The 138,533-nt window shown below is 36.5% G+C and overlaps 4 protein-coding genes across 5 annotated transcripts; 2 read left to right on the forward strand and 2 right to left on the reverse strand.

Annotated features, from left to right (window-relative positions):
- Positions 1-4,211: 4,211 nt before the first annotated feature.
- LOC132551284 (uncharacterized) lies at positions 4,212-5,798 on the forward strand. Its single transcript, XM_060215411.1, has one exon. The coding sequence runs from the start codon at positions 4,538-4,540 to the stop codon at positions 5,204-5,206; it is 669 nt and encodes a 222-aa protein (XP_060071394.1). The 5' UTR covers positions 4,212-4,537; the 3' UTR covers positions 5,207-5,798.
- Positions 5,799-12,503: 6,705 nt separating this feature from the next.
- On the reverse strand, positions 12,504-33,068 carry LOC132551257 (exportin-6-like). The gene is made up of 24 exons (XM_060215371.1): positions 32,933-33,068; positions 31,118-31,208; positions 30,776-30,888; positions 30,185-30,382; positions 29,676-29,835; positions 28,732-28,863; positions 27,856-28,294; positions 27,341-27,467; positions 26,970-27,079; positions 25,576-25,684; positions 24,911-25,003; positions 24,420-24,649; positions 24,040-24,132; positions 23,541-23,691; positions 21,920-22,066; positions 21,547-21,739; positions 20,975-21,130; positions 20,273-20,387; positions 18,869-18,928; positions 18,246-18,357; positions 16,664-16,819; positions 16,177-16,275; positions 14,662-14,892; positions 12,504-14,518 (listed from the first exon to the last, which is right to left on the reverse strand). The coding sequence occupies exons 1-24, from the start codon at positions 32,933-32,935 to the stop codon at positions 14,417-14,419; spliced, it is 3,420 nt and encodes a 1,139-aa protein (XP_060071354.1). The 5' UTR covers positions 32,936-33,068; the 3' UTR covers positions 12,504-14,416.
- Positions 33,069-33,232: 164 nt separating this feature from the next.
- On the forward strand, positions 33,233-38,257 carry LOC132551252 (mitochondrial import receptor subunit TOM22 homolog). The gene is made up of 3 exons (XM_060215366.1): positions 33,233-33,356; positions 36,083-36,322; positions 36,469-38,257. Exons 1-3 carry the CDS (start codon positions 33,282-33,284, stop codon positions 36,562-36,564), a joined length of 411 nt encoding a protein of 136 aa, XP_060071349.1. The 5' UTR covers positions 33,233-33,281; the 3' UTR covers positions 36,565-38,257.
- A 3,727-nt stretch (positions 38,258-41,984) lies between these two features.
- Positions 41,985-117,973, reverse strand: LOC132551265 (uncharacterized). 2 transcript variants are annotated; one of them, XM_060215388.1, is made up of 23 exons: positions 117,716-117,973; positions 115,651-115,755; positions 87,917-87,997; positions 79,018-79,083; positions 77,688-77,839; positions 77,154-77,256; positions 76,455-76,745; positions 62,503-62,601; positions 61,965-62,018; positions 61,574-61,735; positions 60,533-61,375; positions 59,773-59,874; positions 51,219-55,496; positions 50,784-50,897; positions 50,390-50,518; positions 49,841-49,943; positions 49,417-49,537; positions 48,172-48,315; positions 47,584-47,707; positions 47,234-47,320; positions 46,755-46,887; positions 45,728-45,835; positions 41,985-45,354 (listed from the first exon to the last, which is right to left on the reverse strand). In XM_060215388.1, the coding sequence occupies exons 1-23, from the start codon at positions 117,824-117,826 to the stop codon at positions 45,230-45,232; spliced, it is 7,635 nt and encodes a 2,544-aa protein (XP_060071371.1). In that variant the 5' UTR covers positions 117,827-117,973; the 3' UTR covers positions 41,985-45,229. The 2 variants fall into 2 exon arrangements, with proteins under 2 accessions (XP_060071371.1, XP_060071372.1); XM_060215389.1 differs by lacking the exon at positions 50,390-50,518.
- Between the last annotated feature and the right edge of the window lie 20,560 nt (positions 117,974-138,533).

Genomic DNA, 138,533 nt, shown 5'->3' on the forward strand with positions numbered 1-138,533 from the left:
TGTTAGAATGACTGTGTTGTTGGTAGATGATGTGTTAGAATGACTGAGTTGGTGGTAGATGATGTGTAGAATGACTGAGTTTGTGGTAAATAGATGATGTGTTAGAATGATGAGTTGGTGAGATGATGTGTAGAATGACTGAGTTGGTGGTAGATGCTGTGTAGAATGACTGAGTTGGTGGTAAATAGATGATGTGTTAGAATGACTGAGTTTGTGGTAAATAGATGATGTGTTAGAATGACTGAGTTGGTGGTAGATGATGTGTAGAATGACTGAGCTGGTGGTAAATAGATGATGTGTTAGAATGACTGAGTTGGTGGTAGATGATGTGTTAGAATGACTGAGTTTGTGGTAAAAAGATGATGTGTTAGAATGACTGAGTTTGTGGTAGATGATGTGTAGAATGACTGAGTTTGTGGTAAATAGATGATGTGTAGAATGACAGAGTTGGTGGTAAATAGATGATGTGTTAGAATGACTGAGTTGGTGGTAGATGATGTGTAGAATGACTGAGCTGGTGGTAAATAGATGATGTGTTAGAATGACTGAGTTTGTGGTAAATAGATGATGTGTAGAATGACAGAGTTGGTGGTAAATAGATGATGTGTTAGAATGACTGAGTTGGTGGTAGATGATGTGTAGAATGACTGAGCTGGTGGTAAATAGATGATGTGTTAGAATGACTGATGATGTGTTAGAATGACTGAGTTGGTGGTAGATAATGTGTAGAATGACTGAGTTGGTGGTAAATAGATGATGTGTTAGAATGACTGAGTTGGTGGTAGATGATGTGTTAGAATGACTGAGTTGGTGGTAGATGATGTGTAGAATGACTGAGTTGGTGGTAAATAGATGATGTGTAGAATGACGGAGTCGGTGATGAAGAGATGATATGTTAAAATGACGGAGTCGGTGGTAAATAGATATAATGTTAGAATGATTGAGTTGGTGGTAAATAGATGACGTGTTAGAATGACGGAGTCGGTGATGAAGAGATGATATGTTGAAATGACTCTGTTGGTGGTAAAGAAATATTTTTTTAGTTTTAATGAAGCAAGTAACATGAACCAGGTAAGCGATAGAGACCCTATTGGCCTCTTGTTAATCGATAAAACGTCTTTTCGAGAATCAGCTCATAGCTGTACCTGTCGTAATAACGCCTCGGAACTATTTGTAATTTGATTATAAGATGTACAGGTGTCCACCCGATCGGTATGAAAGTTAATACATACTAGGCAAATAATATGACCAACACCTTTCCCTGTGAATGAAAATTGACTTTGTGACGTTTTCGATAAAAAGTCTCATTTTATCATTCAGTTTTTCCGTATATATGGTCAGCAGGTCTAAAGATTTAGGTCAGAGTATTGTTACGTTCTTCCATATCAAGAGGTTGTATGGCTTACTGCAATTTTCAACTTCCAATGGGATTGAGCTGAAACTTACCTAAAATGACCCTGATAAGGTCCTGACCCAGTGTTGTTTCTCCACTCTTGATCTACATTCTATAACTGATTATGACGGTTTCTGGTTTCCCTGACATTCTTGTGATTGCGACTGGTTTTTGTTTTCGTTTTTTTCTTTAACATTTACTTTCTCATGTTCACACATCACCTTAGGTATTTCGATATTAAATAAAAACAGCCTTGTCATCGTTATGTGCACCGTATACGTTACGCTAGAGATTAATAATGTCACGTGATCGGAAGGCGTCAATTAGTGGACATGTACTTTTACCAGACGGAAGCTTTCGTACTCTTAAAAGGGCTTTAATTAATACACAAGGCACACGTTCATGTATATCGACTGAAACATTCATTTTTGACTGGTACACTTTCTTGACCATCGTTATGCAGAGATCACTCATTTCTGTTGCATATATGGTGTTTCTTATGACGGAAGTGTCGACTGCCGATTCCGTGCCACGAAGAACTGGAGACCAGCCGACCGTGGGGAACTGTTTGTCGTTTAACTTTGGAGGAGTGAGTCGTCTTCATTGGTACAGCTGCTGTAATAACTGCATAGATGGCAAGAACAGTACGTGCCCTAGTACTTACCAGTCTGCATCTGCAGAGAAGTATTGCGACGAATGTGGTCGAGATACTGAAAAAGGAAACGGTAAACGGCGAAACAATGGTGAACAGTTCAGTTGTGGTGGATGTCAAGGCCAAGGCATTGTGGATAACAAATGTCGGGAATGGTGGAAAGCGATTCCAGGGTTTTGCTGGGCATATACCCTTTGCTTTGTTAAACAATGTGAAGGTAAATACAAGAACTGTGGTAACAGAAAGTGTGACAAAGGAGAGACAAAGGAAAACTGTCCGATAGACTGCTGTGACTTAAAAACCAATCCTTGTTGTGGTGAGCCAGGGTGCTGTTTCAGTGATACCTCGAGGGGACAGGAACTGTTTCAGCTTCGCCTGAAACTCATTATAGCTGTGGCATTGTTGACTCACATTTTCAGTTAAAATTTTAGAGTAGAAATAAATTGGTAATTAGGGTAACAAAGGTTGTCTCAAAAATTCGCCTGGTGTCATGTAGGTTGTTTGACAGCTGAAGACAAAATCGGTTCTTGAGCAATTCCCATTAATGTAGTGCATGCTCCTTTAGATTGCATTGTTTCCACATAAGAAGGACAATTAGATAAAAATCAACTAACGGTTTCAAAATCAGAAATACATAGAAGATATGTCGCTGCTACCGAAAGGTTTTCTGTCAACAACTAAGTCAGCTTTCATATATCTTTCGAACATCGGGGATTAATATATCGCCATTACCAGAACGTTGCACCATCCTTGTTCTCCAGCGAAATGTAGTCTCTCCCCTGAATCAATGACGAGAAATAGAAACTCGTATTTATGTTTACTTAGCATGTCCAACATACGCATTCTTTATATCTCGCAACAGTGATTTAGAAAACATACAAAATGTATTGTTAAATTGCAGCTATTGTGTTTTATGTTCCAATATTACTATATCTCTCGGGGCAGTGATAGGAGGTAAATACACTCAAATGTTCTGTAGTGGTTACGCGATGTATCGTGATTAAATTCAACATCTGTCTAATTATGCTGTATATTAATAATTCATTCCTTTGAAAATTTGCAGTATATTTGGTTAGATCATGACGATTTCGTGGAAATTCACATTACTTTGGAGACTTCAAAGTTGTAGTTATGGACCTCGGAGAGAAAATCATAAACATGTAGTTTCTGTGTCCTTTAATTTGAATGTGGTGTCCAAAAGTCCTCGAAAAATGTCTTGTAGTTGTAGCTGATTTTTGTAACAAATATCAGTCCGGCAAAGATAAGCTGATGTTTTTATCCAGTATTTTTCAACAAGTAGTTTGAAATTATGTGTTTTTTTTCACATTTTTGTCGATTGATTTAGAACATGTGTTTTTTCATTTCTAAATGGCTGCCAGAGACTGTATTGTTGGTATTCCATGAACCAGCTTTCTTCGTGTTATTCAGTTTAACGAATTTCACGAAAGCAGATGTAAAATCGCGAAAATCAATTGCCGCGAATAAAAACATTGATAAGACATAAAACGTCAAGTGTTATATCTAAGCTTTGTTGGTAAATAATACGTGATTATTTGCCTCGCGTGCAGATTATCAACACTCTACCTAAAAGTACATTCACTGTTTTTTTTAAATAACGTTCATCCCCTGGAGTGTCTTGTATCTTGTAAGTCACGGAAATGCACATCGGTCATTTGTTAAGAACCCTTCTTAACGACAAGCTATGAATGAATCACGTGACTTACTCATCCTAAGGAAATATCGATTACAGTTTGACGTTTGTAGCTTGTGTGTATAATACAATAATGTAAACAAATAAAAAAATCCTATTTGTGATAAGTAAGAAACCAATTTAATGGTATGGACAACATAGTATTCGGCAAATATATTTCGAGTTGAAAATTGAAACCATATTAATACAAGCATTGTATATTTTTATGTCTGTCTGTCTGTCTGTCTGTCTATCTATCTATCTATCTATCTATCTATCTATCTATCTATCTTCGCGCCGACACTATTACAGTTCAGTAATTACAATACACCTGCATTGTGTGACTTTGCTTTATGTTAGTAAATTCAACGCATTGAATTGTCGAATTACTCAAACATTCCCATGGTTTATTTGGAGACCGTGCACTCTGAATGTTACAAAGATGGTACGAATTTACGAAAGCTGACTAGTTGTATTTCTGAAATCGCAAATTTATGGTTTGGAAGTCACAGTTTAACGCTATGACGTGCAAACTATCATATATTAAAGTCTTTGATTTGCGTCCCAGCTAAGCGTCGATATCCTTTGACTCGTGTCGTGTTTTATGCTAGAAAAGTATTCAGAGCGTTTATGTACATTATGTCATTGTAGTTAAAACGTGTCTACATCACATGCAGCGACCTGTTAAATTCTTGGAAGTGAAGGGGTTACACCAGAGCTTTGCCTGTTTAAGGCTTAAAGTAAAACATAGCTGCCTACTAGACGGAACAGGCACCGCAAAAGGTGAAACAGTGACTGAACAATGGCCTTAACATCGCACCATGTTACATGCACAGCCAAATCCAGCATCTCATCAAGATTAATCGTTTCAGTTGTATATGTGATATCTGTTGTGACGGAGCTGTCGTCTGCTGTCCGCGTGCCGCGAAGAACTGGAGACCAGCCGACCGTGGGGAACTGTTTGTCGTTTAACTTTGGAGGAGTGAGTCGTCTTCATTGGTATAGCTGCTGTAATAACTGCATAGGTGACAAGAACAGTACGTGTCCCAGCACATACCAGTCGGCATCAAATAACAAATACTGTGATAGCTGTGGGCGAGATACTAAAGGAGGAAACGGTGACGCGCGAAACCGTGGTAAACAGTTCAGTTGTGGTGGATGTCAAGGCCAAGGCATTGTGGATAAGAAATGTCGGGAATGGTGGAAAGAGATTCCAGGGTTTTGCTGGGCATATACACTTTGCTTTGTTAAACAATGTGAAGGTAAATACAAGAACTGTGGAAACAGAAAGTGTGACAAAGGAGAGACAAAGGAAAACTGTCCGATAGACTGCTTTGACAAACCTTGTTGTGGCGAGGCCACGTGCTGTTTCAATAATACCTCGAGTGGGCAGACATTGTTCTTACCTGACTTAAAACTCTTTACAACTGTGGTGGTGTTAGCATTCATTTACAATGAACACTTTATGTAGAAATTATTTCATTATTGAAATGTTGTTTTAATATTATCGTGCAGACACACTGCATATGTATTATATTTCATTAGAATAGACAGGTAGTGTTCCTTAGACAATGTAAATCCTTTGGTAGAGACGCTCTTATTACAATCTACGGGCCCAAAAAGGTCATTCTAAAGAACCCTGTCTTTGGTAACTAATACACGATTTCAAAGATGACTGCCATGATTACCATATTAGGGTAATTGTAACATGGGTGTGGATTATGTTATGGACCTTGCCCTAGTTATGGGTTCTGTAGTAGAATCTATTAAGAAAGAACAGTGATTGTACAAGATCTCAAATGTTGAATTGTATAAAATAACGTCATTACTGTGGTGTGTTATACAATGATACTTTAACACTTATCATTCTATATAATGAAAAAACACAGTGATTCATGATGATATCTGGAGCCATTTAATCAGTTCGATGGACATGAATTTCACTTCATACCTGTATAATTTCTCAGATCTTTAGTTGACTAATGACTATGACATGTCTAATGAAGATGTAGAATGTTTCAATTTAGCAAATTTAAGATTTTTGTATGAAATACTCAAACAATAATAATCGCTTTATTACATTATATCATTCAATATAATTTGCATTTGTAAAACTAACTGTAAATTGCATGCTAAATGTGTTATTCTTATTTGTGGAGGATATAAAGATCTTAATAAACAGATATTGAAATTAAGTTAGCATATGTCAGCCTATGAAACAAGAATACTCTAAATCAAATTTTGGCAAAATTCAATCATTCCTACAGAAGTTTATAAAGAATTTTAAAGAATTTGTTCCTTTCCCCTATTGAGCCACGCCCCTTCCGCCTCATGGGACTTATACACATAATTTGATTCCCCTTCATCCAAGTCTGCTTCAGACCAAATTTGGGCAAAAATCAATCATATATAAAAAGGAGAAGGAATTAAAAGGACTTGCCAAATTTCTATTTTTAGCCGCTCCCATCAGCTAGTTAAAAAAAGTATCGTGTAGTTAATAGCACGATGGTGTACACTTGCATAAGTTAAAAAAGTGCACGCACATTTTTTCGACGTATGACTAACGAATTAACTGTACTAAGCATATTGCAAGCGTTTACAACATGAAAACCGGATTGTAGAAGTCTTGCATTGCGCGCGACAGCGTGTCACCAACGATCAGGAAATTACTGAAGGATGCATGGTCCTCATATTTTCCTGACTGTATTAGCATGACCTGGTACAATGTAAATGAAGTCTTTGTGATGTTGGAGAACAGGGAGTGGGAATTCTCTAGTCAGCCTTTTCCCGTGTGAAACCCATTTTATGTATCAATACCCCTTAACGCTGCCTATACGCGGTAACTGTAGGGTAGAGACACGATCAGGAAGTTCTGTGGTTGCTCAAAAAACATCAAGAAAATACCAACACGTCAACATAATCATAATCCAAACTCAAATTCCATAAAACTAGGACAAAATATGAACAAAAGAAATATTTACACGGAGACTCCCGAAAACGTTCAAGGAGTAAGCGTCTTCTGCTTCATCGACGACACCCGCCATGTAAACCTTGGTCAATCCAAGTAAGTGACGTTACGTTCTCAAATGAGAATAAGGTATACAAAAACGGTACCAACAGGCGAGCTAACGAGCATCAAACACGTCCATCTTCATGTCACTCAAAGAAAGTATTTCTCAATGAGATCACTATAGCGACCTAAAACTTCCTCATAATTTCATCAACCTGCATCATTTGAAACTCTGTTTTACGAGTTTTTTTCTCTCGGTTGACGACTTCTTGCACGAAATTCGTGCTACTGGGCACAGTCTCTTGATTATCGCATCAACTACGACATGCAGGTTGGGAATGCAGGGATAGTGCTATGGAAAGTTCACGACAGGAAGTTGAAATCATCACATTTATCATACAAGCTTGAGGAAAGCTGCCCTTATTGGTTTTGTGATAGGAAAAGATTGAGATAAGCAGCTAATGCAAAGGAGTCTGTCGTGTCTTTGTCCAAGACTGGTGTGTATATACGATGGATGTGGTCAATAAATTTCTTGTTATTTAAAGACTATGTAGTTCGGAGTAAGCAAGCGTTTAAAGCGTATAAAAGAAATTTGACCATTTCATTAAACGTCGGCTACGTTCTGCAATCATTAATGTATGACATGGCCCTTTAACCAGTACAGCTGACAAGACATCACAGAAAAAATTGTGGCGCTCATCTGTTCTATATATGATTGGTCTTTTCTTGAATCCTAAATATATATTGTGTTAAGTCTTGTCAATGGCGGAAGATCTATATAATACCGTATTCAAACGTTCATATTGCTGTATTAGAAATTGTCCTTACAAAGTGTAAATATTTTCAAACCTAACAACTTCATTGTGATGTGTAACAAACTTTAAGATTAAATTTTTAAGTGGCCACACGCTACCCCATTTAACAAGATAATAAAATGAAGGTCAAAATATGCATGACGAAAATCTATACTGAGGTCATCTCTACAGTTTCCAGAGGATTCCGTCATTATTACTTCAGAAATATCGATAACAATCTTTTTGTGTCAAATTACAAAATGGTCACTGACGTCTACAATATCTGATGAAGCTCAAATTGTGACATGTACAACTAGACCTATACTAAACACGCTCTTGATATTTGAAGGACAGACACATAACAAACCCATCAAAGCCACTTTAGGGCATCTTGTCATCGTTGTCTACCTTGTTAATCTGCATCACCCATAAACACTTTGCATTTTCTGTTCCCATGGTCACGTTAGGATATCCGCCGTCTCGTATAAATACAGAGCAATCTGGCGCTTCTGCTATCGTCGTTGCCACACTCGCACCATTTGTCATTACCATTGCCAAAGTAAAACATTGTTCTGCCGTCGTTGCCATGGCCGCACTTGCACATCCAATGCCATCATTATCACTCCTCATTCCATATTATATACCGTTTCTTTCCTTCTTTCAGCACCTGGCCCCAGTTCCACAAGTTATGTGGTGATACCTGGAATTCTTTCTATGGATTATCTTAAAATTCCCTTGTTCGCTGAAACCTGTAATTACTCCAACACTTAGAAGACAAGATTCTAAAATATGCTCTATTTCACACAACAGCCACATATTCTTGTGAGGGTAAAATATAAGTATAATAATAACTTATTTTCTTTCTATTGTGGCTCTGCAAGTAGGATTGAAGGAATGTTTGGACTGTTCCAGAATTATGAATAATAAGAGGTAAATATTTTGGATGCTGTCTCCTTTTCATGTAATTTCCCTCTTGGTGCTATCTCAAGCCTGCAATCTTGTAGTACTTTTTGCTATGGGGGAGTAATCAATGTTCCAGATACATAGATATATATTTATATTCAAATAAGAGAAACACTTTCTGTATCGTATATATAAATATTGAATTAAGAAGAGGCCTAAGGGGCCTTAACGGTCACCTGAGGAATATATGTCAATAATCTGGGGATTTTAAAATGTTGCAAAAATGTAACAACACTTGTGCAGGACCGTGTGTAAAACATCTGTACCAAGTTTGAACATGAGCCACCCAGTGGTTCTTGAGAGGAAGTCCAAAATGTCTTAGCCAAACAGAGGCCAGGGTGGCCATCTTGGATTTTGAATCGCCCCAAAAAGTTAAAACACTTGCCAGGACCTTGTGTAGAACATTCGTATCAAGGACTGTTGGTTCACGAGAAGATTTTTAAAGATTTACCTAATTTTACCCCCTTTTTCCCCCTATTGGGGCCACACCCTTTTTCTCCACAAACTTGAAGCGGCTTACCATGGGGGTGCTTTGTGCCAAGTTTGGTCAAAATCCATCCACTGGTTCTTGAGAAGAAGTCATTTAAAGGTTTTTACATATGGCCCCTTTTACACCCCTTATTGGCCCCAAAGGGGACATAATCACTTTTTTCAACATAATTTCATATGTCCTTCACTAAGGGATGCTTTCTGCTAAATTTGGTTGAATTTTTTACCCTTTTGAGCGCCCCCTAGTGGGGCCGTTTTTGACCCGATTTTTTTTCATTCACAAACTTTGTAGACCTTGCCATAAGGACCCTAAATATCAAATATGAACTTAATCTGACTTTTGGTTCATGAGAAGATTTTTAAAGATTTACCTAATTTTACCCTGGCTCCTGGGGCCCCTATTGGGGCCATGCCCTTTTTCTTCGCAAACTTGAAGCGGCTTCCCATGGGAATGCTTTGTGCCAAATTTGGTCAAAATCCATTCAGTGGTTCTTGAGAAGAAGTGGAATATGTGAAAAGTTAACGACGCATGAAGCATGACGACAGACAAATCATGATGGCAATAGATCACCATGAGTCTTCGGCTGGTGACCTAAAAATATTAACATGGCAACTAAAATTCCAAACACAATTGTGATTTTCGAATTTTAGTTGTCATGTTAATATTTTGTTTTATATATATATTTCGTTACCATGAAAACAGGCAAAAGCACAAATTTTGCTGCTTCAAAAGTAATATGTCAAAACTATGCAAAATAACTGAAACTCTTTGTCCACTTATCATCCTAATACTTAAGTGGTGGTAGAGTTCTATTTTTTTTCTTGGTAGTGTGGAAACCGATTAGAAACAGACAAATCACAAATTTTCATGATTTTTAGAGCATGGAAACAAAATTGTTCAAAGAACAACCAGAAACTTTGTACTCCATATACAAGCTAGCCCTCACTCTCTTGGTGTATTTTACTTGTAGAGGAGTTTTCATATTCCATATTTTATTTTCCTGTTTATTTATCATTGGCGAAGTTTTCCAATTCTATAAATAACTCTCACATCTATATATAATCCCATTATAAATTATATAACAAAGTTATTGATTATGTAATCCATTTATTTGCGAATGATACCAAACCATACTCAAAAATATCAACAGTAACAGATGGTCTACATCATAATATCAGAGTGACTGGTGGAATGGAATTCATACCTCCCGATGTAATATCATTATATATAAAGAGCAGGTCACAGGGACATAGCATGGCCTGTGTTACCTAGTTGAGTATTTATGTCCGATCTTTTGAGTTTGTTTTCAAAAGCAATCCAGAAACTTAACAATCACCACACACACTGTATATCTTCTGTACATGTTTAATCTGCACAATGTTTATTCAATATTACAGATGTAGCTCTTGTTGATGACTTACATAACATAGAAAACAGCACCATGACATCAAGATAACAAAACCATTATAGGCTTGGTGTTCAATGATGTCCTTTTACAAAGGATCAATGAACCTACATCAGATATATTAAAATATTAAAGATTTCCTATTACAGCACTGATAACAAAATGTTTCACACTCAGCTTTACAACAAAATATTCTGATAATGTGTCTGTGATTTTCAATCCTCCATACTGTAGTTTTTGACCATTTTTAGACACTCAACGATGATTCCTTATGCTCTATTAGTGTCCAACATTTGTTTCATTATATGGTTACTTGAGACCTTTTTATAAGCTTTTTTATGTAGTCCTCTCTTAGAAGAAGTGGCAGCCATCTTGAATGTTGCATAGGTCCAAATTGGAGTCAGGATCATGACAAAGTAGCTTAAAGGGATACTGTTTGTATACATATATATTGGGATAGACAGACAGATATCCAGTCATGACAGGGTTTTTCTGATATTTCACTGGAAGAGCTGATAATCTTCTCTATAGCCAAATTTCTGTGTTAACATCACACAGGGTGATTAAATATCTTTCTGTCTGTGAATTTGATAAATCTGCGGTGAAATAGCCAGTCACACTGTATTCTATGTAATGCAGTCATATGACTTGTTCAAGAACATGTGCCAGCCGTCTGAATCCATGGGTTTAACAGAATTTCCTAGCACCATTGTGAAGAAACACCAATCCTGTAGGCAAATATCAATTCAGTATCATACCAAAAATATCAGAGTATTATGAATGTCATTTACAAAAAGGACACTCAATAAGAGGCCAATGGGACCTGTATCGATCACCTCGTTCAGTTTGCTGAAATTGCTTCATCTAAACTAAATGAAAAGCAATTAACAGATTTACATCTATTTCCCCTATTAGTCCCCACTCCTCTGCCAAACGGAGATCAGATGCACGGAATACACAACATAAACTTCCATTCACCCTTGGATTCTTCAGACCATATTGGGGCATAAATTCATCATTCTTAAAGAATAAGAACAATTTCAAAGAATTTGCTCCATTTTCCCTATTGTCACACACCCCTTCTGCCCCAAGGAGTTGAGACCCAATGTTTATACCAAATTGATTTCTTTAATCCAAGAATTAGGACAGAATCCTGACATGCCTACACAAAAAGGATTTTAAATAATTTGCTCATTTTCCTATGGGCCCTGCCCCTCCCTCCTCAGATGGCTGAGACCCACCGTTTTTACAAGATTGATTCAACTTCACCAAAGAATACTTCAGAACTGGAGGATTAGAATTTTAAAGAATTTGCTCTATTTAATCTAATGGACCCTATCCCTCCTGCCCCAGGGGGGGTGCAAGAGTCATGGTTTATGTAAAATTTATTCTCCTTTACCACAGAATGTTTCATACCAAATTAAGGCAAAATCCAATCTCTTCTACAGGAGTAGTAGGATTTTAAAGGGCTGGTAAGTTTTTCCTATGGGCCTGCACCTCAGCCCCCTGGGGGCTGGGATCCATCATTTATACTAAATTGATTCCCCTTTCCCAATGGATGCTTATGACCCAATTAGGTCAAAATCTGCTCACTTTTTTATGACTAGTAGCAATTTGTAGATAAAGTTGACAGAGGGATGGACAAAGGACACTGCAGTATGCTATATCCTTTCTTGGCCCTTCAGGCCAGACAAGCTTACCAAAACACATTAACATAAGGCCCATATGGCCCTTTAACATTCACAAGGTTTGATCAGACTAATGATCACAATATTTTTATCCAGTTGCATATATTTCAGTGTGCAAAATGGTTCCATGTTTGGTAGCATGTCTAAAAGTTGTCTGACGTAATTGGAATTTAATAAGGCATGAGAAGTAAACATGTGTTAACTCAATAGAATAAAAACATTAAAAATGCCCTCCCCCCACCCAAAAATTAGATATGTGGGTTTAGCAAGATTAAATTACTTTAACAGGATACTACTCAAAATGGAACACTTTTCAAACATTTGCCACAGCATTTTCTTTATGCAATAAAAGTGAATAGTAATTCTAAACAAAATGTAAGGTATTTTGAAAAAAAAAACATTGGAAATAAAGTCACAGGAGAATACAAATATACAATGATGTTTTAGACAAAGAAAAGTATTGCTGAGATGAATATTTTTTGATGGACAAGTGACTAAATATACTAAAAAAAATAGCTTAACATCAATAAAAGGAAGAAATTTTTTATAGACGAACAGAATTTTTCAGTAGAAATATTTTTAATTTCTTCAAAAAGTGTTCAAATTTGGGTAGCATCATCTTAAAATGTACTTCATATAGCACAATCAAATGTTAGCACATTGTCACTTTTTGGCACATAGCACGGTAACAATAATTACTATGTAAGCAGCACATGGAAACGGCATCTACTGCAATCATATGTTGGTACAAAAATTTCAGCATGAAAGGTGCCAAAGTAAGATTACACTAAAATATCAATGATCATTAATATTTTACCAGATTTCATTGTAGTTATGTGGTGTATATTGAATAAGGTTTTTTGTAATAAATTATCTTGCATTTCACTTCTGCACTTCCTTGCCCCAAACCCCATGTGACTATACCATACAAAAACAGGCCATGGTATTTACGAAAAGGGCTGTCCCAAAGCACAACTTCTGAAATCACATTTTTGGCCCAAACAGGAATCCAACAACTTGATTTATACAAAATATGACTGCACTGCCTCTTTGATTGTTTCAGACCATGTTAAGTGAGAATATCAATCAGTGTTAAGGAAAAGAATTAAAAGCAAACCCAAAAATTCAAGAAGGAGTCCCCACCTTCTCTACTCGGGATTGTTCTCTCCTGAGGATGTTACATATCCTACAGAAAGATAACAAATGGATGCATGAATGTATTGACACATGTCGCTACGCCATGACATAAACTTACTTGAAACTTGATGACAGATTTTAAATACATGCAATACATACAATGATCTTACAAAGAAATTTTTCATTAGTCTATATATACAATAATACTGTCACAAATCGTCAACCTGCTGACAATCAATAAACAAAAATTACACACTTTTCTATTTTTTGGTATCTAAATTGACACGTTACAAAAACTCACAGTGCTTATAATTTTTTGTGATTTGGTGTATTATCAATGCATTGTCATTGATCAATAATGAGAAATAAATGATAATCAAGATAATTGAATAAACTGGGTTCGAAACATAATTCCTTACATCCCTCTTACATTAAAATACTAGCGGAATATCAGAATATCTTTTCCTACTAAAGTAAAGGTGTGAGGTAAATCATACAGTTCATGAGCTGGTTAAGTAAACCATATGTAAGTAAAATCGACCAATGTCAAGCTTGGCTTCAATTAGGGAGAGTTAATGGCTCATTATATAAGTAGTATAAACATCAAATATTAACCTCATATAAATCAAACAGACTTCTTGATTGTTGTGTGATAAAAGGGACGTAACCTTTCAATCCTCGCAGTTAAAAAAATCAGGATAAATCTGTCAGGATACAAAGGTGTTTGAACCAACTAAGGTCTTCTGTATACAGAACTTTTCTGAAGAAAAACAACTAGCAAAAATATTTCCATTTAAATCTATGATCTTGATGGTGTTTTTATCCATATAATCTGTGCCAGAATTTGGTATAGTGAGTATGATGATACAGTATGTGGACTGAAGTTTGTAAATAGTGTATGGTTGTTCAGTGTGGGGCCTGGAGTTGTTTAACAGTGTATGGTTGTACAGTGTGGGGCCTGGAGTTGTTTAACAGTGTATGGTTGTACAGTGTGGGGCCTGGAGTTGTTTAACAGTGTATGGTTGTACAGTGTAGGGCCTGGAGTTAGTAAACAGTGTATGGTTGTACAGTGTGGGGCATGGAGTTGTTTAACAGTGTATGGTTGTACAGTGTGGGGCCTGGAGTTGTTTAACAGAGCATAGCTGTTCAGTGTGGGGGTACATTAGTTTCCACTGTCGACAGATAAAACCGAAATTAGAATTTAACAGAACCCTCAGGTAAACTGCTGTTTACAAGTCTGTAGAAACGAAGATCATTCACAAGGCGCTGGACACTCTGTGTAAATGATGGCAAGTCCTGAAATAAATGAGAAATAATGATAAGAAATGGTACATGGTAACCTATACATCAATCACGAGGAGTTGGTGGTACAGGGAAGAAGTACAGGTATTAAGTATCTATATTTATGATGTTGTTTTAATTAAATATTTCTACCATACCTGATCAAGCCTGAAATTTTGGCCTAATATAGTCTTCTGGTTATTATCCACACCATCATAGTCCCCAACAAATTGTGGTAAGAATTCTGCATAGAATTTCTCAAAATCTACTGATGCCATGTTATATATTGTCATAACGATCTCCTCCTGGAGCAGGTCATGTGACTTGTGGAGTAGAACTTGAAGGAGCACACTTATAAATTGGAACAGCATCACATCTTTAAAGATTGGCTGAAATGCATGATAAATACAATGCATAAACCATATGAACAGTCACTACTTAACTTGCTAATATTAGAAAGTATATTATCTGGGTTGAATAATTGGCTTTCCCAAACTCCTAATTGAGGTTTGTGTGTATCCCAGCATCCTGATGTGTTGTGTACATTGTATGTATCCCAGCCTCCTAATTGTGATGTGTATATATCCTGATTGTGTTGTGTATGTATCCTAGACACCTAATTATGATGTGTATATATCCTGATTGTGTTGTGTATGTATCCTAGACACCTAATTATGATGTGTATATATCATGATTGTGTTGTGTATGTATCCTAGACACCTAATTATGATGTGTATATATCCTGATTGTGTTGTGTATGTATCCTAGACACCTAATTATGATGTGTATATATCCTGATTGTGTTGTGTATGTATCCTAGACACCTAATTGTGATGTGTATATATCCTGATTGTGTTGTGTATATATCCTAGACACCTAATTGTGATGTGTATATATCCTGATTGTGTTGTGTATATATCCTGATTGTGATGTGTATATATCCTGATTGTGTTGTGTATGTATCCTAGACACCTAATTGTGATGTGTATATATCCTGATTGTGTTGTGTATATATCCTGATTGTGTTGTGTATGTATCCTAGACACCTAATTGTGATGTGTATATATCCTGATTGTGTTGTGTATGTATCCCAGACACCTAATTGTGTTGTGTATATATCCTGATTGTGTTGTGTATATATCCTGATTGTGTTGTGTATGTATCCTAGACACCTAATTGTGTTGTGTATATATCCTGATTGTGTTGTGTATATATCCTGATTGTGTTGTGTATGTATCCTAGACACCTAATTGTGATGTGTATATATCCTGATTGTGTTGTGTATATATCCTGATTGTGTTGTGTATATATCCTGATTGTGTTGTGTATGTATCCTAGACACCTAATTGTGATGTGTATATATCTTGATTGTGTTGTGTATGTATCCCAGACACCTAATTGTAATGTGTATATATCCTGATTGTGTTGTGTACATATCTTGATTACTAGAAGATGCATAGATAGTAAATACCATGGGTATACTAAGATGATACTAGACAAATCTTTTATAAATAAATTTAGAACTTTGACTTTTAAAGAAGCAATAAGCAAGAATCTGCAAAATCCTGTAGTTTTCTGATAGTATCATTGATATAGGATAAATTAACACTACAAAATAATTCTGTGTGGAATTAAATATCGAAAGCAAAACTGGCAAGTATTTCTAAACCAACCTTCTGGTACAGCTTCCACTTTGAGTTGAGTTGTTGGAGAGAGTTGAGGTTCTGTCTGAAAACTTCTATATCTGACTGCAGGAACGACTGTCCATATGACTACAATCAATCAGACATTATAAGGCATTAAACAGCCATTTATTTGAGTTTGTCATATCTTTAGAGCTACAATCAGACATTACACAGCCATTTACCTGAGTTTATCACATCTGTAGAGCTATAATCAGACATAACATAGCCATTTATCTGAGTTTGTCACATCTGTAGAGCTTCAATCAGACAAAACATAGCCATTTATCTGAGTTTATCACATCTGTAGAGCTTCAATAAGTCAATTAAAAATATGTTATATAACCTTCATTTTAGGATGCAGTAGTAAACACCTAAGTTTCCCTGTAGGAGAGAGTGGGATTTTTTTATAGTTGTATATCTGACTGGAAACAAAATCTCTAATCCCTAACATCAAGGTGAGACAGGAATGGCTTACCTGCATTATTAGAGTAAATTGGCCAGCATTCTCAACTTCCTCAGTCTTGGACTGAAGCATAGTCAAAACTGACCCTTTGAAGAAATGTCGCCAATTATTCATCAACAAAGTGTGTAACAATTCATACAGCCCTTGTTTGATATCGGGAGTTGGACGCTGGAAAAAACAATAATGTATAATAAACTATTGTTTTATATAGTGTTATGATGTGAATATCAGTTGTGTTGCTACTGACAATCTACATGATACTGATGTTATATGTTTTCAGTGAAAAAGATTAACATGTACTGGTTGCCAACCCATTCTTCCTTGGGATGCTAATACACACATTTCCTTAGTAAGATAGAGATATTTCTGCACACATATTTTTTCCAAGATAAAAACAATTTTGTTTCAGAAAATCTTGGCAAGTTATGATTAAATAAATAAACATTTCCATAAGCAATGGCAAGCACTTGGGTAAAAAAGGTTAAGGATCAGTAGAATATTATGGAACAGTAAGATATTGTTAATGTGTTCTATCAAGGTGTCCAAGAGACTATGTTTACAGACTTACCTGTGCTATGATATATACAAATTATTGACAGACTTACCTGTGCTATGATATATACAAATTATTGACAGACTTACCTGTGCTATGATATATACACATTGTTGACACACTTACCTGTGCTATGATATATACACATTGTTGACACACTTACCTGTGCTATGATATATACAAATTGCTGACAGACTTACCTGTGCTATGATATATATACATTGTTTACAGACTGACCTGTGCTATGATATATACACATTGTTGACAGACTTACCTGTGATATGATATATACACATTGTTTACAGACTTACCTGTGCTATGATATATACACATTGTCAACAGACTTACCTGTGCTATGATATATACACATTGTTGACACACTTACCTGTGCTATGATATATACACATTGTTGACAGACTTACCTGTGCTATGATATATATACATTGTTTACAGACTGACCTGTGCTATGATATATACACATTGTTGACAGACTTACCTGTGCTATGATATATACACATTGTTTACAGACTTACCTGTGCTATGATATATACACATTGTCAACAGACTTACCTGTGCTATGATATATACACATTGTCAACAGACTTACCTGTGCTATGATATATACACATTGTTGACAGACTTACCTGTGCTATGATATATACACATTGTCAACAGACTTACCTGTGCTATGATATATATACATTGTTGACAGACTTACCCGTGCTATGATATTTACACATTGTTTACAGACTTGCCTGTGCTATGATATATATACATTGTTGACAGACTTACCTGTGCTATGATATAGATACATTGTTGACAGACTTACCTGTGCAATGATATATATACACTGTTTACAGACTTACCTGTGCTATGATCTATACACATTGTTGACAGACTTGCCTGTGCACATTGTTGACAGACTTAACTGTGCTATGATATATATATACATTGTTGACAGACTTACCTGTGCTATGATAGATACACATTGTTGTCTGACTTACCTGTGCTATGATATATATACCTTTTTGACAGACTTACCTGTGCTATAATAGGATATACATGATCCATACAAATAGATATAACATTTGGTAAGAACGCTTTGAATGCTGAGCCTGGCTCCTGTACAATCAGCTCTAGAATCTTCAAAAATCTGTAAACAAGTAATCAACATGTTAGTTTGTGTAGATAATCCTTGTTAAAGAGTGTAAATAGCAACTAACTCATAAGATTATCTACTGATACTAATTATTGGATAGTAGCATTATTACTCATTAAAAAAAAATCTCAGTATCCTGATTAAATTCTATTCACCATTTATATGATGATAACTGCTGTAACAATAAACCTATTTACAGTTGTCATCCCCATCACAGATTATCTATGTTTTTTAAAAGTGTGATGTATGAGTGAAAAGTACAGATATATTCTGCCATGCAGGTGAAATTTATGATAGCTACAGGAAAATTGTTAAATTTTCTTTTTACATTTGTGAAGGAAAAACTCAATAAAAAAAAAAGCCAATCCAAATATGGAGTAAACCGGAATTGGTTAAAAAAATTGAAATTTCTTTTTGAGCTCTTTCGATGAAAAAGCTTGCATTACACAAACATTTTAAAACATACTGAAAATATTCATCTATGTATACTAATTAATCAGCTTACTTTTCTATAACTCGCTGAGCTGCATTGCTACCATGACTGATTGTCTCTGCCAACTGTTGCCTGAATAAAGAAAACATACAGCTTAAGTTAACACATTTCTTTTCTAGAATTAATAAGATAAATTAATGATAAAATGTGGAAAGTTAGAAATTTTTTAAACTGCCAGGTACTGTTTTAATCTCATTTACCTAACTTAAGTAAATTAATTTCTGTCTAATTTGTTTACACATTCCCTTATGATAAAAGGTGTTTGTAAAACACTCTGATACTGAAATGATAAAAAAGCAAATGTCAGTAAGATATAAAGTGATATAAAGAACCAAGTGAAATAAGTTTCAGTGTTCTATAAAATTATATAACCACTATGATCTTGATACCATGAAATATGCGTAAATACAAGGCCTATATATAGCAAAGTTGACCTTGGCCTTGACCTTTTGCCCCTGAAACACAACAATGTTCAAAGTATACTCATAACTAACAGTTGTATAAAGTTTTACCAAAATCTGTTCAAATATGAAGTTGCAGGGTGCTTACATTGAAACTGGATATGTTTCCCATTTTATAGCTTATAAATGTTCATAATGTCACGTCGTATGTATATATTTATTGTTTGTGTATGTTCGGTGTTTTCGTCGTTCCTGTCGGGCCACCGTATCTTGTGAGGTGACCAGGTGAGTGGGAATTTATGGCAGGTGCGTGAATTCCCAAGCTGTTGTTTACAGGTTATTTACCCAATTCTATTGGCAATAGCGGCTATGTAGGATAAACAGGCACAGATTACAGACTGTGGTAAGTCTATCTTTATGATTTTTCCTATGTCTTACTGTTTCTTTGCCCGTTTCTTATTAAATATCGTTGGTAAACATCTGTTTAGGTCGTGCGGCTCAGCCAAGCGTAGCAGTGTTATTATGATATGTTATGCTAAATTAGGGTGGATATGCGTTAATGTTGTTGTTGTTATTAGCTAGGAATATCTTTAGTGTGTCCAAGTCTATATATTGAGGCAGTTATTATAACTTATACATATATTATTGACATTTAGAATACTCAGGTGAGAATGTGTGCATGTTTGGAAAAGTATGGAAGCCGTGAGATACTGTAAAAGGTCTTGGGTATCGTTTTATATATTTATGTATCCTGATATTGTAATAATAAAAAGTGTTTCTAAAGCACCCTGATATTGTAATGATAAATGGTGTTTCTAAAACATCCTGATATCGTAACAATAAAAAGCGTTTCCAAAGCACCCTGATATTGTAATGATAAATGGTGTTTCTAAAAGATCCTGATATTGTAACAGTAAAAAGTGTTTCTGAAGCACCCTTATATTGTTATAATTGCTCTTGGTAGATAATGTTAGACATGAGTTAATTTCTAGGTTTTTATGAAAACATCTAGTACCTTGTGAACAGTCCCATAAATGTCTGAATTGTTTGTTCTGTAAATGGCACCCCCATCTGGACTCTCAATCCTTGGAATAATGCCAAGAAAAAACTCATGAAATTATCGATGACATCTGAAACAAAATTTGTATGTAATTAGATGCTTATAAATATTACATATAAATTTCAGTAATTAACAAATTCTGCCATCTGGCAAATACCTACCAAATCGTCACTATTGGGTTGGGATTTAACATGATCCCTAACAACTGATTCATTAAATAGTACAACACATTTACAAATTTTATCAGAGATATCATAAAACTGTAAATAAAGAATACTGACATATCTGTACCTTGGCTTTGTCTTATTATCTAAGAATTCCACAATCTACATTTGTGTGGAAAAGGTTAAGTAGTAAGTGATACAGATTATGTTACATTTACCAAAATAGCTGTGTTTTTATGTATTAATCATCATTAATCATCATTGAATCATGTTGGTGTTTGACTGATAAATCTGCAAAAAATGTATAAATGAGATATATGGTCAGCAATATAACAAGCCAAATAAGGTAAACTTGCAAAAACCTGAAGCAAAATCAACAGTATTAACATGTTTACAGAAAACAACAACCAAGCAAATCTCTCCTCTTATAAAGTAAAAACTCATTGATTTAAAGAGAATTTTAAACCCTTATTGATGATTTTGTGAATCTGACCTGGCTGTTGAAGATAGACAGGGAACACCAACAACGCTACTTGGATAACTTCCTGTAGTGACTGGTAACACAGCTGTTTACTTCGTACCACTTCTCCTGCTATAGCCTCAATCCAGTCCTCAAAAATGTGTAGTATCTTTTTGATGATTGGCTTAGCTGTCAAACAAAAATATTTAAGCTAATCACTTAGGAAGTTAGTGATAATTTTAGCTGTACCCTCGATATAGCAACATCTGGCTCTAAGGCTGTGACAACACAGCATGAGAATTACAAGTGTCCTTACTTAAATTTTAAGGAAAAAATATTTTTACATGAATGAAGGTAGGCTGAGCATGAATGATGATCCTGACTTCAGAGTACAAGTAATTCATTATCTGTGCAGCCTGTGTAAAACATATGATGTTCGTGTATTCAATATAAGTTAATTCACTCGTTAGTGCCAATGACTGATACACAAACAGGAAGATGGAATTTTTTCAGAATTGATAACAAAAGCAGTCAAATAACCAATGTGTTGGCTATTCATTTTTTTCCTGTAGAGCCTTGAGTGGCCTTGTTGAATAGCTACTCACCTTCCTCTTGTAGGGCTTTGTCAGCAGCCAGCACAGCTACCCTGGGTTTGAGCTGAAGGAAGTTACGTGACAGCTGACCTACAAAGGTGACATGGTGTGCAGCACGGCTGCCCCAATCCTGTTCTCCATCTGGTAAGTTAGGCCATGCCAACAGGAGGCAATTACTTAACGATCGGTACAGTAACAGCTGGACCTGTAACAAAGGTCATACAGGAGGTCAGGATTAATCAGGAAAGCTGAGGTCATTAATTTACAGCAGGTAATAACATATCTTAGTTAGAAATCTAATTTTACTGAAGGTTACCCTAACAACATAGTTTCAGGGATTCATTGACCTGTACCCTACTGAAATACTAATGACGGTTATGACTACCTCATTAGACAGGTGGTCGTAGCCTCCATGACTTGCCACCTGGAACATGGACTGGATACCGGTCAGTTGAAGGAGGAATCGTGGCCGAACTGTAGTGGATATGGATAACACCAAGTGGACAGCAGAGTGGATGATTTTCTCTGGTGTCTGAAAAAAGTGTTAATCAGTCTGTTAATAACGTATGGATACTAATATCCTAAAAACTATAGGAGTCCTCTTTTCTTACAAGATCTAAAAGATGAATGAAAAACTTTTCAGCTGAATGAGTGAGAGTGAAAAAATATGGAATGAAACTCGTGTGTTAGAGTCCCTGTCCATCATATGGGCAGCATCCTTTTTTATTTTCAATATTTGAGAAACAACGTCTCTAAACCTCTGTTCATAACACAGTTCATTTAAAATAGCTATAGGTTCAGCTGAACATGAGTTAGAAAGTACTTCATATTCAAATGAAACATATATCAAGTGAGCAGGGCTTGTGTTGTTTCACTAACCACCCATAGCGGCAAACTGGTGTCTTTTGACCTTTTACCCTTGACTGATGACATACAGAATTGAATCAGGTATAGAATATGACGTAACTATTTGATGGTGTGTATATAAACTAATCTGATGTAACTATTTGATGGTGTGTATATAAACTATTTGATGGTGTGTATATAAACTATTTGATGGTGTCTATTTGATGGTGTGTATATAAACTATTTGATGGTGTGTATATAAACTAATCTGATGTAACTATTTGATGGTGTGTATATAAACTATTTGATGGTGTGTATATAAACTATTTGATGGTGTGTATATAAACTATTTGATGGTGTGTATATAAACTATTTGATGGTGTGTATATAAACTATTTGATGGTGTGTATATAAACTATTTGATGGTGTGTATATAAACTATTTGATGGTGTGTATATAAACTATTTGATGGTGTGTATATAAACTAATTTGATGTAACTATTTGATGGTATGTAAACTATTTGATGGTGTCTAACTGATGGTGTGTATATAAACTATTTGATGGTGTGTATATAAACTATTTGATGGTGTGTACACGAACTATTTGATGGTGTGTATATAAACTATTTGATGGTGTGTATATAAACTATTTGATGGTGTGTATATAAACTAAGTCTGTAGGTAATAAAGTATCACATGATAAAGGTTTCTTTCTTGTTGGGTTTATCCTCAACAACTAAGATCATTTAGAGGCAAGGTCTCCTAGTAGAAACTGGTGACTAACAAAGGACATGATATTCACAGCAAATGTAGTGGGATGTCTTACCCTAGTACACAACTACAACAGCACAGGTTGGTTGAATCCTCTGCTACCAGACCAATACAAATATGGCTTGTCAAACCACACACCAACACTCGACCAACTGAGATATCACGATCCCAAAGAGTCACAGGGAAGAACAGATTTCTAAACACCACGTGTATTAAGTGGAGGGAAGACATCAAGGGAAAATACCAATCACTACCAATCATTATGTTAGCCAAAAAAATTCTGAGTGTAAGGTGCTAAAGTCTTCATAAAGTTAGTTAAGAAACGAAAGAAAAACGTTCATCTATTTTATATGAAAATAAAAATGCGGTAAGAAATAATAATGACTTACCTCCTTAGTGATGAGAGGTATGAGAGAGTCGAGTAGTGAAGAAAGAAGTGTGGCAAACTTCTCCTTCTCCTCCTGTACACGCTGGGACTCGCTATGATACTGACCTAACCAATGGGCATAAGCCTTCATTGACGCAATAGCCTGGGCATGCCTGCAAAATATAATAGCTGGAGGTCCAAGGGTTCTCTCACCTAAATTTCTTATACACTTAACATATACAGAGTCATAGCAAACTATGTGTGGTAATCGTCACGGTCCTGATGTTTACATCTCTGTGATACATAATCTGTAATTCCTGTCAGAACCATTTTCACTGAGGTACACATGAGTGTTAATAAATGTATAAAATATACCTCCCAGGAAATTAATGAATGACATTGATTCAAAGCAACAGTGACAATATTTTTCTGACACAAAATCACCAAAGAATCATGTACATTGTAAACATGTTAGTGTGAAGAATTGAGGCCAGTTTGTTGTTCACCAACTCATTACTTACACTCCAATGAAGTCTGTATGAAGGACATTCTGTACACTGGATGTCACCTCAAACAGGCGTGTTTTTGTACCATACACAACAGTATGGATCAACCTGAAGTTAAAATCAATGACAATTTAATCATTAATACATGTTTCTCCTTAGTTCAGTTTCATTGCTAACAGCAGTTTCTTTAATCTACTGATAAGATAACACCTAGCCGAAGGAGATGTCTACAAGGAAGTAACTTTGAATGCGAGACGCAAACAAGATTAGTGGGCCTGGGGATTATGATTAAATGATAGAGGTTATGGAAAGATTATAGGTAAGTACATAAAAAAACAAAATGTAAATCTCTACAGGCCATTATTACAACAGAGATCTTTAAAAGCAATAGACACCTTGTTATCAGCATTGTCCCATCAGCGAATCGCTCTGGGAATTTCTCCCCGATGAAGTGCTCTGCCAGCCTGCCAAGTGCCTGTAGCAAAGAAGATAAGTCGCGGAGAGAGCAGTGCAGGCGGCGACACTCATTCTCTGCTGTTATTGTCAGATGTCGTCCTTGGCCACCACTTGTTAAGTAGCGTTCCAGTCCGAGGTAGATCTCCAGATGTTCCCGGAATGGTTCATACTAAATAATGCAGTACAGTTCTAGTAAAGGTTGTGTATTATTGGAACCTTTCTCAAACTTCTATGAAAAATAATAATTTTATTTTAACAAGTTAAGATAGCTTATTTGACAGGAGAAAACATCAATTTCTTCAAATTATTTACAGAAAAACACAAACTTAGGAAGTTAGCTTCTTAACTTTTTTTCTTATGGTATGTTAAATTTATGATGTTTTATAACTATTTATTTCCATGTTGAGCACACCTTAATTAGGGAACTTACAAGTAACCTGAAAACATCTGCTGTGAGAATTTCTGCAACCTTCGCAACCACCTCCAAACTTTGCCTTAGAAAGTGCTGCCATTCTGTTTCAGACTGTCAGAAGAAATTTGCATCCATTTACAGAAATACCCCGGTATGTAATTTCAATATAAGGGACTTAGTGCTCAGAGTGCTATTAATATCTGTTGTGAAATAATTTTGTCATCAAATTTAATTTTCATATTAATGTTCTAGAGTGAAGTGGATTTCTTATAGAAATAACACCTTAAATTCAACATGTACTACTGTTCTACTGCAAAATGGAGATCTAGAACAAACATCAAGCGGTTGTGTGACTGTGAATTGAACATTTTTAATCATATCTTATGTCTTTTATCATCAACTGAATCAAAACCATGTTCTGCTACAATTCAAATGACAAGTTTGAAAAAAAAGATGTGTAAATAAAGGATTCAGCACTCATTTATCTCAGAAATCTTGAAAAATTTAAGGCGATGAATCCAGAATAAAACTCAATATCTGATCTATGAAACCTTCAAAGCTAGAGTTTGTTAACCTTTTTCTCACATTAAAGGCCAGGAATAAAACAGAGGTTTCTGCAAATGTTTTAGTTCATAGGGATTATATAACAAACAGTATGTAAGTTGTACATAAAACACACTTACATCATCATCCAGAATTTCATCATCCAGTTCCTCGAGCTGTGACTGGTTAAAGCGAAACTGTAACTTCTGAAGAATGTGGGACACGAGGGACAGTAGTGCCTCCTGGTATCTGGACAGACATAGATACATTCCTTAATCTTAACAAATTCTCTCCAACATCCAACAAAGAATCATTTTCTCATGCAGAAGATATGCTTTTGTTGTAGTGCAGATATATCTATACTGTGATGAGTTAGTAGTAACGAAGGAAGTCATGATAATTTTACAGAACAGACAATAACATATAAATAAGTTGACAGGCTTTGTTGTAATTTTGTGATGGCTGTACTTCTGTGGTAGGGTGTTATAGGTATCAGGACACTTAGTCTATGGGTGTTATAGGTATCAGGACACTTAGTCTATGGGTGTTATAGGTATCAGGACACTTAGTCTATGGGTGTAAGAGGTATCAGGACACTTAGTCTATGGGTGTAAGAGGTATCAGGACACTTTGTCTATGGGTGTTAGTGGTATCAGGACACTTAGTCTATGGGTGTTGGAAGAACTGAAATATTTGGTCTTTGGGTGTTTGGAGATTTGGAATAAGGTTTATAGGTGCTGCAATAATCAAGATACATGGTCTATGGGTGTTGGAGGAATCTGAATATTCAGTCTGTAGGTGTTAGAGGAATAGGGATACTCAGTCTGTAGGTGTTAAAGGAATAGGGATACTCAGTCTGTTGGTGTTAGAGGAATAGAGATACTCAGTCTGTAGGTGTTAAAGGAATAGGAATACTCAGTCTGTAGGTGTTAGAGGAATAGGGATACTCAGTCTGTAGGTGTTAGAGGAATAGGGATACTCAGTCTGTAGGTGTTAGAGGAATAGGGATACTCAGTCTGTTGGTATTAGAGGAATAGGGATACTTAGTCTGTAAGTGTTAGAGGAATAGGGATACTCAGTCTGTTGGTGTTAGAGGAATAGGGATACTCAGTCTGTAGGTGTTAAAGGAATAAGGATACTCAGTCTGTAGGTGTTAGAGGAATAGGGATACTCAGTCTGTTGGTGTTAGAGGAATAGAGATACTCAGTCTGTTGGTGTTAGAGGAATAGGGATAGTCAGTCTGTAGGTGTTAAGAGGAATAGGGATACTCAGTCTGTTGGTGTTAGAGGAATAGGGATACTCAGTCTGCAGGTGTTAGAGGAAGTCTGTTGGTGTTAGAGGAATCATGGCATTTGGTCTATGGGTGCTGGAGGGATCAGAACAATTAGTCAAAAGGGTGTTGGAGGAATTGGTATGCATGGATTGTAGGAGCTGGAGTAATCAGTAAACTTGTTCTATTGGTATTTCAGGATTCAGGGTACATCATCCATGGTTGTTGGAGGAATGTATTTTTGTTAGAAATAGAATTATGTACCTGGCCACAAGTAGATTGCTGTCTGTGGTTCTCTCCTTCAACTTGGTATGTAAGTAATCCAGAAAGGTATTCCAGGTGTCTAGACAGTGGAAATAACCTTCATATGTTGGCTGTAAAACAGATAAAACAAAAATTTCTACCATCAAGATGAAGGACAACTTCTACAATGTTGTTACAGTCAAAATGGCTGTACTCTTAATGTTTCATTTCTCATGGAACAGAAGATCTTTGAAAACTCAGTATCATTTTCTTTGGCTGAAAAGATTTACAATGAATGTGACTTTTGATATAAGACCGACATTTGAAGTGATTTATAAAATGTAGCAAACCTGTTAATATCACTATTGATAGTGGTAATAATAGTGACCTACTTGTCTAACTGTGTACTTGAGCAGTAAGGCTAGAAATTCCAAAACAGGAAACTGTATGTTGGCTTCAAATCTCTGCAGATGAACGCTCACAAACAACTTTAAGAAATCTGTAAATTTCTCAATGTAACTGTAAACAAAATTTGTGAATATGTTAAAATAGACACATATATGTTGTAATTTCACACAGAAAGTTTTCTTTAGATTTTCTTTTGAAGACTTTTTAAGTTTACATCTTAAAAATTTCACCTCATCCATGTTACATATGGTTATAAAGTATTTTTAACGATGATATGAAAACAGTAGGGTTTCCGAAGGAAATTTCAACAGCAGATAGAGTCTGACAGTTGCTGAACAGTCAAATTCTGACAAGAGGGATTCATGTTGACAACAAGTCAGACTTTTTAAAAATTTCTGACAGATTCTTTCCTGTGATGAATTACATTTCATCAATGTCGGTCAGTCTATTCCTTTTAGTGACTCATCAATTTCTGAGTCTATTCACAGTAATGACTTACCTTTCATCAATTTCTGATAGTCTATTCCCTGTAGCATTTGTACTACTGTCTTTGGTAAGCTTTTGTAACAGATAAAAAGTCTGTCTGAACATTTGTAGTAAATAGTCTTCAAACTCCCGAGGAACACAGTTTTTTGATAAAAGCTCATTTATACAGTTCATCGCCCAAATCCCAAGAGAGGACGTGTCTGAACTAAAATTTGTTGTCCGATTTGAATTAACAGCTTTTTTGGCTTCACATCCAAATCCTGCGAAATGAAATATGGTACTGAGCAAAGAAGGTGTTATCGTGGATGACAGTGGAATCCAACTGAAATATTCTGCAAGGCAATGTAGAGCTAGACTACACACTTCCTTTGAAGAGTCATCCAAGGGAGGTAATGCCTCTAACTGAACACGATTTCCAGGTGATTTAAACATGTTACTAAGGAGACTGTCCGCTGAAAAAGCAACACAAAGAAAATATAAACAAAAATAGTGAGAGGTAGTTATGATACTTTCTAAAATAATAGCAACAGCCAGACACTTATTCATATAAGCGTATGCTGAGGATTCTCATCTTAGGATTGAGATTGGTCGTCAAACAAATCCACAAAATTACATGTACATTTATTTCAACAGATGAGTTTGTCTGAATAATTCACAATTCATGAATAACTTCAACTGTTTGGGATCATGATTAATCAAACAATGAAAACTTCACTTAGTACTGTATTTCAGAAACTATCATTTTCAGTACTTTAACCATAAATGATGCGAAAATATTTTAATGCTGTTAAAAACATCATTGAAGAGAATCACCCCGGAAAAAAGCTATCGGGAAACTTTCTCAGGCCATCAATTCATCAACTACTTCTTGAACTGGATGGTGACATACCTGCTGGAGACGAGGAGAACAACATCCAGGAGGATTTATGTGAAGATGTCTCCTCTCCACCATGAGTGGGTGAGGGAGGGGGCGTAGCAGCCACAAGGTGTCGATGCTTCTCCAGTATAGCTTCAAGTGTAGCTGTCAATCATGATTAAATAGTAGTTACTGAACTAGTTAATGAAGACAGAAATATGGTTGATCCCATCCTCCGTGAATACAGGAATTACAGACTTAATGTATTTCCCACAGACAAGTGTTAGTTGTAAGTAACATTGTTTAATGAACTCGCAGATGTTGTCAAATGTGTCATTGATCAATGACTACAGTAATGAAATAAAGATTTGAAAACGATGCTTTAATACTATTGGAGTAAACATTAACTAAGTCTGTTAAGAGGTTACTAATCCATTAATTAATAAGCATTAATAACAATAAGCATAGTCCTTGTAAAGTTTGTTACCACAATAGCAACATCTATTCAAGTCTAAATATTTCACCCATTCAAGCACAATATAAGGATTGGGGGGACTGATAGCACAGAAGATTATATAATTATATAATATTTTTCTTTGCACATGTTATTTTTAGGGCTTGCTTTGCTTGAGCTACTGTCATCAAGAACATGAAAATCATTGTTTTTATTTTCTATGTGTGAAAGGTTTGCTTACCAAATGTACACTGTGACTAACTGAAATCAAACTGAGAGAGACCTTCTCACTTTACCAGGTACTTATTACACAGTACCAATTAAATATTACCCAGTAATTACACCTTCCTCTTAACATTACAGTCATCAGCATTTACAATAAATTATTTCATGTTTTGACATCAGGATACAACAATGAAGCCTAGGCTACATACAAGTAAACCGCACACCTACGCCATACAGGTAAGTCTACTATGATACCAATTCCTATCATTGTACTGATATTCCTAATGTTTACACTTACTGTTCAGGATTCCCAGTATAGTTGGTACTTGTACTAGTAGGAGGCGATGCAGTTCCTCCTTCCTGTCCATGCTGAGATCCTCACGGGGTGAGGCGAGTTCTTCAGAGGCTGTATGTAGCAGGATTATCCCTAGCATAGTTGTGTCAGAACGCTGCACCAACTATCAAACAACAAACCAATGTGCAGCAGCTTCATAGCATTTAGTACAACAAAATGTTTAAGAAGCAGATCTGATTTCATATTTTCAAAATTTAGGATTGGGTTTGCTGTGGGTATGTTAGGTATTTAAAGGTTCTTAATCTGAAGTGTTATTTTTCTTTCCCAAGTTCTATAAAAGTTTCAAATATTTGTAATTTTCTAAACAAAGAAATTTGCTAAAGGAAAAGTTAAACCTTTCATGGACATTTGAAACTTGGCCAATCCAGAAAACCACCAAAATATTAGCCCCATCAATATGGTATATCCCAAGCCAGATATGAGACTTCTGAGGTTGACATGTCAATACCTACCTCCAAAATACTACTGAAGAAATCAGGATAGAAATGTGGCCAATCTATACGGCCAATGTCCACAACAAGCTTGACCAGTTTAAACTTGATGAAGGAGGGACAATGATTGTGGTGGTCAAGCAGGAACTGGTTCAACCGGGTACGTATTTCAAGCTTGGCTTGTCCATGGAACCCCACCCACTGCTTATGAATCAAATTCTGGAACAAAAAATAAGCAGGATAACATATACACTATCCGTACAACAAAAACCTATTGTGACATTTTCATGTGGAAATTATACAAACAGTAGTTTTACTTTGATGAAGATGGCCTCACATATGAATTAGAAAGTAGATGTATTTTCTCAAATATCAGTTTTTGACAATGAAAAATGCAAGTTGTTCCTTATATTCAGCTTTTTTTCAACTTTCTTCACTAAAGAGAAAATACTTACAATTTGAGTTATCTCCCTTAATGTAAAATGTACATCAGGACTTAATTTTTTGCTTATCAGTCTGATCAGTTGGGCCAGAGTTGTTCATTTATATCACTGAAAATTTGCTTCCCTCTTTCTTAAGAAATTAACTAAAGACCTTTAGTTGTTTACTTACTTCAATAGCAGTCAAACAGAACATCATCACATATTCATTATTGGTGTTTCCTAGGTAGTACAGACAATGTTGCCAAGAATCCTTTGTCTGGGTAAAGTTATTCAGGATTTCCTCTAAAAACAAGTTACAAAAAGAATATGACTATAGGTTCTCAACAACGCTTTAAAGCCATCACAACATAAGCATATCCAAAAGTATTTATCTATTACAAGTTCCTATTTGATCAATTACATAACATACAAAAAGTATAATGAAATTGAGCATTTGAATCCAAAATGAAAACTTCAAAGAGAAATGTGAGTTTACAATGAATAAAAGACCTATATTTTATGTGTTCTTTACCTATTTCTCTCTTTCTTTCGTTAGAAGTAGTAGGTCCAAAAAAATCATTCATCAGACTCTCCAATGCCCCAAGGGATTCTTTACTTGAGGCCTGAAATGATACAACAAGAAACAATTTATTTGCTAATAAGGGAAAACCAAGAGACATTTGTGGGTATACTTAATTTGTATAAAATTGATTTTGAAAATTCTTCCATATTGTCATGTGTATCATAATATGAGTAATGGCATTCGTGAGAGATTTATCATCTCCCATTTTATTCTTTAAATATTTTCCTTTTTTCTTCAGTCTCTAATCTGTTGGTCCTTTGTTTACAAAAGGATTTATGCAAGTTATGACTAAGTGCCATCATTTGTCACCTGTTCCACTTAATATTTGGTATTAGGTAAAACTCTGTATGCGTCATGCAATTTTTACAAATTATGATTAAGTGGAAGTGCTTTGGTTCCAGAATAATTTCCAGTCAAGTGAGTACAAAAGAGGTGTGTAATTGGTCACCTTTAAGGTTATGTAATGTGATTTGAAATTTATAAAACACTCTGCAGGCATATAAGTTTGTCATTATCACAGTTTAATATGTGAGCCATCAACCAAACATTTTCTTTTACACAACAACCATATATCAATGTGGTATAAATAATCATGCATTGTCTTTTTTCATGCTGACCCGACAGTAATGCAAGACAATTCGTTACAATTAAGAGATCCCAAAGGAATCTTGGTGCCAACTATCATATGATCCTTATTAATTCCTTATGAAATGGATTGTTTCCCTTCTTTTCTGTTTATAATCTGTTCAAAAATTAAAATATGCACATCTGTGAACAAAGAAGATCAAATGTAAAAGGAGCAGGTCAGTGTGGCTTGTATACAGCATTATAGTAAAAATGGTTTCTGTCACTCAGCTGACACAGCCTACTTCTTTGGCTCAATTGGTAGAGACAATTGATTATCACGCTGGAAAACCAGGTTAATTCCTGAGTGAGGCACTCAAATGGGATGCATTTTTTCCTGTTCTATCACATTGGTGCCAACGAAATGGGTTGTGGTTTTTAAAAAGTCTCTAGCTGAAATTTACGGACTCTTAAAAAAAATAGTGTAAAAGAAATGGGTCAGTGTGGCTTGTTTATAGTGTTCAATACAGTCTCTGTTACTCAGCTGATGGAGCATGCTTCTTTAGCTCAGTTGGTAGAGCCAGTCATTATCACCTCTGAGACCCTGGTTTAATTCCTGGGCAGGGCACTCGATAGGAACATGTTTTCCTGGTTATTTCACCTTTTTCCTTGTGCTTTCACACAAGGAAGAAGGGTGAAAATGACAGACTAAAAATATTTGCTTGTTGATGCTTAATATATAATGTGAAAAATGGCTTCCATCATAATGCAAGCTTTGAATTCCGTTGCAATGTTTACTATTGAGAATTTATAGTCACGTTTTGTATATTTCTATTTCAATGACTGCAACTTTTAATCATTCTTGTGTTTTTATTTCATGTTTTCGAGACCAACATAATAAAAGAAACTTTCTCCAACTATTTTCTGTCTTTTTCAATTTATCAGGTTTCTTTAAGAAAATTATAAACCGGTAATTTAAATTGAACTGGTCCTGGTGCACACATACGTGAAACAAGATTTTCTGGCTCCTATTGCAAAAATTATACGATAAACTGAAACGTGAATTATGCTCTAATTCCATCACAAGCATTTGGCTCATTAAATTTTGTAGTAGACGTTTAATTGAGAACTCTTTTGAATGCTTTAGACAGAGCTAGTCCGATAATTTGAAGATTTCATTATGCGTATTAAGCATTTTACCATTGTGGGAGAGTCAAGACTTCTTTGTTACGATGTCCTCATATAAAATTGACGTTTTCGGGGAATAAATGTCTATGACAATTTGATATTCTTTAAAACATGTCGACGTCTCACACATGTGTCATCCTTTGCTTCCTCCATGACAGATCACATTCGGTACTAATATATTTGTTCTTATCACACTACACAAAACCTCGTAATGTTCCGAATGAAATTTACTTAATCGACATCAACTGAACGTTTTTTAGGACGGAAAATTATAATTAGTACGTTTGTCATTGATATACGCCGACAGAGAACTAGCACGTTGGGGACTTAACAGAAAATCTGTATTTTTTTTCAACAAACAATGTCTATCACCGAACTTCCAGCAACCGGAGATGAAGGACCAAGACAACTCGCAATCGAAGAAGAAGAAGATGAGGTATAAGATAGTAGACTCAACTCATGTCGCATGCTGTTCGAATTAGAGAGCCTGCGTTTGACTCCTGCTGAATCTCCCATTCACAATGTCGCAACTTCTACAAATCATAGTTGCAACAAATATCATAACACTTACTACAATAATACAAGTCAGAGAAGAATTCATTTATACAATGCATGTGCATGTGTTTCCTGATCTAGTTGTAAACGTCGTCCCGATATTATTATACCCAAGGTCACGAGAGAGTAATAATAAAACACGTGATTGTTTTGCCAAAGCGGGTTTAACATGCTAACCTAGGAACTGACGCAATATTTTATGTCATTAATCGACTTATGGAAACTTTTTTATCATTCGTAATACTATACATATGTAGAGTGAATTCTTCTTTATGTGTCACTTATATGTGTGGGGAAAATGTGTTGCAACTTGTTCAAGTCAATATTTATCAATGTAGTGCTGCAATGAATGCAGGTTACACTTCGTAATGCTCATAATAGGTTTAACGTGGACTGAATTACCTACCATAATTATTACAACTACTCTCTTATGTGCCATTTAAACAGGAAATAAGATTGACAGAAATTTTTTTATCCTGATTGGTTAAGATAAACTTTTTTGTTATATCTCTTGAGAAATGTGCCATTTAAACAGGAAATAAGTCTAATTCTCCTAATACTTTTATGGTGTCTACATGTAAATCTTTTTTGTGTCCATATTTTGCCCTTGTTTTGTTGAAATTTTTTTGACAAGCCCAAATTATTCTAACACTCTATCGAATTGTTTATATTTGTTTTAAGGCAATAATTGTCACTTGGGTCAAATATTAAATAGTAATTTTGGAGAGATATTGCTATTTTTGATATTATTACCAAACACCAGTCTATCCTTTACCAACAAACTGATGCCAATTTTTATAGTTCTGTACAAACATTGTCCATTATCATTTTTATATTTCTGACTTCTGGAAAACTACTGCAGTGATTTCAATAAAATTTTGCAGAAAGTTTTGATGTACATTGTATATGGGCATTGACAAACTGAAATTGTATGATTTCAGTCCCCAGTGGCCTGAAGGGAGAGGGAGGGAAAAGGGAAAAAATTTGCTGGTATTTTAAAAAAAATCTACTTTTAGAGACCAAGACAGGGAGGAGGTAGTAAAAGTTAATAGAAGAAAATTATATTTTGGGATATACTATGTTTATTTTCAGTAAGAAATAATTCAAGCTTGGTTAGGATTATTGACATCAAATGACATGTGACAGGCCTCCTTCATGCCATTCAGTGAAGTAGCCACCAGCTACTATAAGGATACCCTGTCTCAAAATGAGCCTGGCTGATCACTGGCAATAAGTACAAAAAGCAAACCAAAGTACATGTGCTGTCATAATCAGACCCAGAATAAAATTGTCATCCAAACAAACACTTCTGATTGTGAATTTCAGTCACAGGTAATTGTACAATTTTAAAGCATTTGGTTTAGCTCTATTTCAGACAGAATACAAGCACTAGGCCAGCCAAACTTTGGTCAATCATGTATTATAGCTAGTAAATCTCAGACCTACAGGCAGAATTGGTGATTCTGTGGAATTTAAAACAATTTTGTTAAGAGAAAAAATACAATTTTTAAGATTTTGAGAGATATATCTTTGAAATCTTTTCTTGTTTAAAAATTAATTACTGTAATATCACAACTTTTTTGAAGTGACTTGCCTAGTTGCACAAGTGGAGAGTGAAAAGTTATTATTACTTAACATTGTTGATTGAAACTCCACCACAAGAAAAATTAACCTAGTGAGATGATAGGCATACGATCAGAGGAGGCTACCACAAACATGGAACTCAAACAATGTAAAGTGGGGAAAATGTATTTTCATTAAGTTGGTTGGCATAATGAGACATGTCCTGTGTGGAAATCTTGTAGATAATGAACAAAATTTTAAATCCCTATGCGGTCTGCATTGAAAATGACTTTCCACAATTACCATTTGAATGCCATTGCCAAACTAGGCATGTATCACTTATTTCCTTCAATTTTATGAAGGGTTAAACTTCTGACATTCATCAAATCAAGACCCATATAAAAAAAGTTGATAGAACATCAGAATAATTCAGACTAATTTTGGCATTACAAGTTTCATATAGTTTTTTAGGTAAAGATAATTATTTAACCAATCAATAGACCAGAAGTTCAGTCTGCTGTATGAAAAAAAATCCTATGAGCCATTTGCTGTTTGTTGGGTTGTATTTGTAACCACTTTGAATTTCCACACATGATGTGACAAAATGCTTGTTGGTAATTAACATTAATGACTCGATGTATGAGCGGTAATTATTTAATTGTATTGCCTTCTCGTGGGATTGAACATCTGGCTTATAGTTTTAAGCTCAAGTGATCTTTTAAGGAGAAAATCTCTCCAGCCAAACTGTATATTTTGGCTAATATAAACTAGGATTGAGATAATGAAGAATACAACTCAGGAGATCCTGGAATAGAAGCTCTTATAACACAAGTGCTACAAATCTGCTACTGATTGAGCTATAAGAACTTCTATTCTATTAATATTTTAAACCCAAAGAATATGTTTCAAAATATCTAAGAGGAGCACATTCCAATATATTCTTAATTAGAATAACTTATATGGTGCTGCCACATAAGTTTTATGAAAGAAATATTTTCATTGAAGATATATGCATCTACAATGTATTTTCATTTCTGTTTTTAGGACATTGATGAAACCCTTACAGAGAGGTTGATAGGTCTGACTGAAATGTTTCCTGAAAATGTGCGAACTGCATGTGGTAATGCAGCTACATTTGCTGTTGCTGCCTCCAAGGCTAGTTATGGCTTCACTCGCAGTGCACTGTGGGTAGTAGCATCAGCAGCTACCATCCTTACATTGCCTGTAGTGTTTGAGTCAGAGCGAGCTCAGCAGCAAGAGATGCAACGTGAACAGGAGAGACAGGTGAGCATAGAAATATTTCTTACTGCAATAAATAATTGTAGATGTATATAGGTAATAGTAGATGTATATTTAATGAATTATATATTGTAGCAAATCATTTCATGTGATTAATCACCATAGATAAAATTTGTGTACCTTCTGTTTAGATACTTCTTGGCCCCAATGCTGCCATGGCTGCCTCTGGTGCAAATCTTTATCCAGGAATGATGCCTCAGATGTCTCCCCCTCCTGGAGCTTCCTAGGATCCCTGCTGTCCCACAAAGTCAACAAGTTGATGGAGTAGCAAGTTTGTTACAGGCTGGATTGATGATCAATAGCAATTTTTTCTCTTTTTAATATAAAAGTCTCTTTTTCTTGTCTATCAGTGTTTTGATTAATAAATATCTACAGTTTTTGGTAATTCTTTAGATATTGTGACATTGTCCTATAAATATGAAATAATAACTTAGACTGAAATAGCTGTCGCCATATTGATGGGTTTTATGAAGGACTTTTTAAAGACCATTAGAACTTGTGTAGTTTTCTTTTGTCGCTAATACATGTGTAATTCATTTGTGGCTATCAATTTCATAAAATTTTAGATAGTTGATCTTGAAAAAAATCATGTATTGTGGTAAATGTTTTGATATGAATCAAATTATATCTGTATGCTTCCGTGAGAGATATTGACAATGACAAATTCATCTATATTATGTGTATGTGTCTAAGTTATTGCTTCATATTTTTTCTTATTATAAAAATTACTGGTAATTATTCTTCAACTTATCCTGATGGAATATGTAAACTGATTTCTTTTTCATCTTTACTTTTGATGTATAGAGGGGACATGTGTTTAGTGATATGTCATTTTTACTTATGGTTATATATACTTCTGTAAAAGACAAAGATGTTTTACCAGTCATGTTAAATCCTTGACAAGTATTTCCACGCTAGAAATTAGACATGAAATAGAAATCAGTAGCAGAAAAAATAGTTTCAATACAAGAATTGTTAGAAAGAAGTAAATGTTCTCCAGATCTTCCTATACACATTTGTGATATGGGTTTAAACATATTTTTGTCTTTATCTAATTTCTGAATGTTTAAATTTTTCAGTCCATCTTATCTCTTTAACATCATATTAATCAAATGTGTAGAACTGATCTTTTAAATATTTTGTGGTCAGTTATATTCATATTTTTAAAATTTAGATTTTTCAGATGCTATGTTTTTTGCTTAGATTTTGGCTGTACAAATCATAGCTTACACTACTTCACATGGCATACCCAGTATTTGTAAAATCTAAAGTTGGCACATTACCTTTTAAAAAATGTGATAAAGTCAGGTTAATCTAGTTGTCATCATGATCTTAAGTGATTTGAGACTTTAAGTACAGGTCAGCTGACCTGTGGCTACTCCTCTTGCAGTTCACTCTGTTTTTAAAATTCTGCAGTATAGTGTTCAGCAGGTAATACATAACTCTCATAAAGGTCAACAGATATGATCTGGATATTACAATTCTTCATTATCTCCTGAGAGTTCACATCACTTTATAGTTGTAAGACAGTTTGCTGTAGGATGTGACAAAAGAATAAACACATATTGGCAGTTCTCTGAGTCAATAATGTGCAGGCCTCAAGTCTGTATAGTTTTTCTTCTTTTTTTTTTTAAATAAGCATGTTCAATTAGATAAGAAGTCTATCTTAAGACTGGGACCAAAAATGGGAGACTGATCTAGTAGACAAAGTAAAAGTTGTCGATATGTACACTGCCACAGCACTGGCCTCTGAGGGGGAGGTGCTAGACAAAATTATTTTGTTGTCGTTGCTTGTTAAGCCAGCCTATGTTAATGATAGAATGTTGGTACATTATTTGCATGTTACTGTGTGAATGGTGTTATGATTTTTGTATGTGTGTTTATTCCATGAGTGTTTTAATAAATCTTTAAACTTTGAAATTTCGTTCGAATTTATTATACTCTTCAAGAAATTTCCAATCTTTTCTCATCTTTCCTCTTATTTGCTCATTTTAGAATACCTCTGAAGCGAGGGATAATATCAATATTTTAAATGTCAAATCCAAGGTGGTCGTGGGGTTAGCCATTTTTGAAAGATCAGTTACAAAATGGACAATATACAACTAGGCTAGGTAAAGAGAACATTTAGATCCCATAAATAAAACATGAGAAAGATCTTCCCAACACATCTCAAGAAATAGTGATAAGAATCATTCACTGTGAAAATCCAAGATGGCCACCTGTCAGCAATTTTAGTTATGTGACCAATCTCAAAATTGACCATTCTATCCCAGGAACCACAGGAACCTATTGAAATTGGAAAATGATTCATTCACTACTTCTCAAGAAATAGCAATAACAAACCTGAATGTCAAAATTTAAAAATGGTAATTGGTGGAGCCAAATAGTTTTTCTGTTCAGTCTTTAAAAGAGCATAAGGGACCAAGGGGGTCTATCCAGCACTTCTCACCCATGAGCAACTCATGGGCAACAAGTTTGAAATGTTTGCAAATTGGCTTTTTCACATGAGCAGAAATTAAGTTTGAAAGCTCACATTATGATAAGGATGCCCATTGGAGCTCATGTGCATTAGCAATGTGATCATGTTAACAAAATGTACTATGACTATGTCTTAAATTCTTTACTTTCCTACATAAATCTTAACTGCAGTGGGAAAATGGCTCCATCTTAGAAAGTGCAAAAGGTACTTTTATGATGGCATGACAAAATCAGTCAGTAGTTCACCGATTGATAATACACTAATACACTAGATGTAATTGTGATTCTCGATAATTGCTGAGTACATCTACAAAAAAGGTTTATGCAATGTGGTCAATTGTCAAAATTCAAAATAACCTGTACATAAATGTACATGTCTATGGTTTTTGATATGTCATGTGTTTTTTTTTAATATGAGCATATTGCTCAACCAGCTTTGACAATTCTTCTCATGTAAACTCACATGAGATTTCAGCCTCATTCCCATGATAAATTGCACATGAGCTTTTTATGTTAGTTCCAGTGCTAGAATGTCATGAACTGTTTATGTGCAAATTGTGAGATTTTGACATGGGCACAAGAAGAGGTAACAAATTTTCAGAATTGAAATCCAAGACGACTTCCTGTCTGCCATTTTTGTTCTGATCTGTTCCAAAATTAAAAGGACACACCAGGGGTTAAAGTGGCCTTTAGCTGAAATTTGAGAAATATCCATGCGATTACAGATGTTCATCTTCAAAATCCAAGACGGCAGCTTGTCAGACAAGTAGCATGCTGGCGTTGCAACAAAGTTTGCCACATATGAAATGCTTCCTTGTTGAATACTGGGACATTTGAGGTACTCAGATTGGTTATATTTGACATGAAACATAATTGATCTGAATGTATAGGGTAATATTTACAAAAGATAAGCTGTTCCCACTGAAAATGAAATAACAGTTACATAGGCTAGCTATACTCTTACTGGGTGTAGTAATATTTACACTGGCTAGCTGTTCCCTTATTGGGTGTAGTAATATTTACACTGGCTAGCTGTTCCCTTATTGAGTGGTAACATTTACATAGGCTACCTATACTCTTATTGGGTGTAGTAACATTTACATAGGCTAGCTATTCCCTCAATGGGTAAAGTTACATCTACAAAGGCTAACTTTACCCTCATTGGGTATAGTAACATTTACACAAGCTAGCTGTACCCTCATTGGGTGTAGTAACATTTACATAGGCTAGCTGTTCCCTTAGTGGGTTGTAGTAACATTTACACAGGCTAGCTGTACCCTCATTGGGTGTAGTAACATTTACACAGGCTAGCTGTACCCTCATTGGGTGTAGTAACATTTACACAGGCTAGCTGTACCCTCATTGGGTGAAGTTACATTTACACAGGCTAGCTGTACCCTCATTGGGTGAAGTTACATTTACACAGGCTAGCTGTACCTTCATTGGGTGTAGTAACATTTACAAAAGCTAGCTGTAACCTCATTGGGTGTAGAAACATTTACATAGGCTAGCTGTACCCTCATTGGGTGGTAACATTTACACAGGCTAGCTGTTTACTTTTGGTGTAGAAATATTTACAAAGGCTAGCTTTACCCTTATTTGGGTGTAGTAACATTTACATAGGCTAGCTGTACCCCCATTGGGTGTAGTAACATTTACGCAAGCTAGCTGTACCCTCATTGGGTGTAGTAACATTTACACAGGCTAGCTGTACCCTCATCGGGTGTAGTAACATTTACACAGGCTAGCTGTTTACTTTTGGTGTAGAAATATTTACATAGGCTAGCTGTACCCTTATTGGGTGTAGTAACATTTACATAGGCTAGCTGTACCCTCATTGGGTGTAGTAACATTTACATAGGCTAGCTGTTCCATCAGTGGGTTGTAAAATTTACACAGGCTAGCTGTACCCTCATTGGGTGAAGTTACATTTACACAGGCTAGCTGTACCCTCATTGGGTGAAGTTACATTTACACAGGCTAGCTGTACCTTCATTGGGTGTAGTAACATTTACAAAAGCTAGCTGTACCCTCATTGGGTGTAGAAACATTTACATAGGCTAGCTGTACCCTCATTGGGTGGTAACATTTACACAGGCTAGCTGTTTACTTTTGGTGTAGAAATATTTACAAAGGCTAGCTTTACCCTTATTTGGGTGTAGTAACATTTACATAGGCTAGCTGTACCCTCATTGGGTGTAGTAACATTTACGCAAGCTAGCTGTACCCTCATTGGGTGTAGTAACATTTACACAGGCTAGCTGTACCCTCATCGGGTGTAGTAACATTTACACAGGCTAGCCGTTTACTTTTGGTGTAGAAATATTTACATAGGCTAGCTGTACCCTCATTGGGTGTAGTAACATTTACATAGGCTAGCTGTTCCATCAGTGGGTTGTAAAATTTACACAGGCTAGCTGTACCCTCATCGGGTGTAGTAACATTTACACAGGCTAGCTGTACCCTCATTGGGTGTAGTAACATTTACACAGGCTAGCTGTACCCTCATTGGGTGAAGTTACATTTACACAGGCTAGCTGTACCCTCATTGGGTGAAGTTACATTATCACAGGCTAGCTGTACCCTCATTGGATGTAATACTATATTTATTCAGCCATAAGACAATCCATGTCTATTACTGGCCAGTGAAACTACTAACACTTTCCACTTCTTTGTCGTACAATAAGTGGTACATCCAGTCATAGTTGGTGTATTGGCTCCTTTGGCTGACTATGATTACAGAAACAGACAAGAAACACTCAGATTTATATATATATTATTTTGATCTTTATTAGTTATTTATCAGGGTATGTTTCTTTGATGTATGTCATGATTGTTAGTGGCAAATGTTTACAAAAGTATACATCTCTACGTGAACAATGACCTTCTTCCCTAAACTCATATACCAATACCGCCAATCTCACAAAATAAACATTAAATAATCAAAGATATGTAAAATTCTATGTAATTCTAAGGTAAAGTTATATAATCGTATATACAATATATATGTACATATATCTCGTATCTTTATTGTAGGGTTGAATATATTGTTACGGTTTAGGAGGTTCTCTTTGAAGTTTATACCAAACCCTTTCCCTGAACATTAAAAAGTCAGTTTCAAACAGTTATTTCATAGGCAAAATGAAAGTATTTTTTCTGACAAAAGAACAGACAAGGCAACATTTAAAAGGCCTGGTGTTGTAAAAATGGTATCGGTCAGTTCATAAATTGCTTCATGTAAAATTTCATTATTAAAATTGTGAAACAAAATCATTGGAAACTATATGCACTGTAGGGAAGATTGTATATATACAAGGGTAGGCAGAGCGCTTGTATCATTAAAACAAAACAAAAAACATGCACACACAAACAAACATACTAGGTATCTCTTACACAGGATAGCATCCAGTTATTAAAACTCCGTAAAAGGTTAATACTTATAAATTGGGAAAATTTTTGAGCTTCACTTGTTCATTTTTGAAGGAACAATAAATTCTATTGAAAATCTCTCTTGTTTTAGCTAGAAATATGGAAAGATTTTTTCTGAATGGTACAACTGGAAATGCAAATTATGTTGAAAAGTACTGAAAACCAGTATCTGAATGTTGTAGAGCTACAGAGGAAAACTTCAATATAAACAATAAGCTGAATGTAAGCTAGTTTGTTTCACATTCATTGTTTCCATTATTAAATACAGCCCAGCTAAAACAATCTCATAAGGGAAAACTGGGACAACAAAATAGTATTAAAATCAATAAAGCAAGGACTTATCAGAATATCTAACACTAGATACCATATTGACAGCAAGTGACAGCATTCTGGTCTAGGCAGTAATTGACAGAATTTACGTAATGTGGCAATGCAAGCAACATTACTCTCCAGAGATTCCAGGATATTAAATAAACTATCTACTTGGATATAAATATTTTGATTCTCCTCAAGTTCATATATATGTTTATATTAATACATTTCTTTGGTTAACTTTATTGAATAAACATTACACAACTTTATGATATAGATTGTTAAGAGTTCATTTATATATCATTCTAACTACCAATAAAATGTTGAGTACTTTTATAAGTAAGTACTCTGCATTATTGAAATAAAATGTTGCATTAGATTCATAACAATGAGATTTAAAAATTAAAATTGTTGAATATTTTAATCCATGGATCTATGCAAACATAAATTGTTTTTGAGAGTTACCTTCAAGAGCAGTAACACATTTCTGTAGCTTATTCGGATATTTCTACGAGATGTTGTTATCAGATATGTATTGATACATTTACTCGAGACATGTTTGTTTACAGGTAAATGAATGCTTACCTGAATACACTTGGGTGCAAATTTAGTTATAAATGTTGTGTATCTAATAACACAGTGTAATTCTCAGGTTTGGTTCAACAACGGGAGAAATCTTGCTGAGAATATTTGTTTTTCTGGCAAGAATTGAAATAATTGATTATGTAATAAAATCCATACAAGAACAGTTCATTATCACAGATTAATACAAGCACACTAAGTCTGTGTCAAATCTTCTATACCTACACTCAGTCACACAACAGTGATCTCACCTTGTAAAACTTTTAAAATCTGGAAGCATTTTGTGATTAAAATCATAAAGTTTGAAAATAAAATATTTTGAAATTAACAATAAAACATTTAAATTTGGCAGTCTGGGTTCAATGTAAGATAAAGCAGTAATAACGATGAAAGTTGAGATGAATTTTTTTACAATGACAAGCTAAAAACAAAGCATTAAAAGGACAAGGCACCCTAATTATGATTCAGGAGTCCACATTTACAGCTACAGAATCAAAATCACTTTAGTCCACAGGAATCTTTTCCTGTTTGATTCCAGTAGATATAATGGATTATACATGTGTCTGACGGCCTTACAACATTGTATTATAGTAAATGGCAGACCTGTAATGACAATTTAAGGTTGAAAAAGTGTCATTTGTTTGTAAAATTTTACAAAAAAAAAGACAAAACAAAAAAGCCAGCAGTCATGATAATATTTCCTTAAACTGGATATCAAGACATTGAAGAAATATAGTTTTAAAAAAGGCATTTAAATTAATACCTGCAGTGTTATTTCCAGTCATGTGACTGGATAAGATGGCAATACATGTATTTATAAAATTCAGCCTTCATACCTCTTACTTTATAAATAATATCATTGTTGTACAGTCATGTAGACATCACAAAAAAAATTGCTAAATAATTATATATAATACCCTATCTACCTAGTAACATTGCCCTATTGCATTTAATGAGGCATTGTTGTATTCAAAATGTCCTATAAATATCATCCATTGCTTTTTAAAATTTTGGAGAAAAACCAAAATTTTCAACAATTATATTCTATACAAGTGATATTTCTGTGTCTATTTAAAACAGTTCCAGTTTAATGCAATATACCTCTATATCTGTTCACATCAAATCTTTAACTGAAAGACATATAGTTTAGCTACTGTTGTGTGGTTAATATCACATACCGGTAGTCTCCTGGTCTATATTAAACTCTGTAGATTTAATAATCAACATGTGAACAATACAATCTCCTGTTCACTTTCTGTTCTATTTTAACAGTTATACAGTATAAGGTTCTCCATATCATAGGTTTACCATTGAAGGTTTCTATAGGCATGGTTGAAATCTGTTGTTGAGTCTAGTGTTACTTTGATGCCTATAGGCTTGGTTGAAATCTGTTGTAGAGTCTGGTGTTATTTTGATGCCTATAGGCATGGTTGAAATCTGTCGTTGAGCCTGGTGTTACTTTGATGCCTATAGGCTTGGTTGAAATCTGTTGTAGAGTCTGGTGTTATTTTGATGCCTATAGGCATGGTTGAAATCTGTCGTTGAGCCTGGTGTTACTTTGATGCCTATAGGCTTGGTGTAATCTGTTGTAGAGTCTGGTGTTATTTTGATGCCTATAGGCTTGGTGTAATCTGTTGTAGAGTCTGGTGTTATTTTGATGCCTATAGGCTTGGTGTAATCTGTTGTTGAGTCTAGTGTTACTTTGATGCCTATAGGCTTGGTTGAAATCTGTCGTTGAGTCTGGTGTTACTTTGATGCCTATAGGCTTGGTGTAATCTGTTGTTGAGTCTAGTGTTATTTTGATGCCTATAGGCATGGTTGAAATCTGTCGTTGAGTCTGGTGTTACTTTGATGCCTATAGGCTTGGTGTAATCTGTTGTAGAGTCTGGTGTTATTTTGATGCCTATAGGCTTGGTTGAAATCTGTTGTTGAGTCTGGTGTTACTTTGCTGCCTATAGGCTTGGTTGAAATCTGTTGTAGAGTCTGTGGTATTATTTTAATGCCTTAAGGCTTGTCTGAAATCTGTTGTAGAGTCTGGTATTATTTTGGCGCTTCAAAAAGCTTGGTAAACATATTCTGCAGTCTGTGAAGTTATTTTGATGCCTTCATAGCCTTGGCAGATTTGAAGCTTGACGATTTACCAAGACTACTAGTTGAGGGCAGTCTACCCCCAAATACGAAGGGAATGGTTGGACTACTCTTGGATCTCTTCAGATCTGTAAAAAAAGATGTTAATATATTAATTACAAATATTTGAATGTTCCTAGGGTCCTCAGGTCGAAATCTCCTTCTTGTTAGCAAACTTCAATACCTATACTTCTTATATGGACTAATATGTGGACCATTCCAATGAATTCCTCAGTAAAAAAAAAAAAAATGATTGATGAAGAGGGACAAGATACTAAAACCGATTAAAAGGTATGTAGTTCCATATATTGCAGTTGTTACCATTAGTACCATTAGAACTTCAAAATTTATCACAATTTCTTAAAACTTAAGAAAAAAAAGTATCAATTAAAAACCTAGTAACAGATATATCTTTTCATTGTAAACTAAAGCTTATTACTGGATTATAATGATCCAACATACCACGTGCGTCCAGATGGCGCCGGCGGTGTGAATCACGACTGTGATGTTCCTCCTTCTTGCCAGATGTCTGTGGACTTGGACTCCTTGCTCGATGATGGAAGGAGGGCGCTGTAATCAGAGAAGAACTATTTGTACTGAAGGTCTAGAAACAGTATACTTCATTCTACAGAAACAGTATACTTCATTCTACATCTGCTATGCAAAGGTTTACAAATCAGATTAAGTTTCCTTCTGGTCTGATAGTAACCTGAGGAGTCATATGTTCCCAAAGAATATGTGATATAGGTGTGTGTGAAGACATACTTACTTCAGTGGAGGGAGGGGTTGGTGAACAGGTAATGATGATACAAATGTGTGTTTACTTACTTCAGTGGAGGGAGGGGTTGGTGAACAGGTAATGGTGATACAATATGTGTATGTACTTACTTTGGTGGAGTAAGGGATTGGTGAACAGGTAACAGTGATATGATATGTGTGTGTACTTACTTCGGCGGAGTGAGGGGTTGGTGAACAGGTAATGGTGATACAATATGTGTATGTACTTACTTTGGTGGAGTAAGGGATTGGTGAACAGGTAACAGTGATATAATATGTGTGTGTACTTACTTCGGCGGAGTGAGGGGGTTGGTGAACAGGTAATGGTGATACAATATGTGTGTGTACTTACTTCGGCGGAGTAAGGGATTGGTGAACAGGTAATGGTGATACAATATGTGTGTGTACTTACTTCAGTGGAGGGAGGGGTTGGTGAACAGGTAATGGTGATACAATATGTGTGTGTACTTACTTCAGTGGAGGGAGGGGTTGGTGAACAGGTAATGGTGATACTATATGTTTGTGTACTTACTTCAGTGGAGGGAGGGGTTGGTGAACAGGTAATGGTGATACTATATGTTTGTGTACTTTCTTCAGTGGAGGGAGGGGTTGGTGAACAGGTAATGGTGATACTATATGTTTGTGTACTTTCTTCAGTGGAGGGAGGGGTTGGTGAACAGGTAATGGTGATACAATATGTGTATGTACTTACTTCGGCGGAGGGAGCGATTTGTGGCTCGAGAATCATGGTCTTGTTCTTCCTGTTTTTTATTTTTATTCTTGGCCTGCAGTTCCTGTACCTTCTTGTACATTTGTAAGTACTGAGTCATGCTGTTCCTCTGCTCCTGTAGACCATAAACTTCAGTCTCAAACTAAAGCATTCACACATCCCATCTCCCAGTAAATCATTAACAATTATCCCTCAATCATCTCATTAGTGAATATTTTCATCTTTAAACAAATGAATTTGCATACTATCATAATTGATGAGCTAACTGTTATAGCCAATATACATGAAAAGACCACAATTTGAGATCAAACTGTTGTAACCAGATCAGACAATTCTAAATGAGGGGATAAAACAGTTATTGTTCTGGTATTCTTTGATAAAAAATTGTATGTAACAGTTAAAATTTTATCACAGACTAACCGACCAGCCAAGGCTAAACATTACAACCCACAAAACTTTACCTCTGTCACTCTCTCTAGATTGTTCTCCAAATTCTTCACCTGTGACCTTAGTTTCTGCAGCTCAGCGTCCTTCATTCGTACCATGATCTGAAGTACAGAACAAGTATTTATGTAATACCCCACTAACAGATATCAAGACAACAGTCAGATACAATTGGCTGATATAACTACAGACTAATTCTGCCCGAAGAGCAAAGTGGTAAAAAGTATAATAGGAAGACACCTGATTGTACAATATTATGAAAACAAGGCCAAATATTTTAACCTTTGCAAATGTCAATGCACTACTTTAAGGATACAGGACATTAGGGTGAAAATGGAAAGTTTCTTGGTTAAATTATATATCTTACCTGTGCATCATAAAGCTCTTCCTCCAGAGTAGCGTTACCTGGAATACGTCCCATTGACCTGTTTTCTACGAAATCCTTCAGTTTACCAATCTCCTCATTTACAAGCTCATTCAGGTGTTGATTACTGAACACAGAAAATTTTACATATATCCCAATTCAATACAACTCAATACTACTGCTCAGAGGTTTTACTACTCAATACTGCTGCTCAGAGATTTTACTACTCAATACTGCTGCTCAGAGATTTTACTACTCAATACTACTGCTCAGAGATTTTACTACTCAATACTGCTGCTCAGAGATTTTACTACTCAATACTGCTGCTCAGAGATTTTACTACTCAATACTGCTGCTCAGAGATTTTACTACTCAATACTGCTGCTCAGAGCTTTTTACAAGTCAACACTGCTGACCTACTTATTAAAACCACTTGCCTGGAGACAGTATTTCATCACATAATTAACAAATCGTATGGTCAGATGCATAATGTTTTGTGAACTTTCTACTAACACTTTTGAAGCCAAGCCCAGTATGCTTGATATATAAGTCATAAAACTGGTCTGAGTAAATGACCCTTGACCTACTTACCTTTTGACCAGATGTTGTATATGAGACTCATATTCTGTCTTCACACTGTTAAGTTTCTCCTCCATTATGTTGAAGTCTTCACATTTACTGTCATAGGACATGGTCACAATCTTCAGCTCCTCCTTCACTCTCTCCAGTTCTTCACTGCATAAACAATACTACTTTTACTGTGTGTTACCATATTTATACAACGATAAGCCCATGTCTGGTAATAAGCCCACCTATATCTATTCATTGTTCCACAGAATTAATGATGTATACTACTACCAACTGTACATTGTTCTGTTATAAACCTATCTGTTGATGCTGAGTCAGAGGTAATATGCTGACCCCTGGGGTTAGTATAGATACCATCCATCTAGTGAAGACAAGAGGCCCATGGGCCTTAACGGTCATCTGACAAAAAGCAAGCCAAACTCTAACAACAGTGAGTCCGCTATTAAAACAGTGGGCTTTATTCATTTGAATAAACTTGGTAGCCCTCCCTCCCAGCATCCTACAGACCCAATATCAGCATTCTGAGCCTTTTGGTGGTTGAGAAGAAGTTGTTTAAAAATTTCAACATATTTGACATCTGTGACCTTGAAAGTGGGTCGAGGTCATTAATTTGAACAAACTTTGTAGGGCTCCATGCCAGCATGCTATAGGCCAAGTATTAGCCCCCTAGGCCTTCTAGTATTTGAGAAGAAGTTTTTTGAATGAAAAGTTTACGGATGACACATGGCGGACGACGATGGACGAAGCATGACGGCTATAGGTCATCTCGACCCTTCGGGTCAGATGACCTAAAAATGTATCTGGCACACATCTGGAGTAAAGACTCCTTACCATAAAGAATTACTAATTAAGTGAATTCATGGCTAATCAAGAAATAATATTTCTTTTTTGTTGCTTACTGGTGTGTACAATGCATTTTTAAACAGATATTTAAATGATGCATGCTAATGCATTATATTGAAATATCTGTGATCAATGCAGTTTACACACCAATAAACAACAAAAACAAAAAATTTACAATTTGACAACCGTTTTTTAATAATGCCTTTTAAAAAATGAATATTCATTCTTCATTGGACATTATACGCACAGACGGAACAGTCAGACAACTGATGGAATAGCAAAATAGCTGATTCCAATTTGATGTGGAAGGTTGTTGAAAAGACCAAACAGAGAATACACACCGGAAATGTAAATATTGATGGATTATCAATGTTATCTGATCCAGTGTATTTAAAAACTACATACTCTTGTTGTCGACGTATATCCTGGATGTAGTCATCATTATACATGGTCTTGAGAGCAATTCTGTATCTCTCTTTCTCCTCCTCAAGGTCATCTTCATAAGCCTTTCTCATCGCATCCAGAGCTACAACACAAAGGAAACTAGCATTTAGTACTTTAACATGACACTGACCTTGTAACCATGATAATATTAAATATTCATAATTTACAATGAAATCCTTTCAGTCCAAAAATTGATGACACCAAACAAACCGTAATACTTACCATAGCTATTAATTACCGTCTATGTATTACAATTGTACCTATGTACTACAATAAAACAATTTTCTCTCCTTTTACCATTATCATTCTCACACAAACCTACAGAACTCTAAATGTCGAGTTCAATGTGACTGTGACATTGTAGAATTGTATATGGATTCCTGACCTGCTTTAGTTGTTTTGACTTCTTCTGCTAAAGCTTCCTCTTTCTCTCGCTTTAGTAGTTCCAGTTCGTAATCATGCTGAGATCTATCCAGAGTATGGAATGACTGCAAACAACAAAAATTTAATTCATTGGAATTTGTCCCCAGGTTTACGAGATAGATCTTTTTCCATTATGGATCAGTCCAGCATATTACAAGACAGAAAATATTTCACTATGGATACACCTATCAATGCACTTCTCAGTAAGGACCAATCATCTTAAAGCAGGATTGTGGTGCAATTGTCAAGTCACTCCAAAAAAACCTGTTTGATTAAAAGTTGCAATTAAAAATTCTAGTGAACATGAGATTTTAACAGTGATGAGACTATCAGATGGAAATCTTAGTTCATAAAGTCATACAACCTGTGAAACTGTATGTCCACCCAATGTCATCTTAAAATGATCCACATGCTAATAACCAAGTTACAAATATCAACAAAATGATCAACTTTTACAACAAAGTAAAACAAAGTGATGTTAATGTGAACCAGGCATGCTGGGATAGCTTACATCATCTGTCATGTTGAGCGTGTCCATGGCAGGGACATCGCTGAGAGACTCAGACTTCCGTGGCGGAACAGGCAATGGAGGGGGCGAGGACACAGGCAGGGGGGACAGGGGATCCTCAAACTCCTGTAACTAAAACAACAGGCAATATGGCCTCCTCATTTACAACCAAATAATAGGCAAGTGAAAACAAGCAGTTAACAGGCAAACATTCAAAATACATTTGCTTCAACTCATTCTTAAATCAAACACAAGGGAGGGCAATGCCAGTTAGCATTCCATGGAAAACATGATAAGATGGAGATCACAACTGTTAAAGAGATTGCAGATGAAAATTAATGACAGACCTATTATTCAGTTCCATGCAATTAAGATTAAGCACAGCACTTCTACTTACAGTGTCACTGTTGAGAGACTCCTGGAGTTGACTAACAAGATCCAACACTTGAGTGGACAGAGAAGGACTGAGGTTTGAGTTGGCAAGCTTCTCATGAAGTTCCGTCAGCAATACCTACAAAACATGTGTGACCACCTCATCAACAACCTGTACAACAGGTGTTAACACCTCATCAACAATACCTGTACAACAGGTGTTAACACCTCATCAACAATACCTGTACAACAGGTGTTAACATATCATCAACAACCTGTACAACACCTGTACAACCTCAATCATCCTATTCACACTGAAGCAGAAACTTTATTGCTTACAAATAATTAGTTCAAACCCTGGAGAGATGAAAAGTTAACTAATTTACACAAGGAAAACACTTTTATAAATGACAATCAATTAGTTTATACCCTTGAGAGAAGATCAAATTCATTTACTTACACTGAAGTTATCCTTCTGAGAGATCATTTGCCGGTTGAACCCTTTTCCTTTGACCTGGTCAGCTACTTGACCATCCACCTCTTCCTCATTGGCACGGATTGCACTGACAGCAGTCATGATGTCCTGGCGCACCTGCTCTAGTTCCTCCTCATGGTCCACCTGAATTGTTTCCAGTTCCTCCTGGAGACTTCCGACTTTACTCTCATACTCTGACACCAGTACCTCCTTCTCCTTCTCATAGTCATCTGTCATTTTCTCAAGGCGCATCACAATATTGCTGACTTCTTGACGTAAAACATCCACATGTATATCATGTCGTTCCTGGGAGACAGCCAGTTCATTTTCAAATGTAGAGATAAGGTTGCTGAGTTGTTGACTATATCCCTTTTCTGTGGTATCTGTTGATACAGACTGTAACTGTTTGATTTCCTTGTCCAGTATTGTTAGCACTTCACACTCATCCTCAAACTTTGTTTCTAAGATTTCTTCAAACACTGACAAGGAAGCATGAATGTCACCTTCCGCTTCTCTGCTGGAATCGGAAGGAAGGTCTACTTTCTGACCAGCTTCAATTTTCATCTTCATCTCGCGCATGTTTCTCTCATGCTGTAACTTCATCTTGTAGGACATGTAAGTAAGCTGAGCTTGGTGAAGAGCTTCCCGTAACAGGTTCTCACCATATGTTCCGAGGTTATTTCCTAGTTCACTGTCAGGGACAATCCCTAAAATGTCTACTATCCGAGAACATTCTTCAGAACTTGAAGCATTTTCTGGATTGAATTTTTTCAACTCAGCTGCCAAAGATTGCTTGTTTGTTGCTTCATTTGAAAGAGATCTTGCAAGCACCTGCATGGCCTCATTCTGATCACCTATGAGTACATGTTCTGATGAGAATGTGGCAGTGTCAGGAAGTTCTGGAAAGTTTCCTGAGCTAACCATGTCTGTAATATATCCTACTGTACCTTTGATTGTTGCTCTATGTACAAGAATGTCCGCTAGTTGTAACACTGAGGATTCTAAAGATCCAACTGTCATATCTTGTACTGTATCGTCTTTTTCCGTTAAACCTGACCCTAATAATTCTCTTAAATTTCTAACACTAGACTCTAGTTCTATTTCCAGTACATTTATAATGTGCTGACACCTGTTCTGCTCTCTACCTTCTGATGTCCTTCGTTTTTCTTGGAATTCTTCTATGCGTTTTTGGAATGATTGTGACATTTTTGTATATAAACTCTCAGCAATACTTGGTGTCTGTGCCAGGCACGCCTGACATCGCAGTGAGGACACTACCAGTGCCTGGTACACATCCACTGAGTTACACATGGTCTCACACTTAGCTAGCAATTGTTCATGTGAGAATTTCCTCTCCTGGCGGAGAAGGTCTGTTATGTCGCGTACACCATCTTTCAAAGAGAACTGTGATTTCATCTTCGCTAAGGCATGAGATATCTCACCCTGCACCAATGACCTAGTGATGATATGACCAGTGACAGAATCCATATGTTCTGTTGCCTGATTGAGTTTTTGATGAACTGATGTATCAACCTGACACCTTAAGAACACCTCCATAGCAAGGATTGATGGGTTTTCCGTGATCTGAAGAGCAGACAACACTGCAGTGTCATCAGTCGTTTGATTATCTGCTGCCATTGCACATGATGCCAACTGTCCTTCTAGAACTATTTTCTCAGCCAAAATTGCTGCGTAAGATGAGACAACATCAACACCACTTTCTGATGCGCTGCTTGTCCTTGTGGCATTATCTATTTTACGTTCCAAGTCTAGGATAACCATATTTACATCCTGAATCTCCTTCAGAAGTAGATCCCGATATACATCGCCCATTTGGTAACGCTGCACCAAATATGCCATCTGTCCCAGTATAATAGCTTCCACAGACAACCTATCCGCATACAGATGTACCTTCTCCTCAAAGTGGAGACGACTCCGTCTGATTCCACTTTCGCGTCGTGTTATTACAGCCTTAGCTTGTAGATCCTGATGTGTGATCCTCCCCAACATGTCAAAATCCCGATGTTTGAATCTTTGAAGATGACTCAGATACTCTAATAGGTTCATCAGTTTCACATGCACCATTTTTAAAGACTTTGCATCCAGTGCTTCATGTTCTGCCACCATACTATTCACCTCAACCAATTTATCTCTCATCTCCTTTACACAATTTTGAAACGCAACCATGTTTTCTGCTGAGCTGCCCTCTAAGCTAGCACCGCCTATCTTAGCAGCCTTGACCTTGTCAACCAGGCGTCCTGTCAGAGAATCTACAGTGTCACTACACTTGACCAGAGTCTGCCTCAACCCTTCTTCACCCTCTCCTGAGGAATCATGTTTGAGGAATGTTTTCTCTGTCATTTCATCTGTTAGATCCTGAATCTTACAGTTGGTAATTTGTAGTTGATTTCTCATTGCTCGTAACTTTCCAATCAGTCGCTTACTTTCATATTCTCCACTGTTTCCAACAGGTTCTTCTTCTTCATCGTCTTCTTCATCTGACATTTCATCATCTGAACTCATGAAACTGTCAGACTCCTCATCCTCATCATCATCTTCCTCTTCCTCACCTGACATGCTTATATCAGGGGTTCGTAGCACCTGATCAACATAAGCTATGCGGTCCTCTAGTAAATCTAATTCTGCCTCTATCTCAGCAGAGAGGGCCATGGAAGCCTCCTCTGGCTTTCTTGGTTTTTGAGGACTGGATGCCTTACTTGGACCAGCATGTTTTACCATTCCAGTAAGGTCATCAACACGAGTTGTCATCTCCAGTAATTTCTGCTTGAACACCTTATCCTGGTCGGCCAGTTTTGACTCCAATTCTTTACGGTGTTTGGATTGACTAGACATATCCTCCAAATCTCTGCGTAAGTTGTTTGATTCTACCATTAAATTGTCATACTTAACTTTCATTTCATTAAAGTCTTCAGAATGTTCCCCTTGACTTGTTGACCTTGGTGTACTCAAGTCAGAAGAACCTTCACGTAAAATGTCCTGTAAGTGAGAACAGCGATGTACAATGTCCGTCATCAGAGCCCCCATACCAACCAGAGGAGAAGTAGTTTTTTCTGTCTGTTTTGATAGGAAATCTGCACAGTTCTTTTGGAGACCTATCATTGTTTTTGTGATTTCTGACATTTCTGCTTCCACAACAACGAAGTTACCTAGAATATCAGACACTTTACTCCGATCTTCTTCGGAGTGGCTGCTGTCATGTGACATTCTTGATCCTTTGTTGTCTAGCTTTTGTTGAAGTGTATCAATATTTCCTTCCAGGTTTTGGATTTTACTAAGCAACTCCTTTTTCTCCTTTTGCCATTTGACAGCAGCATTTTTCTCAGTATCTAGAAGAGATCCCAGTTCACGGCTTTCCTTTTTGTATTCCTCCATGGTGCGGCTAAGAGTCCTATTTTCTTCCTCATTTTTTTGTTTCTCTGAAAACATTTTTGAATATATCTTTTCCTGATCCTTGAGTTTCTTCTCCAGCATACTATGGTCTTTCTGAACAGATTCAAGATTATTTTGCAACATGACACTTTCATCTAGTTCCGATTGTAGTTCATCTGCCATGTCAATCAATTTCTTATCATTTTCTATCATTTTGTCTTCCAACTGGGCAATGATGATATCCTTTTCCTGTAAAATGGCAGCCATGTTACCAGCATTGGAATGTTCCTGGGCCTCCATAAACTTTTTCTTCATGTCTTCTAAGTGTTGCTCCATATCATCCCTCTCCTGAGTAAACTCCTGCTCCAACTCAGTGATATGGTGTTCATACTCACTCTCTACTTTCTTACAGTGCATGTCTTTCTCTTTGAGTTCTAACTTTAAAGTTGTCATTTTTCTTTCTGTGTCCTCCATCCTTTCTTTCATTTGTCTGTTATCTTGTTCCACAGCCTTTAACTTGAGAATTTCACGTTCGTGTTCTCGTACCTTCTGATTACTAGTTTTGAGGTCTGATTCTAATCTCTTACAATCATTTTCCTTCACATTCAAACTATCACGCTGACGTTCCATTTTATGAGTTGTGTCTTTAAGTTGTCCCTCTAAATTGCGTATCTTTTTATTCCAGTCATTTGACATCTTCATGAGTTTATCTTTCTCATTCTTCAGTTCTTTAAGAGCTTCTGATAGAGCCCTTTCTGTTCCAGTTAGTTTAGATGTTGACATATCTAGTTTGGACCGAAGGGTCTCAATTTCTACTTTGTTTTTCTGTATGGTATCTCGGGCTTCTTTCACCTGACGTCGCATTGTTGTTACCTGCAATAAACGACAAAAACAATTTAATGTTAGGAGTAGTCTTACCACATTATACAGTTCAAGAAGCCCATTAAGTTTGTATGTTGCTCCTAAACTTATTTTAGGGTAAAAAAATCAACAGTAATTAGATTTATGTATACAAGAATGGCAATTCCAATTATGTGAAAACTGTTACCTGTGTTGTGAATGTAGCCAAAAGGCCCTCACAGCAACTGTCAAACTTGTTATATAAATACTTGTGATGCAGCTCTCTACATACACTTAACTTCTGTTAATAATCCTACTGTGTGACATTTTCTATATATAAAGCACTGAACTGCTACTGATTGATATAATTGTGAATTCTAATAATGAACATCTTCACATACAGAGAAGGCCCAGTCTGAATGACAATGGCTACATAAAAACACAAAATTTACACAAATGACATCTACTGTTAATAGTCACCATTTCAATGACATAACATTAAAACACATTTGCTAAAAAAAAAACAAAAAAAAAAGAAGTTTATTCAGGTGATTTAAGGATAAATGTGTTAGTTGGTGGGGACTAAATAGTAAATGGGAAATTTTCACACCAAAATTAATAAAGAGATTATCAACAGAATTGTTAGATATCTGTTAAATAAAACCACTCATCACCTCCAGCCCTTTACCTCTTTAGTGACCTCATTACTACTGCTTCTTCTAAAAAACTTAATATGTAGACTACTACAAGCTATATATTGATATAGATATATATATATACATATATATATACATACACACGTATATAACAGGTAATTTCATATGTGTGTGACACTGGGTCACTGCTATATACAGACCTGCGGGCTATCTGAGGACTGGTTTTGCTGATTCCACAAGCTACGCATTATTGGGCTTTCAAGCCCATGCTGTGGTTGACCCGGCTGTAAAATAGGTCAAGCATATCTAAAGCTTAAGTTAATGAAGCACAACCCAGCCTGGTATAGAATCCCGTGAGCAATGTCCAGGAAACATATTTGAGTATGTAGGTCGGAGTTAAAAGAGTAAGTCAATGAGGTTCCTGTAGAATTAATTTAACACTCTAAAGTTTTCTAGTTACATGTTAATGTTTCATTAACACTTCTTGTAATTGTAATACATTATGCTATAATTTTTGTTTTTATTTGTGCTTTGAAATGACACAGTAGGATTCATTTCAGTATATAAAGATGGACAGGAAACAATGACTCACTAGACTAACTTACCAGGACCTACACACTGTAAAAACCACCCAAATTAGTGCCAGTTCATTCTCCATGCAAACTCTCCATATGTTCGGAGAAAATATTGAGTTTTTGACAGATTAATATTTTATAATATGAAAAGCATAAAGGAGCTCATTATGAAAAAAAAATCCAATTTGCATGCATTAGCCATTCTAGAATAAATTAATCATAAGCTCAATGTATAACCAGATGAAGCATTTAATATTCCTGTTAGGCAAACCTATAAAATTCTTAAGCTTGAAGAACAATGGCACTGATACTTTTTTACAGATAGACAAATTTCGAAAGGTTGGTAACTCCCTTGACAGTCTAAGAATGCTTTCTCAAATGTATGTACCATATTATCCGGGTTATAAGCCACAGCTTGGCAGTCGGGTAGGAGGTGGATGAAAAAATCAGCAGAATAAGAAAAAAAATGTTTAAAAAGACAGGCTTGTTTAGGATAAGAATCTTTAGAGGCTTCCAAGGATTATCTGTGTATAATTCATTTGTAAACTTACATTAAATGTTTCACTGACAATTTTGATAAGTTATCTTCTGTTTTTTGTTATATGAATGATCTGTGGTCAACATAATGGTTACCACATCGTAAGAAAGGGTGCAACTTACACTTTAGTCGGCTAACATGTGGATCAAATAGAAAAAAATCATTATAATTTGGCTCTGCGGCTTATGTACTGGTGCTGCTTATAACCCGGAAAATACAGTTGAATGCACTTCAACTTCTTTAACAAATGATAGTTTTGGATTAAATTCATACAAGTGAACATTGTACCATTTCTGTTTTTAGGATTTTGTTTTCATAGCAATAACTATCTAGCTCTGGACCTTCACTTCAATGGATCAAAAACTAAAGCATGTTGTGACAAACTGTTTAAACACAAATGATTTTAATGAATGACATACTTGTAGCCATTTTTTTTCGATAACAACAATATCGTAAATTCCAATTTTTAAAAATGAAAACACATCTTAATTGCATTCAAGCATAACATGCTAGTTACACAACTGTCTTATTAAGTTGAAGGAGTTCCTAGCCTACTTAACCATCCTACTGGGTTCCGAAGTCACGTAAGTCATAGAGTGTGAACTGTAGGTATTAGCCTAAATCAGGTATCAGCCTATCAGTCTAGACCACAATTTTAATTACTTGGTGATCGATAACTAGCTATTCTACTGTATACAACATGGTGTTACACAAAACACTAGCCAACCACTACAGATATCAGTCAATGTGAAACCACAGCAATTCATTAAGTGGTGTGAAAAATATCAAAATACTACAGATGAACATCTCTTTTCAATTCAAAATTCATAGAATTAGTTTTTATAGACTGCAAAGAGATGAATTTCTGAGTATAGTTATGGTGTATAGATTGGCAGGTTTGAAGCTGTGGTGTAATAGGGACAGCTAGTCACTAAGGATAGGGAAGGAGGGGTTGGGGGGTTGGGGGGGTTGGAGGAAATCAAAATACACATGTTAAGTCAGTAAACTGTTGTACCACATAACTGTAGTGAATGTATACAGGCACATCAGAGATCTATATAGGTCAGCTGTACTGGTCTGTATTGACCTCTACTTAGCTGATATATTACCACAGCAGTATAGCTTTAATATCTGTATCCTATATATCATTACAGAACAAAGCAGCTATACTTGATCATATCTTAGATGTCATTACACAGCTTAGCAGTTACACATGCTTATATAATTTATATTATTGAAGTAAAGATCTGGAATTAATATCAAAGGAAAGTTAAAGATTACAGCAAAAAGAGTAAACTTTCTAACAAGGTAACTTAAAATATCAAGTCATGTGACCTGTGTTTCTTACTTCTGTGTTCACGTTAGCGAGGTTCTTTAACCAGGAAACGCCATTTCTACACAGACTTTCACCACTGAGTAATTCCCAAAACAAAATCCACCACCAAAAATCTAGTTGCCATTCCTATTACCAACATTAGACATTAATAGTAGCTGAACAGCACCCCAAAAAATAACCAGCAGTTACAATAAGTTTTTTCCAATCGCCCTTTGAAAAACCTCAGAGGACAGCACTATATGACCAACCTGTGACACATCCTTTTCCCTGATGATGGTCTGTAGGCGCGTTTTCAGGTCAATATTGGTGTCATGCATTTTCACCATTTCTTTGTGTGTGTTTTCTAGCTGTTCTTTCAGTGAGTCAACCTGCGGATGGAAATAACCTAGGCCCTGACACTCGTTGGCTAAATGATTACTTATGTTACACTAACCTTCGACCCTTTTATAGACTACAAATAATTAAATAAGACTGTACAAGACATTATCTTCAAAGCAATGTGTTATCCATATCACACGTTTGTTTAACATGAAGTATCCACCATATCTATCTACTACTTTTCCCCAATAATTTTTTTTTTTTTTTTCTTTTTCCTCCAATAATTTAACAGTCATGAAAAGTATATGATGTAAAAGATACACACATAGGGAACATTCTATAAGTAAAATTTTAGTAAGGCATACAGTTCATGTTAGATAGAAGTGTTATCAGTTTTCTCAGATTATATAAATACCATTTATCCCTTGGAATTCACTGTATGTTTCTACCTCTAAAAGGACTTTCTCATTGGAATCAGAAACTAAAATGTGAGTCTTTGAAGTTCATTTTAAAGTGGGAGTAAGTTAGCAGAATTTTCTACATAAAAGTAACTTAAAACTAAAGATGAAACAAAAATAACATGAATGCATGCAACTAACTGAAACAGTGAGATGGAAAGTGATGAAGCTTGTTGTATCCCAGACATCTTACTTAAAACATGAATAGATTCAATTACTTCAATTAAAACATATTTGTAAGACAAGAAAAAACTTGTCAATTCCTGCACAACCATAATTGATAATAAAGTTTGTGGATATGGTTTCATGAATTTTCTACTCAACAACAAGCTTGATATTCCAAAGGGGAAAAAAATCACTTTTTTCACATCCAAGATACAGGAGAACTGAAGTTTTGATTGTGTAATACTGAAAAGATGTTTTTGTACCTCTGTTTCTAAGAGTTGTACTAGCATACCATCCCCACCAACAGAAGAATCTCCACCACGATTGTCATCTGATGCTGTGAAACTATTATCTTCATAAAATCCCTGTGAGAAAAAGAAATTAACATTACAGTCATAAGTGAAAACTAGTTGTACAAATGTGATATAACAAAGTGTTAAGTGTTAAGATACTGTGTATTGCAATATCCACCTGTTTTTATTTTCCCACAAAGTGTTAAGTCGTATCAATACTAAAACCAAAGAAGTAATATAACAAAAGAAAGCAGTCTTAAATAGCAATATATCAAAAACATCTGGTTTAAGTAACATTGGGGTACTGGCTTCGACCAAGGACCAAACCAATGAATCTTCATACGAGTGAAAATGCCTGGTTAAAGTGCAACATATCATTCATTCAAAATCACCTAGGAATAACTTCAGTTGTTCATGAGTTCTGAAGAATTTGTGATAAAAAAATAAAGTCCCTAAAATACCACCAAATGTTTTAATTTTTAGGTGAATGGGATATTTTTACTACACTTCTAAATTTTACAGACAATTGCTTTACGATAAGGATTCTAAACTGGAGTTACTTCCCTTGGAATGAAATACATTGGATAATATAACATCTGACATTTCTTGTTATTTCAGACCTTTCATTTTGTAACTTAGTTTACTAAGAAATGTGGTAAACAGTCAGGAGGAATACAGCCGACTAGTAGGACCTGGAAAACAAAGTATAGATTTATTGATCTATATTTACCCCAGTAAGATGTTGATGCAAGTCCATCACTTCCACAGATGATGTGACTACTTCCTCGTCAGCTGATGCAGACAACCCGTAACACTCATCATCCGACATCTGCTGGGGTGGTGTATGAATCTTGCCCCCTTTGCTCCGAGACTTTTCTTTCACACGAGCACTTGGTGATTTTGCCCTTCTTGATTTCTCATCCTCCTCTTTCCTACTCTCACTACTAACTGCCCGACGAGAGGTAAAGTCTTCTGCTTCCGCAGAGACTGGTGTTACAGTGGAAGGAAGTGATGCATTGTCACTCCCTTCAACATACCTACTCATTGTTTCATTGCCACCAGGTGTCACAGACAATGCAGGCTCTGGTGAAAACTTTGCATTACTAAGTAATTTTTTATTTGTTCCATCTAATTGATCGCCCTGATCCACAAGAGAATTTTTTGGCGGTTCAGGGGGAGTGTTTCCCCCACTAACTACACCAACAATTGTTGGTGGTTGAGAGATACGTGTCAAAGCAGGAGAGATATCCTTTACAGAAAATTTCACATTTCCCGGACTAACGTCTGAATAATGTCGTCTCATATTTTTAGTTGTAGCACGTTTATGAATTTCCTTGGGACTTTCAGATGATGACCGACTATCCATTGACCCACTTAATCGATTACTGTCAGCTGAAGCACTAAGGTCAAGGTCATCCACTGTGCGAGGTGAAGAGTCAGCAGAGTTTGACAACAGTGAGGAGGTAGATTGTTTATTTCCTGTCTGCAGGTCCATTACAAGTCGTATTGCTTTTAACCAATTGTTTCGAATTCCAGATGTCATAGCAGCGAGGACATATTCCCCATTGCGTGACTGAAATGACAAAAAAAGTGATTAGTTATATCTCTGGAGACAGGAAGGTAGATTCAGCTACAATGGAAGATTCATGCTTTTGAGTGTTGATATAAATATAAAATATCACTCAGTGAAATGGAGCTCATGAATCAACGAAACTCTTTAAAAAGATGTTTCTATTTTTTATCTATAGACATAAAAGTTTCCTCAACATACCTTGATTCTGAACCCAAAGTTACGACCAATGTCAACTTCAGAAATGTCGAAACATGTGGAGAGATCAATACGGCCATCTAGAGTATTGCTTTCCTCTGCCTGAGCATCTTTGTAATACCGCAATGAGTTCCCAGTCAACACAAACCAATGCTTTTTCCAGTCCTAAACAAATTAAAAACAAGTTTGAACATTTAAAACTGTTGTTAAAGCAGATACCTTCTGTTAAGTGTCTAAACAACATAATCTTGATATGTAACAAATATAATTAATAAAGTTTTTGGTGCAATTATTAAATAAAGTCTCGACAATTTTTTTATGATATCCACAATAGTCAACAAGACAAAACAATCAAAGGACTTTAGAAAATTTCACACCTCCCTATATAACTTACCTTCTCTGATGAACCCTGTTTGATAAGCCAGCCTTTCTTCATGTACATCAGATCCTATAAGACATGAATTCATCGTTACCACCAGGAAATACAAAGACCTTGACCTCATTGACAGGTCAAATAACACTGACAGGTATGAGAATTAATTTTCGTTTGAAATATATACCTTTTACTAGTTTATACTTTCCTTTACAGTCTAACAAATGATACCCTATATACTATACATCAAAAACAGTTTTTGAACACGATACTCAAAATATAACTTTTTTGCGTAACTATCCTACACAATACATGTCTTAACACTGAAATAACAAATCATGCTAAAAATATGAAATCCACACACCAAAAGCTGCTGGTGCATGAGAAGTTTGAAACATAAAATAAACCTGTCAACATGGATACCAATATGGGTTTTTATCTGCTCTGAATCTTCATCATCTGAGAAAAGATTTAAATCAGAAAATAGTGAACACGAAACAAAAAGCAGTAAATTCTGAAGATAAATCAAAAGTTTTGTAATCCCTATTCATTACTATACCTCATATTTATTGGATCCTTGGCTCTGTGGAGAACTCCCTGAAATGGACGGCTGTGACCTACTTCTACTGGCTGCCTGGAACTCAGTTGACTTAGCCATCTACAACACAGAATAAACATTCTGAAATGAATCTATAGGATACACAGGTAAAATCAATTCATACTACACAAAAATTCCATTCATATGGTATGGTAGTGTCACATTAGACAGGGCAACCTGACCATATACCATACTCCACAGGGTGTCACACTAGACAGGGCAACCTGACCAATATATCACATTCCCAGGGTGTCACATTAGACAGGACAACCTGACCAATATACCATTCTCCACAGGGTGTCACATTAGACAGGACAACCTGACCAATATACCATATTCCACTGGATGTCACATTAGACAGGGCAACCTGACCATATACCATACTCCACAGGGTGTCACATTAGACAGGGCAACCTGACCATATACCATACTCCACAGGGTGTCACACTAGACAGGGCAACCTGACCAATATATCACATTCCCAGGGTGTCACATTAGACAGGAAAACCTGACCAATATACCATTCTCCACAGGGTGTCACATTAGACAGGACAACCTGACCAATATACCATATTCCACTGGATGTCACATTAGACAGGACAACCTGACCACATACTATACTCTACAGGGTGTCACATTAGACAGGAAAACCTGACCACATACTATACTCCATAGGGTGTCACATTAGACAGGGCAACCTGACCACATACTATACTCCACAGGGTGTCTTATTAGACAGGACAATCTGACCAATATATCCTACTCCACAGGGTGTCACATTAGACAGGACAACCTGACCACATACTATACTCCACAGGGTGTCACATTAGACAGGACAATCTGACCAATATATCCTACTCCACAAGGTGTCACATTAGACAGGACAATTTGACCAATATATCCTACTCCACAAGGTGTCACATTAGACAGGGCAACCTGACCAATATATCCTACTCCACAAGGTGTCACAGGGACAAAGTTAGACCTCGGTTTTCACATCCAATGTCCAGGTCTGATACCAGGAGAATGCACACTCATTTTGACTCATCACTTACCTATCAGTATTATTTTCAAGTCTTTTCTCTGAAATGCACCTAAATATGTTGATAACAGTATTACATGTCTTGATCTAGTCAAGGTTTTGTATGTAGAACTGATAGTTAAGGTACATTTACAGATAACATGGTGTAACATTTCACTTGCCTTCTTGTCCTATTGTGATGGTATGTAACAAATCAACATGAATCATCATCTTCAAGGTCAAAGGTTACCTTGGATACAACATTTACACCTCATGTAACCAGTTTATTCCACATAAGGTACCTGCTATATTTAACATAAAACTGATTGGGCCAAATTGGGTACATTTTTTACTTTATAGAAACTGCCTTTACCATTCATGGTTTTACTCCAAAGTTATGAAACTGAATTTGATTTTGTTCACAAAATGTAGCAAAAATCTAACCTTCAAAATTTTCAATAGTGAAAGTTGTTTTCTTTTTATCTAAGCTGATCTCTATTACTGCCTATGATAGATAAGGATATCAATTCAATTTGAAGACAGGAATAACCAAACAAAATGGAACAACGAAGTCACATACAATATATCCATAACTCAACAAATAACAGTTTATCTAGGGGAGGATTTCACACAGAAACATCCATTATGATGTCTTACATGCCAGGTATATAAGATCAATCAGATCAAACAGATCAATTCTAGTGTTTACTTAACAGCCATATACCAGCAAATGCACTGAGCAAACACTCTGAACAATCACTACCATTCAATATTGGATGAAAAAATTTGACAAAAGAATAAAAAAAGTAAGGAAAACTGCAAACAGAACCTCTCTTTTATCACTGAGCTTTTCAACAGTAAAGATCCACCTCATGCTGTGAAATATCGCTGTGGAATGCCACTTCAACAGTAAAGATTCACCTCATACTGTGTAATATACCTGAAGGATGCCACAAAAAGTCATACCTCATGCTATGTAATATCAGTGAGAGATGCCACAATAACAGTCCTATGCTGTGTAATATCACTGTGGAATGCCACTACAACAGTCCTACCTCATGCTTTGTAACATCAGTGAGAGATGCCACAATAACAGTCCTACCTCATGCTGTGTAATATCACTGTGGAATGCCACTACAACAGTCCTACCTCAAGCTTTGTAACATCAGTGAGAGATGCCACAATAACAGTCCTATGCTGTGTAATATCACTGTGGAATGCCACTACAACAGTCCTACCTCATGCTTTGTAACATCAGTGAGAGATGCCACAATAACAGTCCTACCTCATGTTGTGTAATATCACTGTGGAATGCCACAACAGTCTTACCTCAAGCTTTGTAACATCAGTGAGAGATGCCACAATAACAGTCCTACCTCATGCTGTATAATATCACTGTGGAATGCCACTACAACAGTCCTACCTCATGCTGTGTAATATCACTGTGGAATGCCACTACAACAGTCCTACCTCATGCTGTGTAATATCAGTGAGAGATGCCAAAACAACAGTCCTATGCTGTGTAACATCACTGTGGAATGCCACTACAACAGTCCTACCTCCTGCTTTGTAACATCAGAGAGGTATGCCACAATAACAGCCCTATGCTGTGTAATATCACTGTGGCATGCCACTACAACAGTCCTACCTCATGCTGTGTAATATCACTGTGGAATGCCACTACAACAGTCCTACCTCATGCTGTGTAATATCAGTGAGAGATGCCAAAATAACAGTCCTATGCTGTGTAACATCACTGTGGAATGCCACTACAACAGTCCTACCTCCTGCTTTGTAACATCAGAGAGGTATGCCACAATAACAGTCCTATGCTGTGTAATATCACTGTGGAATGCCACTACAACAGTCCTACCTCATGCTGTGTAATATCACTGTGGAATGCCACTACAACAGTCCTACCTCATGCTGTGTAACATCACTGTGGAATGCCACTACAACAGTCCTACCTAATGCTGTGTAATATCACTGTGGAATGCCACTACAACAGTCCTACCTCATGCTGTGTAATATCAGTGAGAGATGCCACAATAACAGTCCTATGCTGTGTAACATCACTGTGGAATGCCACTACAACAGTCCTACCTCCTGCTTTGTAACATCAGAGAGGTATGCCACAATAACAGTCCTATGCTGTGTAATATCACTGTGGCATGCCACTACAACAGTCCTACCTCATGCTGTGTAATATCACTGTGGAATGCCACTACAACAGTCCTACCTCATGCTGTGTAACATCACTGTGGAATACCACTACAACAGTCCTACCTCAAGCTTTGTAACATCAGTGAGAGATGCCAAAATAACAGTCCTATGCTGTGTAACATCACTGTGGAATGCCACTACAACACTCCTACCTTATGCTATGTAACATCAGTGAGTGATGCCACAATAACAGTCCTACCTCATGCTTTGTAATATCAGTGAGAGATGCCACAATAACAGTCCTATGCTGTGTAACATCACTGTGGAATGCCACTACAACAGTCCTACCTCCTGCTTTGTAACATCAGAGAGGTATGCCACAATAACAGTCCTATGCTGTGTAATATCAGTGAAGAATGCCACTACAACAGTCCTACCTCCTGCTTTGTAACATCAGTGAGAGATGCCACAATAATAGTCCTATGCTGTGTAATATCAGTGAAGAATGCCACTACAACAGTCTTACCTCATGCTTTGTAACATCAGTGAGAGATGCCACAATAACAGTCCTATGCTGTGTAATGTCAGTGAGTGAAGTCACACCACTGGTCACCCCACCTCCTATATATACAGCTACCTGTCACTTACAGTCTGAACAGACAGGTCTTATCATTGAAGTGCCGCATCCTCACACCAATATCCCAGTTCAGATGTCATTTCACTCATCAACACCCCTTACTACAATAATAAACTTACCCTAGTAATGTAACTGAACAAATCCATTGTATAACTAAGGGGAGGCAGTATCATTTTGGTCTCTAAGACTTAACATTTTTTGCCTACATTACTACCTGTGAGCTGTATAAATGTACCTGTTTGTATTAAGATGTCACCTTGCATATTTCCTCCCTAAATGGGTCACTATGTCTAGCATGCCCTGGACATCATGATGTAAATGATAAAAGTTTTACAGCAAACCTGAATGTAATTCAAATGAGGGATAGGCTATGTAATTTACCCAGTGTGTTGTGACCAATGGTGGCTGAAGAGTTTGTGTTGTCGTGTTTAAAGCAGACAGGCAGGTATGTAGGACTAGTACCTTACCTTAGCCAGGCAGGTACAATAAATACTACTTAAACCAACCCAACGGCAGATTTCAGACTAAAAAGCCAGAAATCCTAAAAAAACATACAAGTGACCCATCATAAACAATAACAAAAAAATACATGCATGTAAGCAATCCGAAATCATCAAGACATCAGAAATCAATGATTTTAAAATCACTTCTCATGGCACATTCTCTGTATGATAATTGGAAACTACCCTTCATTCAAATTTCAAAATATTTACCCAAACACAAATTGAGAACTTAAGTATTGAAGTATTGAAATCACTTAATAGTTCACAAACTGGAGTCCATCTATCCAAGTCATGCTGAAACAAGCTCCTAACTACGTCAACCATTTCAGTCAACCATTCCACCCGTATCTACCTCCTGGCTTTGTTGCATTCAGGTTTGGGAGGTGAAATATTTTGAAAGACAACAACATATGAAAGTTGATATAGGTGCCATAATGGGTTAAACATATGAAGATAATCTATTATAAACATTGTCAAACGTAACTAAACATTTCTAGTTTACAATACTGTCAGTCAACACAATGAAGATCCCTGTTATCTGTGCAACACATAAAAGCCTTATCATAAAACTTGTCTCCTGGAGTACCCACATCCTCAAATGTACTACCCTAGTCTAAACAATATGTTATAACAGTAACAAAACAAGCTGATAGCTCATATCTATCACTCTTGTTGGCCCCAGTTAAAGTGCAAGGGCAGTCATACGCTGGGAGGAGTATCTAGGGAAATCCCAAGTGGTCGGGGTTGGCTGGTTAACAGGTTTCCCCGTCTCTGTGACTTCTCTCGTGTCCGGGTATCCTCTCACCGACGAACGTCAAGTGTTCTTGCGATGTGAGGGGGCGACCTGCATCCTCCTCAGTTAGTGGTTAGGCAGGTGACCCAATATGTTTGTATCTCCGTTTGGGGAATTGAAAGATAATACCACTGCGCTACCTGACCATCCTATACCAGTTTGTATAGACCACAAAAATAAACTAGGTCTCACTTTTTCATACAGATTTAAACAATGCCAAGATTCCTCAATAGACAGGGTCTGGATCATAAAGGGTTCAGATTAAATACCACCATGAAAGCTTTGTTATTGTCATTTTGTCCTAGTGGTAGTTAAGTAAAAAGCTATCAATTTCAACATTACAACTTGATGTTTTCCTGTTTACAATGCCATTTTATGCTGTTATACGTCAAATGAACAAACAGAAATTCAAATAAATGCCACGGGGCAGGCTTATTGCAGGACAATGAAGTCGTTTTTGTTGGGAAATTTACTGAAAGCAACAGATATGGGGTTATTACCCGACATGTGGTTATGACAAGATAAATATGATACTTCTAAATAGTTTATCCTTAAATCCAAACCTGATAGAAGTGGTGAAGATCTTATATCACATATATCTAAATCAGTTTTTTTATTACTATCTTAATCAGCTAGTATTTTCTGTATATAATGTTTATATTACGTGGGCTTGGGCCTAATTATACAGCCGAGCTGTTGGTACACACAGGTATGTCGTTCATATTTACCTATAAAGGACAGCTCTCATATTTACAAACTACTCTATACCACCCTGTGTCACATAAACCCATAGCAATGCTGGGATGGGTACAGATGTAGTCTATTCCAAAGGCCAATCCTAAACTTTTTTATAATATTGGGACCAACTGATTTCTAATTAATATTCTAACCGGTAAAGATCAAGTTATTTCAAATGTTTAACTTGACTCCTTTATTGTGAATGTAAAAAGTAAACAAGTAGTATGTTTTGGACTTAAATCATTTCATAGTGTACTTTAACCTTCTATAAAAGTAATCAAATGCTTTCTAAGTGTTTTCATTGGCAGGAAAAGGTTCAATTCAAGGTGACCACTTTTCTATACTACTGGTGTCATACCCTAAAGACAGGTTTATGCGTTGCGAACAAGCATTTCATTAATATAAATATGTTTGGGACTGTTATTGACGTAAAAAATGGACCTACTACACCATGTTAAAGACAGATTGAAATCACTATTCAACAGTTCCTACTAACATTTTGATAACATTTAAGGTTAGACCTTGTGTATAATGCTAACTTACTGGATCTCGTCTCACCTACGACATTTTGTCATTGTGGCGACAGGTGATCTCCAAATCTCCCACATCAGACATGCATGCCTTCAAGTCATATCCATGTACAGTTTTTGTTCAATGTTATTTAAACAAATTTATATATTTCAACAAAATATACAGGTTTTGTTTCACAGAGGTTGTTACAATGAAACTATAATATGGACTATTACAGGAGTTCTGATTGAATCTGTTCAAAAGATTTAAAGAATTCCTAACAGTTTGAGGTTGAAGGTCTGTGGACTTACAATACGAACAAAAAAAATTATCTTTGTTTTCTAAAGCATGTTAAGATTTTTGTTCTGTCAGTCATTTTAAGACAGACACATATCACGTTCACAGTTCCAATGGCAATAAGATGAGGCAGCATACAGGAGTTGTGTACTATCTTATCTAATTGGGAAGAGGGAAGCAAAATTTATACAAAAACGATTTCTCACCTGTCGTAACTTTTGATTTTTCCAGATATACAAGTCAACATAGAGTTCTAGATGATTGATAAGGTACATATAGTCCTTCATGTCCACACTTTCTCCTTCATAAGCCATACTGCTCCCAGTAATCACTACTTAAATCTACTTCACTTTTGAGCTCATCAGTAGCAAAGCATAGAAATTCTGATAAATCCAAATGAAAGCAGAAGTCACCCTTGTCAGAGACTGTGCAGGATCCGAATCAAGATACAGGTGTAAGGTATTGTCAATAAGCTCCAATAAAACCATTTAATCCATAACAATGTGTGAAAATACAGCGATATTCCTTCGATGAATTGTACATGCCCGACTAATTGTCACACAAAAGAACAACAGTTCTGTCATGCCATTGTTGACAAAGAGACAGTATTGCTATACATTTGCTGTAGGACACATGTACATTTATGGCTTTGAAATGTTTGTACACGTCTGAAACATCCACAGTTACTCAATCCTCAATATTCATGTTTAAAGCCAAGATTGGAATTCAAAAATTTCTCTAATGGATCGCAAGTACATAACATAAGTGGACAAATCCCATTTGCATTGGTAATGCAGCGAAATGTTTCTTTCCCTTCATAGTGTTAACTATGTGTTGGTACGTCCCTTCTCCAGCACTTATATATCTAAAACGATCATTTCTTCGTCACATTCTACAAATTTCATTTGTAGACTTCTGCGATAAAAGCCATATAATTTTAAATTGAAAATGCCATAAAGAGTTCACATTCAACATGACATTGGCTGACACTGTATTTAAAGTTCCTGCATCTTAACTTCACCTATTCTCCTCGCCTGGTGAAATCTAACTGTGCTGATAGGGTTTTAACATATACTGAGCAGATAAGGAGGGACTAGTCAAATCTACCTGTGTAAAATACCTATACAAATCACATCACTTGAAAAGCGATCTATTGATTCACGATGTCCAGTTTACTGGCTCCCTTGAAAGATCCTACCATTTATTCCAAAGCCTGTATCAACACTGTGGTAAGGATCCAGTGAAGTAATCGCCACAGTCAACCAATTACTGAGATTGTATTTGACCATTGGTGGGTACCACGTCCATAAGCACCACTTAGATCAACCTGTCATACAAATATCAGGACTGATCCTGCAGTCCTTAGGCCACCTAAAGCCAAGGCTGTCAAAACCCTTTAAAATTCCAAATGTACACACAGACAAGATTTGATTTGAGTGAAATACACTAGCTAAGATCACAACTGCTTTGCAAACATGATCTTCAAAAGTTTGACCAAATCCAAGAAACAGAAGCCACTGTCGATTATGTATATTAACATCTACTTGAAATGTTTTCCAAAGTAGGCTGATCAATATCTATTATTGATTGGTAAAGACCAGGTTCATTTGTTAATACACTTTAAACATTAGGTACATAACTCAGTTAAGGTGGCCACCAATGGTCCACATGGTATCATATATACTTGTGACACTAGTCAACCTATTAAGTATTCCCCTCCATAGCTATACATACTCCTCTTTGTAAGCCCTTCATAACCATACATCTATGTAAGCACCATGTCCTGGTGTTGACTTGCTATCAGTGACATTTCAACACTACATGTGTATAAAGATCTGTAAGATTTCCAAACCGTGAAATGTTTCCATACAAATTAAAACTTCAAGTTCAAAAAAGAATGGATTTTCCTTTAAAGGTTAAGGTAACTTTGCCAAACATCCACGTGCCGTGTAGACAAAGTGTACAATACTTGTCCATCAGTAAAGCTGATATCAACAATACTCAAGTTATCAGTTCAACAAAGGCCTGGATACAACATTCCAATTAGATATGCCCGACATTTTTCAAGTTAGTGGTATATTGTGCCAGATGATCATTAAAGAGGTCACAGATACATGTTTATTGCTTTAGCGATTGGATGTTTGGGACTGGCTGACCAGTTTATAAACAATCTATCATAGAGCTCTCTATCCATACTTATATTTATACTTAAAGACCTTGATAAAAATACTTTGATAATTAAATGATGTAACACTATAATCATCATAGAGTTTCAAACATTTACAACACAGGGTTAGACCCCAACACAAAACCTGGCTGAATACAGGGATTTATACATGTAATTCTCAATCATTCCTACCATTATCTGTTACCAACTGAAACTTAGCACGAATTCTTTTGAACAAATTTTTAATAATACTTCATTTGGATAATAATTACATATGTACTGAGAGTGAGGTACAAAGAGTACAAAAGGAAATAAAATATTCAGCAGAAAATGAAGACATCCAAACAGCAATAACTTTTATAAATGATCTATATACTTAACCCCGGAGATTGAAGTATACACTAGACAATCCTACAGTGTATACCCAATGCTGACAGATTTATAGAAGTATAGACTGTAGGTAATGTTTAACATTGATACTTTGTAAAACAGTTCTAGTGTTTCTTCATGGCCGTTAACTTGTCATCGTAAACTATGATTTAATTCCACTTTAAAACTTGCCACCGACCTTGGAGGTGTACTCGGTAATGAAAACGTCTTTTGTATTGGCTCTTAAAAAAATTTGCTGATAAATCTTGAAAGCTACTTGGATGATGATGTTATTTTTAATAAACAGAATCTCATTTTTTTCCCCAAAAATTAAAACCTATTTGTTACCACACATCTACCACAGTACAACATGTCATTGTTATTGCGTGTTGTTTCTGATATACACTGTCCATATTTACACTGTTGTTGTGTGTTGTATCTGATATGTGCTGTCCATATTTACACTGTTATTGTGTGTTGTATCTGATACATGCTGTCCATATTTACACTGTTGTTGTGTGTTGTATCTGATACATGCTGTCCATATTTACACTGTTGTTGTGTGTTGTATTTGATATGTGCTGTCCATATTTACACTGTTGTTGTGTGTTGTATCTGATACATGCTGTCCATATTTACACTGTTGTGTGTTGTATCTGATTCACGCTGTCCATGTTTACACTGTTGTTGTGTGTTGTATCTGATATGTGCTGTCCATATTTACACTGTTGTTGTGTGTTGTATTTGATATGTGCTGTCCATATTTACACTGTTGTTGTGTGTTGTATTTGATATGTGCTGTCCATATTTACACTGTTGTTGTGTGTTGTATCTGATACATGCTGTCCATATTTACACTGTTGTGTGTTGTATCTGATTCACGCTGTCCATGTTTACACTGTTGTTGTGTGTTGTATCTGATATGTGCTGTCCATATTTACACTGTTGTTGTGTGTTGTTGATATGTGCTGTCCATATTTACACTGTTGTTGTGTGTTGTATTTGATATGTGCTGTCCATATTTACACTGTTGTTGTGTGTTGTATCTGATACATGCTGTCCATATTTACACTGTTGTTGTGTGTTGTATTTGATATGTGCTGTCCATATTTACACTGTTGTTGTGTGTTGTATCTGATACATGCTGTCCATATTTACACTGTTGTTGTGTGTTGTATTTGATATGTGCTGTCCATATTTACACTGTTGTTGTGTGTTGTATCTGATACATGCTGTCCATATTTACACTGTTGTTGTGTGTTGTATCTGATATGTGCTGTCCATATTTACACTGTTGTTGTGTGTTGTATCTGATACATGCTGTCCATATTTACACTGTTGTTGTGTGTTGTATTTGATATGTGCTGTCCATATTTACACTGTTGTTGTGTGTTGTATCTGATACATGCTGTCCATATTTACACTGTTGTTGTGTGTTGTATCTGATACATGCTGTCCATATTTACACTGTTGTTGTGTGTTGTATCTGATACATGCTGTCCATATTTACACTGTTGTTGTGTGTTGTATCTGATACATGCTGTCCATATTTACTACATTTTGCTAATTTAACTTCAGAACATTTTATCTATATCATGAGACCCATTTAATTGAAAAAAAATAGCATTATGAAAATTCAGGAAACAAATATTTTCCTTACTTTTCCTGAATTGAATCAATGCAAAAAAAAGTATTCTTTTAATATTCTTTTTGCAAGAGATGGAACAAAGTCTGTATATTGGTATGGCATGATCCAATTATCAATATTCCTAGAACCAGTATGTTTTCTATGACAGAATCTATTATTCTCTTATTTCTGTTGAGGTAAAATCTTTAAACATCAATATCTTCATCATCAAGCATATTCTGTTAAGGCAAAATCTCTGAACATCAATTTCTTCACCTTTAGCAATATACAGTGTATTCTGTTACAGAGAACTAGTTTACTGGACACTTTCAGATGCCTTTACAATTGCAGTCCAGTCAATTTACATGCTGTGTCATATTGTTTCATTAATTTGCATTAAACAGGTAGGATGATGAATTAGATTTGAATATGCCTATGTCAGTTAACTCTTAATTGAAATGTTTTTCCATGGGGACATGAACTACACACACTAATTTCTAATTTATTTCTGAAATAAATCAAACATGTATGTAAACAAGGACAAACAAGTAACTGGAATGTTTCAGAAATGAGAAATGACAACCATAAGTTTTCTCTCAATAAAAAATTGAATTTTAGCAAATCCTATGAAAACTTATACTCATCCTTCACCAGTGTTACTGATCAGATAGGACTGCATAACAACAACAGTTAAACAAACCACCAGGTAAATTTAGGTGATACATCACATTTCTGACATTAGAACCATTCAAGAAATGTCTTAATTAATTCCTGATTTTGTCCTGCTTTTGAAGGATGTCTTTGATGTGTCTGGTTTATGTAAACTGTATGTATTTTAGGCAGCAGTAATGCCATGTTGACTGACAATGTCATGGTAACTAGGCTAAACCATCAAAAGAAAGGTCAAATCTACATAAAATCTAAATATGGTAAGGCATAATCAATATATAGAAACATATGATTAATTTTAGAAAAAGAAATAAATGCAAATTTATGAATTAACAATGAATATCTTAATTCCAACATCCAAGACTCTACTTAATATTCCAGCAATAAGCCTGGCCCATACCTGGTGAAACTACATACAGAAGAACTGCTTTTTTAGTCCTGTGACAAGTCTCGCAATGACTTTGAATAAAAATTAATATGATGCCCAAACCCCCCTCCCACCCCCTGCCTCTAGCCCCAGGTCTAAATGTATGGTAAGTACGGTAATTTCTGACTAATAGTATCTCACAAATAGCAACCTAATAATAAGAGTTAATAACAGAAATAAATGATGTATCCTATTTATTCTAATTACTATCAATGGCGGTCGGTGTTTCTTAAGTAGCTGAAATGAACCATTTCACCCTATTTACACAAAAAAAGTGTGTGATAGGCCTCCAGTATGCTGTTCAGTTAGGTAGCCATCAGCTACTACAAGGAGACTCCATCCCAGAATGACCCTGGCAAACAAAAACCTGGTTTGGCATGTTTATTTACTTTTCTTTATCAGAAATACAAATGTAGAAGAAAAAAAGAAGGAGAAGTTGTATGGTGGCTATAACAGTAACACAATATCATCCAAATCACAAAAATTGATATCACCGTCCCAGCCGAACAGAGAATAATACAAATCCGACAAACAGATACAATGTATCATGCATAGCATATTCCTAAGTGTATTAAAACTTTCCGATACTGAATTGTGTTTTAATTCAAATATTGGTTTTACAAAATCCTCTGCATCAATGTAACCACTACATACACATTACTTAAACCAAAACCTGAAAAGGGGGACATACACTGGTAAATTTGTTGGATATCTAGATATTGTGTGGGAATTCCAGCATTCACTGAAATGATCACAACTGCAACCATTGCATGTATGACTGTTAAAGACCTGATAAATCATGTTCAATGTGTCAAATCTTCCATTACTCATGTCATTTTACATGGCTTGGTACAAGGATCATTCAATATTCAGCAACCTTAAGTCTGTGTCAAAATGATAACTAACATGATTCAACAGCCCTTAAATGGTACACCACTATTGTTCAAACATACTGTTGGTCCCGTCTATGACAGTAAAAGTTGACCACATGCTGTTGGATAATTCATGAGTGATGTTCAGTATACTGTTTGGTTACACTAAACATCAAATTAATATCTCAACTATAGTATAAAACATTACTATCTTGTCTTATTTCAGTGCGAGCACCAGTGTCCTTTTGAAAAAATGTTGACAAAGCAGATGTTTAGTATTTAAATAGACAAATTTTTAAATGAAAATTTAAATGGTATAAACATACAGCCTAATACAAATGAAGACTTCAGATATTGAGGTTATAATCAGTTACCCTGTACAAATGTAATTGTTCTTTATCAATCAAATGATAAACTGACTGATCCCAGAAGAAAAATGGTACTAAAAAAGCATGTATGACAAAACCCTCAAAAACTGCATGAACACTTCGATTTATAAATCACATTTTAAGAAAAGACTAAAGTTTACATAAAAATGAAATGTGACTGATCATGGTGATTCTACATACAATAAAGGTGATGCTTAACTTACCTTAAGTTCATCTGTCTGGTTCAAGTTGTTAGTGGGGACTTCATACATTTCACGACGCCCGGAAGGTCGAGTTGAGGACTGACCATCCACATGACTTGAGGAGGCAGTAAGGCGGTCAAGACTGGACATAGACATGCGGGCACCATCTGGCTTGGGCAGGGAGAACTGGGTTGGAAAGTCCTTCATGCTTGTGGAACGTTCCCTGTGGAGACGGGCTCGCTCACTGGCACTCTTGGGCTTGGTGGTGGTGGACACAGCTGAGGGTTGACTATCAGCGGTGCTCTTGCGGCGTATAATAGGAATGTGGCTGGGGTTGACAACCACAGTGGGGTGGGAGGACGGGGTGGAGGAAGGGTTGCTGGCAGATGCAGAGCTAGGTGTGTTAGCATTGGAGGTTGGCGGGGAGGTGGTGTTTGCAGCCAGCGTCTGCCATGTCCTGCGAGGGACAGTGCAGTAAGGGTTGTTGTAGTTGGAATCCGCTAGCACGCGGGCTGCATTCTCTATGCCAGGATGTGAAGCTGCACTTACATAATTGAGTCTGTCGCCAGAGCGACTAAGGAACTTGGATGATGCCAGTCCCATACCAACATCTTTGGCATCCTCAGAGGAAAGATCATGCAGACTGCTGCTTTTTCTCAATCCTTCTTGGTAGTGTTTATCAGTCCGGTGCTTCATGTTACGAACACCTCGATAGGTTGAGAAGGCCTGTTCTTTTGCCTTGACCTTCTCAACTTCAAAACGGTTATTGACAGTAGGAATATCTCCATCTGTTAGACTACTCACACTTGGTAACTTCCTGTTAGAGTCTGTAGTCAGAGGCTGAAACAACACAAAAAAAACAATGGCTTTAACAATAACATATCTGCCATGATACTCTCTCTAAAACAAGAAATAAACCTGTAAAGAGTTGTGGTAAAAAAAATCTCTTTATTTACTCCTTGCTTTAATACTTCATTGCTTGGATCACACTCGGCTAGAAATCATGTAATTTTAACACATAAATCCAAACCAAACCAAGGGTACCAATAATCTGATGTAGCCAATCCATGCCTTATATGGGAAATTACTTCCACTCACTTTTTAAAAAAGCAGATTTAGGAAAGAACTCTACAATGAACTTGTTGTATTATGAAATCCTTTTAATCATTACAGATTTGCTTCCCTTATTTTGGATTGGCAATTTTTAATAAGAGTTATCTCCCTTGCACCAGTTTTTACATCTCTTACCTGGACATTTTCCTTGTCTTTATTGCTAAAGATGGGCATGGTGAAACGACGATTTTTAGGTTTTGGTAATGACCGTGGAAACACAGAAAGAACTTCTTGCCACCTGAAATGAAACAGCTTAATGTTCAGTACTGATAAAAAATCAATCATAATTTCTTTCTTGATTACCTCGTTTCAATAATAGTGAAATAGACAGAAATAGAATATGTGAGTCATGGTTTCATCATTTGATACTGTTAAGGCATTTCGATCATAAGCTGAAGGAAGATTGATATTTCACTACATAAACAAAATAAGTTATTTTGTCATGCAACAGATGAAACTTACAATGGTCTATAATTCAGGATTTGTACAGTTAGTTAGTGTCATTCAGGTTCAGTTTTAATGGGATCTACATGATACAAGCTAGATTTATTTATAATCTCGTCTCTGTCCTTGTATTCCTTTAATGCCTGTAGTAAAGGAGAGATGGTGATATAGATTTAAGACTTAAGATATTGAGTAATGTTATATTTCCAGCTCCAGAAACCTTACCACATAATCTCCTCCTTGGAGCCCCCTTTGATGTAGTGGGTTTTGTTGGGGGTGATGATGTAGAGAGAGTTGGTATGGGTTGTCTTTTTCTCAGCATCTCCCACTTCTGTGCACTTATTCATATCCACTGCACCCTGTGGGATAGTGTCCGGCTGAAATTTCACAAAATTGAATTGTGATATAATTCATATACAATGTTTTATAAACTTAAAACAGACTTATTGCTCTCTCTTCAGACTTATTATCTGTTTGTAGCAAAAATATCTTAACTGTTAATAATTTTTACCTTATTCTACACTGATGAAAACAAAATCAAACGGATAAAAAAGGAATTTGGAAACTATAAAACATTGAAACACTATTCCAAAACAATTGCCTGATGTTTTTACAATAATATTTCCTATTTCCATTTCAACCATGTGTCTTGACAAATAAGGGGGGTAACTCTTGCAGTCTTACAACAATTATACTTTTTATCAATGCCCTTGCCCAACAGTGCATTACAGTACACTACAGCAGCTCTTAATGCATGGTAACCTTCAAACATCTATGGACTTCTTTTTTTTTAAATTTCAATGCTTCTTCCTACACAAAATTTCAACATAACATGGGCTAAATTTTCTACAGATATTAAATACACGTATCAAAGTATGAACATGAAAAAGTAGTTAAAAGTTATGCATTAATGATCATTTAATTAAGTTGGAAATTTTATTGCTCAAATTTAGACAACAACAGAGTTGAGATACAGAGAAAAACTTCAAGGAGTCCTTCCTTAAAATATGAGCTTCAGTATTGCAGTTATTTTGAACATTTTCCTAAATGGCTTTTTTGTATGTACATCCCAATGAATGGAGCTGGAGGATTCCCATCGATGGAAGATTCCTGACTACAAGAGAAAGCCATGAATGGATGATTCTGATTGACAAGAGGAAACCACACATCCTCACTGACTTCCATTTGTGATAATATACACTTAACTTACAAAGCATTGTATCACTTTGTTTATATGTTTCAAAGACATATTCAGTATATGAATACTACTCTTAAACATTAAACAATTAGATAGTTAATGTAGAACATCAGACTATTTTACATCAATTTTTAATAAAATGCTTACTAAAATTGTGTAGCTCAGCTTGAATGATGGTTAGATTTTGAAGATATTTTTCCTGTTTTCTTGTTTGTTTTTGTTTTGTTTTTTAATTATATGGAATGATTTCGCTCAAACAGATTATTTATAGCAACTTTTGAAACATATAGGTTGTGTCAATGTGAGTGACAGCTATACCCTCAGATTATTCAGATTTACAGACCAAAATAAACTTACATCTTCGTCCACTGAAAAATTGAGCTCTCCATCATCAAACAGTCGAAAAAACCGTCTTTGCCATCGCTAAAACAATAAAAAAATGTATGTCAGTATGTCATCATAATAAAACGTGCAAAATAGAATACCAGATAGTATATATTGTTTATTAAAACAACACAAAAATCAAATAACTAAGGCATGAACTTGAACATTTGTATTGTGACATCAGAAATGTGTTACAATTGGACTGTGACATCAGAAATGTGTTACAATTGGACTGTGACATCAGAAATGTGTTACAATTGGACTGTGACATCAGAAATGTGTTACAATTGTACTGTGACATCAGAAAGGTGTTCAGAAACAATTGTACTGTGTGACATCAGAAAGGTGTTACAATAGTACTGTGACATCAGAAATGTGTTACAATTGGACTGTGACATCAGAAATGTGTTAGTTACAAATTGTACTGTGACATAAGAAATGTGTTACAATTGGACTGTGACATCAGAAATGTGTTACAATTGGACTGTGACATCAGAAAGGTGTTACAATAGTACTGTGACATCAGAAATGTGTTACAATTGCACTGTGACATCAGAAAGGTGTTACAATGGTACTGTGACATCAGAAAGGTGTTTCAATTGTACTGTGTGACATCAGAAAGGTGTTAGTTACAATTGTACTGTGTGACATCAGAAAGGTGTTACAATTGTACTGTGACATCTGAAAGGTGTTACAATTGTACTGACATCAGAAAGGTGTTACAATAGTACTGTGACATCAGAAATGTGTTACAATTGGACTTTGACATCAGAAATGTGTTAGTTACAAATTGTACTGTGACATCAGAAATGTGTTACAATTGGACTGTGACATCAGAAAGGTGTTACAATAGTACTGTGACATCAGAAATGTGTTACAATTGCACTGTGACATCAGAAAGGTGTTACAATGGTACTGTGACATCAGAAAGGTGTTTCAATTGTACTGTGTGACATCAGAAAGGTGTTAGTTACAATTGTACTGTGTGACATCAGAAAGGTGTTACAATTGTACTGTGACATCAGAAAGGTGTTACAATTGTTCTGACATCAGAAAGGTGTTAAAATTGTACAGTGACATCAAAAAGTTGTTACAATGGTATTGTGATATCAGAAAGGTGTTAAAATTGTACTGTGACATCAGAAAGGTGTTACAATGGTACTGTGACATCAGAAAGGTGTTAAAATTGTACTGTGACATCAGAAAGGTGTTACAATTGTACTGTGACATCAGAAAGGTGTTACAATTGTTCTGACATCAGAAAGGTGTTACAATTGTACAGTGACATCAAAAAGGTGTTACAATGGTATTGTGACATCAGAAAGGTGTTACAATTGTACTGTGACATCAGAAAGGTGTTACAATGGTACTGTGACATCAGAAAGGTGTTAAAATTGTACTGTGACATCAGAAAGGTGTTACAATTGTACTGTGACATCAGAAATGTGTTACTATTGCATGAACCAACAAAGCAAAGCAGCATGTATCAACAGAAATATAAAATCAAATATAATGTTGGTGTTTATGTGAGTTAGGCAGAACAGGTGTGTTTGTGGTATATATCAGCTGGTCTCCTCTGGACTGAGGTGTATACAGGGACTTGACAACCCTCCTATGTGTCAAAATAGTACAAACAGATCATTGACCTGCCTGTTCCTAATCTCCACTCTGATTATGATGAATCTGATGTCACACAGCAGTCTAAACAAAATCACATACATCTGCCTGTTTACACCTCTGTTCTTTTCTACCTTCAACACAGTCAAAAACACACAAACAAATCCCTAACTGCTGTAGTACTAAAGTTGACACCTCCAATGTTACTGTCAACATCACTCTGACAAACCTAATGTTGACACCTCCATCACTACTGTCAACATCAAACTGAAACACATCATGTTGACACCTTAACTCCTACTGTCAACATCAAACTGAAACACATCATGTTGACACCTTAACTCCTACTGTCAACATCAAACTGAAACACATCATGTTGACACTTCCACTGTCACTGTCAACATCAAACTGAAACACATCATGTTGACACCTTAACTCCTACTGTCAACATCAAACTGAAACACATCATGTTGACACTTCCACTGTCACTGTCAACAGCAAACTGAAACACATCATGTTGACACTTCCACTGTCACTGTCAACATCAAACTGAAACACATAATGTTGACACTTCCACTGTCACTGTCAACAGCAAATTGAAACACATCATGTTTACACCTTAACTCCTACTGTCAACATCAAATTGAAACACATCATGTTGACACTTCCACTGTCACTGTCAACATTATGCTGAAACACATAATGTTGACACTTCCACTGTTATTGTCAACATCAAACTGAAACCCATCATGTTGAATAATTTGTATAATTAGTCACTAAGGGTATCATTTATGCTATATATTTGATGTTTTTCCTAACAAGCATGCCCCCACTTTAAGTTGCAAAGAATGCAGGTATGAATTACATTAGAATGATCACATACCATATCAACAAATTTTTCACCTGCAGTGTCTAATTTATGGCTACTTTTGCCATCAGATTGCAATGTGAACACTTAATTAGCAATTTCCAATTGAAAAGATGTTGTTTCATATTTTTAACATTAACATTAATAATATCTTGTTTTACAAAACAGATTCCTTTCTCGATGAACGACCTTCACATTGAACATAATATTTATTGATAAATGGAATGTAAGTGATTTGCTCCTTTACATGAACGTTGATGACCAAATACCAAAACTAGAGCAGTTCATGAACACTGACCAAATATTTAAATTAGAGCAGTTCATGAACACTGACCAAATACCTAAACTAGAGCAGTTCATGACCACTGACAAAAAACCTAAACTAGAGCAGTTCATGAACACTGACCAAATACCTAAACTAGAGCAGTTCATGGCCACTGACCAAATACCTAAACTAAAGCAGTTCATGGCCACTGACCAAATACCTAAACTAGAGCAGTTCATGGACAGTGACCAAATACCTAAACTAGAGCAGTTCATGGACACTGACCAAATACCTAAACTAGAGCAGTTCATGGACACTGACCAAATACCTAAACTAGAGCAGTTCATGACCACTGACCAAATACCTAAACTAGAGCAGTTCATGGACACTGACCAAATACCTAAACTAGAGCAGTTCATGAACACTGACCAAATACCTAAACTAGAGCAGTTCATGAACACTGACCAAATACCTTAACTAGAGCAGTTCATGGACACTGACTAAATACCTAAACTAGAGCAGTTCATGAACAGTGACCAAATACCTAAACTAGAGCAGTTCATGAACACTGACCAAATACCTTAACTAGAGCAGTTCATGGACACTGACTAAATACCTAAACTAGAGCAGTTCATGGCCACTGACAAAAAAACTAAACTAGAGCAGTTCATGAACAATGACCAAATACCTAAACTAGAGCAGTTCATGAACACTGACCAAATACCTAAACTAGAGCAGTTCATGAATACTGACCAAATACCTAAATTAGAGCAGTTCATGACTGAACACTGACCAAATACCTAAACTAGAGCAGTTCATGGCCACTGACCAAATACCTAAAGTAGAGCAGTTCATGAACACTGACCAAATACCTAAACTAGAGCAGTTCATGACCACTGTGATATACAAACAGGATTCTTACTTATAAAAAAATTAGAAAAAAGAAATGAAGTTGGTATGTTACATATCTATACTTGTAATTACACTGACATGATAAAAACTGTGGCTTTACAGATCAACACAAGTCTGACATGACTGTGGGGTGACATATTTCTGTTATGACAGCATCCTATGTACCTAATCCTGTTATAGATACATTACTATAACACACAAGTGCTTGTTGTCTGCCTAAACAGGTCTCATAAAGAATGTGGTAGATCAGGGTACACAGCAATACCTTTTCAATGTTAACTTCCCCTCACAGTAAGGAGCATTTCCGTGTTTATATTGCCACAAGGGTTGGGGATGTTCACCTGGTGTGTATTTACACACGATTATAATAGTCAGTTAGCATTACACCTTTAAGCATCATCAAACACCTGTTGATTTATAGCCAAATTTCTGATTAAAAGCACACATATATGTGATTAAAAAAGAAATGTTTTCACTGAAGGAAACTATTTCTACTGATTAAGTGGTAAAAACATGGGAGTACAAACACATTTAAGTATAAGTAGGAATAGCACTATCAGTAGTATAATTTCAAAATTTATCTTTTACTGATGTTATTCATTTCTAATAACGTGACAGTAACTCTGATTTCACAGAATTCCATTAAAGTGAAAACAAAATATATCATTTCTTAAATCAGGACAAAAGAGAAAACCATATCCCTCATTGATAACATTATTGATCAAAGCGACCTAATCCCTGTATGAAAAGGTTTCCTCACAAAAATCCTTCTTATCATATCTTTACTGAGAGCACTGTCATGTATATCCATCAACAGAAACACAAATATTGTGTGAGGAATCTTACTATGACCTAAATCTTTGAGATCACAATGGGATATCAGGCACTGGACTAGTTGAATAGGGGTTTAACATATATGTAAGGGATTGTCCTCCAGGCTATGAGCTAGACAGAGCCTGATAAACTGGAACTCCAATATACATTGGGCATTAGTGGTGAGCTAATTGCTAGAAAACATTCTAAAATGTATCAGCCATTGAGCCTGGTAAACTCAAATATCAATTCAGCATAGAGCCAAGAATTAATAAGACATGTTCTATTATCTATCAGATGTTGTGCTAAAAGCTAGGTAACACTTCAATATGTATTAGACATTGAACTAGCCTCCCTTATCCTGTTTAGAGTTTGCAAAGCAGTAAAATGCTCCAATTACACTCTGATTCACAAAACCCAAGAATCCATCATGAAGTTTTTATACCTCTGTCTACAACCCAACAAGAATAATATTGTTTGTAGTAAACTAGGCATCCTCTCTCCATTTACACATATCAAGATTTATTTTTTTATTTGAAATAATGCAAAGCAAAAATATAAGTACATGTTGCTGAAGAAGTGCATTGTTTTCCTAAACTTGTTGGAACTCCATGAAGAGCACTTCAAAAGGACTTTATAACACTTTTCTTTTCAAGTCCACTTCAGGGTTTCCTTTTTCATTTCTACCAATCTTATTACACTTGTATAACAGCTGTTGTTTATATAAACAGTGTGATAGGGTGGGGCCTTGCCTTTGATAATGTTTTTTAAAATATGGCCCTGGAAGCTAAAATATAAAGATAAGAGAAAATTTGAATAGAGTAAGGAAACAATTTGAAAAATAGTTTGACGGACTATTTAAAATGTTGAAAGCAAATTGTTTACTGCAATTTTTAGCCTGTTGTACTTGTTCAGTTTGTTGCAGCACACCATAGTTTCTTATCAGATTTCAATATGAACAGGATAAAATAAAGAGGTAGTCAAACATCTTAGCATTAAGACTGATATTGGTCATCTTCATCACGATCATCTTTTGCTATATGTAGGTCACTGTACCACTCTAACACATGTCTGTTATCATTTTCTCTTGGAAAAATTACAATGCCAGTGATTTATGGTGACATTCAAGGTAAATTTTGAATGTGTAAAAAATAAATTTCACTGTCTTTTTCTATCTCCTTGTCTTTCACCAATGAAACCGGATATAAGTTGTGATGATATCTAGGGGCAATGGTTTTACTTGACATTCATCTTGGCAAAATTTCAAGGCATTTGATGTCTGATTGAGGTCCATAGCAAGCTCAAGATGAAACACATGACAGGTGTGGAGAGTCCTTTTACAGGTAAACAGGTGCTATGTACCGTCAGATACTTTTTTTACCATCTGGATCATACAAAAGGATTAAGTGCTATATACAGGGTTTTCCATAAGAGGCGGTCGCCGGCCAATTTGACTGGCTACTTTGATCATTTTGCCGCCTACACCAATCCAATTCCATAATAATGTTCCGTACACGACTACATGTACACGGCAGGCCAGCCTCCTACTTTCACTACACAGCCTACTACTAACAAAATTATGGAAAACCCTGTATATATAATGAGTTGAATGACAATCTATTCCAAAAATTCTATTCTGATAATTAACAATTTATATCGGAAATGATTAAATATTTATAGATTACTTTTTCTTTGGAGGGTGGGGGGGTGGGGGGGTGGGGGGGTGGGGGGGGGGTGGGTGTTCCACTGATACCTGATGGTGTTTTGATACAAAAAATTAATACTGTACATAATACAGGTGGGTTATGGGGAAGTGTAGTGCCTGATCTAACCAACACAACATGGTAGGTCATATACATCCTTAGGATAGTCACCTCCACTCTGTGTCTGGACAATCAAAGAAAATTAGGAAAATTTCTTCACCATTAGAGATGCTTCCATCCTTGAAGGCAGAGTACTGGATAAATGTCTGTTTGAAATAACATTTGTATGCTGGATGCCTGTATATGCTAGCTACTAGTTGCAGACTTCTGTCCCAGTAAACTGATCAAATCCAACACAAGGCCTTGGGATTAATCCAATTAAACTATTCCTATAAATGTGGAAGAAAATTCTGACAAACATTTATTCACTTGTTGCTGGTTGCACTGGGTCTGTGAGTTCATCAAAATGGAATAAGACACCACTACCTCAGGAAACTTTAATACATCAGTATTAACACATATATCCACAAAGCCTGGCTACCAGTACCAAATATACGTTAAACAAATACAGAACTGTGCAATCATCTACTAGCTCCCCTCCATGTGAAATAAGACATTAAGACATTTCCAAGAGATATTTTGAACTGAATGCTCTTAACAGACAGTGAAAGTGCTGGAGTATTGTTTTTATAACATTTATTAAAATCCATTTGATTACAAAATTTTTTTACATAAAATGTGGCAAGATGAAGAAAAGTACAACCCTCCCACCCAAGGGGCAGAAACATACCTTTTACACGAAATAGATTCCCTGTCACCTAAGATTGCTTCAGACCAAATTTGGGCAAAATTAATAGCGATTATTTTGTGTGTGATAGTATCCTATGGAGTGATAGTGATTATATTGTGAGTGAAAATATCCCATGGAGTAATAGTGATGACATTGTGGGTGATAATATCCCATGGAGTGGAGTGATTATATTGTGGGTGATAATATCCCATGGAGTGGAAGTGATTATATTGTGGGTGATAATATCCCATGGAGTGGAAGTGATTATATTGTGTGTGATAATAGCCCATGGAGTGGAAGTGATTATATTGTGTGTGATAATAGTCCATGGAGTGGAAGTGATTATATTGTGTGTGATAATAGTCCATGGAGTGGAAGTGATTATATTGTGTGTGATAATAGCCCATGGAGTGGAAGTGATTATATTGTGGGTGATAATATCCCATGGAGTGGAAGTGATTATATTGTGTGTGATAATAGCCCATGGAGTGGAAGTGATTATATTGTGTGTGATAATAGTCCATGGAGTGTGATAATAGTCCATGGAGTGGAAGTGATTATATTGTTGTGTAGACCCTGGAGTGGAAGTGATTATATTGTGGGTGATAATATCCCATGGAGTGGAAGTGATTATATTGTGTGTGATAATAGCCCATGGAGTGGAAGTGATTATATTGTGTGTGATAATAGCCCATGGAGTGGAAGTGATTATATAGTGGGTGATAATATCCCATGGAATGGAAGTGATTATATTGTGGGTGATAGTATCCCATGGAGTGATAGTGATTATATTGTGGGTGATAGTATCCCATGGAGTGGTATTGAGTGATAAGTTCCCACTTGAAATGCTGATGATACAATTCCTATGTATACCAAAATTGGCTGCCAGTGTGTTGAAAAGAGATATACCTACATTTTTAAGATTTGTCTTATCTTGGTTCTTGCTCAGAAGCCAACAGACAGACACTTAATACCAACCCGTTGATTTCCAATTGGGATAAAATTCAGAAATTGGATAAACTCACACACCTGTTTTTGTAGCTTCTTAAATCTTGACATAGATAAACAAATGAACCTTATTTAAGTTATCTATTACAAAACCTTTAAGCTTTTAAGTTATCAGACATTGTTCCGCTTTTAAAGCTGTGAAAACCTATGATAGACCAGACAGAAATGTTTCAGTGTTTACAACTGGTTATGATAACAATGACCTCCACTGTTTACAAACATATCATGAGATGGAAGTTCACCAACTTCTGAATTTTCCAATTTCGATGATGTATACTGATTAAGAATTCTGGTATACAACTTTTCTCCAAAATAATCAGCAAGAAGTGTGTGTAATGCAAAATCTAAAACATGAAACAACAAGAGAACGCAAAGCGTGACATTTTCCCTCACGCCCAACAGTTCAACAGAAAGGCACACAATCATATATGTTAATATTACAACAAATCCATGGAATGGCTGGTTTAGACAGAATACAGTGTATCTTTCTACTATTCTATCTCAGTACGACCAGTCACTGGTGACTTATACTATCTTTCCACTATTCTATCTCAGTACGACCAGTCACTGGTGACTTGTACTATCTTTCTACTATTCTATCTCAGTACGACCAGCCACTGGTGACTTATACTATCTTTCTACTATTCTATCGAAGTATGACCAGTCACTGGTGACTTATACTATCTTTCCACTATTCTATCTCAGTACGACCAGTCACTGGTGACTTATACTATCTTTCTACTATTCTATCTCAGTACGACCAGCCACTGGTGACTTATACTATCTTTCTACTATTCTATCTAAGTACGACCAGCCACTGGTGACTTATACTATCTTTCTACTATTCTATCTCAGTATGACCAGCCACTGGTGACTTATACAGGTTTGATACTGACCTTGCTCCTATCAACTGGGTTGCTGAAGTCGAAATCTGGTGACACAAATAAATATCCACACTTCGAAATCTTTCTGGTTGCCTGGAATAAAAAAAAAGACTTTGTTTCAGAGTACTGTCAACAAACCATTATCAGATATTCTGCTTGGTCAATTAAGGGCATTGAACAAATCTTAAAACCTGAAATAATCAGAGACAGGTCCATAACAATTGTATAAACAAGCATGTTTGTGGATGTATTGCAACATGTCAATACAAATTTCTTATTTCACTTACAGACATATTACAACACAATAATTCTCTGAGATGAAAAAAGAAGTAAATGAAATATTCTAATGGTTACTCTAACAACAGTTATGAAGCTCTGACATCAGCTGTAAAAGACAGCACCCTTTTTCCTTGCAGCTTATTTCAGACATGCATATCCATGGCAACAATGGTGTAGACTGAGGGTGGAGGAATTTGGGAGGGGGACATTATCAGCAGGCATTACTTCCCCATTTATGATGGCGTCAACTTACATAACATTACTGACATCACCAATACTTCACAAGAAGATATACTTCAAACTACTATTTACTACAAAATTTATGGGGCCATTATGAATTAAACTCCATCATTATAGTTTCAAATAATAAGTATCCATATAAAACTCTGACATGACAAATAATAGACTCAACATAATCTAATCACAAATCTATCGTTATGGTTGTACCAAATGGCCAAACCCTAAAGGGACTCAAATGGCTAAACCCTAAAGGGACCCAAATGGCCAAACCCTAAAGGGACTCAAATGGCCAAACCCTAAAGGAACACAAATGGCCAAACCCTAAAGGGACTCAAATGGCTAAACCCTAAAGGGACCCAAATGGCCAAACCCTAAAGGAACACAAATGGCCAAACCCTAAAGGAACACAAATGGCCAAACCCTAAAGGGACTCAAATGGCTAAACCCTAAAGGGACCCAAATGGCCAAACCCTAAAGGAACACAAATGGCCAAACTCTAAAGGAACACAAATGGCTAAACCATAAAGAGACCCTAAAGGGACCCAAATGGTCAAACCCTAAAGTGACCCAAAAGGCCAAACCCTCAAGGAACACAAATTGATTAACCATAAAGGGACCCAAATGACCAAACCCTAAAGGGACACAAAAGGCTAAACCCTAAATGAACACAAATAGCCAAACCCTAAACCAACACAAATAGCCATACTTTAGTAGACACAAACAGCTTTAAATATTCTTTCCAATCCTTATCTGTATTTTAAACTACATGTATATTTCAAAGACTATTTGTAGAACCACATATGGAATATCATACCTTCCAATGTCTGATCGCCTGTCACCAAGCCCCAGTAAATGGCTTTATGTAGTCAGGTATTATCAGACATACAAATGTGATTGGAGATATTTATATCTTTCTCAAGTCCCCTGCTAAAATTCCAATAGCTGAAAGATATTAACTCTGAACAATTGTCCTGACCCTGATTTCCAAAAACCTGACCTGCTACACAGCTTTTAATACGGCTTCAAACATATAACTAAAATATTGATCATCATGTACAACTTACACAAGTAACTTTCAAGTACAGAGAGTGAGCAACAACATACCGCAGACTTGATATCCCAAGGTGATTCCAAACGGGTATTAAACTTTAAAACATTTCAATTTTTCCCTTGGCTTATACTGATCTGCATTCAAATGTTTCTGACTTATTACAATATATCTCCCTAAATTATCTCCTTTAAAGTAACTGTGTAATAAATCAAGGTACAATGTAGCTATCATACATATTGTTCAATATCATTTTTATGTCAAAATTTAAAGTCCATAAATCATTACCTACATGTCCCAAGAGGTATATTTATAGAATAAATCTCATATTACATTACCATTAAAGTATATTTGAGCAAGGTGAAATCAATAGACAATGTTCACAATGACCTCACTAATTTTCACTGGGTTTATGCTGGTCCTATGTCATTTTAAGCCTTTATTAATTTAGGGTAACAGGTACCCCAACCCTCACAAAAACCTTATCTAGAATCACAATTAACCTAATTGGAAAGATTCTATCTTTTGGCTGCCATATTCCGAAAAGTACACATTCGGCTAAAAATAGAGGATTAATAGATCACAAACAGGTTCTATTCATTTAACCTGTTAATCAGGTTGATTATGCATACAGAATTTAATGTTCCAATCGAGCTCAGGTTGGTTGACCGTTAATCTTTTGATGTACCTTTGTATAATGATTGAATGAGACATGGTTATGACAAGTTATCTGTGAAAAGCCCTTCTGTTTGTAAATATAAGGAAAGTCATTCAACAAGCAATGTGTGAAGTTGAACTTAGATGACACCTTCATTCATAAATTCAAACATCAGAAGTATGACCTGGATTTTGTCCAGATTTTAAATGCTGTGTAATAAGTAGGTATTGGCTTTATTGGAAATATACAATATTCACATACACCTGACATGTTGTATACAGAAAAAGAGGAGAGAGCTACACTTTTTCAATACCATAAATACTTAATGTGTATAATCAAAACACTTCATTTACATAAAAAAGTCAAGGTGATTCATCATTTTTGAATTTTTATCCTGAATTTTAATAACATGCCAATCTTTAACCACAATCTTTTAATGTGTACATAAACTAGACATGTTGATATTCAGATTGATTCTGATGTAAATGAAATCCCAGTAAAAATTATGTCTTAAGAGACCGTCTGCCATGTACACAACAACAGACATTGTATATGTACAGCAGGTAATGAAATAGGATTTCTGAATCAGATCTCTTTAGGACTATACAGATCTTTATAGCCTGAGAGAATATGGACATGAGACTATACAGATCTCTATAGCCTGACAGTATATGACAGGAGACTATACAGATCTCTATAGCCTGACAGTATATGGACAGGAGACTATACAGATCTCTATACCCTGACAGTATATGACAGGAGACCATATAGATCTCTATACCCTGACAGGAGACTGTACAGATCTCTATAGCCTGACAGTATATGGACAGGAGACTATACAGATCTCTATACCCTGACAGAATATGGACAGGAGACTATACAGATCTCTATAGCCTGACAGTATAGGACAGGAGACTATACAGATCTCTATACTCTGACAGTATATGGACAGGAGACTATACAGATCTCTATAGCCTGACAGTATATGGACAGGAGACTATACAGGTCTCTATAGCCTGACAGTATATGGACAGGAGACTATACAGATCTCTATAGCCTGACAGTATATGGACAGGAGACTATACAGATCTCTATAGCCTGACAGTATATGGACAGGAGACTATACAGATCTCTATAGCCTGACAGTATATGGACAGGAGACTATACAGATCTCTATAGCCTGATAGTATATGGACAGGAGACTATACAGATCTCTATAGCCTGACAGTTTATGGACAGGAGACTATGCAGATCTCTATAGCCTGACAGTATATGACAGGAGACTGTACAGATCTCTATACCCTGACAGTATATGGACAGGAGACTACACAGATCTCTTTAGCCTGACAGTATATGGACAGGAGACTATACAGATCTCTATACCCTGACAGTATAGGACAGGAGACTATACAGATCTCTAGAGCCTGTATAACTTTCAACATATATATGATCTTCCCGCAATATATTACCTACACAATTTGTTCAACCTTGGAAAGTTAAATGTTAATTATTTGCATGTGCCAACTGCTCCTGACATATTGATCTACAGGCATATACAATAAGGAAGTGGCTTTCTATATACCTCTCATTAGTCCATTTAATTGTGTGCCATTAATGTAGTCAAGTAATATTACAGTGCCCTTTAAAATGTGTCCTTATTTTTCTGTAATTTATTTTTACTGTACCAGCATAAAATATCCACCTAGTTTTGAGGTCACAGATAAAATGCTATCAACTAGCCTGTCATGACAGTCATTGGTGACAAGATTAAACTTACATAGATGTTTCTTTCTTGGGGGGGCAATTTGGTGATTTGGTGGACATTGAATTACAATATACAAGTTTTTTGTTATTAACAGGTACCTCCTTGAAACAGGTGCCCCATCAATTTTACTGTCACATATGTAACTGATACAAGCCATTCCACAGGAAATGAACACACAACTTTCACAGTTATAGTTTCAGGAGCTGTCCTGTGTTGTATTTGGTGATCGATCTGCATGACCCCATTCTCACGGAAATCAACAACACAAATACAAATGGCAGCCATTGGTATCTATTTTTCCTGTCCCACAATGCATAAAATTGTCCTAAACACAAAATCACCCCACCACAATGTCAATTGCCTCTCAACTGGAACAGTTTGAAATTTACCTACATACCACCGTAGGGTACAGTTTAAAACTGAATAGTAAGCATCTACAGCTAACATATTTTGTCAGTTTATGAGAAAATCTAAAATGCCTCAATCCTTAATCAAAAACTAACAAACTCAAAATCTATTACAACCAAATTCTTCCTTCACAATAAGCAATTTTAGGACTCCATTGGAGGTTCCCAAATTACAGTATTAGGTCAGTCCTTTGCAAACTTTCATATTTGTTCAATCAACAAGTTTCTTTCAGACTGGCTAAACTTGTTGTAACATAAAGACAACGGCCGAAGTGTTCCCTGATAGAAATTTATGGTAAAGTAAAAGTCTGCTTGGAAGTATGATCTCTTATCTGGAATAAACTACCATTTAATATGAAATCTGGTCCTACCACAGCTTAAAATTATAATTCAAGGAAATTCTGCCCAATTGCTCACAAAATATGGTGAGCTTGTTCGCTGTCCTATTCAGTGACTCCTGAAAGGTCCCAGAACAGGTACCAGTAGCCACAGGCTTACACTATGGCACCTGATCAGGAGCTATTTGTTTTTCTATACAAAACGAAAATGAAGTAATACACCGAAAAACAAAGATTGCGCCCCATTACCCCAGGAGATTGTAGGTATACAGGTACATAATGGTATGATTATCTATCTGTCCCCACAAAACAACATCAGGTCACGCAACCCGAAAATTACCCACCATACACACAGTACATGAATACTATCTTGTATACCTACACCCTCAGTTGTAAATATACACCAACCAGTATGAATCCCCATTTTCCTTAAAACAATCATATCTACAAAACCTAGAAAAACATAGACACATTTGCTTTGACACCATTACCATTAGGAAGTAAAATTATATTTGACATCTGAAATATTGAAAAAATGTTCTAACCAACACACTTGTACAACAAATTATGTACTAAACTGTTCATTTGACAAAAAATAGTTAAATGATTATCATCTTCTATGTAAGGACTCCATTTCAGAGTTAAATTGTGCATGAGCTCAAGTGATTCAGGTTGATTTAGCCTCATCTGCTCTGACTCAATTCAGTCTCTGCACTCTAGGCTTATATTCTGATCCCTCATCCTGAAGAAGTCTTCCCAAAGTCTGGCAGTGAGTAAGCGGGACCAGCCTGCTTGGTGCTAAGAATTGGGTATAATCAATGGTTGAATGACTTTTAATACTCAGAAAAAATCATTTAACATCAGGTTCTTCCTAAAATCACCCCCACCAAACATGACACAATTTAATCTGCATACAATGCCAGACCGCTGGTATTTAGCAATTTGCCCTTTAGAATTAATTTTTAGGTCAAGGTGACTTTTCAAAGTGAAACAACTCTGTTCTGTATGTCCTATACCTTCACAATAGGAAAGATGATATCCTAGATGAAATTTCAGATGATACTATACAGTTACACCTGTGTCTCCTAAAACACATCTACTGGTAATTCTGTAGGAATAGTGTCACCTGACAATAAAAATGAACAAAAACTCTTACATGGGGCACATTCTGAACAGTGTCAAGAGGTTTAAAATCGAGGTTTAAAATAATTTCCTCAACATGAAATTTAATTCCAAACACCATTAGTTTTCTATAGATATTACATGTAAATTTCAGGTCCCATAGTTCAGAAATGTACAGAATATAGAAAAGCTTTTTCTATTTTTGACTGTAATAAGAAGTTAGTTATCACATTTCATATGTCAAGTCTTACCTGTGGAGATAACCACTTATGGCGATACAATGCCAGCAAACATAGGAATGATACACAAAATTTGTCATCGTATACATTAGAGGAAATTTGGAGTAAAATTAAGCTTCAGCTTTCATAACCATTTAATAAATGATCAACTTTTCATTATGCAAAGGTAGCTATGTGTACTCATAATGGACTATTCCATATCATAATGATTTCTTTATTCTAAATATTTTAACAAAAAGGTACAAACTCGGAATCTTATCGGGAGTAACAATATTTCAGAACGTGGTATCGCTAAGATACTTTGTTATATCAATACAACAAACGAGATCCTTTGATAAAGTGGTGTCGCCTAGCTAACCTAAATACATTACTTTTTAAAATTGTTACTGCATGATTCTCATCCAAGATAAAACTTCACAGTAGTAACATTATCCTATATACATGTACTGTTATAAACGGTAACTGCAGGACTCTCATTCACGGTTCTCTACAGCATGCTGTAACTTTCATCCTTAAAAGTAAAGGAGAAATCTCCTCTTTTATTTCCACTATCTGGGCCTTTCAACGGACCTGAACCTCTCCACCATAGTTGTTAAACTTCATAGGCTATGACCTCATGTGTGGTCACTGACTGTCCAGTGATCCTGATTTGTCCCAAAAACTGACAATGGAGTCCACACCTTGTCAGGATGACCACTGAATACAAAGGCTTTAATTGCAGTGTACCTGACAGTGGTCAATGGGAGGTCAAACTAAGGTTACCTGGCATGGTGTTCCGATAAACAAAAGTGTGACAGAACCCTTTCAAACTTTCTAGATATGACATCTTTACAGATGGTTAACTTTATAATAGATGTTTTCCAACAGCCTGCAGGGTTAGGGTTGCAATTTTAGTCCAGTTAATACCCCTGTTGGACAAAAATGTTTATATTTTTTATTTTACCTAAAAATACTTATATTTTCAACAAAATGTCTTTTTGAATACTTGTATTAAAAAAAATGGATTACCAGCTATCAAAATTTGGGGAAAAAAGGAAAAGTTTTAAATACTGATCATAAGATACAGTCATGTGATAAATCTATAGGGAATGTAATTGGTCTGAAATATTAAGCAACTAATCTTGACAATGTACTTGACTTATATATACCAAGTACATAGTTAGTGATGAACAGATAGGTACTAGTATATTATATATAATAAAATACCTTCCACACATGTTCTGTGATCATTTCTCTTTAAACCAAAACTTACAGAGGATAGATAAAAACTTTATCAAACCTTCAGATATCAGGCCCAAAATTATCTCATATTGCATAGCTACTTCTTTATAACTTCTAAAAAAAATCATATCATATTTAATATTTCCTGCCAACATTTAGATGAGGAAATGAGATAAAACTTGATAATCTAGCTACTAACAACTGGTGGTTCACCAGCTACATACGAGCCTCTGTTTAATTTACCTGTATAATGTGATGAAGGACAATAATCCATCATCACACTGTACACTGTAACAGTTAGCTGGACAGATTGTCTAACTTGTGTCATCATTAATTGAGATAATAACACAAGGACAGACAGCAGATCTGATGATTCTGATATATTCTGCTGCTATACTGGTCACTGATAGACACCTATAGCCTGGAGTCTCTGGTTTTACCACATAGATAGGTATGCTGGTCAGAACTTATCTAAGGGTAGTTGTCAGGCTGTGTCAAAATAACCAGATCTACAGTCATGGTGACCAATGTTCAGCTCAAGGCTATCTGGCTACTGGCTTCTTACTTCTCCAGGATATCTACATGTATATTTCAACAACAAATTTCTTCAGATTTGAAAGTAAAAAGCAAATCTATATGCTTTAATCAACACCATACTAAGTATGTTTTCATATTTCTAAATAAATTAGCATTTCTTGTATGTCTGTTTTCTATTAAATTTTAAATTGTATCTAGCTTCCCTACATTTCCTTTATAAATACTGGCTATCTCTTGTATACATTGTACCTCTGCTATACAATCTGTCCTGTATACATTTTATCTCCCATGTAGACATTTTTTCTCCCCTGTATACATTACATCTCCCCTGTATACATTTTACCTCCCCTGTATACATTACATCTCCCCTGTATACATTACATCTCCCCTGTATACATTTCATCTACCCTGTATACATTACATCTCCCCTGAATACATTACATCTCCCCTGTATACATTTTATCTCCCCTGTATACATTTTACCTCCCCTGTATACATTACATCTCCCCTGTATACATTTTATCTACCCTGTATACATTACATCTCCCCTGAATACATTAAATCTACCCTGTATACAATACATCTCCCCTGTATATATATTACATCTCCCCTGTATACATTTTATCTCCCCTGCATACATTACATCTCCCCTGTATACATTTTATCTTCCCTGTATACACTACATCTCTCCTGTATACATTACATCTCTCCTAATACATTTTCTCTCTGAAGTACATAATGTATCATCTGTGTAAACTAAATCTACCCTTGTCATTTAAATTATTACCAGTAGAATCACTAGAGAGCATTACAGTTTCTTTAAAGGAAGGGCACCTGTTGCTGTTATATCTATCTTACACTGAACATGAATCCTGAGATTATGGACACATGTAATTTTCTCAGCATGTCAAAATGTGTGAGATTGATCGTGCAGTTCTGTTGTTCTGTAATTAAGTAGTAAGCCAGCAGACTCCCTATAACCATTAACAAATATCTGGCTAGATGCCTCTATCTTGGAAGCCAGCATCTGAAGAGTGTTATATTCTCTACTTAGTCTAAACCATGTTAATTCTGGTACAATCTTAATGTAAACATTAGTCAACAATATCTATCAAACTTTCTCATCAATATCTTATTACTAAGTCTGAAAACATTAGAATAGACCATCCACAGCATGAAGTTTCTTCCAAAATGTTTTTAAGCAACAAACTGACATACAAAAGTAAACATCACAGCTTACTGCTAGAGTGTACCAATTCTTCCACTGAAAACTGTACAAATGACCTAGATTATGACCTAACACAGTTTTGCCTCTGTCAATTATGGATGGCAATAATGTAGGTATTTTTCCTTCTTCATTTCAGTAAATAAAATTTCAATTTTGGGAAATTATCATAATAATTGCTAATTCTAACTACCAATGGGATTCATTATTTGCCGAAATATCTCCTGAAAAATCTACAAGATTTGTACAATTTTGCTCCTTTCGTAAATAAAATATGCCTACTGCTGCCAGTCAGAATCAATGAAACATATAATTACTGCATGTCATGTGGCATGCAGAATGCTTCAAACATTTACACATTGTACACAATTAAAACCTTCTCTGCTTTAACACGTGTGCTAAATACATGTAAAATGTATTTGATGGGTTTTCTTTCAACTTAAGACTGACAAATGACCTTGGCAAAGACAGTTTACAAGTGCAAGATTTAAAATCTGGTGTTAGGCTGTTTGTTACACATGTCAAGGTTACACATGTAGAGAACAGGTACATGATGACCTTGTGGATTAGTTAAGGTAATACCTTGAGGGGAGGAAAAGGGGCCAAGTAATGCATGTCTGGAGTGGAGTGAAGGGTACTGTTTATACCTTGTAGAGAACATATCACAATACCTGTGTAGAGAAGTCCATAGTCACCCTTAAACCAGCCAGTGTGTGTAGTATGTAATGAGGCTGGATACTGCCTGACTTCAATGCTTTACCACACTCAGGAATGTATATGTCACTTAGAAAAATCTATTTATATAGTAAAAAGTGGTATTCAATGTAAAGTGCTTATACTTACTATAGGGTTTTTATATCTACTGTGTAGTAGTCACTTCATCACTTATATTTACTTATATCTACTGTGTCGTAGTCACTTCATCACTTATATCTACTTATATCTACTGTGTAGTAGTCACTTCATCACTTATATCTACTGTGTAGTAGTCACTTCATCACTTATATCTACTGTGTAGTAGTCACTTCATCACTTATATTTACTTAGCTATATCTACCATGTCGTAGTCACTTCATCACTTACATTTACTTATATCTACCATGTAGTAGTCACTTCATCACTTATATTTACTTATATCTACTGTGTAATAGTCACTTCATCAGTTAAAATTTCATCACTTACATTTACTATAAATTATTTTAACATAAACAAGATGTGTTTATGAAACACAATGCCCCCAGTTGCAACAAAGTTCTGAAGTGGGACATTAAAGCTGTACTGTGCAAGACATGTGCTAATTGCATGCACATTTTGTAAAACACTTGTCTTTATTGTGCATAATTAAAGCCAACGTTTAAGTTTTTCAAATGTAGGTCAAAGTCACAGTCAAGGTCATAAACTCAAAAACATTTTGGTTCCATCATAAAAGTCTTGTCATAGAGAACACACAAAATATGAAAGTCTGACCTCTTACAGAGCAAAAGTTACGGGCAAAGTTTCAGTTGACAACAGGAAAACAAAGGCAAACAAACAGACAAACAAACAGACAGACAAACAGACAGCACAAAAATACAATATGCCCCCATCTTTTGATATGAGGGCATAAATAAGTAAAACAAGAAAGCTGACCAACTTCTTTGTGTACAAGCGTCTGATATCCTAAGTACTACATGGACCTATGATAAGATCCATACTGATGAAGTTACTCCAGAATCACCTACAAGGTGTCAATATGGAGAACATAAACAAACTGCCATCTGTATGATGTTGTACCATCGGAGGACAGCCAATTGTTGATGTTTGTATGGTGAATATCAATTGTTTACATCAACAAGGCTGCAGACAGAGCTGTCCTGTATCTATATGCACACGTGTGAGATAGACATCAATACCTTACTTCTATACTTGATATGTGTTTCTCTTGGATTCCTATGTTAATACACATTGGTGACATTCTATCACAGTGCCAAGATTTTCAACAAAATATGCCCATTATCCCTTCCTTATTTCTCTTCGGTTGTTTATGTATCAACAATTGGCGTAATCATGGTTACTAGACATATGACTAACCCAGTGGTACCAACATTTCTATGTGTCTAAAACTGTCATATTCAAGTAAATATGCATACACAAAACATAGCTTTCAAAGTAAGCAGAATATTCTTTGACTTGCAGGATCTATGACAACTTTTGCGTATGGTATATGACATGCTTCAAGATAAGCCGAGACTTTGTCTAACAGATACATAGAACTTTATTACAATTTGAGAACATAACTGTCAATGATTCACCAGCAATATATTACAAACTATGTCTCTTTGAATAGCCCTGTTGACATATAATGGATCCTGATAACCAAAAATGTATCATACACAAAATATTAAAGTTGAAAAAGATGCTTGAAGGGCATGAGCAGCAGAAAATAGTCATCACAGAAAAAACTCAACCAGATAGTTCAAGTGCTTGTCTGGAACTGAGGAATTGGCTTTTTCATTACTTTGTATATATATCATCCACTGGGAACGCAATCTTACATTGTATCATACACACATTATATAAATACCACATGTAATAGAGATACCAGTCGCTGACACATTTCATGTTTCTCTACCAAGCCAAATTTAACATGCCTTTTACTACACATCATCCCAGTCTCCTGGTAGTGTTAGGCATTTCAATAAGTCTTTATGATAGATTTGTTTACATCAGTCTTTAGACAATCGGTACATTAAAGGAGAAAGAACCCTGCTTCACAAAGGCCAAATAAAACAAGCATTATAAAATGGACTTAGTAATGATAAAATATAATTTATAATGCTTTTACTGTTGTACTGGGTCAGGTCAATAAAAGATTGAGATTCTATTAATCCAATATCTATACTAAAGCTGTATTACATATCTAAAATAGTTCAACATATTTGGACATACTTATATTGGAATATGCTTACAACTATATGACATAACTTATTTTGGTAAACACATATCTTGTCAGTATTATAGTCTCTTAGCTAATTCCACAATGACATTTGTATTTGTAGTCAGGAATTTATTAATTGTGTATAGAAATTTAACAGTTAATTGATACTATGATCATGCATACATTATATATGTGTGTCTAACTGTTCCAAAATATGATGTATAACACCAATATACTACAAATCAAAATGTGCATTTCCAGTAGATAAAATAATTTAGCACTCTTTGTACTGAAATTATTGCACTTATACATGATTGTGTTAATTGCAGGAGTAAGAATCCAGGTTTCACAAAGGCAAAATAAAATAGTGTCCATCAAGGCCAGTTTAAACAGTGTCCACAGTGGTCAGATTAAATAGTGTCCACAAAGGTCAAGGTCAGATTAGACAATATCCACAAAGGTCAAGGTCAGATTAGACAATGTCCAGAAAGGACAGATTAAACAGTGTCTACAAAGGTCAGATGAAACAGTGTCAACAAAGGTCATATTAGATAGTGTCCACATTGGTCAGTTTAAACAGTGTCCATCAAGGTCAGATTAGATAGTGTCCAGAAAGGCCTGGTATAGAAAATACAATGATGATATAGATGTAGGCCAGGTTAAACAAACACAAAACTGTTAGATTAAGTCCACCTGTTCCTTTATCTGCCACAATTCAAACATATGAGATACTTGGTATGCAAGGATGGCAATACAGCCCTGTCATATCACACCAGTCATCTCACATACTTGTAGCATTTCTCTAGGCCTCAACCTGGATATTGGCAGGTCCTGATTACAAGTGAATAGTAATGTTCAAAAACTTGTTTCTCACAAGTTCACAACCTACAGCTTCACTGTCCAATTATCCCAATCCTGACCTAATTATGTCATTACCAGTGAAGCATGATGGACACTGAGATTCAGCCAAGGGTGACCACATTGCTGGATCACCTGATGATCCACATGAAAATCTCTTACCTTATAACAGGCCTCTGACATTAAAAGTTGAAAAATTTATCTCCATATATCAAATATAAGCATATGAATATATCTGGCATTGTATGGAAAATGCATAAGGATGTCACTGAACTCCAATATTAAAGGAAACATTCTGTCAAATATATCACACCTGGAAATTTGAAACTGAACCTTACATCAGTGAAATCTTAAATTGAACCTGAAATTAGAAAAAAATTAACTGCCCTGAACACAAATATTCCCTGTATTTACATAGCTTTTTAATGGAAATGAGGCTGAACTTAATAAAACTTTTCAGCTTTGAAACTGAGTCTACATGTAGAGCTGTTTCTATTATGAAACACACACAAGAAAAGTACACACACACAATGTGTTTTGATACAAAATATCTACAGATAGCTGATAATATGTGGCCTGTTTGCTGCAGGTTTGTAGAGTACTGTAACCCCAGATTCTTCAAGGACCAGGAAATAGAGATCCTCCTCCCTAGTGGTCCAGGGGAGGGTGAGCTGGACCAGATGCTGAAAGGGGGTCAAGCCTTACTACCTTCCATAGACAGGCTGGGGGATGTTACATGTCAACACCAGCTACCACAAGCTCACACTGCACTATAAACATCAGCAGAACACCCCCTAACAATGGAAGGATAATGTTTGACAGGTTTCTTTTCCTCCAATCAGAATGCCAAATTACTGGGAACTTTCTACGAGATATCCATCACAGTCTGATAATAAAACATATCTCAAGAGTACTTCAGTACATATTTGTGGAAGGTTATGACTATTGAAACACTATTATTGTATTCTGTTTTAATAAGCATTAACTGAATAAAACTATCAAATATTTGTAACATATATCAAGACCAAACAGCATCAGATCTCCATAAAATTCTTATATAAAACACAATCCATTTTATTCTAGCATTTCTGTTATAGGAGATGAACTACCAAGATTGATTAAAAAGCATACTCTGAGCTGCAGCCCTTACATGCACGTCAGGGAGACTACACGTTGTCTAAAGAATTGCTATATGAGAAATCATGTCTGAATGAGAGCTTAAAAAGATCAGAATACCATCTATGTAAAGTCTCCATTAGACTGAACCAGATGGTTTTGTCGTCAGCAGCAGCAGCAGCTGGACTATATAGTTGTTGGAGAAGCATATGGGTTTTTTATCTCATGTTTAACAGCTTTTGGACTTTGTCCTGAGATTTGGTAGAGAAAAGATAAGAAGGGAGGGGTTATATTCGCCTCTGATATGACACCAGTGACGCGAATCAAATGATACTGATGCCACAGATAACATATTGCACAGGGGTAACTGCTGTTGAGAATTCAAACTTGTCAAGTTTCAGCTCTGTTATTCCTAATTGACAGTAACTGGTACATGTAGAACAGAGTAAAGAGAAATATATCACTGTTTGACAGCTGGAACATGTAGAACAGTAAATAAAGAACAATGTCATTGTTTGACAGCTGGAACATGCAGAACAGTGTAAAGAGAACCATGTCCCTGATCGACAGTAACTGGTACATGTAGAACAGTGTAAAGAGAAATAATTCACAGTTTGACAGCTGGAACATGTAGAACAGTGTATAGAGAACAAAGTCATTGTTTGACAGTAACTGGTACATGTAGAACAGTGTAAAGAGAACCATGTCCCTGTTTGACAGCTGGAACATGTAGAACAGTGTATAGAGAACAAAGTCATTGTTTGACAGTAACTGGTACATGTAGAACAGTGTAAAGAGAAATATATCACTGTTTGACAGCTGGAACATGTAGAACAGTGTATAGAGAACAATGTCATTGTTTGACAGTAACTGGTACATGTAGAACAGTGTAAAGAGAAATATATCACTGTTTGACAGCTGGAACATGTAGAACAGTGTATAGAGAACAAAGTCATTGTTTGACAGTAACTGGTACATGTAGAACAGAGTAAAGAGAAATATATCACAGTTTGACAGCTGGAACATGTAGAACAGTGTAAAGAGAACCATGTCCCTGTTTGACAGCTGGAACATGTAGAACAGTGTATTGAGAACAATGTCACTGTTTGACAGCTGGAACATGTAGAACATTGTAAAGAGAACCATGTCCCTGTTTGACAGCTGGAACATGTAGAACAGTGTATTGAGAACAATGTCACTGTTTGACAGTAACTGGTACATGCAGAACAGTGTAAAGAGAACCATGTCCCTGATCGACAGTTACTGGAACATGTAGAACAGTGTAAAGAAAAATATATCTCTGTTTGAAAGTAACTTGTACATGAAAAGCGGTGTACAGAGAACCATATTCCTGATTTACCTATTCACATATGTTTTTATTCTACACTATGTTCTTCGAAAAGTAACTTTTCCTGACTATAAGGTAAAAAGTTCTACATCAAAGACTGGCATAAAGTTCTAAAACCTTCCATAGTCCCTATAATGTTTCCTATATCAAAGTACTGATAGACGTCCCCAGCTAACCTGTACTGGACAACTGTGGAATTAAGAAGGTCATTCAGTACTGGTCACCTATGTAAACAAGCTCAATGTTCCTAATTTATTCAAGTGAAGGAACCTGGGGTCTCACGATCATATGATACAAACAGGGGATCGCAAGGGTCATTTACCCTCATACAGACTTCACAGTGAAGAAGACCCTAAAATCTGGGTTCCTGGGGTAAGCTAATCTCTTTTACAGGGAAGACTTCTACTGGACCCATAAATACTCACTGACATGATCAGATATATATAGAGGTCAAAAAAGGTCAAAGCTTCAAGAGAAAGGAAACTCTCATTTCTATTTCCATTTTCTTATGGTTGGTTGATCAAGCAGTTTTAAGACGTGGTTGTCCACACCAGATGGAGTTGGTGTAGGACTAAAGATGGATAGCCATGTCACCCTTGGCCCCCTGAGGCTCTCCGTTAAACACAAAACTTAAATCTGATTGCCATACAATAAAACTGAAATGTAAATAGCATTATCAAATGGACTTAGTAATGATAAAATATAATTTATAATGCTTTTACTGTTGTACTGGGTTAGGTCAATAAAAGATTGAGATTCTATTAATCCAATATCTATACTAAAGCTGTATTACATATCTAAAATAGTTCAACATATTTGGACATACTTATATCGGAATATGCTTACAACTATATGACATAACTTATTTTGGTATACACATATCTTGTCAGTATTATAGTTTCTTGGCTAATTCCACAAAGACATTTGTATATGTAGTCAGAAACCTATTAACTGTGTACAGGAATTTATCACTTAATTTATATTATGATCTACATGCATACATTATATATGTGTGTCTAACTGCTCCAAAATATGATGTATAACACCAATATACTACAAATCAAAATGTGCATTTCCATATTTTAGCACTCTTTGTACTGAAATTATTGCACTAATATATAATTGTGTTAATTACAGTTTCTGTATGGTGTTATAAACATAGCAATTAATGAAAATGCACTAATTTGTCAATATGTCAATTAACCAAAAATTGATAATCTGCTAAAACTAAGCCACATTTAGTATGTTTACAGTATACACATCAACAGAATGACTACCAAACATTACTTGTGTCCTTGATGGGACATTTTGTATAGCTCAGTATTAATTAAGGATGAGATCCTACAACAGCCATGTGGCATCTATTAGTATGCTATGTACTGATGGTATACAGAAACCAATTAGTGAGAGGAGCTAGCTCTCCTGGACAATCATACAAGTGATAGTGATAGGTCTACATGAAAGTTATTTTCTACACTCATCAGGTATCTTAGTTCAAACAGGTTGTGTTTAGGTACTTGTATCATAAGTTCATAACATGTGAAAACATTACAAACAGCAAAATGTAAGATTTATGTAGTAATCTGCTGAATTTAACATTATAAGTTTTATAGAATTACCACTAAAATGATTTTGTATACCTTCAAACTAATTGACATGTCATTTTATTTTATTTTCATCCCGGTTGTATCTGCAGTCTTACTGAACAGGGAGCTCCAGTGCATTCTCGTTTGTATGCAATTTATCTAGAGGACAATTTCGTAAAAACTTAGGGTGACACTGCGTACATCCTCATGCAACAAGATAGATGAGTCCCAGGAGTCCATGGCTTGCTGTGGAAGCCGGCCACAATGATAATGTCCTCAGTATGTAAATCTATACCTGTAGACACATTTCTAAATCATATATGGAAAGCATGCATTTTAAACAGAAGTTTGTCTGCCTACATTTTATGTAGTTTAACATTCCCATCATTATACAAGCTATTCTCAAGCCTGCTATAATGCCTTCCATGACTTGGATCTGTAAGGTTTTTTAACACTATACAGAATACCAGAAACTATGAACTGATTTTCAATCCTTTTTCAAAACTAATTCTTTGTTCAAATTATGAAGTTATGGTTGAAAATTTCTTGGAAGAAAAAACTGAATGTGGTTCTATACAGTATGTTCTATGCTGTACCACAGAAAATCCCTAATTAAGATACATTCTTCACAAAAGTATTCATGATGAAGGTCATTGCATCCATTTGTATTTGGAATTAAATAGCAAAAACTGAATTTTCCTAATTCAAGACCCCATACTAGGTAGAATATTTGTTTTTTTATGCATGATAGATAAATAGTAACTCCACACTAAATGTGAATACAGCTGGCCTGATCTATAAAAGATCACCCTACCTTTCTCTTCTGGATCAGATAGCTACATTTTATTATTCAAAAACATACTTTACTTAGAATATCTTATTTGACATATTTAATTTCATTTTTGAACCTCAACTTCATTTATAAGTATGATAGCTTCAAGTAATAAATGTGTATATGCTTCCCAAGCCACAGGTAAAATGTACCAGGCAGGAACCTAACCAGTCCAGGGCACCTATATACATCAATGTTTTTACGACTTGTCATAAACTTGAAGTAGTGACAATGTCCTTGTCATGCATCTCGGTTGTGATAATGTTTGGTATGATGGCTGCCAAAATTGGATTTATAACTCAGTGAGGAAGTTCTACAACAATTTTCTCATCAAGTTGTGCTTTTAAAACTCTGACAATAACTCTGAGCTGTATCTATTCTAGGACCATGCCAATTGGTATATTTTATTTGTATTTTCACATCATTTATGTCATTTTCTGTAATCATTTGTCAGGTAAAAATGTACATTAATCTTTACGGTGCCATGATGATAGTCCATTAAAGAACTTCAACAATTTTCACATTTGAACAACAATAAAATAAAGTTCATGGAATTTAAGTATACAATTATAGATTATAACTATAATAAGGTACTTACATCTTGTATGCATTAGCCATTTTTATCAAGTAATTTGTATGATCATTCTAACAGTAGATGGCTAGAAATGGGTTACTTCCCTTTGTTATCTATCAACTTATACTTTACTAACAATTTCAGTGCCATAAATGAACAAATCATAAAATATCTTAAATATTCCTTACAAAATCATGTACATAAATGAATATATATATATATATCAGGTCTAATTTCTTGAAAGTTGATATCAATATGAAACTATTTGGTTTGATCAAGGGAGATAACTGAACAGTCTTATTATCTAAAACAAGCATCTAAAATGTAATTAAATCAAAAACTAAAATGTTCTTGGGGAATGAATTAGCCAGCTATGCCATGCTTACCATTACTACAAGGCAATATAGGTCCGAAACTGCCACAATTATAAAAGTCAGTTTTATTTCACTATGATTAACAGAAATGATCTGTGGTCCACAAAAATAATATAAATATTAGTACCCAAATTTGAAATTAAGACCAAATACATAATAACTTGACATTGAATAATGTAATCCAAGCACACAAATCTTTGTCCGTCTGTTGTCATTCCATATATTCAAGGTGTTTTAATTACCAATAGATTTTTATTTACCAAGCACTTTTATGTACAACTTTCTCAGCCAATCCTGTTTAGTCTAATTTTAAAAAAAAGATTTTCCATGAAAAATTTCTAATACAAAACTACTGTGATCCATTTAGAATCTTCTTTATATCACCTCTAAAACGAGTAAAAAATTACTCTGATCTTACTGACAAAATAGTTCAACTTTTAAAAGTTGTTTGAAAATGTCCACCGATACATTATACCTTATCATAAGCTTGCTGTATTCATCATTTCCTGAGAGTAAGAAATGAATTTTCTTGAGAGATAAAAGCTGAGATTAATCCCTTTGTGTGATCTATTCTGTACAGTGTAAATGACACCCTGTTTTGGCCTGCTTCTATAGATAATCATTTCTGTACAACTGTCTACACCAGGAACTTCTTGTTCAAATGGTCACTCCTACAGAAATGTTTATACTATAATATCCAATATTTCAACACCTTTTTTATGTAAATGAATTCTTTTCCTGTGTATTTAACTTATATACGTGTATAATTATATAAGCTTTTTACAATCTCACACTCCAAGTTCTGAAGTAAATGTAAAACTAACCAGTAGTATTCTGGGCCTGTTTACAATCAGAATAGAAGCTACAACAAGAACAATACAAGACGGTCCACAATCTCCATGTCAACAATTCTCAAGATAAAAGACACAAATACTTCACTTATATAGGCCTGACCCTGTAACTACCTAGACACCTCACCTGTAGAAATCATTCCCCCATACGTCTCCATAACAGGGGTTAAAAGGGCAATAATATTGACTCTGCATTAAAGTTATCAAGATCAAAAATGAAATGAATTTTCTCATCTGATCAATATTCCAGAAAAAATGCTGTTGTTTATATACCCACCAAATTCCTATTCCAGTCAAGAATGACCCCTCCCAAGAAAAACTACAAGCTGTGTACGGATATTTTAACTCTCTTGACTTATAATGTGATTATCAGCTCATTTTAACCGTTTTAAACTTGTAAACATCCAATACTGCAGGTGAAAATGATAAAAATATCTCCACTACACCAGGTATTGAGCAAGGTCACTTTCAATTATCACACAAATTAAGTAATAAAACCATTCAATTTGAAAAGCCTTGGTTTTGTCAGGGTAGGCACAATCTGAAGTCATTTGAATACTAACATTCAACATAATACTTGATATTTTTGAAATTTACAATTGAAATCTCCAATCCCCCACCTCCTCCTCCTAAATTAAATACACCATTCAAGGTTTTTCATTATTTTCTAAACTGCATGTCGTGTCCTCTATAGGGATAATCCTGAAAAGACCTTCCCTTACTTGGGAAGTCACCTGTTTTTATTGCAATCAAACATATTTCATGCATTATATTCAAACACTGTTACAGATGGTTGATCCAAATAGAGCCTAAATGAAGACTACATGTATAAAGTAGACTAGTGCTAAATAGAAATATTCTTACAAAGGTAAAACTTCCAGTACATATATAGTGTTAACCAATAGCAAGATCAACCAAACCTGTACCACTTGTGTTTAATATGCAAATGTTATACTAGTATTGATCAAGCTGTACCAAAATTGTCTACTATTACCTTTTTAAATTGCTCTAGCTGGCTTATATGTGATTTAAAGGAAAAACAAACCATTGATTAAAACCTTAGCCGCCACTACCACCACAACCACAAAAGTTTGTATTAGGTGTACTCCTGGGTAACAGCTTGCAAACCATTGAAAATATATATATTTTTTTAATTTCCATTTGAAACCGAGAGAAATACAATTGCGAGAAATAAGTATAATCTTAAAACAGCATTACTGTTTTGTCCAGTGAATCTTATTTTTTCTTTCTCAGTACTTGATGAAAGGAGAGAAAAAAATTAGATTCACTGGACAAAACAGTAATACTGTTTCAGGATGATACATAATAGAACATTCCTCTACAGTTGCCTGTATATGGTAAGTACAGTTGTTTGATGGCACCGTTACCAGACAACATCTTATACAATATACATGAGTCGAGGCACAACCAACACAACACATTATCTAAGTAGATTTTAGTTGTTCATGATGGAAGATGTATCCAAATATTGATCTCCATTAAGGCACCACAATCATCCTGATTAAAACCATAGCAATATCTATTACTTTTACTGATGATGTCATGATTAACAATACCTACCTAATATTACTCTCACTGATGATGTCATGACGAACGGTATCAATTTACTCTAATTGGTGACATCCTGACTAAAAGCATCCATTGCTCTCAATAGCAATATAATGACAAACAATACCTACTGTCTACTGATGACATGTGTCTTATAATACCTATTGTGTACTGATGACAACATGTCTAACAATACCTATTGTGACTGATGACAACATGACTAACAATACCTATTGTGTACTGATGACAACATGTCTAACAATACCTATTGTGTACTGATGACATGTGTCTAACAATACCTATTGTGTACTGATGACAACATGTCTAACAATACCTATTGTGACTGATGACATCATGACTAACAATACCTATTGTGACTGATGACAACATGTCTAACAACACCTACTGTGTACTGATGACAACATGACTAACAATACCTATTGTGTACTGATGACATGTGTCTAAAAATACCTATTGTGACTGATGACAACATGTCTAACAATACCTAATGTGTACTGATGACAACATGACTAACAATACCTATTGTGTACTGATGACATGTGTCTAACAATACCTATTGTGTACTGATGACATGTGTCTAACAATACCTATTGTGACTGTTGACAACATGACCAACAATACCTATTGTGTACTGATGACAACATGACTAACAATACTGTTGTGACTGGTGACAACATGACTAACAATACCTATTGTGTACTGATGACAACATGACTGACAATACCTATTGTGACTGGTGACAACATGACTAACAATACCTATTGCTTACCAATGATGTTGTGACTAACAATACCTATTGTGACTGATGACATCATGACTAACAATACCTATTGTGACTGATGACATCATGACTAACAATACCTATTGTGACCGATGACAACATGACTAACAATACCTACTGTGTACTGATGACAACATGTCTAACAATACATATTGTGACAGATGACAACATGACTAACAATACCTATTGTGTACTGATGACATGTGTCTAACAATACCTATTGTGTACAGATGACAACATGACTAACAATACCTATTGCTTATTGATTACGTCATGACCAACAACAATTCCTCATGCGTATTGACGTCATGACTAACAATATCTATTGATGTCACCACTAACAATACCAATAGTAACTAACAACATCATGTTTAACAATACTTAATGCTTACTGACAATGTCATGGTTATAAATATCTATTTTTCTGACTAAACCTCTTTATACATTGAAGTTAATATATCTTCGTATTAACAAAATAACTGGAAAATGTGAATTTTATAAGCATGACAAGTAGACCTGATTCTTGGGCTCAATGGAGAAACTGGATGATTTGTGTAACCACTTTGCATCCTGGTCTAATACCACAAGTATTTATCATTAATGACACTACTACATAGAGAGTTGTAATTATCTGTGTGTCAGCAGCTTCATGGTGAATTGTTTAAGTACTTCGAGAGAATAAAAATCTAAACTTCACGTGTATCAGAAATAGCATCATCCCAATCACAAAATAGCTTTTGTGATTCAACTTTTCACGCAAGAATAATTTGAACCAAGGTATACACACATTAAACACAACAGATAAGATAGGTATTTTAAAACTGCCTGTTCAAAGGTTAGCATCTGAATCAAGGCTGACACCAGGAAATTTAGTGTGAACTATCCAATACAGGGGTAAACTGTGGTATATGTCAAGTTTGATTTCATTGCTAAATGTTACTATGCAGTAATTTACCTTAGCTGTAACATTTTGCATTTGAACGATATATTGAATACTGATACAAGTAAGTCGCAATGTAATACTATAAAGAACCGGTAGTAATATACATGACTTATCACAATACATCATCGAGAATACATACCATGAGTGGTCAGGAAGTTCATATTAACATACTCGGTGTATGATTCAATTCTGAGAAATATGCAGTGTCATGTGTACTGAAGCAATAATCAATCAGTTGACTTGGACACTGATCTACATACCTACACACATACCTTTTTTTTGTGTTGTAAATACACAATAACAATTTTTATTAAAAATCTTTAAAGAGAGGAAATCTTCTTTAAAAAAAAAATTAAAATAAGATTAAAATATCACTGGAAAAACTAATTGCGGTGTTGTGACGTCATCTTTCCTTAGGACAAGAACTGCTGGTGATGCTATCTTCAGCTCCTTAATACATGCCCTGATCAGCCTTGACATTTATCTGTACCAACAACCTAAACATTCTATCCATCTCATCAATCTTATCATGACAGATCTGACCAATATATCATTAATTTTGTAAATATTTACACATGAAAAGTTGTGCATTATATTTTGTTTTACAATGTACCTCATACAAAATGTATACTGGGAAATCATACAATGTTTTTGCAGGGTTCATATTTCTCTTTTTTTTTAGTCACTATTAATAATCGTCAAAAATCTTTTATATTTTGTGTAGGTGCACATGGCTATCAGTTTTTTGTTGAATACTATGAACTGTGATCCAATAAAGTGATTGGATGATTTTATAAATCCATTATTTTTTATGTGATGTTTTATTGTGCTTACAAGCAACTATACAAAAGGTGAACCTAACAATTATCTGTATCTTTATATTGCAAGTTGGACAGGGATCTTGCCTCTTGCCACAAGTCTTCTGATGACAGCACTGTGCACCAAGGCTAGATGTAACCTCAGGGCATAGATACCTATCTACAGGACTACTGTCTACACCTGGGCTCTTACTAATATAATACCTACATCCAGTACATATTAGCCCTTGGGTATACAGTAATTAACACTGTTTTTTCTGTCATATAAATAGCATAGCTTCTTGGTGATTACTAGACCACAAATATGTTAGAATTCCTGATGAGCAGGTTACAGTTCATGTTAGTACGACGGGTACCTTAGTTCCATTAAAACTGACAGTCATCCTAATGGTCAGTGTAACAAGTACCATGATATGATTACCAATGCAAAAGTTAGCAATGAGAGCACTATAGCTATCCTACAGTTTAACTCTTAATACTGTAGCTTTCCTACAGGCTAACACCCACACTGTAGCCATCCTACAGGCTAACACCCACACTGTAGCCATCCTACAGGCTAACGCCCACACTGTAGCCATCCTACAGGCTAACGCCCACACTGTAGCCATCCTACAGGCTAACGCCCACACTGTAGCCATCCTACAGACTAACACCCACACTGTAGCCATCCTACAGACTAACACCCACACCGTAGCCATCCTACAGGCTAACGCCCACACTGTAGCCATCCTACAGACTAACGCCCACACTGTAGCCATCCTACAGGCTAACCCCCACACTGTAGCCATCCTACAGGCTAACGCCCACACTATAGCCATCCTACAGGCAAACGCCCACACTGTAGCCATCCTACAGGCAAACGCCCACACTGTAGCCATCCTACAGGCTAACACTCACAGTGCAGCTATCCTACAGGCAAACGCCCACACTGTAGCCATCCTACAGGCTAACACTCACAGTGCAGCTATCCTACTACACGTTCAATATTTTATTTAAACAACATACCCATGTGCTAAAAGATTCACAGAAAATTCAAATTTTTTTGTCTGATGAATCATTGGAATGTGCAACATTAGAACACAGAAATATACAGATCCCCTCTGTGAAAACCAGACAGACCTGGTATTTGAATACTGATGAGCAAAAACTAAATAAATACAAACTTGTTGATAATCACAGTCTGACATCTTGTAAAAACATCTACCCTTAGGATACAAGAATATTCAGTTCTTAGTGTCTAATGTTTCCTCATAAGCATAGATCTCTCAAAGGGAAGGTAGATCTGGGCAGGGAAACATTCACAACTACAGGTTTTAACTTAGCGTTGTTGAATTACTAAATATAAAATGTACCACCCAGGGATTCCTAGCAATACAGATAATCAAACATATGAAAAACAACTTTTAAACAATGAAATGAGAACTTCATTACCTTTACCTGAAATACAAGCATTCTTATCAGATGTACAATACCTGTACAGTACCTGGCTGATCATGAAAGGAAATGTCATCTATTTTTTACTTTTTGGACTCGCAAATACTTCATGATAAATTTACCAGACAAAATTAAACATGTCTTTAACACACACCACTCCAACAAAGTTTAGTACACTGAGTGATATGGTGATATATCCCCATCAATATTGTTGTCCAGGACTTTTTAGTTCAGCATTTCACCACCTCACACAAGCCAATGTCATATGAATACTTGTGTATGGATGATCATGTGGCACTGAAGGACGTATATATAGTGCTATCACTCTGAAATGTCATAACCTGGACACAGCGGCATGATACCAAAAATAATGGGGACTATATTTTTGTCATTTTTGAAACAATTTCTATTTAGTGGACACTTGATTTTATAGATCATGTATCTACTAATATTTTTCATTTTTTACTGGTTGCCGTAGACATATAAATTTGTGAATGAAGAATACCCAATAAAACTTGTGATGTAACAATAACTAGTATCTGCAGAAAGTTTTCTTTTAATTCAAGTACTGATCAACACATTATTTACAGGTATGAGAACACTTCAGATAGAATCTAGTAGGAAATTCCTATTTGTTTCATGTCTCAGTATTGTTTTGTTATAGCAGCAGTCACAAACTGTGACTGATATATTGGCCTTAACACACGAAGCACTGGTTATAATTATTTAAATACATACAAAAATTCCGAGTTTCAAACAAATTCTTATAAAATTGCAGGTCATACGATCAAGCAATGTGTTCCACGTTAACCTAGATGTAGCAATACACCCAGGCAGGCCCGCAGGGCCATCTTAAATGACCAACACCATTGTTATTTCTACTGATTGAACTAATTTTTCTGCCCCATGTAATTTACACAGTAGTAATATCAAATACAAAGTAATGACACACACCCAGATAATATAATGCAAGCCCCAATCTGGAACTACATTTCTTTAATCTATGCATTCAGAAATCCCATCTGGAACTTGCTAGCAAGTAAAAAGCCACATTTAAGGATTAACTTTCTACCTGTTTTCCTGCCTTTCTATTTATATGTACATAACAAAGAGTACTTTCAATTGTTGACACAAAGCTGAGTTTGCAATGGCTGACAAATACTGGCTTAGGGTCGTTTGACCTCGATGTTTGTAGACATAGGTGAACTCTGGATTGACAGTTATTGGACAAATAATCTGACAATTACTCATTTTGAAGACATTGACAAAGAGACATTTTCCTGATGAAAGACCAATACAGTATTATTATGCTACTACAATTTAAATATGCCCCTATCTTTGCCCCGATTCATATGAACAGAAAGTTACGTGTACTTTGTGGAGTGATGCCTACTTTTCACTTCAAAACATGCACGGCTAAAATTATACTGAATTACATCATTCTCAGTTATTGATTACAATCCTAAGTCTAAGAATAAACCAAACTTCTAAAATATAACTATCATAATCAGTTTAGTTAAATATAAATTTCAACAAAACCATTGAAAGATGGAGAATTTAGATATGCATGAGATCCAAAATTAAAATAAACAAGACACCATACATTAATTTGTTATTTATCTACATTGTATCTATCTAGCCCGAATAAAAATGATAACTGGTTGACAACAGACTTTTTTGTGATACATAATTCAGGGATCTGGCCATGTTTTCAATAAACTAGTATCATCTAGGGAAATGAAATCCAGTTTGACATTGCATTCCTCAACTGCAATAACACAACCATGCATGTAAAGATGCAGAGACACAACATCAGCTCCACCTAAGTATAACTTGTGTTAAATAAAACTCTATCATTCCATGAATTAATCATCTGAAATTTTTTTATCAAAAACAATTTTCATTCCAATTTATCTGTACAAATATGATATACAAATTAAAAGTATGTAATTATTTCGAATTTTGAAACCATGTATTAGCACTTGCACCTTACCTAAACTAGAAGTAAAATGCTGAAAAATGTATTGATGTACACAGAAAATAATGTGTTATTTACAATTTTGTTGTCTTAAACAATATACCAGTATTTTAAAAAGGTTATCTTAATATCTGAAGTATTCAGTGACATCAAAGAACAGAATCCAGAATTTGTAACAAAAACACTCAAACAGATAAGAGATGGAGCATTAGCATAAGAGATTCTGTGAATTAGTGAATTTTACAAGTTTCAGTAGATTTGGCCTTCTGTTATAGGAACACTGATATTATTAAACAACTTAATTAAGCAGTACATTCATTCATGTGATAAATCTACAAAGTAATCTTTCTCTCTGCTGTTGAATATTAATGACAGGTGTGACAAAACTGAAATAAGACACAAACCCAAGCATGCTAATGAGTGGCTAAAATAAAGATGTTTACCACACGGTATAATCAGTGCAAAATTTCAAAGGATATAACTACTTTAATCAAATATCAAACATAAGTATTTGTCTCATAAAACAGGATCACAAACCAAAACTTCCAGCAAAATCTGAAAAGATGCAATTTCAAAATAAAATCAACTACAGTCATCAACGCAATCTGAAGGGAAGAATATATATATGATGTTGGCTGCATGACCCATTCCAATGCAACCAGCTTACCGGTGGCTCTGTCTTACTACTGAATGAGTCCAGCACTAATGAACAGAACTGATCCACCCAACCAACATGACTGGTTTTAATACTTCCATCCAAGTCACCCTCATCCTAAAATCAAGTCATATTGCAAGAAATCATTTCTTTATTCATCTTTTTTCACTACTTTTCGTTTTTTTTCAAATATTTGTTTCTATTGTAAGTTCTTCAGCTACCTCTTGTACAAAGAATTTACATATTTTCTTTTTGTAAAATCTACATTAAAACTGTATAATTTTAATTTTGACACCTTGCTAGCAAATGTGAGGACAATAAAATACTTGACTTTCATATCATATATAATATGTATTGATCTGCTCGCACAACGTCTATATTACAATATTGAAATCTACTTTATTGTCTGGTTATTAGAAATACTGTATATAGGTACAATGCTGGAATGTGTGCTCCCCTCTGGCCAATGGCATGGCACTAATGAATACCAGAGATTATCTCCATTGGTATCTCTCTGGGTACTAATGAGGGAGGGTGGGTGTTGTAATCCAGATGGGGCCAATCCCAGTCTAGTCATAATAATCTCCATCGCCCTCACACAAAGATGTGTACAAATCTGAGTATCACCTGGATACAACCTGACACAGCACAATTTGAGTACTGAATCTATTATATATTAAGTGTGATTAAATATGATGAAACTATCATATCCTGGTTGGTCAATATCTTGTATGGTAAGAGCTTGTAAAAAAAAACATAGGATTTTCCTTACTAAAGATTATGGGGATTAACACTAGTGGGTGGGGGTATGGGAAGTCTGGGATAACCTTAACAACTGAATGGTAGAAATTTGTAAAACTAACAGCTATGATAGAAAAAAAAAGTTATTTAAGAAATTTTATGAATATTTATGCTGTCTCAGGATCTATCGATAGGATTTACATTAGAAATAAATGAAATTATTGCAAAAACACTCATATTCATAACACCAAATGGACTAGCATAGTGGAATATGAAGTTTTGGATACTGTTTACAAGGGTATTTTCTCGTGTTTATCTGGGTATTCAACACCAGTGGGTGGAGCTGGTGTAGAGAATAATGAGATATAAAATTCTGTTGTGTACAAGAAAACACGATGTTTGCTTACATACTGGTATTTACTAATTCTTAGTAATTACACACACTTGGGATCCTCAAATGTACCAGGTGTTGGTCAACAGGTGATCAATAGGTGTGACATGTCGTAACGATACAAAGATCACCAGTGATATTCTGTATGTAGGTGTTGGAATGTTGATGTTTCTCCTTTAATATAAATATTTTACAACAGTAATCAGTGATGAGAACAAAGCCGGTGTATACATTAAACAACATGTTACAGTCATCTTCAAACTATGTCAAGTGGGGTTTAAAGTATTTTATAACTGCCCACAGAACACAATGATAACAGAGATCACCTACAGCATCAGTTTGACAGGATCATTACCTCACAAAGTACATTTTTCTAGTAAAAAGACACTTAAAACATTGTTTTAACTGATCTAATGTATATTAAGATAAAATATTGGAAATTGGCACACAGGAGACCAAATTGTTGTACAATTTCTATTTATATGAATTAGAACACTCATAGTACATAGGAATGGGTATGCTAGTTTCTAATGTAAGAATGTATGTGAATTACTGTATAAAGTGTTACTCTGCAGTTCTTTACTTATGTACATGAGTGGGTTTTCTAAAGATAGTTCAAATATTTCAATATTTCATTACTATTGCTTGATTCTCTATAATCATACATCTGTCATATCTATGAATTTGACACTTAAAAGGTAATGGATTTAATTTTGTAATTCTACTATACACTCCATGAATTACTATCTAACAAAAAGAATCATTATCAGAAACCTAAAATGAACCAGATGGTCAAACCTTGACCTCAACATACAGAAGTATAACCTGTGGACTGACCACTCCCATCCCCAGATATGGGCCCACAGGTAATCCTGCAGGTAAGATGACGGGTCATGATGGCTGACCTTTGCGCCTGTGCAAATGTAAACACAATATGTAACTTACCTTGTTATTCTCCAGAGCTTCAGCAGAGTGGATATCCTTCGCTCCGAAGCAGCTCTGACATTTCAGCTTATTAAAAATGTTCGGCTGAAATTTCTGACACTTCGAAGCCATGTTTGTTTACGAAAACAACGGCTAGTCCTTGACGGACCGACTGCCTTTTCCCACAGGTAGACACACTTAAAACCAGCCAAATAAATCCAAAAATCTAACAGATCTGGTGTATCATAGAAAATAAATCACACAATACGGCTGCTATGGGTCCATTTTGTCACTAGCTCGCAGTTTACATCTGAAGATCGCCCACGAACCGGTTCAAGTTTTTCATTCCTGCACATAGGTGCGCGCGCATTAATATCGAGTAAGTAGTTCTGTGATACGGTTTGCGCAGGAGGTATACGAGTGTGTGATGTCCTTCACTGCTCATTTACAGAACGAAATAACGAGGAGAAATATGAACACTTTCGTCTTGAAGTTTTACTGAAAACTTGTTGTATACTTTAAATTATATGATAATGCAGATTTCTGACTGTAACAGTTCAGATACTTAATCACTTGGCGAACACGTGTTACGATAAAAATCACGGACCTAAATGACTGGTCTTCTGCACAGTAAATTTTCGATCGAGTACTTTATATAACAGCTAATCCATAACAAACGGTTTTGTTTTTACCAGTGTAAAAAGGCACTGATACTTTTCGGGTTTAAACTATTCCGGATTAAAAAAAAAAAAATAGGAAACGTCTCCCTTGCTCCTCTCATTCTTCAGAGGTGGAAGAACACAATTCAATAACACAATTTTGAGAACGTATGTAGATAGTAAGAAACAATTTTATATACAATGCATGTATATTACGTAATCATAATTGTGTTTATTAACACTAATTACATGTTCTGTCCATCATCTGTCTTCCTCGGCTTCTCTGCACTGTGTGATTGTTCCGTTGATGGACGAAATTTGATGTGATATCTTGGCCTATGTAAAACTATTTCCATCTTGTTTGTATACCCACGACATTCGGCGCTAAGCGCAAGCGAATTTGTTCTGGTAGAAATATTATTCAACAAGCATATTAGTGGTTAGAGGAATTTCCCATCTCTAGATCGAGGCACAATTTACATTGACAATATGATCTGATTACATCAGGGGCAGGGGCAGGGGCGTAGCTGTCATAGACAGAAAAACCCTGGGCTTACACATAAAAATCCGTGCATAGAGTATGTCGGACAAAATTACAAAACTAAGGTTGAAAATAAATATCAAGCCCCCAGACTCCTCGCCTGGGCCTACACATTTCTACTGGGCTAGCAACACTCCTGAGGGGGTATCGGTAGCACACAATGCCGATAGAAGTTAAAATCTATCTATTAGCACACTCATACATAGATATGTGATTCCAGAGAAGGCAAACGATTGAATTTGGAGACAAATCATGGAAGCCTGTTTAAAATTTCGTTATCGAATTGGAGACAAATCAACGAGGCGTGTTTAAACTCTCGTTATCGAATTTGATCATCACTAAGTACGTAGCAGTTGACATCGAGAACCACACTGAGAAATATCGGAAAGAGGATCACAGTAAGAAATTACGTATGATGGACCACAGCAAGAGATAACATATAGCCTGGACCAATCTTAAGAGATTACGAAGAGTTAAGATCTAGTATGTGGAGGGCCATATTAAGAGATGGTATAAAGGGTCACATTAAGAGATTAAGTATGGAAGGCCATATTGAGGGCAACCTAAGAGATCACGTATGGAGGACAAACAGTGGGATGGATTGTCTACACAGAGGGACGGATTATCTACACAGAGGGATGGATTGTCTACACAGAGGGATCGGTCTACACAGAGGGATGGATTGTCTACACAGATAAAAAAAATTGTCTACACAGAGGGATGGATTGTCTACACAGAAGGAAGGATTGTCTACATAGAGGGACGGATTGTCTACACAGAGGGATGGATTGTCTACACAGAGGGATGGGTTGTCTACACAGAGGGACGGATTATCTACACAGAGGGACGGATTGTCTACACAGAGGGACGGATTATCTACACAGAGGGACGGATTGTCTACACAGAGGGATGGATTGTCTACACAAAGGGACGGATTATCTACACAGAGGGACGGATTGTCTACACAGAGGGATGGATTGTCTACACAGAGGGATCGGTCTACACAGAGGGATGGATTGTCTACACAGAGAAAAGTATTGTCTACACAGAGGGATGGATTGTCTACACAGAGGGATGGATTGTCTACATAGAGGGACGGATTGTCTACACAGAGGGACGGATTGTCTACACAGAGGGATGGATTGTCTACACAGATGGATGGGTTGTCGACACAGAGGGATCGGTCTACACAGAGGGACGGATTGTCTACACTGAGGAAACTATTGTCTACACAGAGGGATGGATTATCTACAGAGAGGGATGGGTTGTCTACACAGAGGGATGGATCGGTCTACACAGAGGGATGGATTGTCTACACAGAGGAAAGTATTGTCTACACAGAGGGATGGATTGTCTACACAGAGGGATGGATTGTCTACACAGAGGGACGGATTGTCTACACAGAGGGACGGATTGTCTACACAGAGGGATGGATTGTCTACACAGAGGGATGGATTGTCCACACAGAGGGATAGATTGTCCACACAAAGGGATGGGTTGTCGACACGGAGGGATCGGTCTACACAGAGGGATGGATTGTCTACACAGAGGGACGGATTGTCTACACAGATGGATGGGTTGTCTACACAGAGGGATGGATTGTCCACACAGAGGGATGGATTGTCTACACAAAGGGATGGGTTGTCGACACGGAGGGATCGGTCTACACAGAGGGATGGATTGTCTACACAGAGGGAACTATTGTCTACACAGAGGGATGGATTGTCTACACAGAGGGACGGATTGTCTACACTGAGGAAACTATTGTCTACACAGAGGGATGGATTGTCTACACAGAGGGACGGATTATCTACACAGAGGATGGATTGTCTACACAGAGGGATGGATTGTCTACACAGAGGGATGGATTGTCTACACAGAGGGATGGATCGTCTACACAGAGGGACGGATTGTCTACACAGAGGGATGGGTTGTCTACACAGAGGGATGGATTGTCTACACAGAGGGATGGATGGATTGTTTACACAGAGGGATGGATTGTCTACACAGAGGGAACTATTGTCTACACAGAGGGATCGGTCTACACAGAGGGATGGGTTGTCTACACAGAGGGATCGGTCTACACAGAGGGATGGGTTGTCTACACAGAGGGATCGGTCTACACAGAGGGACAGATCGTGTACAGAGAGGGATCGGTCTACGCAGAGGGATGGGTTGTCTACACAGAGGGATCGGTCTACACAGAGGGACGGGTTGTCTACACAGAGGGATCGGTCTACACAGAGGGATGGGTTGTCTACACAGAGGGATGGGTTGTCTACACAGAGGGATCGGTCTACACAGAGGGATGGGTTGTCTACACAATCGGTCTACAGAGAGGGATGGGTTGTCTACACAGAGGGATCGGTCTACACAGAGGGATCGGTCTACACAGAGGGATGGGTTGTCTACACAGAGGGATGGGTTGTCTACACAGCGGGATCGGTCTACACAAAGGGATGGGTTGTTTATTTCGATGGTCGCATTGTCTGTATCAAGGTCCAGAATGTCTAAATGTCAGTTACTGGAACATATTTTGTCTATATTGAGGACTTGACTGTCTTTTTTTGAGGATATACTTGTCTACAACGACGAATAAATCGTTGAAGTCAAAGGTTGGGTTGCCTTTTTTAAGAGGAGTTGGGATGGTGAATTGATCATTGTCGAAATATCGGTATAGACGGATGGGTTGTTTATGTCGAAGGCTGGATTATCTATATAGACAGATTGATTAGTAATATCGAGTAATACCTCAGTCTGGGGATGGATTAGTCATGTCTAAGGCTAGGTTGTCTATAATAGGGAGAGGAGTTATATTGAGGATTTGATTATCTCCACCGAGTGTCGGGTTGTCTTCAATCGTTTTCTACATATTTGCAATTATCTTTATAATTGAATTTGCAGGCAAAAAAATCAATGGATTAATAAAAAAAAATGTTTTTGGTATACTGTTATTGTCATATTTGTAATTAATAACAAACTGCTTTACCACCAATTACACCGCTCGGTTTAGTATTTGAATAAGTGCACGCGAGAGCGTACACCGCCGTATACGACTACAAGCATAGGCGAGTTACTCCCCTTGTGTTGTACGACTAGTAACGCGAGGCCTTCAGAACTGTTCTGATAAGAATTAATGGTGATGTGTTGAGGGATTTTGGGAGTTGGTGAAGGAAGTTTAGATGAGCTGAAAGATTCCGAGAGCTGACTGAGGACTTGGTACCGTTCAAAAGATATGTGCTAATTGAAGAGCTGTGGCGATTGATCGAAAGATTGTGTTGGCTGTTCAAGGAGGATTTACTCGTAGATTGCAGAACTGATATTCTCTGATGCATGGTAACGATTTAGGGATTAGGACATCTGACTGAGAGATTGTGATGTTTGATTGAGGAGATGCGACGACTAATTGAGAGAGAATATCGTCTGATGGAGATAGTGTGATGTGTATTTGAGGGGATGTGACGTATGAATGAGATATTGTGACGGTTGATTTAGAGATTGTGACGTCTGATTGAGAAAATGCGACGACTAATTTAGAGAAAGTGTCGTCTGATGGAGAGAGTGTGATGTGTAATTGAAGTTCTGTAATGATTGATTGAGATGTTATGACATTTGATAGAGAGTTTGTGACATCTGATTGAGAGGAGGTGACGTCTGATTGAGAGCTTATGACGTCTGATTAAGGGGAGGTGACGTCTGATTGAGAGCTTATGACGTCTGATTAAGGGGAGGTGACGTCTGATTGAGGGGATGTGACTGTTAATTGAGAGATTGTGATATCTGATTGAGAGGAGGTGACGTCTGATTGAGAGCTTATGACGTCTGATTAAGGGGAGGTGACGTCTGATTGAGAGCTTATGACGTCTGATTAAGGGGAGGTGACGTCTGATTGAGGGGATGTGACTGTTAATTGAGAGATTGTGATATCTGATTGAGAGGAGGTGACGTCTGATTGAGGGGCGGTGACGTCTAATTGAGGGGATGTGACGGTTGATTGAGAGATTGTGACGTCTGATTGAGAGGAGGTGACTGTTAATTGAGCGATTGTGACATCTGATTGAGGGGATATGACTGTTGATTGAGAGATTTGACAGCTGATTGAGGGGATGTGACATTTGATTGAGAGATTGTGATGTCTGATTGAGAGGAGGTGACGTCTGATTGAGAGGAGGTGACGTCTGATTGAGGGGAGGTGACGTCTGATTGAGGGGATGTGACGGTTGATTGAGAGATTGTGACGTCTGATTGAGAGGAGGTGACGTCTGATTGAGGGGAGGTGACGTCTGGTTGGAAGATTGTGACATTTGAATGGGAGATTGTGATATCTGATTGGGTAATTGTGACGTTTGACTGCAATCTTTAGGGATTGTAGTGTCTTGTTGAGATCGTAAATTCTGCTGCAGGAATTTAGGGGGTGGTGTTATGGTTGATTGAGAAATAATGGCTGCTCATACAGGGATTGTGACGTCCGAATGAGAGATTGTGACTGCTAGTTCAGGAGGTTTGGTGGTTGATTGAGGAATTATGGCTGCTCATACAGGGATTGTGACGTCCGAACGAGATATTGTGATTGCTAGTTGAGGGATTTTGGTGGTTGATTGAGGAATTGTGTCTGATCATAAACGGATTGTGACGTCCGAATGAGAGATTGTGACTGCTAGTTAAGGGATTTTGGTGGTTGATTGAGGAATTGTGGCTGCTCATACAGGATTGTGACGTCCGAATGAGAGATTGTGACTGCGTTAATGAGAGATTGTGACTGCTAGTTAAGGGATTTTGGTGGTTGGTTGAGGAATTATGGCTGCTCATACAGGGATTGTGACGTCCGAATGAGAGATTGTGACTGCTAGTTAAGGGATTTTTGGTTGGTGGTTACAGGGATTGTGACGTCCAAATGAGTGGAATTATGACTGCTAATACAGGGATTGTGACGTCCGAATGAGAGATTGTGACTGCTAGTTAAGGGGGTTTGGTGGTTGATTGAGGAATTGTGGCTGCTCATACAGGGATTGTGACGTCCGAATGAGAGATTGTGACTGCTAGTTAAGGGGGTTTGGTGGTTGATTGAGGAAGTATGGCTGCTCATACACGGATTGTGACGTCCGAATGAGAGATTGTGACTGCTAGTTAAGGGGGTTTGGTGGTTGATTGAGGAATTGTGTCTGTTCATACACGGATTGTGACGTCCGAATGAGAGATTGTGACTGCTAGTTAAGGGGTTTTGGTGGTTGATTGAGGAATTGTGTCTGTTCATACACGGATTGTGACGTCCGAATGAGAGATTGTGACTGCTAGTTAAGGGATTTTGGTGGTTGATTGAGGAATTGTGGCTGCTCATACAGGATTGTGACGTCCGAATGAGAGATTGTGACTGCTAGTAAAGGGGGTTTTGGTGGTTGATTGAGGAATTGTGTCTGTTCATACACGGATTGTGACGTCCGAATGAGAGATTGTGACTGCTAGTTAAGGGGGTTTGGTGGTTGATTGAGGAATTGTGGCTGCTCATACACGGATTGTGACGTCCGAATGAGAGATTGTGACTGCTAGTTAAGGGGTTTTGGTGGTTGATTGAGGAATTGTGGCAGCTCATATAGGGATTGTGACGTCCGAATGAGAGATTGTGACTGCTAGTTAAGGGGGTTTGGTGGTTGATTGAGGAATTATGGCTGCTCATACAGGGATTGTGACGTCCGAACGAGACGGATTGTGAATGAGAGATTGTGACTGCTAGTTAAGGGGTTTGGTGGTTGATTGGAATTGTTGAGGGATTGTGACGTCCGAATGAGAGATTGTGACTGCTAGTTAAGGGATTTTGGTGGTTGATTGAGGAATTGTGGCTGCTCATACAGGATTTTGACGTCCGAATGAGAGATTGTGACTGCTAGTTAAGGGGGTTGGTGGTTGATTTGATTGTGACGTCCGAATGAGAGATTGTGACTGCTAGTTAAGGGATTTTGGTGGTTCTGGCTGCTCATACAGGGATTGTGACGTCCGAATGAGAGATTGTGACTGCTAGTTAAGGGTGTTGGTGGTTGATTGAGGAATTGTGTCTGTTCATACAGGGATTTTGACGTCCGAATGAGAGATTGTGACTGCTAGTTAAGGGGGTTTGGTGGTTGATTGAGGAATTGTGGCAGCTAGTATAGGGATTGTGACATCCGAATGAGGTAATGTGACTGCTAGTTAAGGGATTTTGGTGGTTGATTGAGTAACTGTGACTGCTCATACAGGGACTGTGACGTCCAAATGATAGATTGTGACTGCTACTTAAGGGGTTTTGGTGGTTGATTGAGGAATTGTGGCTGCTCATACAGGATTGTGACGTCCGAATGAGAGATTGTGACTGCTAGTTAAGGGGTTTTGGTGGTTGATTGAGGAATTGTGGCAGCTCATATAGGGATTGTGACGTCCGAATGAGAGATTGTGACTGCTAGTTAAGGGGTTTTGGTGGTTGATTGAGGAATTGTGGCTGCTCATACAGGGACTGTGACGTCCAAATGATAGATTGTGACTGCTAGTTAAGGGGGTTTGGTGGTTGATTGAGGAAGTATGGCTGCTCATACAGGGATTGTGACGTCCGAATGAGAGATTGTGACTGCTAGTTAAGGGGGTTTGGTGGTTGATTGAGGAATTATGGCTGCTCATATAGGGATTGTGACGTCCGAATGAGAGATTGTGACTGCTAGTTAAGGGATTTTGGTGGTTGATTGAGGAATTGTGGCTGCTCATACAGGATTGTGACGTCCGAATGAGAGATTGTGACTGCTAGTTAAGGGGTTTTGGTGGTTGATTGAGGAATTGTGGCAGCTCATATAGGGATTGTGACGTCCGAATGAGAGATTGTGACTGCTAGTTAAGGGATTTTGGTGGTTGATTGAGGAATTGTGTCTGTTCATACACGGATTGTGACGTCCGAATGAGAGATTGTGACTGCTAGTTAAGGGGGTTTGGTGGTTGATTGAGGAATTATGGCTGCTCATACACGGATTGTGACGTCCGAATGAGAGATTGTGACTGCTAGTTAAGGGGTTTTGGTGGTTGATTGAGGAATTATGGCTGCTCATATACAGGGATTGTGACGTCCGAACGAGAGATTGTGATTGCTAGTTGAGGGATTTTGGTGGTTGATTGAGGAATTGTGGCTGCTCATACAGTGAATGTGACGTCGTCAATGATAGATTGTGACTGCTAGTTAAGGGGGTTTGGTGGTTGACTGAGGAATTATGGCTGCTCATACAGGGATTGTGACGTCCGAATGAGAGATTGTGACTGCTAGTTCAGGAGGTTTGGTGGTTGATTGAGGAATTATGGCTGCTCATACACGGATTGTGACGTCCGAGATTGTGACTGCTAGTTAAGGGGGTTTGGTGGTTGATTGAGGAATTGTGGCAGCTCATACAGGGATTGTGACGTCCGAATGAGAGATTGTGACTGCTAGTTAAGGGGGTTTGGTGGTTGATTGAGGAATTGTGTCTGTTCATACAGGGATTTTGACGTCCGAATGAGAGATTGTGACTGCTAGTTAAGGGGTTTTGGTGGTTGATTGATGAATTGTGGCAGCTCATATAGGGATTGTGACGTCCGAATGAGAGATTGTGACTGCTAGTTAAGGGGGTTTGGTGGTTGATTGAGGAATTGTGGCAGCTCATATAGGGATTTTGACGTCCGAATGAGAGATTGTGACTGCTAGTTAAGGGGGTTTTGGTGGTTGATTGAGGAATTGTGGCAACTCATATAGAGATTGTGACGTCCGAATTAGAGATTGTGACAGCTAGTTAAGGGGTTTTGGTGGTTGATTGAGGAATTGTGGCTGCTCATACACGGATTGTGACGTCCGAATGAGAGATTGTGACTGCTAGTTAAGGGGGTTTGGTGGTTGATTGAGGAATTGTGGCTGCTCATACAGGGATTGTGACGTCCGAATGAGAGATTGTGACTGCTAGTTCAGGAGGTTTGGTGGTTGATTGAGGAATTATGGCTGCTCATACAGGGATTGTGACGTCCAAATGATAGATTGTGACTGCTAGTTAAGGGGGTTTGGTGGTTGATTGAGGAATTGTGGCTGCTCATACAGGATTGTGACGTCCGAATGAGAGATTGTGACTGCTAGTTAAGGGGGTTTGGTGGTTGATTGAGGAATTGTGTCTGTTCATACACGGATTGTGACGTCCGAATGAGAGATTGTGACTGCTAGTTAAGGGGGTTTGGTGGTTGATTGAGGAAGTGTGGCTGCTCATACAGGGACTGTGACGTCCAAATGATAGATTGTGACTGCTAGTTTAGGGGGTTTGGTGGTTGATTGAGGAATTGTGTCTGTTCATACAGGGATTGTGACGTCCGAATGAGAGATTGTGACTGCTAGTTAAGGGAGTTTGGTGGTTAATTGAGGAATTATGGCTGCTCATACAGGGACTGTGACGTCCGAATAGTTAAGGGGTTTTGGTGGTTGATTGAGGAATTGTGGTGCTCATACAGGGATTGTGACGTCCGAATGAGAGATTGTGACTGCTAGTTAAGGGGGTTTGGTGGTTGATGACTGCTAGTTAAGGGGGTTTGGCTACTGAGGAATTGTGGCTGCTCATACAGGGATTGTGACGTCCGAATGAGAGATTGTGACTGCTAGTTAAGGGGGTTTGGTGGTTGATTGAGGAATTGTGGCAGCTCATACAGGGATTGTGACGTCCGAATGAGAGATTGTGACTGCTAGTTAAGGGGGTTTGGTGGTTTTGGTGTTCATACAGGGATTGTGACGTCCGAATGAGAGATTGTGACTGCTAGTTAAGGGGGTTTGGTGGTTGATTGAGGAATTATGGCTGCTCATACAGGGATTGTGACGTCCGAACGAGAGATTGTGATTGCTAGTTGAGGGATTTTGGTGGTTGATTGAGGAATTGTGTCTGCTCATACACGGATTGTGACGTCCGAATGAGAGATTGTGACTGCTAGTTACTTTTGGTGGTTGATTGAGGAAATGTGGCTGCTCATGTTAGCCTTTGTTTGTATATTACAGGTTGATGTTGTTTCTCCAGTAGGTTAATTTTTTTAGTTTAATATGACCGTCGAGAAGCGTCATGTGCATACTTTAAACGTTTCTATCAAATTTGAAATCACTTCATTCGTGCAACATATTACTTTATAACTACGACTAACGGTTTTTTTTTCATTTAATTGGCAAAACACATATTTACGTTCACTTAATTGAAGAGAAGATCGCTAATTAATGTGCATTTTCATGCATCTCTGAATATAAAAAAATTATCTCGACTTCGATGTTTTAATCACTGGTTGAACTTTTCTACATGTATTTGACCTTTACGACGATTGACAATACGGCTAGGTCGTTCACACTAACTGTAACACGTGACCGTTTGGTTGAAATACCGTTAGTTGCTATATTTTGATTGAGTTATGGAAGGCATGGGAAAATCCCACTTTTTAGCTCATTTGTAAATTTATTTTTTGGTTGCTTTTTACCAAGAAATACGAAAAAAATCGGACGGGAACGACAGAAATTGAGAAAGGCGAAAAACACACAAATAAAATAAAGAAAAGATATTTCAGTCTGCAGTATTTGCAGACGGGATTGGACTGAATTTTTCTACATAGACATCTGCTGTCAATGGTTAGACTGCTGTGTCTGTTTTGGCTTGTGGAAATTCATCATATTGAGTGATATTAATTAACATTACCTGGAACATAAACCATAGGAAATCACCCGTCACTTAATACGAGTTATCTCCCTTAGTACATAAATATTTATACTAAAAAAAACAGTACAACCAGCCCTTAAGTGTTTCCATGGAAATCTCGGAATGAGCGTTAAGAATGCGCCCAGGTCTTGCTCCGTTTCCAGTTTGAATATCCTATCCTGTGGAAAGGGTTATCTCCTTTTAACCCTACGAGGTTATTTTACAATTGGCGTTTTTTTCACATTGTCCGCTTGTAAGTTGTATATTGAAGAAAACATGGCGATGTCCAACTAAAACTCTTTCTTAGTGTTCGAACGACTGACAGACTAATAACAGCGTCAGTATGCAATAGTTACAACTACGAACAGATCATTGTTATAACTACAGACAGACCATTGTTATAACTACAGATAGACCATTGTTATAACTACAGACAGACGATTGTTATAACAACAGACAGATCATTATTATAACTACAGACAGATCATTGTTATAACTACAGACAGATCATTATTATAACTACAGACAAACCATTGTTATAACTACAGACAGATCATTATTATAACTACAGACAGATCATTGTTATAACTACAGACAGATCATTGTTGTAACTACAGACAGATCATTGTTATAACTACAGACAGACCATTGTTATAACTACAGACAGATCATTGTTATAACTACAGACAGACCATTGTTATAACTACAGACAGATCATTGTTATAACTACAGACAGATCATTGTTATAACTACAGACAGACCATTGTTATAACTACAGACACATTGACTCATTAGAGTTATAACTACAGACAGACCATTGTTATAACTACAGACAGACTACATTGTTATAACTACAGACAGACCATTGTTATAACTACAGACAGACTACAGACCATTGTTATAACTACAGACAGACCATTGTTATAACTATATACAGACAGACCATTGTTATAACTACTGAGAGACCATTGTTATAACTACAGACAGACCATTGTTATAACTACAGACCATTGTTATAAGTACAGACAGATCATTGTTATAACTACAGATCGACTATTGTTATAACTACAGATAGACCATTGTTATAACTACAGACAGACCATTGTTATAACTACAGACAGACAATTGTTATAACTACAGACAGATCATTGTTATAACTATGTTATAACTACAGACAGACCATTGTTATAACAACAGACAGATCATTGTTATAACTACAGACAGATCATTGTTATAACTACAGACAGACCATTGTTATAACTACAGATCGACTATTGTTATAACTACAGATAGATCATTGTTATAACTATAGACAGACCATTGTTATAACTACAGACAGATCATTGTTATAACTACAGACAGACCATTGTTATAACTACAGACAGACAATTGACACAACTACTGAGAGACCATTGTTATAACTACAGACAGATCATTGTTATAACTATAGACAGACCATTGTTATAACTATATACAGACCATTGTTATACTACAGACATACCACTGTTATAACTATAGACAGACCATTGTTATAACTACAGACAGACCATTGTTATAACTACAGACAGACCATTGTTGTAACTACAGACAGACAATTGACACAACTACTGAGAGACCATTGTTATAACTACAGACAGACCATTGTTATAACTACAGACAGATCATTGTTATAACTACAGACAGATCATTGTTATAACTACAGACAGACCATTGTTATAACTACAGACAGACCATTGTTATAACTACAGACAGACCATTGTTATAACTACAGACAGACCATTGTTATAACAACAGACAGACCATTGTTATAACTACAGACAGATCATTATTATAACTACAGACAGACCATTGTTGTAACTACAGACAGACAATTGACTCAACTACTGAGAGACCATTGTTATAACTACAGACAGACCATTGTTATAACTACAGACAGACAATTGACACAACTACTGAGAGACCATTGTTATAACTACAGACAGACCATTGTTATAACTATATACAGACCATTGTTATAACTACAGACAGATCATTGTTATAACTACAGACAGACCATTGTTATAACTACAGACAAACCATTGTTGTAACTACAGACAGATCATTGTTATAACTACAGACAGACCATTGTTATAACTACAGACAGACCATTGTTATAACTACAGACAGACCATTGTTGTAACTACAGACAGACAATTGACTCAACTACTGAGAGACAATTGTTATACCTACAGACAGACAATTGTTATAACTACACACAGACAATTGACTCAACTACTGAGACACCATTGTTATAACTACAGACAGACCATTGTTATAACTACAGACAGACCATTGTTATAACTACAGACAGACAATCGTTATAACTACAGACAGACAATTGACACAACTACCGAGAGACCATTGTTATAACTACAGACAGACCATTGTTATAACTACAGACAGATAATTGACACAACTACTGAGAGACCATTGTTATAACTACAGACAGACAATTGACACAACTACCGAGAGACCATTGTTATAACTACAGACAGACAATTGACACAACTACTGAGACACCATTGTTATAACTACAGACAGACCATTGTTATAACTACAGACAGACCATTGTTATAACTACACACAGACAATTGACACAACTACTGAGAGACCATTGTTATAACTACAGACAGACAATTGACACAACTACTGAGACACCATTGTTATAACTACAGACAGACCATTGTTATAACTACAGACAGACAATTGACACAACTACTGAGAGACCATTGTTATAACTACAGACAGACAATTGACACAACTACTGAGAGACCATTGATGTAACTGCAATCATTGCTAACAACGGAAGGAAGCCCGTTATTACAACTACAGACAGACCAGTGTTTCAACGTTATATTTTTTTTTATCTGCAAATCGACTATTTTTACTACTTAAGACAGATCATTGTTATAACTACAGACATACCATTGTTATAATTATATACAGACCATTGTTATACTACAGACATACCACTGTTATAACTATAGACAGACCATTGTTATAACTATAGACAGACCATTGTTATAACTACAGACAGACCATTGTTATAACTACAGACAGACCATTGTTGTAACTACAGACATACCATTGTTATAACTACAGACAGACCATTGTTATAACTACAGAGAGACAATTGTTATAACTACAGACAGATCATTGTTATAACTACAGACAGATCATTGTTTTAACTACACAGAGACAATTGTTATAACTACAGTGAGACCATTGTTACTACTGCGGACAGACCATTGTTACACCTACAGACATTATACCTGATGATAAACTTTTTACACTAGCTGTCAGAAGGCCTTTGTACGAAAGCCTATTAGTGTCACTTTGAAAAACACAAAAAACTTTTTTTCTCGTTAAAACGCGTTAGTTATCTCGTTAAGACGCGTTAGTTATCTCGTTAAAACGCGTTAGTTATCTCGTTATAACGCGTTAGTTATCTCGTTAAAACGCGTTAGTTATCTCGTTATAACGCGTTAGTTATCTCGTTAAAACGCGATAAAATGCGTTATTTATACAGTTATCTATCTGAGAGATGTGACGTTTACGGTCAGGCTTCGGAATGAATTCGCTTATTTCTTTCGTGAAGAAGCTATCGGATGAAGGGAGTCAGAAGATGGAGAAATTAACTTGTTAACTGATATGTTTGCTTCTCAAATGTAATAGCTAGTTTCTAGCCTAAAGACAGGACCAAAAAATAATTAATGCGTTTTAACGAGATAATTATCGCGTTTTAACGAGATAATTAACGCGTTTTAACGAGATAACTATCGCGTTTTAACGAAATAACTAGCGCGTTTTAACGAGATAACTATCGCGTTTTAACGAGATAACTAACGCGTTATAACCAGATAATTAACGTTTTTTAATGAGAAAAAAAGTTTTTTTTCGCTTTTCAAAGTGACACTAATAGGCCTTCGTACCTTTGGTTTAGATGACAAATCAATGTTTAAATTGATCTCACCTATAATAGACCCATTGCTCCAACACCAATTTCTCATTGGAGGCTAACACTTTTTGCAGTTTAAATATGATTGTTCGAACTGCCCATCATTTCACTTTCATCTCATTTTATCTAAATGATGACAATCACTTAAATTAAAACTTCAGTTATAAGGGATCAGCTCTGGAATAAGCTGAAGGTCCGACTAGCTTGTGTGTGACAACTGGATCAGAAGGTCCGACTAGCTTGTGTGTGACAACTGGATCAGAAGGTCCGACTAGCTTGTGTGTGACAACTGTGTCAGAAAGTCCGACTAGCTTGTGTGTGACAACTGGGTCAGAAAGTCCGACTAGCTTGTGTGTGACAACTGGGTCAGAAAGTCCGACTAGCTTGTGTGTGACAACTGGGTCAGAAAGTCCGACTAGCTTGTGTGTGACAACTGGGTCAGAAAGTCCGACTAGCTTGTGTGTGACAACTGGATCAGAAGGTCCGACTAGCTTGTGTGTGACAACTGGATCAGAAGGTCCGAGTAGCTTGTGTGTGACAACTGTGTCAGAAAGTCCGACTAGCTTGTGTGTGACAACTGGATCAGAAGGTCCAACTAGCTTGTGTGTGACAACTGGGTCAGAAAGTCCGACTAGCTTGTGTGTGACAACTGTGTCAGAAAGTCCGACAAACTTGTGTGTGACAACTGGGTCAGAAAGTCCGACTAGCTTGTGTGTGATAACTGTGTCAGAAAGTCCGACTAGCTTGTGTGTGACAACTGGATCAGAAGGTCCAACTAGCTTGTGTGTGACAACTTGGTCAGAAGGTCCAGCTAGCTTGTGTGTGACAACTGTGTCAGAAAGTCCGACAAGCTTGTGTGTGACAACTGGGTCAGAAAGTCCGACTTGCTTGTGTGTGACAACTGGGTAAGAAAGTTCGACAAGCTTGTGTGTGACAACTGGATCAGAAAGTCCGATTAGATTGTGTGTGACAACTGTGTCAGAAAGTCCGAGACAAGCTGGTGTGTGACAACTTGGTCAGAAGGTTTGGCTAGCTTGTGTGTGACGTTTAACCCTTCAGCAATTCTACACATACCTTAACTTCAGTATCGTGTTGGATACATATGATTGACAGATAAGGAAGCAATGTTCAGACACACTGCACAAAAGTAGCGGGTCTGCTTGGCTTGTACATAGTATTGCATACGGTCTGTGGCATTCAGCTGACGGAGCATGTTTCCTTTTGTTTCATTGACACATAGAGCCGTATGTTATCACGCCCAGGTTCGATTCCTTGTCGGGCACTCGGCTGGAATGTGGAGGTTTATCCGTCTTTTCTCACTATCTAAAGGATAAGATAAACAACATTCAACGTTATTAATTTGTTTGTGCATTGCGGGAACAATTCCTTACATGTACTCTACACCAATGTATCATAACATGTAAGGATAGCAAATCCAGCAAATGTCTCGAAACATTTCCGAATTATCTCCCTTGATGCACTGTGTCGTGCCAGCCATTGTAGGACTTCAGTTTACAAAGAATCGTGATCAACATCGACAGTTCTCTGGGTTATCTTAGCTAGTCAGTCACAACAGTGATGTAGGGTGGTGATGACAGGCGTTATATGTATCAAGTTGGCCTTTTATGAACTCTACTTGACCAGCTAGTGGCACAATTAACATAGTACTTAGTCTTTGTGAAAAGGGAGGTTGATATACTGAAATTGCATATTCAAAACCGAGGTCTAATTGAGTCTGAAATTCAACAATGACACATCTAGTTATATAGTACAATGGAAATTTATAAATTAAACGGACTCAGAAATAGTTGCACGTTGAAAGAAAACTGTCAATAAGGTACTAGCTAGCAGGAGAGAGGTCACGGAACACAGTTAAGTAACTAGTCAGTGAGATAGTGGCCACAGACCCCTGCAAAGAGACACCAACTAGTGACGGTGGGGAGGGGGGTTGCATACCACTACAAAGAGTCACTTACTAGTAGGAGAGCGGTCATAGACCACAAAAAAGTAACTAGTCAGACCACTGCAAATAGTCACTAGCTAGTGAGAGGACAGTCATAGACCACTACAAATAGTCACTAGCTAGTGGGAGGACAGTCATAGACCACTACAAATAGTCACTAGCTAGTGGAAGGGAGGTCACAGACCACTACAAATAGTCACTAACTAGTGGGAGATCGGTCACGGACCACAAAAAAGTAACTAGTCAGGGGGAGAAATGTCACACAACACAACAAATAGTCACTAACTAATGAAACGGCGATCACAGCCATTACAAAAAGTCGCTAAGCAGTGGGAGGGCAGTCATAGACCACTACAGATAGTCACTAACTAGTGGTAGGGCGGTCACAGCCATTACAAAGAGTCACTAACTAGTGAGAGGGCGATCACAGATCACTACAAATAGTCACTTGCTAGTGAGAGGGGGTCACATTTCACTACAAAGAGTCACTAACTAGTGAGAGGGCGATCACAGCCATTACAAAAAGTCGCTAAGCAGTGGGAGGACGGTCACAGATCACTACAAATAGTCACTAGCTAGTGAGAGGGAGTCACATTTCACTACAAAGAGTCATTAACTAGTGAGAGGGCGATCACAGCCATTACAAAAATTCGCTAAGCAATGGGAGGGCGGACACAGATCACTACAAATAGTCACTAGCTAGTGAGAGGGAGTCACATTTCACTACAAAGAGTCATTAACTAGTGAGAGGGCGATCACAGCCATTACAAAAATTCGCTAAGCAATGGGAGGGCGGACACAGATCACTACAAATAGTCACTAGCTAGTGAGAGGGAGTCACATTTCACTACAAATAGTCACTAACTAGTAGGCTGACGATCACAGACAACTTAAAAGAGTCACTTGTCAGTGGGGAAACAGTTGCGGACTACTGACCAGTTGGAGAGCGGTCAAAAATCACTGCATCGGACCACTTTCCAAAGCTGTCATCCGCAAGCCTAGAGGTTACAGGCGACAGACAGAACTTGCTAAAAGGCAGCATCACTTCCTGTCCTGAAAGGAACATCCAGTCACAGAGATGTAAAGCCCTAACCTAGCCAGCTCTAACACCATCAAATTCAAACCTTCCTAGGCACGCGTGTTATCAAGGCTGTTAACAGAAAAGGTCTTGTTGACATTACAGAGGACAAAAACACATGTGAACAAGAATCTTGACAGAATCCTTAGACCTCGGAAAGATTATCCTGCAATTTTCGACAGGAAAATCTTTTCTATTTAACAACGTTTTCAATAGAAGTAAAATATGGAAGAATCTTTGTGGAATTCACGGGATATGCGTGTTCTTAGCTAGATATACATGATTTATGTTTAAAGATGTCGATAATAAGTGATACACATCGCATTAGAATAAAGAGGACAAGAATGTTCACTTCACAAAGACGATAACCATATAATGATAAAAGATTAGACTTTTATCAAAGATTCAAGTTCTAAAGCCAGATTCGGGTGCCTGCCTCGAAAATATCACATGACCGAGACTACCACAGCAAGTCCCAACGCCAAAGTAAAACCAGAGCTGGGACGTGCAAACGTGCTTAGTTGTTTAATATGTATCCATCACAAGACTGCCCTAAAACCATGTCCAAATTATAGCAAAGGCAAGAAACAAGTCACGATGACCATGTTACATGTCGCAGAAGTAGGGTCAATCAATATATGATTACATGGAAATGTTGCCTTTTATGTGATAGTCTTCAATAAGGGTAAAAAGGTACTTTGAATCACAAACAGGCGAAATCTACAGAAAACATAAGAAAAAGAAAATGTCACTTAAGTAGACATTTCGACAACAAACTTAAAATACATTGTAATGTTTTCACACACGTTTAAGTGCTGCTCTGTACACAGAAAAATTACCATAAATGTTTCTTATTTGTTTATCATAAAGCATTGTATTTGTAATCAAATACCGTAAAAGAGATGGATGGTATTTGCTGTGTTTCATAAAATTGATTTGTTGTGTGGCGTCTGTATGTTCTTCTGCAGACCGTTTGGTACCAGGGTGTTTGTGATTGGCCAGAGGTTGAATAAACCGTGTGGTTGTTGTGTGAAATACCGGTACTGCAGATAAGCCGATGGTAGTGTAAACCGGGTGTTTTTATAGAGGTCTCATGTACTGTGCCGTTGTCCGTACTGTTACTGTTTGATTGGCCGGTTGTTACCAGGGGGACTGCCCCTCATCAATAATGAAGAACATTTTGGCTGTCCAGAGGAGTAAGGTGCCTATGAACATTCGTCAGATTTCCATCGGGAATATCGACTCCTTTCAGCGTTAAAATGTCGCATGATTTCAATAAGATACTCCAGTATATTAAACAGGAAGACAACACATATTGCTCTGCAATGTATGAAGGATTTCCGAGTATCAAGTTAGATTTACCAAACAATCTATCTGTTACACAATAGATGCAACTAAGTCCACGTACGAACGCAAACAATATTGCGTCATCACCAAAATTAGATATGCTTTTTGTTTACTCGTGGACTGATATTTTCTTCTGGAAAAATAGCAAATTAGTTTTGAGCAACAAATAACAATAAATTTCCCATAGCGTGATTTTTTATTGCATGTTTATAGTTATTTCTCAACCAAAATTCACAATAGAAGTTGAATCATTGTGTCACTAAGACATTCACGATATTTGACAGTTTCTGTGGACAACCTGTACATCGTTGGTGTTCCACAGTGTCCTGTATTACCAGCTACATATGAAAGATAGTGGTGTTAATATCGAGTCTCAAATAGACCCCAAATACACGTTCTCGGACTGTGTACTTCTAGTAAAGAATCGTACCCATACTCGGTTAATGATAAACGTGTAGAGGACGAATATTCGATATATCCGAATGTTTATAATTACACCACTGCGCCTTCACTTCCTGCCAGTTAACACGTCGTGTGTAGCTAACCTAGATGGTGGTCACTTCTAATATTGACCGTATCACTGACCTTGGTACTCGAATCATTGACCTTGGTACTCGAATCACTGGTCTTGGTACTCGAATCACTGACCTTGGTACTCGAATCTCTGGCCTTGGTACTTGAATCACTGGCCTTGGTACTCGAATCACTGGTCCTTGGTACTCGAATCACTGACCTTGGTACTCGAATCACTGGCTTTTGTACTCGAATCATGGACCTTGGTACTCAAATCACTGACCTTGGTACTCATCCACTTGAAGAATGCTGTATCTATTGCAATGACGCACAAATTGTTTTCTAATTTACAAAAGCATGAATTAATTAAATAATGCTTCTCATTGTTTGTTATAAATCATTTGAATAAAATCGTAATTTTACAGTTCACCATAGCAACCGATGACAGATATATCTCACCTCTCAGGATAATATTTCTTATGTCAGGAAAGCTAAAGTTTAAAATCTATTACGTTGGTTTGATATATATCTGTCTATATCACACAAAGGTGAAATAGTCTTTGTTAACCTCTGGAGACAGAAACAGAAAAGAAGTCCCTGGAAAGAAGATACTGAATGCCTAGACGCATTTAACAAGATAGACTGGTAAACATACAGTACTTGCCTTTAAATGTCTGAAATTGCAAGATGCTAGAGGTTATACACGTTGAAATAAAAGTTAAGAAAATTGAAACTAGCTAGGCTGAAAACGTCCGTCTGACATGTGATACTGAGAACTATATAAGGGGTAATTATGGACGCCTAGTTTGCCTGAAATGTCAATGATGATTTGAGTGATTTTTTTTTAAAAAGACACTGGATTGGCGGCGTCCCAATGGTCTCGTTCTGTGTTATTTTTGCGATCCGATGGTCGTCTGCCGACAGGAATGGCCGAGGTTCTGTTGTCCTGGGTAGGCATTCCATTCTAGGAAATATCACACCAGTGAGCAAACGGGATTAGTTCTTACCGCCAAAAGTCATTTCTGTTATCCGTTGGCGGAATTTAGCCTTCC

This window comes from Ylistrum balloti, unplaced genomic scaffold, assembly GCF_031769215.1.
Source record: "Ylistrum balloti isolate Yb309-2 unplaced genomic scaffold, AGI_CSIRO_Ybal_v1 Utg370190, whole genome shotgun sequence".
NCBI classification, from domain to species: domain Eukaryota; kingdom Metazoa; phylum Mollusca; class Bivalvia; order Pectinida; family Pectinidae; genus Ylistrum; species Ylistrum balloti.

Excerpts from the sequence above, each read along its gene's own strand:
- LOC132551252 (XM_060215366.1), top strand. The coding sequence starts at position 33,282 with ATGTCTATCACCGAACTTCCAGCAACCGGAGATGAAGGACCAAGACAA. Across the intron at positions 33,357-36,082 it reads TCGAAGAAGAAGAAGATGAG|GACATTGATGAAACCCTTAC; the intron begins GTATAAGATAGT and ends TTCTGTTTTTAG. Across the intron at positions 36,323-36,468 it reads AACGTGAACAGGAGAGACAG|ATACTTCTTGGCCCCAATGC; the intron begins GTGAGCATAGAA and ends CCTTCTGTTTAG.
- LOC132551257 (XM_060215371.1), bottom strand. Across the intron at positions 27,468-27,855 it reads CTATCAGAAATTGATGAAAG|TTACATTGAGAAATTTACAG; the intron begins GTAAGTCATTAC and ends TTTTGTTTACAG. Across the intron at positions 18,929-20,272 it reads TTTATGGGACTGTTCACAAG|GCAACAGTTGGCAGAGACAA; the intron begins GTACTAGATGTT and ends TTCTTTATTCAG.
- LOC132551265 (XM_060215388.1), bottom strand. The coding sequence starts at position 117,826 with ATGGCTTCGAAGTGTCAGAAATTTCAGCCGAACATTTTTAATAAGCTG. Across the intron at positions 50,898-51,218 it reads CTCAGAAGGATAACTTCAGT|GTATTGCTGACGGAACTTCA; the intron begins GTAAGTAAATGA and ends CATGTTTTGTAG. Across the intron at positions 47,708-48,171 it reads ATACAACATCTGGTCAAAAG|TAATCAACACCTGAATGAGC; the intron begins GTAAGTAGGTCA and ends TTCTGTGTTCAG.
- LOC132551284 (XM_060215411.1), top strand. The coding sequence starts at position 4,538 with ATGGCCTTAACATCGCACCATGTTACATGCACAGCCAAATCCAGCATC.